Here is a 144,179-nt window from a genome sequence, read left to right on the forward strand (position 1 = left end):
TGTGCACCATTATACCATTGATCCAAAATGCGTTAGACGGCGCGACGTGTTATGAATGTAGCGTCTAGTTTTTTTTATTATTCAACGATGTCAAAAATATTGTAAACATACCTCATTGACATTCATCTATTATTCAGCTGTCGCGTAATGTTCCGGGATAATAAAGATATACAATACTAATCCGTTTTTTACTCAGATTTTTTTTCTAAACCTGTCTCGAAGTTTTGTAGGAGTTCATTTTATATAGCTCTGGGGCTACAGACTCACATCGAATGGTTAGAGAAGAATACTTAAACTTCGCCGTAATTTTTTTTTTCTGTGATATGCTAACGCATTTTTTTTTTGTTCACTTCAAACGCGCTGTAGCATTTCAGAGTGGCTTCATATTTTATTAACTATAGCAACATGCTTCACCACGAAGTTTTCCAGGTAGCCTCAAAATATAACCTTCTTCGCCTTTGTATACAGTGTACAACGCGCAATTTTCAATCGTAATATCTTTCTCTAAGCAAGTAGTAGTTATACTGACGGCCGTTTAAGTTTTATATTACGAACCACTAGCCACATTCCTCTATGGTCGCTGGTTACTAGTACCGGTATTCAAAACCTTTTCTTTGTGGATTAGTTTCAGAGTGTTTAGTACCTTTAAATTAAATGTGTTTTCACTCGTTATCTTATAACTGATAACCGTTTCTTACAATGATTTTTTCTAAAAGCTTCGATACAAATGCACTAATAGAGATTGTGATGTTCCTCCACTCAAAGTTCCTTGGGTGCAAACAGTTTTATTTTGAATAAAACACCGGGGTTTTCCTTTCCTTAGTCTTTACTTTCCTAGAAAAAAGGCTTTTGCACCACGACCTGTTTTATAACAACTCATGCGTTATCTTGACTATCCACTATGCGAATGAGTTGCATGTTCGTTAGTTAACGTGCCTTATGTTTAATATTAACGACGTTCTTGCGGATACAACACACTGTCGACAAAATGTCATATAGTTATAATGTTTCCAAAACTGTTCATTCGTGAAATGAACAGTTTTGGAATTAGTAGTTTATAACTACAGAATTATAGTAGATAACTACAGAATTATTATAGATAACTACAGAATTACAGTAGTTATTCGCTATTCATTTCGCGACTGAATAGTTCTGGCGCAGTAATCTTGTATTTAAGAGGTATTGGGAACAACATATCTTGCTCGTGCGCTGTCGAAAGCGTGAGTTGCCTATAGTTTTCTTCGAACTAAAACGCGTGCAGACAGAATTAAAGCGCTACTACAAAAGCGTCTCAGAGATAACCGGTGTGAAACTGCATGAATGCCTCAGAATAAATACTGTGGGACCATTTATTCGTTTCAACCTTCTTCTCGCCCCAGGGTTATACATCGTATGAGAAGAAAAATGTTTCAATAAGAGGAGAACCGGCGAAAGAAATTTCGAAGAGGAACTGGTCAAGAAGAAACGGAACCAACTCCTTAGGTGAACAAGCTTTCTTCCTTGTTACACCTCGTATACTAAAAAAAAAGTCAAAAGAGGGTCACGGTACCCTGACTCTCTTCGGTTATCCATTTGACCCCTTTTGGAAGCTAAGCGGAAAATGAGTTAACATTTCTGCAAGAGTCACTTGACTGTCGTGAAGCGTGTTTCGATTGGATTTCGTGTTGAAGACGCTGCCGTATATTAGAGTAACGTGTACTACGTGGACTGCACTGCTGGGACGAGAAAATTTGGCCATCAAGATTTCTCGATCTTTTCTCATTCTTCTTCTTTAAAGGAATGCATAAGTATAGCAGTAACTGCTGGTAATCGAAGTTTCCGCCGGCTGCATACTCGTCATCAAGATAGGAGTAAAGAGAAGGTTATGTGAGTTGTACAGCTTAACCTTTTCCTCTGTCTCCCTTCCCCAGGCATATCAAATATTACATAAACTCTGAAAAGAAAGTATCTTTCAATTTGATTCTATAATAACTCTCACTGTCTATTCAGCAGTCGCGCTACTCAATCATACGCTATCTTCTTGTTGCATGTACGCTTGCCTTATTTCCTTTCAGCGAAGTGCGTTGTGTCACATCTGCGGTTACGGTGAGCGCTGGTGTCTCATCAAGACGAATAGTTGCTTTCTCTTTCAGTGCGCGTATCCACTGCACGAAAGCAGGTGGCTTAAACACGGAGCTGTTGCCTCAACGATTTACGTGCACGATGGAACGTGCATTGTTCCGCTTCTCAAAATCCCAGAGATCCCTTCTCCACGCGGTATAATTGTTATCTCTGCTTCGCAGGCTTAATCGTTTTCTGCGTCGTCTTCGGGGGCGCATTAGGCACACTCGGCAAGCCAGTTGAAATCTTGAAGCAGTTCTTCGCGGCACTGGACGTGGTCATTATGAAGCTCGTCTTCCTTGTCATGTGGTGAGTCGCACAGTGCCAGCTGCTGCCTTGTCTCAGGGTGCCAACTAATGTTTCGATTTACATCTAATTCGAAAAACAAATTGGCCATTGCATGAATGCGCGTTTCGATTTGCCTCTTATTCGATAAAACTGGCCGTAGCATGAATGTGCAATGCGTCTTCGAATTATGCAGTCACTCCTTTTTTTTGCTCATCCACGAATACAAGTACTGAAAACATTACAACCTTTGACAGTGGTGGGCAAATGGAAATTTTGTTTGTTTCTCCTCTCTGCTTGGAATAACCGGTCACTTTGACAATACGCGTCAATGCAGCCCCTTAATTTCACACAAACTGCTATTCAGTGTGTATAAGTAGCTCCCACTGCAAATTCGGTAGAATTTTTTGCACAAGCTGTATTCTACAGTATTTCTTCTTCTCTGCAAATTTTCTGAATGTAGCGAAAGGGGTATGGAGATGAAGAGCGCTTTTATTACGAGGGGCGCATTTTGTCCACATATATATATATAAGTTACTAGAGTTAATCTACCAGATGAAATTCAAAAACGTCTGTTTACTTAGATACAAGTGCACGCTAAAGAACCCCACGGAGGTGGTCTAAAATAATTCGGATGCTTCGTACTACGCCATGCCACATGATCATATCGTGATTTTGACACGCAATAATCCAGAATTTAATCTGTTTATTTAGCCTAGTGGACCTTCAGAAATGAAACAATCGTTTCCTGCATTATTCGTCCCAACTCGACCTCGTCAATTTTTTTTTTCCCCCACAGGATGACACCCGTGGGAGTGATGAGCCTGCTGTGCGCACGCATCCTCTCGGTGGGCAGCATCGTGGCGTTGTTCCACCAGATGGCGCTGCTAGTCGCCACCGTGCTGTCGGGTCTCGCCGTCGAACTCTTCGTGGTCGAGTGCCTACTGTATTTCTTGGTGACGCGGAAGAACCCGTTCAAGTTTCTCGGCGAGCTCGCGTACGTGGGACTGTGCGCCTTCGTCACGGCCGCCAGGTACGTCAACACGAATCGCCACGCCAGGATTCACTGCAGCGGCCCGTTTGTTGCCCTCCCGAGTAACACGCAGCTTCGCTGTCCGCATCTCCGTATAGTCAATAAAAGCTTTCTTACTCAGTGGGTCACGTTATCGCGTTCACTTTAGTTGTGGTTAACGCTGACTCCAGTAAAAAGTTTCTTGTGTGAAGATCATATACGAATGAATTCGGTACACTCTCTCAGCGTTTCTCGTAATAAGTTGGGCTCCAGAACCGCGAAATTGGCCTTAACATTCATATATAAGATGGTAGCACCGACAAATAGGTAAAAAGATCTGGCGCATACCGTCGATTAAACACCATGCCTAGTTGACGAATATCTCACTTTATGTAGCTGTAGTACCATTCAAAGAATCTCAAAGAGCATGTAATAATAAGAGTTACGCGTGTTCCATCAGATATATTAGACACCACTGCGAGGCGTGCTGCAAACAAGGCAATACAGCAAGAGGGTGTGGGGCATCTACAGGAAAAAACCGTTTCACTACGCGCTCTTTGTTTAGGCATATTTATCGAGTTGAGTCAACCATGTCTTGCATCGAAAGATGAAGCAAGTAGTGAAGCGTTCACGCTTATTTGTAAAATTTTTCTCTACCTTCTTCCCCGGATAAGAAAAGGTACCGGCCCCATATAGAATCGCACACGTTTTCAGCTACCCTCACACACACGGCGAGGACATGCCCACAATACGTTGACGCTTCACAGACAGTAGACACGTGGGAGTCCCTCCTGCGTATTATACCATCGAATCATCTCACGCACATCTGAAGCCACGGCATCCCAAGGCATCCCCGCCGACCTCCTATAGGCAGCGTAACAGACCTCCGGATCGGTTCCCCTCTTGCGGAGCAATCAAGTTTTAAGCAATCAATCAATCAATCAATCAATCAATCAATCAATCAATCAATCAATCAATCAATCAATCAATCAATCAATCAATCTCCCATTTAACTTCTAACAAGCATGGCTTATGGGTCACGTTACTGCCTTTCTCAATACATTGGAAACGCGGTTCAGCGTCACATCTTATGCGACCACGCATGCGCAGTGCACCCGTGATGCCGTTGACGCTCAAGTGCCTGGAAGAGAACTGTGGGCTCGACAAGCGCGTCACGAGGTTCGTGGTGCCGGTCGGCGTCACGGTCAACATGAACGGCACTGCACTCTTCATCACAGTCTGCAGCATCTTCATCGCGCAGCTCAACGACATCGCCATCTCGTCGGGAGACTACTTCGCTGTCCTGTGAGTGCGCATGCTCCTCGCGAAGCTGAGCGCCACTCGCAGAACTCTTTCAGTGGGTAACCTTTGCAATGGTTGAAAATGGACGGGGACAAGTTTTCCTTCAACAGCAAAGCTTTCCTTTTGAGAAATCTTCATACGCTTCCTTTGTAGCTTTGTGCTATGCAGATAACTCGTTAATGCATTTAGCTGGACCACCTGGTACTGGCTTAATGAATCTATAATGCTAGGAACGCACCTACAGATTGCATGAACCTACACAGGGCAACCGCGATTGTTCTGTGTCGTTCTGTGTAGTCTGTAACCTTATTGAGAACTAACAGATGATGAAGCCAAAGAAGGTATACAGGGGACGTTAATTGTACTGCTTAATTATATTGTAATAATTCCGATATAAATATGAAGAAAGTAAAGTGGACGAAAAGACAACTTGCCGTCGGCAGCGCTGAAAAATTTTGGACAGACACGCGGACCACACAGCCCCATGTGTTCGCGTTGTTCTGGCTGTCATTTTTCGCTGGGCATCCCAGTATTACATACCAACTTCTCCGTTAATGTAGCAAGTTAGGCTAGTTGGAGCAACTCATCAAAGCCAGCGCAAACAAGACACAAAACACAAGAACGTATCAGCGCCCGTGTCGTGTACTACGTTCTCGTGTTTCGTGTCTTGTTTGCGCGGGCCGTCATGAGAACTTCTCCATATTACAGCTTCTCTTGTTGTTCATGCTTGGAACTACAATTTACTGTTCCAGTCTCGTGCTTAAGCTGTGCCGTGGTCTCGACTTTCGCGCAGAATCACGGCGACAGCTGTGAGCGTAGCAGCGACATCGGTTCCCAGCGCAGCTCTGTTCCTCATGGTGATGACGCTGTCTGTTATCGGCGCACCGGTGAGCGACGTCAGCCTCCTGTTCACCGTCGAATGGCTACTGTGAGTATGCGCCGTCTGTTCATACCCAGTCGAATAGTTCAGCAGTGAACAGTGCCTTCAAGTTAGCGAAAGTATATAGACAGTTCGTTGTCCCGCCTGGTCCCGCCCATATAAGTGCTACCGGCGGTACTGACATTACCCTCCCTAGCAACAGAGTTTCGGCTTGCCTAAAGGCCACGACTGCATTTGGTCGTATCGATCGCTTAGTAAATTGGAAGAGGTGGCAACTAACGAAGTCCAATTGTCGCTGAGTGTAACACTATGATAACTGCTACGAATCCTGTCAGGTGACACTAATAGTCATTGCAGAGCTCGTACTAGCGACGTGACGTACTGGAAGGTCCGAAATAACAGTGAGACGAGGAAAGATGCGCAGTATTATTATCTGCCCTCTTATATACTCTCACACTCTTAATATGTTCGTTTATTCAATATTGTAACCTAAATTACATCTTCTGTCCCTCCTAACTTAATTTATCCTTGTCTTATACCTCCTGTCGCCCGATTCTTCGCCCGTCCCCCAATAAGGGCTACGCGCCATAAAAAATGGATCACCGTTATCATCTTATACCTCCTCGCTTCAAGGCCGTCTCTATACAAGCGGCAGATAACACCTGTTTCTGGGGTAATAGTCTGGCATCATGGACAATGTGAGAGAGAAAAGCAAGAGAAATTTCGAACTTTTATTCGGAATCCCGGAGTATTCTTACGCATAAAAAGAAGAAAATACATATCAAACCAAGCTAAAGTAATAACTTATGAATCGTGCAATGCGTTTTGCTTTTTTGTTATTTAACCTGATTTCGATTCCTCCTTTTGTGCAGCGACCGCGCGCGGACGACCAACAACTGCTTGGGCGACTGCTTCACGAGCGCATTGGTGGACCACATATGTTTCCGGAAAAAGCCTTGCGAGCTCAACGAGGTCGTCGTCGTCGTCGCCGCTGACGAGGGAGCGGCCGAGAAACTGCGAGACTCGACGCTGTGATCGAAATCCCGCTATACTATATACGCTCGAAGAACGCTCACAACGATTCTCATTCGTACGCGGTGCTACGAAAAAAAATAATAAGCGTGCCGCAATGCAACGAACTCGCACATTGCAAGATGTAGTACATCAGTACCAACTTTATGTATCACATTGCCAACGCGTTTTACCCGGTGTATTTTAACGCCGAGATCACGCAACCAACCACCCACCCCCCTCCTGCGCGTTCTGCCTTGCCCTCTCGCAACGCTAGCCTTAGTGACTCTCACTATCGCACATGTCTCCACGCTGGCTGAGCATGACGCACTGAAAGTCATTATGAGGTCGCCGGCTAGATTCCCATCCGGTGCAGCTACGTTCTCATGCTCTGAATCAATGCTAAAGCCTCAGCTTATTTATTCTCAAAGCAATACGCGTTAGGAAACCGCAGGCGGTCAAGTATAACTTCCGGCTCTCCTTTACAACTTCTCTCGTTGGTCGCGGTTTGCTTTGTGACGTGCAACATAATGAGTCAGTCAGTAAAGACAGAGCTTTTTACTCACTCTGTCTTCAATCTGCGACTTAATAATGTGTGATGTGGTTGTTGCGGCCAACCTACGTGACAACCTGTACGCATGTTCACGTTCGCTGCTTCGCACTCCGTGCCAGTCAACTTTTGCCCGCCAAAACGGCAATGCACACGCTCCCTGTTTTTGGTAAAGAATATGGGTATATACAAGGTCCCAATGCAACGTGACCACCGGCCTTACTATTCGCCCATAAACGAGCAGCGAAAGCTATGCATAACCACACCCATTCAGCCCTGGGTGGGTGATTTCTTGATAGATCTATCCCTGCACAACGTGCCATGAAATCACTGTTTTAGCATTGATGCTTAAGCTTATTCCACTCACGAGCGGAATCACCAAATCGTTGCGCCTATGGCTCGCTTTGCGCTCCTCCCTCGCGTCGAGTTTTATTAATCGCATTTAAGCATACACAATCAAGATTGCGTTGTCGTGTGAGTGAACTATCTGTCGTTCATGTTATGTTCTCGAGTGCGCTAGTCGTTCCATAAGTATTCCTCCAGAATTGTAGTATTCCGTGTGTGTGTGTGTGTGTGTGTGTGTGTGTGTGTACTTGCGAGCAAGCGTAGTTGGCGACAGCCGCTCCCTTTGACAGAAATCCTCGAGTTTCACTTTGCCCATGCAGTCGAACCCGGTATAACGAAGAACCCTAAGTTTATACTAAGGAAAAAATAGTTTGATATATAAGGTAGTTCGATATACCTATACTCCCCTGTAGCAAAATTAAACTGCGATTCGTTTGTTACCTATTCATTTATATCCAAGCGTGAAAAGAAGCACGGAAGGCTTTCAAATTATTGAAAACACGACTACGCGTAGTAGGCAGTGATCTCGCGTCCGCGCCTTTTTAAAAAAAAAAAACTGTTTCGCGTTAGTCCAACTCGCATTCTCAATACGCGAGATTGTGCAGACCGGCTACAGTCTACGCTCCTCAACGTTGACGCACGGAGTGACATCTCAACCTTATAAAGTGAGTCTACAGTAGAAAAGTCACGTTTTCTTCTACGCAGCGTTCACAGCAGTCAAAAATCTTCATGACAATGGCATCCGACACACTTAGTCCGATATATCCAATATTCCTTGCGGTGAGGAAGGGGTTTTGCATGACTAACGGTGAATACATGTTCGATATGAAGGATTATTCGTTTTTCGGGTTTGAATTTGTGCCCATTCTTCTTCTTTCTCCATCCGACATTGACGCAGTGGCACAGTGACGTCACGCACGAGTACGCCACTACACGCGCTGTCAATGCCGTCATCTCCAACTCAGGAAAGAGAGTGGATCAACGGCGTCCCCTTCGCCCCTCCCCATTCCAAACTGAATAAGCCCTCTTATTTAATATTATAAATGGTCCTCTGTACAAGGCCCTCAATTGATTTAACGATAGCGCACATTCCTACCTAACACTACTGGATTTATTCAGCAAATTCACGCAGAATTTGCCCGATTGACTGCTCTGACGCAAAGACATGCATGCATTTCCCTCTCGCTCTTATTTTCTGAAAATTACGCCCCAAAAGGAAGCGTGCCAACTGTCAGCGTTTAAGTGCAGCATGTCTCGCGGCCACAGTGGCCTAAGGTATGCTGTACCTGTTTCACCTGCTGCCCAGATGTGTGTACTTGCTGAAGTGTCTTTGAACGCGCATGAATGACTACAATAAACGGCCGCCTGGCATTAAACTTGGACGTAAAGATATCGCCAGGGGAAAATCGTAAACGGCGTCGGTGTGATTGCACTTACAGAACAGTCTAAAACACATTGAAGCGCCTTTGAGTTTAGATCGGTGAAATAAAAAAAGTACCAACAAATTCTACAGTTAGATCAGACTTCTTAGTAGTCTACATTTGCCTGAAGCGAAGCTTGAGTGAAGGGTAGCAAACCGGATGCTACAATACTGGTTAACCTCCGTGCCTTTCTCTCGTTTTATTAGGTATAAACAAAAGGAAGCTGTAGAGCGGGAGTACTAAAGCCTATTCAATAGGCCACTGGCACGCGAAAAGTTCAGTAAGGCCTTAAATGATTTTCGCTGCGCAGACAGTTCGGGTCGGCATTCCAGCACTGACTGTTCCGACAGGGGTCTGTCGTCAAGGCGGGCCAACACAGCAGCTAGCGACAGTTATCGCGCGCCTGCTCTTCTCTCCGCTGTCCTTTCCATCTTTCTTTCCCTTTCCCCCTCCCCTTAGTGTAGGGTAGCAAACCGGATGCTACAATTCTGGTTAACCTCCCTGCCTTTCTCTCGTTTTATTATCTCTCTTTCTCTCTCTCTCTCGCTTTATTATGTCTCTCTTAAGTGAAGGTTCAGTGAAGCCGTTGATTAAATGCTACAAAATTAACAGGGAAAGGTGCAGGTGCGATTTTTTGGTGTAATATACAATCTCGCAAAACGTTCATCCAGTATAACTTTCACATAATGCTACGAGGAGTGTTCAAATGAAAAGGTACGAAACCACACTGCGAGTACAAATGAAGACTTTATTCAAAGTGTAGTACACTATGTGCCTGATCACAACGATCCCATTGATGAACGAGCCGAAGGATTATTTGTTCCCAGAATTCATGTGGCCGTGACGAGACCCAGGACTTCACAGCGTCCTTGTGCTGGTCGTCCTATAGTTGAAGCGCTTCCCTTTCGCGTGTTTTTTTCAGGGGACCAAACACGTGGAAATCCCCAGCGATCAATGGAGGTCGGTTCAACAAAACTGATAACGCCCTGCTACTCCTCAATCGCCGAATTTTGCAATGTGAACGCCATTCTGTCCTCACACGCACTGCCGCGTCGATTAGACGGCGATAAGAGGCTCTGCTCTCTGCTGCGTATGCGGGCGCCCCCGCATGCTCCGATCCATGGCAGGGACTCCAATCGCATCCCCCTAGATGTTTCGCTACATTCTTCCATAGCGGCATAGGCATCTATCTAAACGGTCATGTTGTTACGACGTTTCGTACCTTTTCATTTGAACACCCCTTGTATGTTGATGTCAAAGCACCGGCACCGCTCTCAAGCTATGCTAACATACAAACACCAAATCAAGCAGTTAAATCACGTATAGACGTTTGGTCTATCCAACAGTCTCTTGAAGACAAACGCACTTTATGATGCTTGCCGGAGAAATAGTGAGTATGTGTCACAGGAGCACGCACATCACTCGAGAGACTCGACCAAGAAAATGTACACGCCTACATTTGCACACATCGAACGACTTGATGGAATGCAATGGAATAAAAAAAGGTTAGTCAACTACACAACGACATTGTGTAAAGATGGCAATTCGCCTTAAATACACCGATGATCCACTATCAAGTATTAAAGGTTTGTGTGGGAATTTTTTGCATGATTACGCAGAACAGGTGCGCTTAGTGGCGCTACTTTGCTGATCAGTATGTAGGGGTTATTATGAGGCACTTCGCAGTATTAGCATTTGATGCACGTGTAACCTCCACCCGCGTATCTACAAATGCATCCTTCGAGTTGTCAACCGATGCTGGAGGAGCAGACAGGCAGAAAGCACGCAAGAACACAGAATGGCAGACAGAGCGCTTTGCTTTCATAAAATACGACATGACTTTACGCCCCTGAATTCTGGGGCTGCGACACACTGAAGCTTGAATGAGGCTTGGACGAACCCTAAGGCCAAATCGCGCTTTGGCAACTTAAATCATCCAGATCTCTCTCCAAGTCCTCAACCTTCGTCAAGCGTAAGGTATGTAATGATCCTTTCCCGCTGTTCGTGTTTCACTTGGTCACGGACAGATAAGAAAAGGTGAAAAGCTATACATCGTGATTTAGCTGAGCGGACTGTTGGGCCAGTTGGCCATCAATGAGCACTAAAAGAGTAAGCGCTAAAAAAAAAGGACGAGCACAAAAGGGGAAGCAGACAACATACGAACTGGCGCCAGTCCGTTGTCTGATTTCCCTTTTGTGCCCGTCGTTTCTTCAGCGCTTACTCTTTTGCTGTTCATCTACATCGTGATGCTGTGTTCGGTAAGTACGTAAACCTACGCAACTCGAATCTACTGTCGGGCTCTATATATTATGAAAGACCGGAGCCGCGTAAAAAATGAAAGAAAAATGTTGCGAAACATACTGTACATGAAGACCACCTGCCCATGATCTCTTGCATTAGCTTCAATGGCAAAACGCAGCTGGGTGAATAAGTTTTCGAGCTTGATGCCCAGTGAGCCAGCTGGCTATATGTCTCTGTCTGCGCCAGAGCATTACTCTTTTCCTTATACAACACAAGATATCGCTTCATATACATTTAATAAAAAAAAAACATATCGCTCATTTTGTGTGCGTCAACAGGGAAAGCTACGTTCAACCACTGCAAGCGTCTCAACAAGATCAAGTGGAACGAAACCGCGAGGTTGAAGTTGAAACAAGGTCGATCCAAAGAGGTCGCGAAGCTTCGGGCGAAAAGCGGTTCAGAACCGATTGCCAGGGACATCAGCAAGGGAAGTTATGGGTACTGCGATTGAAGCTCGACTAGGTGTGGAGGGAACAAACACTAATAGCTAAAAACTAAGTTTTATTCAAGGGCGACGCAATTCTTATGTTTTAGAAACCACATATTTATTTCCTCAGCTATATTATGTATGTGCAATGTGCAAGGAATTTATGATGGTGTTTAATTATTACGAAACATCTTTTTCTTAGCGCCCTCTGAAGAGAGGAGCAAGTTATTATTATTCAGTACAGCCCGTGCGTGTGCATGGAAAGGCACGCTCGTAAAGTTCGTCTGAGACGACACGCCCCTTCACGTGTTCCGCACTTGCATGCGTTCTCGGAATTATTGCGGTGAGAATCTAATTTTTGCTGTGCGCGGGCTTGTGAGGTGCGTTTCATCGTTGTTGAACGTGTTGAGTACAGTGTCCAACGGGCAACGGTACGATGCCGATAACACTTAACGCCGAGCGCTTGCCTCAATATCCGCGGAAACGATGTGTTGTGCAAGGATGCGTTAGCGACATACGTACGCCTGGCGACCCATGCCTTCTAGATATGAAACCAGGGCAACGGTTTGGAGTACTGTGCTCACTGGATTTTCGTGAATCAGTATTCCTGCGGCCCGGTGGCCTTCGCGAACACGCAGGGACTAGTGTTATTCCTGTTATCGGTGAGCCGATCGCTAAGTTATCTATCGCGCTACAATTCGCATGTCTGTAGTGGTAATTTATCCGAGGGTAAGGCAAAAAATAATGCACGTAGTGTCCGCGTAGTTTTTGTACTTATTACCACACTTGGAAACGATGCCCATTGTGTGCAGTGTAATAAAATTCCGTTATTGTGTCCATCGAATAAAACTGAAATGTCCTCATTTTGACGTGACTCTGCGTCATTTCATCTTGTTACAATTGAAGCGCACAAGTAATATGCTTTAAAGAACCTGCGTAAGTGCGAAGCAAATCAGCAACGCTGCATATATGAGAGCTACGCTGCTGCTGCCTTTAATCCATCGGTGAATATGCCACGAACGCCCAATATAAGTTCCAAGAAAAAGTTTCATAGTAAAACAAAGGCCGTACGCCACTTTCTAGTCATGAGTCGATATTAGTTTAGCTGGCGTTTACTTGAAGCGCACTCGACAACGACTCGCCGGCTCGCCTAAGCGCGAGTCCTTTGCGATCAGGGACCTACAAAAACTACTTTTAGATTAAACTTCGCGCTAATGCCAACAAAATGACGTCACTTGCTTCCCGGATACTGCGTCACATCCGATTTATTTTTGTTCCGCCGGAAGTGTTCCCTCCTCACACAGATGACGCTAAGCCCCATGAGCAGCTGATGAGCCGCCATTTTCTAAACGTATGGGCTTCTATGGAAGCTTCGCTACCAGTTACATTTACCTTGGTTGAAATCCATCAGCACATAGAGGGGGAAGTTCGTATGCGCACCATTCGCTCGGACTAATACTGCGTCATCAACATTCTCTCCGGACAGCCTCGCATTATGCAAGTTGAAGAGCGGAAAGCAGTGGGCGACGAGAGCATTTTTTTAAATTTTTTTTGTTTGCATACATACAAGGTTTTCTCCGGAATTACAACTTTTTGCTTTAAACTGAGAGGTCATGTATCCACCTTTCTGCGTTCTCGACGAACGCTAATTCACTTTCCAACGGCACGCCGTGTGCTAAGGCCGGCCGCTTTCAGCAGAGGGTAGTCGTGTTGTACAGCTAGATCATCATTCCTAAGCTAGCAACGGTGTCTCTATTCAGCGGGGAGCAGCGAGTTTTCCCTTCAATCCAAGAAAGTGAAATTTAGGTGGGAGTTAAACTCAACGTAACGCCAGCGTAACGTCGCAGAGGCCTCGACAGGACCCCTCCTGTCTGAAGATGGGAGCACAGAGAATGCCATGATATGTATATATACGTGTTCCCGCAATAAGGGAAAGTGTAGCAAACCGGAACCTTATTTCTTTTGTTTTATGTTAAATGCACCAGTAGCCAACAGAGACTCGACGGCAAATGACTATTCAAACACTGCAGACGAGGATTAAATCGCACATTTCAATTGGATTACTGAAGTAAGAGACAATGACTCAGAAAGAATAGACTTCTTGCCACTGGTGGAAGTCAAACTGAAGACCTCTGCGCAAATTTATTTTCGTTTCACATATTTTTCGCTGAGGTGAACATGTTGGCAGAGTATGTTTCTTTTCGGCGAAATGGCGCAAACGACGGAATAGCATGGGGTGGCGAAAGAACAAACAGCGCAAATTAACTAGCCTTATGCTTTATTTATGCAGCACTACGTGTGCGGAACAAGATTAAGAGCGCAGGCGGACTTAAGTAAGCCAGTTAAATTGTACTACGGTGGTCATCACTACGTCTTTCGTTTCAACCCGTGGTGATTACACTTACGTATGTCCGCAAATAGGTTTCGCGAACCCCTGCCAGCGCAAATATTAACGAGTGACTACTAGTCATGGCGACAGATGGGGAAAAGCAGCCTTTCATTGTCATTCATCTCATTTTCCTTTTTTATAGGAACGTAATCTCGAATAAGAAAAACACCCTCTGAAACACTTACAAGACAATTTTTTTTCTTTTTTTTCTTTTTTATGAAAGGAAAAGAAACATCGCTTTGAACCGGATAGGACGAAGTGAAGACGACAGAGACGGCGCTGAGTCGTGTCTGTCGGGGTTTTTTTTTTCTTCTTTTTTTGTTCCTGTTTTGTGCGGTTTTGTTCTCTTTCACAATGCACCAACCAACCCAGCCAAGCTCTGCGTCAAATCAATAATTTTTTTTTCAGTGTTTTCCCCGAAGTCAGCGTCTGTTGGCTATACGTACGTTACCTTCTAAATATCGAAGCTTTTATTCCCCCTATCATATGCATTGCTTCCGGCGTAAAAATAGTAATCTCCAGGTTACTGCTTCTGCGTTATTTCATCGCATTAAGTTTCGTTCCGGCCATCTGTGTCTACAAATTCACGCGACCTGCAAGGCTATGGGGTGTTTTACTACGGCCGCTCGATAAAAAAAAATATCGAGTGGCCGCGCTTCTACTTTGTCATAGTCGTTCGAGAGAACATCCCATTTCCTTTGCCGCAGTTTCCACTCATCCGTCACCACGGAGACAAGCACATGTCTGCGAGAACATTGCGACAATAGCATTAACGAAGCATTAACGAACCTCGTTAAGGAACGCGTGGGGTGAAGGAAGACGCTCGCTCTATTTACACGCGAGCGCTTCAAGAAACGATGAGGTGGCATGGGCGTCTGCTCGTCTGGCTCTTCCGTGACTACCCCCCCCCCTACCTTTCGCCAGCTTTCGAAAGACGACGTTCGCTGATCCATCAAGTTTGAGTTGACCTGGACTAATTGTCTCGGCGCATGCCAGGGTTGGCAAACAAAAGCCGCGTACATTTCTTCCGAATGAAAGGAAAACGGCTGAACGGGCTTCACTCTACAACCACTCCGCACAACGCGGCTCTGCGAGAGTGTCGACAAATCGTTGAGTTTTTACAGGCATATCGTACAGGTGCGTATGGGCTGACCGATGTACGCAATCCTTCTGGCTGTTCAAAGAAGCTCGAGACAACCCCCTCTTCGTTAATCGCTTTCTGTCACTCTGCTACATTGTGCAATGACTTTAGTCGTCTTCCCTTCCGCAAGAGGAGATTGAAGGAATCAGTTCCCTGCAGAATACCTTGCATCTGTTAACCGTAAGTGCCCGTGACGATAGCACAACGACCACTATAGTGAGGATACAGTGGAGTGGACGCGCGGCCTGTATAACTCACAGAGCAACTACGAACCGTCGGTGACGGCGTCTTCACTATCGTGCCCGCTGAAAGACCAGGAAGCAGTTGTACGGTAAACACGCGCACGAGAGGCCAGACCGTTCGCTATCTGTACAATTTTACAGAGGGCAATCTTACGAGTGTAAACGAGCGATATCTTTACAAGAAGTTGTGCGGCTCGTGCACACTCCGAGGTGTTTTGCTACCTGTGCCTGAAATTTCTGAAGAAAACAGTCAGCGGAGAGGTGCTCACGACCTTGTGCAAGAGTTTGACGCGTGCTCCTCGATAGCTGAGGCCAAGAAGAGACAGTCCGAAATGGCCCTGCTTGTATGAATGCTGTGTTTCTGAACCCAATGTGCGCAAGCAACCTGGTCGCGGCGTCGAAGAATAAAGCTCCTTATTGGAAGAGCTCTGTTTTCGCGTGCGACGCGCGAGTTCGAGCTCACTTCGAACTGCAGGACGTACATTTACCTTACCTCTACCATTGAAAGAAAGGGGCAAGCGGCAACCATCTGATCGCCAGAGGCATGGACCGTGCGGATACGTCAAGCAATGCCGCATCCTTCAGCGGCCCGTCAATAGCGAGTTGCAGAGTGAGTACAACGTCTTCGTTCTCGTATCCCGATAAGGTTTCCCTTTTCTTGGGTTCGCCTTCTTTTTGTCAATGTTTTGTTAACTGCTTACAGTGAAAGCCGAATACGACGCGCCTTTAACAACAGAATGTAGTCTGCGGAGCTATTTTCTACTCGTCCAGGCTCGAAGCTTACATCTGTTACTTCATTTAACATAAGCATATCTATACATAAACCAGTAAGGAGTCAGAATACATGCGTTGTTTGCAATTCCACCTCAGGAATAAATTGATCGCAGAGTTCTGTGCAACAGCTTGCAATATCATTTGCATATACGGTATGCACGAGCTACCCACAGCTGTTGAAGTTTAATACATGATAAAAGAAGTTCGCACGCTTTCGAGAATCTTTCTGCCCCACGTCTGCGTTCACTTTCTATAAAATTGAGCGCTCGGCACTTTCCTATCAAGAATGATGTGTCACGCTGATTGCGATCACGGTGTTCGTGACCTGAAAGTACCTTAAGGCTTTAAAGCAAGGATGTGCACGCAGAATGGATGGCGACTATCGTTGTTGGACAAAACAAAAGACTCCCCAAAGGGTGTAAACTTAGGGTGTGGACAGCAGGTTCATTCCACATGTGGAGGCTCGGGATCGCCTCTTGCCCCTCTGAGAATTCGCAAACAAGACCGGCATAGCCAGATTGATTTGAAGTGTTTTCTTTTTTTTTTTCGACATTTTTCCTGACTTACGCCTCTGAACCATACTGTTTTGTAAGCAAACAACGTACTCATTATTCACCTTTCTTCTCTTTTCATCTGCTGCAGAGCGAGAAGGTGAAAATTGGAGAATACAGTACGGCCCACATAGAAGTTCGCACATTGTCTTTAGCAGCGAGGCTGCGCAAGTTCGCGAAAGAGCACCTGTTCCTGCTCTTAACGTTGGCCGGCGTCATTGCTGGCGTGGTGCTGGGACTGGGTCTGCGCCACGCGAGCCCCAGCGAATCCACCATTGTGCTGATCGGCATGCCTGGTGAAGTGTTCATGCGGAGCCTGCGCATGCTCGTGCTCCCCATGATGATTGCCAGCATCATCACAGGTAACTCTTCTCGTAGATACACCGAACATGCGACTTATGGTCAAACTTGCCTAATGGATTTCAATGAATCTCAGATATATTTTAACTGATGTTTGCCTCAAGACAATGTTTGGTATGTTTTATATGTGTACTGATGGAAAGATGACTTTTGAGGGCTCGTTTTTCTTTGTTAGACACATTATTAATGAGAACTAACAGACAATAATGCGAAGGAAAGTATAGGGGATGTTATTTGGCTGGGATGTTATACAGGGAATGTTATCACTGACTAACACACCTAGGTTTAAATGCACATATATACCCCATGAAGTGGACGGGAGGATGACCGCCGCCGTAGCTCAGTGGTAGAGCATCGGACGCGTTATTCGAAGGTCGCAGGTTCAGTCCCTGCCGGTGGCAAGTTATCTTTTCGTCCACTTTGCTTTCTTCGCATTTATACCCTAATTACCACAAGTAACATCCCCTATACTTTCCTTGGCATTATTGTCTGTTAATTCTCATTAATTATATGCGTACTGCAACTCCTGCGTCTTCTGTAAGCGTTACACCACATGTATCAGCAGCGCGTGTGTGCGTGGGAGAGAGTGTGTGTGTGTGTGTGTGTGTGTGTGTGTGTGCGTGCGTGCGTGTGCGTGTGCTTACCTGCACTGAAGGTTGGACTAGACTATATTACATGGCGAGCGTCTCGTAACATTGCGCACCACGAAGAATATTTCCCTCTGCGAAACGAGTTTGAGTACCTTGCAAAAAAAATTGTTTATGCCACCTTTGCTTCAATTAATGTGCATTCGTGGAAGCGCAAATACAACTACAACGTTTTTTCATCACGCAGCACCGAAGGAGCTTTTAGTTGTTGTTGTTGTTTTTTTTATACAGCGACTTCATTGCAGACATTTTCTTTAGCATATGTTTAGGGTGGCGTGACTACAATATATATAGCACAGAGCAGTGGTACTGCTCTGTGCTATATGTTGTATGGTTGTGTATCTTATATTGCAGTGGTTGAAGGAAGGAAATTTCAAGGGTTCGTGTCTTTCTTTGATTGATACAACCTTAATGATACAACCTTATTTATTTTATGCTCATACAACGAAAATCGAGACAGGTTGTCGGTATCGATATGTTAGCTTAGGTTGTTGTTCAGGAGCCCGATATAACGCGAGTTCCAGAAAAGAACGTATAGCGATCGAGAAAATTCAAGCCTACGTAATTACGTCGACAGCTATCTCGATAAAGGCTCATACAAGTATAGGCTGAGCATTCTTAAAATTCACTGAACTTAAAGCTACACACGTGCATTGTCATGCCATAAAATGGAATCAGGTGGTGTACTACATCGCCATGGTCGTCTGCTAGATCACTCGAGTGATAAAAACTAATTCTTTCTTTGAGTTGCTGCTTCTGTCTCTTTTTTTTTGTCTTTGCCGAGTTTTCGATTTTGTCAAGAAAGTGCATTCGCACTGTCCTTCCTCAAGAACTCTGGCCGTTATACCGTCTCCTCTTGCAGGCAGCGCCAATCTGAGCGGCAAGGCGAAGGGCAAGATGGCTCTGCTCACTTTTTCCATCTTCATCAGCACCAGCCTTGTGGGTTCCCTCATCGGACTGGTGTTTGTGACAACGGTTCATCCGGGCAATCCAGACCTCAAGTCGAGCATCGACGTCGTAGAAGAGATACGGGGTGAGCCCCAGATACTGGACACCTTCTTGGATCTCGTCCGGTGAGCATCCTGTCGAGCTATTGACGGCTTCCTCTATCTCGCTATCCCCGTCTTTTCGGTAGCACGAGCACAGAGTGACACTCTTGTGTCTCTCCCAAGCACTTCCGGCCAAGCCCTTACTTCCGGTTTTCCGAATATTAAAGAAAAAAGATTAAGACAGCGTCGCACTAGTGGTGTCAAGCCTGAAGGATGAGCGGTGCTTGAAGGCCTTCCTTTCTTTATCCCCATTTTCCTCTTCCCGTTTTAAATAAACTTTACTCATTCATTCATTTCTTTCTTTCTCTGTCTTTTTTTTCTATCTTTTTTTGTCTCTCTTTATTTCTTTTTCTTCCGTCCTCTCTCTATCTATTTCTTTGTCTTTCTTCCTATTCCTATTTTTCTTTCTCTTTATTCTCTTTCTTTCCAAGAAATATTTCCAAAAAATAATTACCAGGAAATGTAGACAGCTTGCACGTGACGTCATGGACCCAGCTTCATAACGTACTGGTACTCCAACATGGCGGCTTTGATGTCGTAAAGGCAGCATAATCACTAGAGGCCGCATTTTTAGGCACTAAAAAAGCTCGTTTTAGGCGCCAAAAATAGGCAGGCAAAATAATGTTTTAGGCTTCCAGAATCGTAAATATAGGCACAATAAATTTTCACATAAATTCAAATAATATCAAACGAAGACGTGCGTGACCTCTATCTATGACAGGAAAACAAATATGTTATTGCTTAAGATGGCACAAAGGCGCCAACATTTGAACATAGCGTGCGTTGTCCCGGGCGGTTCGCACTGCCGTGTTCTACAGAGTGAGTCATGTGTCCACTGTCGAATCAACACGCTCCTGAGTGTTTCCGGCTTGACTGAGAAGTGCAGAGCAGGAGCAGACAGCCAGATTGCTAAAAGACCAGAAGGGAGGAATTCCTCCTATTGGCCGTGTCGAATTGCGTAGAGCCAATTTCTCCCCTGGCAGTGAACCACTGCGTAGCCAGGCGGGAGGGGAGTTCAACCTTCCCCTTTCCCCCGAAACTTTTCAGTATTGCATGTATGTATAGACACGCACACATACAAACGCATGCACGAACATATATAATATATGGTTGTCCCCCCCCCCCCCCCACCACCACCCCCTGAAAAAGATTTCTGGCTACGCTACTGCAGTGAACACCTTAAAAAGTAAATTATAAACAAAACGAAAGCTGTGTGCAGATCACATTTTTTTCTTTTTTTTTTCTTTTTTTGCTCTTCACTCTCCTTTCCGCTGTCGGCTCTCCGCGGTTTCGCATTCGCCAACCGCTCGGGCCATGTCAGCGCGGCGGCGAACGCTCGCCGGCGTGTCCCGCTCCACTGCTGCCAGCGGTTGTTGGTTGGTTGACCTAGAGGACTAGAGTTGGTTGAACTAGAGGACGATAGGTTGAACCCCATAGTTCCCAACAGTCAACTTTACGCGGTAACATGAATAATGGTCTCAAACAGCACCCGGGAGCGAAACTTGAGGCTAAATAGCGTTCGTATAAGCGCCAATTTTGAAAATAAGCATTTATAGGCATTTGCAAGCATTTAGGCACGAACGCCAAAAATAGGCATTTATAGGCTCCGTGCAGACGTAACTCCGCTGCCCGAGCGAAGGCGTCCCTTGCGGCAAGAAGCGCAGATTTGGCGGGATGCTCTGACGCGCTCGCAATGGAGTGAAGTCGAGGAACTATGCCTTTTAGGATGACTATACTTTTCTTGCTTTTCGCGCTTGGCCATTGACCAGAGCGATCGTCCGTCCGCGTTATCGACGCCATCAGTCAGCCGCAGGTGGTGGACAATAAGAATAATATAGCATAAAACATCGCTCCGCGATTGCGCCCCTGCTCGCTCCAAGCTCCCGCTGTGACGGCGCGTGGTATTTTGGCGGGCAGTTCGTTTTGTGTCAGTTGCGCTGTTCGTAGGAATGCCGAACTCCAGGAATAATTGGTGCGTTGTTGGGTACAATAACACCTACAGGAATTATCCGGGCACGCGTTTTTAACGGCTTCCATTTAGAGAATATGAACGGAATCGGCGTGAACGGTGGATCGCACTCGTTCGACGACAAAAGTGAGTTTTGTGAATAGATGGGGTATTTTTTTTCTGGGGGGTGCATTTGCCCGTGATTGTTGATCTGCTGAGCAACACCTCTTCCAAGACGCCGTGAACGTGCCCCGCTTCGAAGAGGTCCCTGTTCTTCTTCAGGCTAGCTCCTCGGAAGAAACTGTCTATATCACGTAGCTCTCTGAATCCAAACGTAATAATAATTGGCACGCTAAGCAGTGCCATGGCAGCAAAACACCAGCCGCGACGACGAACTCGGCTGCACTGGTTAAGTCGGCGCAGCGAATGCAGTGCCATGGCCGTTCGATGGAAAGCGTTTTTTCATTCAGCGGTCGTGACAGTACAATTGCTGGTATTGCCAGTTTCAAGCTGCCGCTGAGTTCGCTGCCGCGTTAGCCCGAGGGTGATAAGCTGTGATTGTTTAGTGAGTGAGACGGCCCGCGTTACACGTGCGCAGTTTCGCTCAACGGGCTTGTCACCTCCGTTGTCTTCCCCCAGCTCATGCATTTAATGTTACCGCGTTCCCCTGAGGATGCACGAGGACTGGCCAAAAGAAGAACCCGCGCTAACGCTACGTTCTCGGACAGCTGCTAACAATTTGCCGTCTTTTGGAAACAAACGGGAAAGGAATCGCCTCAAGCGAAGCACCAAAACACGACGCAGTGGCTTGCCGCCGCCTGCATCGTCTGCTCCCTTATCCCACCAGATCTATTGCCGTGGCCGCTTTGGCGCTGGAGGCAGCGCGCGACTGTGGCGGCTCCTAACCTATGCACGGTGCCCATAGGCACTATAAAAACACTATAAAAGCCCTTCTTAACCTCTAATTCATGCTCATATATCAAAATGGCGCGATAGGAGCGCAAGGAACAAAATAGGCATTTGCCTAAAATCAGGTCTCTAATAATCACATTGCACTTCACCTGCTTCAATATGATAACGATGCGACCACATTATTATTGCCCTCTGTGCATCAATAACTAAATAACCTGGAAGTGATGCAATCATAAGCATTAACCTTGCGTCCTATCATGCAGCGCACCAACATGGCGGTTTCAGTGACGTCACTGCAAGCCACCTGTTTATGAGTGTGCAGGAGAAAATTACCCTCACAATATTGAGGTTCAGGTATAATTCGCTCGCTATGTCAACGCGTTCGCAAACAGAGGACTCGCAAAGACGTGGGCGATCAATGCAACAAATATTTTATGTCCAGAAAATACTCAAGTGCCGCCTTAAAACGCTAATCTGGTTACAATGACATGGCGATGACACAGAGGATTGGTTCATAATTTGCCATTACCTTTCGTACTTAATTATTAGAAATAATTAGAATTAGAGAAAGAAGAAGAGAAAATAAAGAGAGCCCGATAACGTTAGTTGTACGGCTCGTCACAGATGAAAATATGAAGGCGTAAAACTAATAACCGCCTTATGCCACTGTGAAAAAAAAAAGCATGCAGAAATTTTGCAACAATGCCACTACAGCTACTGAGTTGCCTGATTTGACAGTGAATCTAATAAATTAGGTCCAAAGTGGATCATGTGACGAAGCACAAAAGGCGAAGCGAACCGGCCGGATAGCTCGTGTCGTGACATCAACACGCTTCGAGTTTTGTTTCTGAAGAAATAAATTGGGTAACGACAGTCACTCTTTCCAGCGCCGTCGGTCTCAATCATTGGGATTACGACCACTAAGAGCATGACCAGTTTGGGCGAGGGCTAAATCCGTACACGTGTTACAACGTTATCACCGCCGTCTCCAGCCAAACGAGAGTCGTACACACCTTTTTGAATGGCGACAGCATGGAGAGCATAAAGAGAGCACGAGAATATGTGGGGCGTTATGTGTAAGAGCGTTTGCACCAAATACAGGACACTAAAAGCTCAAGTTAATCTCTAACGTCGGGCTCCTCCGTGAACCTTACCTGATTAATCTGTCCTCTTCACTTCTTCAATTGGGACACAAAGACTGACATTCGTGGTTTCTTTCAGTGGAATTTGCTCAGCACACAATGCTCGGAGGTCGGGAATAACGCACCAAATCGGAGTTAAGCGCAGCACAATATGCGTTCGGCGACGTGGATGGTGCAAAGAGTCGCTTTTCGTTGCCTCGATGTCACACGTTCCTACCGGGCTCGCACGCCGTATACGCACATGCAACCTTGGTCTTCACATTTAGCGTATAAAAGCGGATACGGCATAGTCCAACCGCGGGCTGAGCCAACGAGTCAAGGGCGCCGCTCCCGAAAACTGCCTCGCACTCACTTTCACTAGGATTTACCGCAGAACACGGTACCATAGCGACTACCGCACAGCCGGTCATAGCTGAGATAGCTGAGTCGCGTGGCTCACATGACAGCACAAGCCCTGTCTTATCAAGGCTGCGATCTAAAGAAGCGGTCGACAGAGACCCATACCCACAATACGTGGTTGATCAGTCAATGCATCTGAGTGACGGAGAGCAAGCTGCCTGCGTAGAACTAGAACTGCGTAGATTTGGTTCGTGGACCTGTGCCGCCGCTCGCACACTTCCCAGATGGCGGCGTGCGCGTTTTGTGCACGTTCTGTGCCATTATCGAGGTGTCTGGAGTGCACTTTACGGTCCTCCGCGTTATAATTTTTGACGGCACTTGTATTGCTCGGCTGTGTTGCTATCGATTTCATTCTGTTCGGTGCCGCTCGATGTTGTAGGGTTGTGGTTTTCTGAAAGTAGACAGACCCATTAGAATATGTCTTTGAGCAATGTACGGCAGTGAGAAATATGAGCGGGAACATACGAGGATGTGGCAAATGGCCTCGAACCCGACGTTGGGTGATTCGCTGCGGCGGCTCACGGAGACAAAGTTGAAAAGGCGTCGCAGCTCCGCTAAATGTGGGCACTCCTCAGGGGAGCTATGTTGCAGGCGTTCAGTGATAAAACAGAACGTCACTAGAGGACGAGGGGGAGCTGCACGGGATTATTCGAGGCTCGTCTGACGGTCATAAGTGGGAATAGCAACCGGAAACGGCAGTGCTGTCAATCATTTCGGCAAAGAACGGGCACATAACAGACGGGGGCACCGTTCCGTCCGATAGAACGGTTATGTAACGGTCTCCGGACAACTTGGATTGGATCGAAACGTAAGCGCTGGGGCCGGAGAATAGAATTCGCCTGCTTTGTGCCTGGCTTACTCCGATTCAGCACCGATAGTTTGCGAATATCGCAACCAGCCCTCCACCACCGAACGGCTCGTGAAATTGCGACACCACCTAGCGCCAACTCAAGACATTAAGACATATAAATTGTTGAAGTTATCGCGCTATTCAATTTCAAGCTTTCAAAAACAATGCCTGCCAATATTGATGTTCAGCTATTATAATTCTATCTTTCTTCATTCGTTGAAAACATTTCTGAGTTCCCTCAGCTCACCTATTCGCCGCGAGATCGGGCTACAGGTGGCAGCACCATCGCCGCGCTAGTGTGGATAGGCGGTTGTCGGCGCGTATGCAAACGCACACAACGGCACTTCGTTGTGAGCGATTTGACCCGATTTCCGGCAAACAAAATGCGTTGACTGCAGCTTTCTGGTAATGTGTGCGCTCTTCATTCCCGAATTAGTGCACGAAGTGCGCCGAACGTTACTATTACTTGTGAGAGAAGTGCATTCTGCCAACGAACGGGTTGCTCGCCTTCGGCAAAGTCGGCGTTTTCGCAATGGATGACGTTTTCTTGTTCATTTTGTACATGTTTAACTTGTATTCCACCTACTACTCACTGCTGTAGTGCGACTGAATTAAGTATTTACTTCTTGTTAATCTGCATACCCCCCAACAAAAAGAAAGTCCATATTCCTGCACGATGAGTTCAAATAGCACTATGTGCACTACGTGCTAAAATATTTATCTGCATTTCTTATTCAGTTCTCCATGAAATGTAGGACAGTTGATGGGTTTACTGAGGAAAGCCGGACAGCGCTTTAGCGCTACGGAGACTAACACGCACACGCTTGTTCTTATTCCAGTAACAGTACACAAAGGTAAATGTACAGCACAGAACTTTCTTCGATTAATTACTTGCACGACAGCAGTGGAACAACGGCCCGGTTATTTCACGGGACCAAAGTAGGTTTTTTAATGCGAATAATATCCGCCGCCTTCCGTCAATCTACTATAACAACGCAACACAAGCGCCCAAGATAATGTAAAGAAAAAAAAAGATGTGGCTTCGCGTGAAATTACTACGACATAAATGTAAAGTGTGCCGTTTGGATTAATTTTGACCATCAAGGCTCTTTAACGCGTATCTTAATCTAAGTACACGGGTGTCTTTGTATACATTTCGTCACAAGTTATAATTGCGCAAGGCAACTCAGTTTTGCGATTTCCGTCATTCCATTTTCTGTTCTGTTTAGGGGATAATTTACGTACCGAAGTGTCGGACGTGACTTGACAGAAATATTTCTCTGCCGTGGGACCAGGACCGTACACAACCAAAACTCGTCGCGTAACCTATAATCGACAGTCCTGAAGTTATACACCTAACCACAACGCGCAAGTGCATGAGAGCCCTTTTTCTTTTTACCACCGAGCCGCTAAAAGGCTATATTCACATGAGATTTAATACTTCTCATCTTTAGGATAACGCCAAGTGCACTTTGCAATGCGCTTGGACCACAGAGCGGCACCTACACTGATATGACTCTCGTGAACGGAGGGTACGACGACCACACACAGCACTCACGACAACTGCACTCAATATCTTATTACAGTACATATACAGCCGATCAAGGCCAAGTGCTTCTTTACATCGTGTTAGGCATACGTACGAGCGGTTAAAGTTGCACTAACGCAACGGAACAAACCGCCCTTTGAGGACCTGCATGGCGTATGCGCACATGCAAACACAACGTGGCTAGCAGACGATGCTTGGAGCAATCCACACTAGGCGCGGTTCAGCCAGAAGCCGCCATGCGGCGACTCCGCTCGAACTCGCGGCCAATTGGCGGTTTGCTCCCTCTCGGGACGTTTTGTTCCGTTCTGTCACAGAAGGCGCACAAAATAGCTCCGGAAGCTGTGCAAGAAGTTTGGTCAGCAAAATGTGCAAGTCCGCGCGTCTCGCGCTTGTATTTTGTATTCGTAAATGTGGCCTTCGCGATTGGCTCTGGCTGCGTGCTACCGGAACTAATCGCGGAAGCCACAATCCGAAAATGAAGAGACGCTAAGCGATCCAGAACCACCTATTGAGGGATGTATTAATAACGGGGTTTGTTTATTTCTAAGGCACGAAGCATCTTCATTTATTACTCAGTCTAAAAACGAAAAAAAAAAAAGATCCCATTACGGGGCTAAAATCATTCAACAATTTCTTGGTGCGAACGCACCTACTGCAAGAAGTCTTGCTTGCTTCCATGGCGTTGCACTTGCGTGCTATCCTGGACATTGTCAAATTCGGCCATGTTGTCAAATTCCGTCGTTGGTCAACTATGAATTGGCCTAGAGGACTCTGATTGGCCTAAAATTCCGCCATAGTGAAATTTGACAATATGGCGGAATTTGACAGTGTCCAGAATGGCACCCCTGATTTACGAATCGGAGTATATAGTGCTACTACAACACGGCAGGTTATTGCGTGTCACCGGCCGCTCGCGATGATACGGTGGGAAAATGAAGCAGAACACAGCAAAATACAGCTGTTCAATTATTCATCCACTCATTCTTTCGTATGTCTGGGTGTCGCAACACGAAATCAAGATACAGCAAAATGGGAGCAGAAAAAAATTCGGCAGATCCACGTACCATGGGAATCGGTGTTATTCAAAGCATGCGCGGGATGGTGACTGTGGCATAATTTTTCATGTTGAGCGAAACGTTACGGAATGACGCTAGAGAAATATCGAAGTGGTATAAACACACTCATACGCTGAAGAGTCGCATATGTTTATATAACCAGTTGTTTACAGTTGCGTAACAATGCCAACAGCAACATGGCCGTTACCAACACCAGACGCGGTAAGCTGATATGTAGTGCTTATATCTTCAATACTGGATAGCGCGAATCCGAACAGCACAAAGGAGAAACACAAATGCACAGGACAGGCGTTACTCGCAACTAAGCTTCAATCAGGATAGTTCCCCTGGATATACACACAGCCGAGTGGCACACGCAGGCGCTACGTTACAGTCACAGTTGCAGTTATTACAGTTGCGTTACAGTTGTTAGGCTTATACTTGTCCGTTATGACGTAGAACGCACGCACGTTTCACAAACCTGTGTGTATGTGTAGGAGGGATTCATGACAGTTCTTGAACAAGGTCGTCATCACCGTGATCACTGAGCACCAGCAGCTGGACCGGACTTGTTATTCGGATCCGTTCCTGATCGCAACTACGAGGGGTGTTAGTCTAGCGAAGTGCGAAGTATAGCACAGCTGGTGGAAATCCCGGATGCCTCTTATGATGAAATGATCTATGACGCCTCCTGTCCTGCACGTGGCAGCGAGGTCTTTTGATGCCCTGTCCACATTCAAGCCGTCTTTCACACAGTATAAAGACCAGGCGTGGTTGGGTCTTGATAAATCAATGTTGAAGTCACCGGTAATGATGAGAGGCCTGGTTCTCTCGGCAGATTTATTGTAGGAAGCATTGGCCTCGTTTTTTGTGTAATTGACGTGGTCCACGTTGCGGACCACGTGAACGAGTTTGAGCGTCTTCCAGGGGTGTTCTGTCTTCAGCTTCCTCATTTTCCTTGTGTCCGCCACGGTGGTGTAGCGGTTACAGTGCTCTGCTGCTGACCCGAAGGTCACGGGTTCGATCCCGGCCGTGGCGGTCGCATTCCGATGGATGCTAGATGCCCGTATACTGTGCGATCTCGGTGCACGTTAAAGAATACCAGATAGTCGAAATTCCGGAGCCCTTCTCTACGGCGTCTCTCATAATCATATCGTGGTTTTGGGACATAAAACCCCGACAATAATTATTATTATCACTTTCCTTGCGTGTCAATGTGTGTGTTCGCGTTTACTGTGCTGGTTGAGACATTGTATCACCTGTGGCGCATACCCGCATAGCATAAACTCTGATATGCGGGTATGTGCCACACGTGACTGAGAGAAAGGGTTTCATGACGTACGCGGCAGGTATTTTGCGTTATTCATGTCATGACCAGTAAAGCGTGTTCAACATACATTGATCCCTTTCTATGCCAATTTTGGTATATTAGAAGTTATGGAGACGACCAAGAGAGCAGCCAGACCTAGGCGGCTAGATAGATAGATAGATAGATACGTAGATAGAAACGCCCAAAGTGCCTGAGGTTCGCTAAGAAACGCTTCGCATTTAAAAAACATTACTGCTCTTTGCTGCGCCTGACCACAACAACAGGCGCCACAATTTGAAGCCATTATCTGTGCCATGCATTCCGCGTGTCGTAAAAGCAGACGCGTGATGGGAGTGACGACAGTGCGCGGAAAAACGTTGCCCTTTGCATCTACTTTTATTTTTAGCAGCGCCATCCGAGGGACGATCGAAATGGGGTTTGAGGCTATTCGCCACGCGCTCGCGTGTTCCCGCTCATACTGCTCACGATACATACATAAATATCTAGTTCTCACGCTGACACTCTGAAGCTAACACTCTGAATAAGGCTTTTCGTTCTCATTACCACCCTTATTTGCTCTTTGATTTTCTTTTCATAAATATATTATGACAGAGAAGGACCATTGTCATTTATCATTGCTTTTCGGTCCGAACGTAATGATTAATTACTGTCATTGCAAACGTTCTTTTTTCAGTAACGCATTTCCGGAAAACCTGGTAGAAGCCTGCGTTGAACAGGTGAGCGTTTGTAGTCTTCCTAATTGCCATTAACGCTGCATATACGTGCAGCCGCCACTTCATTAAACACTACAGTTATATACACGACTATTGTCATTCGAAGCGTCGCTGATATTTTGAATGTGAAGTAAGCGGTCTTCCAGTGCAGATGTTGTGGAGTTTCTTTTTTCGTTTCTCACAGCTAGGTTATTAAACTTTCTTGTAATACGCCTTTATTTCTGCCTTGAGATAGGCTTAAGCCTTGCCTTATTTATTATCGAAGATGTTGCCATCACTGATTGTATGTATCACGCTATCGCGCGTGCATCATGTAGAAATAGTCGTTGCAACTTTGGCGACGTCATCGTAAGAGCCCATTTTGCCATTGTCGCGATAATTACAAGAACGTTAGGCTATTTATTTAGCACTTGACAAAGTTGACAGAAGATCCCCTCTTACCACTAGTTGGGAATACTTTGTAGGTCCACTTTCCGCAAAAATAGCGCACGCAGTCATCTGTACGTATGAACATCAGAAGTTTCAAACAACTTATGCATTTGGCGTAGTAAGCAACGTTGACCTCATTATAATCGTTTTTTTTATTTATTTATTAACGTACATGGTGCAAACATTACAAGGATTCGCAACGTTAAACCGTCCTTTAGCAGGAATGGACCGAAACTTCAAAAAATTACTGGTAATTAACACTAATATCCGAATCATAGATTCTCGTGATATTGAAAAAAAATAACTATTTACGCAGTGTGAGAAATACACGTTGGAGTGAGTTGGGCAAATTTTACCGGTATAAATTCGAATCTAATTTGCTATTGTACGCATCTCTCTTCGTTGCTAGGGTTACACATCGTACGAGAGGAAAAATCTCTCCATCAGAGGAGAGCCACCGAAAGAGATCCTTAAAAGGAACTGGTCACGAAGAGCTGGCACCAACTCTTTGGGTGAGTGGCCGTGTGTCATTTAGAATTAACAACCCTATAACCATAGGCATGTGCGCGAGGGGGGCAGGGAGTGCGGCCGCCCCCCAGATCACCTACATAGGGAGGGCAAACATTGCCTCATACGTTTACCCAGTTATGGCCAGGCAGCTTTTTGACGACAATGGCGGCCGAAGGCTCCTGATGTTGCATTTAAAGAACTGTTTACTGCCCATCTTTACGTCGGGAAAGCCAGGGACCAAAAGCAGGCCATCGCGAGGACCACGACATCACTTCATTTTCTTTCTTTTAAAGACGATAGTCTTTCTTGGGGAACTTAAACGCAGAAATTTTGGTCTGTCTGTCTGTCACCCGATTCAGCCACCCGGCCAAAGCTGAATCACTTGCCGAACGTCCAGCCATCTTGAACTGGTGGCTAAGTTCATACTTGTGTACTTGTCGATCAAAAAGCAAACATTACGCATATCTGAGGCGCAACATCACAGCGAAGCACGCAGATACGCGGCCAGTTTTTTTTTTTTTTGACTCGACCAATCTAGGAGGGGGTGAGAGGGGGTCTGCGAGATGAAACTTTGCCCCTCGTAATTGGGAACCCTGCGCACGCCTGTGGCTATAACACCCTTTGATCCATCATCATCACCGCACGTCGCCATGTTTATTGTGGCAAAGATGCTAAGTTATTTTAACGTGGCCATAGGTTAAAGAATATTCGTACCTTCAACCTTTACTGTAAAAAAAAATAATATGACCTTACGTCTCATGATAGCTTCAAAGGGGATTTCAGCACCTCTCGCAACAGTTGCTCATGCGCCATTATTTGTTGAGAGCACGAGCGCACAAAAAAATATGCCTTTACAATTTACTAAAAATTGTCGCACTGTGCCAAAGAAGCCTATACTAAACGGAACAACAACAAACGTTTAACAAGAGGTCGTTTTACAATCCATTATATTCCTTTCTTATTACTGCTATGCTACTACTTACATGTGTAATTTTAAATTACCAGATGTTTGAATAATTACTTCTAATGTGTTGAGTTGCATTCTCTTGCAGTTTTTACCGTAGCTGCCAATCAATTGTTCTACATATTTATGCATGTAGTAACAGGACATTCCCCTAACTGTTTTTACTTTGGGACCTCCATCTTTATTATACTTACTTTGCAATTGTATAATGTCTTATCAATAAATGATGATTGATTAAAGGATGATTAATTTTTTAGAGAAATGACGACCATACATTCTAACTTTTTCTTTATTTTTGACGCCGTCTTTATTTCCTTTTCTTTCGTTACCCGCGCACATTTAGCTGCTGTTGTCACAGATATTGTAATCGCGTAGTTAGGTCTCCTGTCTAATACCTGCTGTCATTGTAAGCAGTTTGAACAATTCCTTTCACCGCACTCGTTTTTTTTTTCTGCTGCTTAAATGGTCATGGGATGTTCTTGTCAGTGCAACTAAAAAACCGTAACTGTGCCCAGCGTTTCCCATTTATTGCATGTTTTTCAGGCCTGATTGTCTTCTGCGTTGTGTTCGGTGGCGCTCTCGGCACACTCGGACAGCCCGTTGAAATACTCAAGCAATTCTTCGCAGCTCTGGACGCAGCCATCATGAAAATCGTCTACATAGTCATGTGGTATGTCAAGCGCCATTGTAGCTTTTGCTGCGTTCTTACCAAATAAAAAAAAACTGCAATGAGCTTCTACAGCTTTTGCCGTGAAAAAGAAGACGGCTAAGTGGGATTTCAGGCTCGGTCAATACAAACACCTATGTTTGAAACAAGCGATTACACCAAAATTTAAGCACAATCGCTCTATCATAGCGGGATTAAGTGTTAATGACCCGTTAGGCTATGTAAAAATGAACGATGTGCGAAGAGCGTTGGTTCACGAGCTGTCCATTGCATGCGCCTCTATGAGCACTGCTTTTTTTGAAACCACTGCGTTTTTGAATTCAAGAATATCTACGCAACGCGTTAACGAATATTGAAAGCAGGTAACGGCGCTTAACGTGTAAAACCATATAACAGAATTTGTCTAACGACATACACTTGAGGGAGAGTTTGCCGCTCTCCCTCAAGAGAAAGGTACATAACAGCTGCGTCTTACCGGTACTTACCTACGGGGCAGAAACGTGGAGACTTAAGAAAGGGGTTCAATTTAAATTGAGGGCGACGTAGCTTGCCATGGAAAGAAAAATTATAGCTGTAACCTTATGAAACAAGAAGATAGCAGAGAGGGTCAGGAAACAATTGGGCGTTAAGGACATCATAGTCGAAATCAAGAGATGGGCAGGGAATATAGCGCGAAGGCAAGGTAACCGCTGGTCATTAAGTGTTACAGACTTGATTCCAATAGAAGGCAAGCGCGTCGGGGTGAGGCAGGATGTTAGGTGGGCAGATGAGATTAAGGAATTTACGGGGGTAACGCGGCCGCAGCAAGCGCTGGACCAGGTTACTTGGCGAAACATAGGAGAGGCCTTTGCCCTGCAGTGGGCGTAGTCATGCTGACGACGATAACATACATTTCTCTTCCCCTCCTCTCTCTCTCTCTCCTGCAGGATGACTCCGGTCGGAGTGATGAGCCTGCTGTGCGCCCGCATACTGTCGGTGGCGAGCATCGTAACGCTCTTCCAGCAGATGGCGCTGCTCGTCGGCACCGTGCTGTCTGGCCTCGCCGTCGAGTTGTTCGTAGTCGAGTGCCTGCTCTACTTCGTCGTAACGCGAAAGAACCCGTTCAAATTTCTCGGGGAACTGGCGTACGTCGCAGTGTGCGCCTTCGTCACAGCCGCCAGGTACGTGCATGCACCGCGCGCCGCTGTTGCCAGTTGAAAATGGTAAAACGGCCGTGGGTGCAAGCGAAGGACAAGCACAGAATAACTTCGACGAAGCAGGAAAAGCACATTACCTGTAGGGCCGACTGATTGACTGAAAGAAATAGCTTTGTTGAGCTCTACTTTTGAAGACTTGCGGCTCAGGTGTGGTTACGTCCCTAGCCCTGGACGCCCGCGGCCTTTGGCGTCCGATGGGCTCTGTCGCCCAGACGTAGTTGGTCGTCAGCATTCCAGCCGGACAGCGCAGCTTCCCGCTGCTCCGGTGTACGGTTTGGTATGGTAGGAGGTGCCTTGTTTTGTTGGCAGTCTCGTGAGGGTGTGTGTGTGTGTGTGTGTGTGTGTGTGTGTGTGTGTGTGGTGTGTGTGTGTGTGTGTGTGTGTGTGTGTGTGTGTGTGCTCTCTATCCCTCTCTCACTTCCTTCACTCTTCTAACTTTCAAACTACCCCATCCCTTTCTCCTGTGTAGGGCAGCATACCGCTCATTCCAAACTGGCTAACATCCCTGCTGTTACGAATGGGTTCGGGGAGCAGGTTTACTGCGTGGTGTCAGAGACGCTCGTGAGGGCCGCAAGGAAGAGGACGCAGTTGGCACGGCACACAAACATATATTCTGACATAAACATACACAAACAAAACAAATACAAAGCACAGCAAGATACTCAACACGCGAAGCGTCTTTAGAAAAGAGTTCGAGAAACGCCGCGCTCACGCTACGGGCCTTGACTTGGCGTCGTGGCTGCGTTGCGGATCTTGTACGAGAGGAGCCAGGCGGGATGTCGCAGGTTCCTCTGCGTCCGCTGGGCGCCGGGGCCGAAGACGTGTCGTTGCGAGGTCCCTCGGGCGTTGACGCTCGACCGGGTCCCTCCGACAGGTGTTGGCCTCCCGAAGGCTGACGTCCGACCAGGCCAACGCGTCTTCTCTGCTCGAGCTTCTGGCTCCGTCTGATCGGTCGACGTGGCCTGTTCCTTTTCTTCTTTTTTTTTTCTCGCGCCACGCGGGCACGTGCATGGAGGAATCTTCAAGATGGGTGAACGACGCTTATTCTAATGCGCGTGCTTGCGCGTTTGCGACGCCGCTTCGTCGTCTTCTTAGCGGCGTCAGGGCACTTCATCACACAAGCCCCCATTTGAAGAAGTGTTCGAGGGGAACACTTCAACGTGGACACGATCCCAGTCACACTGTCTTGACAGCACACACTTTGACATCGCTTGACTCATACACGCGAAAGATATACAATGGATGAAGACGAAGATAGGTCATACTTATATTACAGCCTGTTCCCACACTAATATACAAACAGGTGGCAGTAAGCACGGTATTGACTAAATGTAGTCACTCCTCGCTTTGCAGCCACCATGGAAATACTTTTACTATACAATATCACAAAACATATGTGATATACCTCCAAAGGTTTAGTGGTCACATAATAAGCAATAACTCCTCTCACAGGGGTGCAAACAGAAGTGAGTGACATCTATGTTCTAGACAAAAAGAGGATATTGGTAACATACAGAAACATCACGAGGAAGGTAACTTTTCTTAGCATACATAACGTCATCGGTAGACTGCCCAAAAAACAGCACACTTTTCTTATATCTCAAAAATTTGCGGTGAGCACTGTCGCACCAAGTAGGCTGACTCTGAAGCGCTAGCGCCCCGCCACGGTGGTCTAGTGGTTATGGCGCTCGACTGCTGACCCGAAGGTCGCGGGATCGAATCCCGGCCGCGGCGGCTGCATTTTCGATGGAGGCGAAAATGTCTGAGGCCCGTGTACTTAGATTTAGGTGCACGTTAAAGAACCCCAGGTGGTCAAAATTTCCGGAGCCCTCCACTACGGCGTCTCTCATAATCATATCGTGGTTTTGGGACGTTAAACCCCAGATATTATTATTATTATCTGAAGCGCTAGCGCGTGGAAGTAGTGTTCATGCTTGTGCACATGCGCATGGTGAGCATACGCATTCCAATCGCGTTGTGCAAACCGTGGCACCTTACTGCGTCTCTGGTGTTGGAAGTAATGTTTCTTTCTCTTATCATTTTCTCCGCAGTCAGCCTGTCGTGCTGTTTGTTGCAAACACGCTGATTTAATTTTCGATGTTCTCAAGCAGACTTTAGGATAGTTTGCCTGCCGACACTCGATTTTAGAGGCGATTGGTTTACGCCTGCGTTTCCGCACATTCTCTGTTTGTTTGGCTCTATCAAAGACGTAAGGCCGAGCCGTTTTCTTTCTGAATCTGAAACTTCCCGTTGTGTCTTGGGCTGCTTTCCTTGCGTTCGGAACACGATTCTTACACTGTAGCTTCAGCTCCGCAAATAAAGTGTCGGATACTAGAATACTACATCTACAGCCAATCTGGGAACATCTGGTGTCATGCACTTCATTGAAAACGCAGCCATCCTTTTGGCACACAGTTTCCTCTGCTTCTTCATGGTGCCATTCGCTGACCCTACTCGGAGCGATCTCACCTACCTTACTTGAGGTAGAGTGTGTCTCATTCGATCCCGCAAGATCATTCTTACTGCTATCCAAATTACTTGGTAGCACGTGTACTATCTCAAATTCATGCAGACTCTCAACTCCTTGTTCGCAACTACTTGTTGTTGGCATAACCACGCCATCCGGTGCGTTAGAGGACCTGGCGTCTGCTTTGCTTCTCGTTTTAAAACAGTAATGATCACCGTTATATGATGTGATATCTTCTTCATATGCATTTTCAATGTCACTCACATGGGACATTTTATGACTTATACTGGTGGGGAACACTGTTCGGTCGTATTTCAGTTCAGCTACTTCATTTCGAGTAGGAATGTTGCCAAAAGGCTGTTCGTGCTCACTAATGAGCATCTCGGGACATATGAAGTCCTTGTATTTTCCCTTATTCTGGGATTGAACGCCGGCGTGTACTAATTGAGCGTGCTCCTCATGATCATCGCACTGCACACCGCGCCCGAATACTAGACGCCCGCTTTTAGCCGCGGAACTCCTGTCTAGCATCAAACTGCTAGCGTGTACGTCTTCCGTACGCACTTCTTGTTGAAAAGTGGGGATCTCTCCCTCTAACATACGCATTTCAGTGGAACAAGCCTCGCGTTCCAGCTTGAGGCTACGTAGAGCAGTTTCCACCTCTTCGCTTTGAGCAATAAGCGCCTTGCATTGAAATTCATGTGCTTGTGCTCTCTCTACACGTCTTCTTTCTGCTTGTGTTTCTGCCCATGCCTTAAGCTGCGCGCCTTGTAATCCAAGCTTCTCGCCTGCGTCTATCAGCTCTAATATGTCCATCTTCCGTGCAGCTCTCCACTAAAATCTCTGACTGCCTTGCTCCGACCTTCTTAGTATATCTTGGAGAAAGTCTCCGTCGCGGACGCCATTGTTACGATATGGGTTCGGGGAGCAGGTTTACTGCGTGGTGTCAGAGACGCTCGTGAGGGCCGCAAGGAAGAGGACGCAGTTGGCACGGCACACAAACATATATTCTGACATAAACATACACAAACAAAACAAATACAAAGCACAGCAAGATACTCAACACGCGAAGCGTCTTTAGAAAAGAGTTCGAGAAACGCCGCGCTCACGCTACGGGCCTTGACTTGGCGTCGTGGCTGCGTTGCGGGTCTTGTACGAGAGGAGCCAGGCGGGATGTCGCAGGTTCCTCTGCGTCCGCTGGGCGCCGGGGCCGAAGACGTGTCGTTGCGAGGTCCCTCGGGCGTTGACGCTCGACCGGGTCCCTCCGACAGGTGTTGGCCTCCCGAAGGCTGACGTCCGACCAGGCCAACGCGTCTTCTCTGCTCGAGCTTCTGGCTCCGTCTGATCGGTCGACGTGGCCTGTTCCTTTTCTTCTTTTTTTTTCTCGCGCCACGCGGGCACGTGCATGGAGGAATCTTCAAGATGGGTGAACGACGCTTATTCTAATGCGCGTGCTTGCGCGTTTGCGACGCCGCTTCGTCGTCTTCTTAGCGGCGTCAGGGCACTTCATCACACCTGCCTTTCCTCTCTCCCCTGTCTTCCTCCCTTCCTCGATGAAGTATGGTGGAGTATGGCTTTAGCTCTGCACCACAGACATGTGGGTCTGTACGCTGTGGGCGTATGTTGTAATACGCATTCAGGTTTGTGCATAAGTATGGTGGCTAGAGCATGCATAAGTCGGTCTGCGTTTTGCGCCAGGATACCGACTACAGCTTAATGAGTTTTTGTACGTCTGTGGCTGAGGGGGGAGGGTCGTCCTTTTACATCCCTTGTAGTAATCAAGTATAACCTAGGCAGTAGTGAGGGAGCGTGCTATACCTCCAAATGACACGTGCGATGCACTCTCTACCAAATGACCAGTGGCGGTAATCCTCTTCCTCCACTGCATGTGGTATTTCTGCATGTACGCTATGTATACGTCTAGCCCTGAGCACTTAAGCCAGCGTTACCCATGACTGTGGCAACCGAGAGGAAGCATCCTTTCAATTTCGTGTCGCATTTCTTACGTACAACTGCTACTAGAGGCAGACTTTATGCGACATCTTATTCTATTTTCCTTTTCATCCTTTCGTTCTTTTTTTATCGTCTCCTTTCCATTCCTTCTATCACCTTCTATTCCTCTTACTCCTTTTTCTAGGCACAGGGTAGCCATTTGGATAAGAACCGCCTAACCTCCCTGCCTTTCAGTCTATTTCGTCCTTGCTTTCAACTTCAAGCGTCACGAACATATGTCATTTTCAAGAGCAGACTACTGGCAAATAACCCACTTGCTTGGCTCCCATCGGGGGCAAGTTGTCTTTTCTCTCTTTCAAGTTTCCTTTGGATATCGGACCAGAGTCCTAAACTACCTTGATACCAATGGAACAGAACACAGTGTTCATAAAGATACATCTTTGTGACTAATTTTCATCAAAAAGGACTCGTCGCTAGTGTTTATGCTCTATGTTCTCAGTGTATCCTAGAGATTGAGCCGGATCTTAAGCGACTTGCGCGAAATCCCTCAATGCACGCGTTTTATACGAGCTCTTTCCTCGCCACCAAAGCGGACCTGGTAATTCCTCCGGATCCCACGTGACTCTACTCTTCAGAGAGCATTATGTCAGCGCTTATATTGCTGGTCATGCATTGCTTTAGCATCCAGGATTGATGCCCAGGGGCAGTTCTCCTGTTACTGAGACATCTGATTTTATTGTATAAAGTTGGAAAACTCTCACAGTCTAGAAACGCGTGAATTATAATAATGTATTGAAAGTTTCTCGCCAGAAAATAGGCCATCTCTCAATGCATTACGTCTCCAAACACTTTACAAACGCACCCGCTGTTTTCTCATTTCAATCACTGTAACGTAAAAAAAGAACAATGCCTCAGCACATGTATCGCAATCTTTACTTTCGCCGTGGAATTCTGGGAAGCATTTGCGTCGCCTCACTTTTTTTTTTACTTGTAACATCCTGCATTGACAAGAATTTGTTTCCTGGACACGTTCACATTTAGGGCAAAGTCGTTAAGTATCCCACGTTGCGAAATGTAATCAAGTTTGCGAAGATTTTTCCGTGGACGTGAGGTGGGCAGTTTTTCCTTCTTTCTTTTTTTTTCTTGTCTTCTAAAGTTCTTCTGAAAAAGCAGCTTCGTTCAGTTCTGCTGGGAGACCTATCTAATATACTAACGATTATAATCGCTCGAAAATATTCCGAGCGTGGTCTGATGATATCGTGACAGAACACACTATTCACCGTGTATATATTAACGGGAAATAGGAGTAATAATAGTGTCAGGCTATTTCCAAAGTGTGAGATTTTAGTCTGCGCTGTATGAAAGTAGTCACAGTTCTTTTAAAGCAGAGCTGTTATGCTCTAGGTTGGCCGTGTGTCGTTGATAGAACAGTATCATCATTATGAACCGGCACGCGCTCTCTTCTTCATTGTCGTCTTCTGCTTCGCTCCCAGAACACGTGCGCCCATTTCGCCGGCGTGGGATGCAATAACTCTGATGGGCGAGGGAACAAGTACAGAGAGAGTTGGCGAGAGCATGTATAGCTGTGTATAGTATAGGGGTGGGAAAGAGAGAGGTGAGAGAGTAAAAGCCTAGCCAAGCCTAGCCAAGCCAGGACCAGCTAGGTGCCCATCAGCTCTGCTGTGACCCAGCCTTGCGCGACTTAGTGCAAGCTGCACTAATTTTTTTTTCTAAACATACAGTATGTCTCACCGATATGCCTAAACCGAATTACTTCTCCACAGAGCTTCATGTTCGTTGATATGCTCACATCCATCACGCATGCGCAGTGCTCCGGTCATGCCGCTGTCACTGAAATGCCTGGAAGAGAACTGTGGAATCGACAGACGCGTCACACGGTTCGTGGTGCCCATCGGCGTCACCGTGAACATGAACGGCACGGCGGTGTTCATTACGGTCAGCAGCATCTTCATCGCCCAGCTCAACGGCATTGTCCTTACGTCGGGAGATTACTTCGCGATCGTGTAAGTGTGTGCAGCAGTATCCTGTCTTCCTGTAAGCGCGAAATCATGTACCATAAATCTCTTATCTTAAGCCTTTTGTGAGGCACAACGTCAAAAAGGCAAGAAAATCTACTGAAAGGTCTAACGTCATGCCTCTGTACAGCTATACTCTACACAGGAGGGAAGTTCAAAAGCCGTGCTTAATCTAGAGCAGCGTGAGGAAAAGCCATCAAGCAATGCACTTGGCTGAGGAAATGACTTCCAATATGGAGCATGCGCAGTATCTTCGAACAAGTTCCCTTTCACGCAGCGTGAGTGCTCGAACCACTCGTATAAGCGCGTGTAAACCGGTACAACTATGTGCGCGATCACAATGAAGCGCACGTGATGACTATCAGCAGGGCGTAGCCAGGGGGGAGTATGGGGTGCAAAGCCCCCCAAAAGTTTCAATTTTGCATCTGCATATATAAACGCACACATACAAACGCACGCACGAACATACGTAAAGTATAGTTGAACCTTTCATATCTTAAAGCAAAAAGGCGCACTACGGGAACAAGGACATAAGAAGGGAGGAACCGACGACACAAAGCACACACTCGCAACTGCAGGTTTATTGAAAGAGCACACATAAATACGTTACAAAAAAGGGCACGTGGTGCCCCCCCCCCCCCCCACGCAGTTTGAATTTTCTTTAGTCCGGTTTTCTTCGAACTTCCTTTTTGTATAGACGCATGTGCCTTCATGATCTGTTAAGGGGATATCCATCTCGTTTTGTTTCGTTTTGGTGAGGTAAATTGCACCACGCGCCCTTTTTTGTAACGTATTTATGTGTGCTCTTTCAATAAACCTTCAGTTGCGAGTGTGCGCTTTGTGTCGTCGGTTCCTCCCTTCTTATGTCCTTGTTCCCGTAGTGCGCCTTTTTGCTTTAAGATATGAACCGTTACCAACTAGCCCAAATGGCTGTTTTGCTATAGTTGAACCCCCCCCCCCCCCTTCCGAAAAAAATTTTCTGGCTACGTCACTATCAGTGCGATAAGATTGACAATACCAGCCTCCACTGTGTAAGATGATGGTAGGTGTCTCCCAACACTTGGCTTCGATACAAGGAAACTATGCTGTACTTCCTTCGCGAGGCGCAATAAACTACTTTAGCTCAATTGAGAAAATATTTCGGTCCTAGAAATTTTTTTCCGAACAGAGGAAATGCACGAACTTATACATCTAACACTATGGCACTCAGGCACTTAGAGCGCCTTTTAATTACTTGTAAAAGACAAATAGATAACTTTACTTTCATTCTTGCGCAGAATTTCTGCTACAGCTGTCAGCGTGGCCTCAACGTCCGTGCCAAGCTCGGCGCTGTTTCTTATGGTGATGACGCTGTCGGTCATTGGTGCGCCGGTCAGTGACGTCAGCCTCCTCTTCACCGTCGAGTGGTTGCTGTAAGTACTTACGCTATCGCACGCAAACGTTTCTCTCCCGATTTGCGGTGAAGTTTGGGAGTGCGCTATTAAGAATTTGTGATAAAGCACATGTCTTCTGACCAATTTGCCCGCGGGAAGGAATGTTAGTCACTTGCATCCTTTCAGGAGAGCGCGGTTCTCTTCCGACCCTAATATCTCTAAAACGAAAAAAGTTGCCTCGCGTATTCTAATAGAAACTATGAAATGCGAACTTTAGTTTTAACACAGCGGTAATTAACAACAGAAATGACAAACTTTGCTCGAATTGCCGAAAAGAGTTCATGCGTAGCTGGAAACCACGAAGGCGGCCCCATTTTGTGATTACAACATCGAATACGCCTGAATACTTCCGCGGCGACACGATGGAAAGGCTTAAAATCGGTACTAAGCTTTCTTAAAGGGGTACTGACACGAATATTTTCAGTTGTCGCTTTTTGTTGCGTCAAATGAAAGATCAAGCCCTCAAGAGCCTAGAAAAGGTCGTGCTAAGCGCGAGTGCGCCCTGAAAAAGTAATTACAGTATGTTTTTTAAAGCTAGTTTCGGTTCCTACTGTACCCTGACGTCACAACACGGTATTGCTCGCACAATATATAGTGACCAACAATATAATGACCGTCACCAACAGAGCCACGGCCGCTCCGCACCGTGGCTCTGTTGGTGGCGCACAAGCGGCCATTTTGGAAGTTTTGATGATGCACAAGCGGCCATCTTGGAAGTTTTGGTATCTAACGTCATCACAACTACACGGACTGGTGCGTGAAGTCACCAGAATTTGTACTGTAGCCTGACGTCAAGCTAGTGTCGATGTCAGTGGGTGCGCCATGGAAAAATTGACTTTAATATCGAATTAAGATATCTTATCAGCATTTGCTGAGCTTCACACTTGCACAGAGCCATCCCTGCATACAGGAGATTTGTATGGCAGAGTAAACTCGCCTTCGAAAGGTGTCAGTACCCCTTTAATCGCAAGCTCACATCCACTAAGAACAGTATGAACGCATAAAGGACGCACAGGAACTAATCCCATGCTCACCTTTTGCACCCATCTTTACCCAAACGCAGTGATCGCGCACGGACGACAAACAACTGCCTAGGCGACTGCTTCACCTGCGCCTTAGTGGACCACATCTGTTTCCGGAAAAAGACGTCGGAGCTCAGTGAGGTGGTCATCGTGCACGACGAAGCGAGCGAGAAGCTGCAGGACTCGGCCTTGTGAAGACCGACGTCGCAACAACACCGTGACCGTGTCGACCCGTCCGAGTTGCGTTTTCTCTACCAGTGATAGTCGTCACAGTTATAACGATAGACTGACGCATTCTTTTGCCACGTGAGCACTTCCTTGAACTGGTCTTTCGCACATCGTTCGAACGTTATGTGAACCACTGTTCCTACCTCTTAGTGTACGCGCTTCAGTTTTCGGAAGCATATAGCACCGGATACACATGTGCCAATACAGCATAAAGCCCCTTTAACTTCATACAGCAGCGCTCGCAGCAACGTCTTGTGTTCGTTCAACCACAAAGCAACAAAGACAATTTTGTTATTTCCTGCTGTTCCTGTTGAATAAAAGTCTAATGGTTCCTTATCTATTTGCCTAAGAGGACTTGAAGGCGAAATTTAACTTCTTTTTCTTCTCAGTTGGTAGTATTGCCCCCCCCCCCCACTCTGAATGCTTTCAGCACCCAGCGTGGTCTTGCAGTGCACTGCCTCCGGGATCGGAGGCCTTGGAAGCTTTCAGCACCCAACGTGGTTTTGCAGTGCCTCCGGGATCGGCCCATCTTTGACCAAGCTAACTATGCCATGTGATGACGTTTTATGTGACGTCATAGTTACTTCATTATGACGTCAGAAATGTTATCGATTTGTGACGTCATAGAATGCCATCATCACATGATTTTTTTTTTTTTTTGCATTGCTCGCGTTGATGCCGACTGCAACAGCCACTTTTCGCGTTTGAGGAGGCATCAAAGGCATTTTAAAAAAAGAGCAACCATTTGCGTTCTTGTGTGGCTCTAGTACAGCTAACAGCAAATATACTGTTACATCTACAATATTCATTGCCAGAACAAATAGCCGTCATCGAATGGCACTGTGTTTGTTTCGTGTTGGCAGGACATGTTTTCTGCAAGTGCCCGCCAGCCTTTGAACACCATTAAGATATCTGTATCGCGCAGTAGTTTGGGCTTCGTGAATGTGCAGTTTATTTTTATACAGTGCAATATGCAGTAGCAGACAAAGGCGCATTTTACACGTTGAAGACGATTTATTGTCGGTAATGAATGACGAATTGCATGGGGTCTCGTAGTGCTTCCAAATGAACAAACGCGACTTGTTTCACGACTGATATTTACAAGTTGCTTATGCACACCGCTTCAGTTTTGGTTGATGTGGTGCAGTGAAGCCCGTCCGTACGACATAGTTACTCGGCTTGTCCACCCGCACAGGGCTTGCAGTATTGCCGCACACTGAGAACAATTGGAAAGTTTCGCTGCGATGGCGAGCCCTGAGTTCCACATGATCTGTACGACACGGGTGACAGCAGCTGGTCCTATAAAAAATCACAGGGCATGGACGAACCATCGTTAGTCGCCCGGAAACGTGTGGCGGAACTCCACTTGTACGCAGTGCGTCACGAAATAAGACCAAGCCGTCGCACAGTCACAAAGCGCGGGTGTCACGAGAGGGCAGCCTTTTGCCTTAGCCTATGCGTGGGTCGATCAAGCGTCCTTCGTTGAACTTCCGGCATACGGAGTTAAGCAGCGGATTCTTGACCCCGCACACACCGTTGAAGTCATCCATGTCGATGTTGAACACCATTACTCCCCCGTAGTCCTGTTCCAGCACAAAGTCCACCTGCAAAGAGCCACGCTCATAAGACGTCGCCCCTTCATGTTCCGGAAAGTTATTCGAAACCCCAGCCGCGCTCAAGCTCAGCAGGATATAGGGTGAGATCACGCAATCTGTGTACATATGTGGCTAGGGCAGAAGGAGGGACTACGCGCGGTGAGTCACATAAGCAATATAAGAGGCAACAAAGCTGCATGCTCACTTATGTTTAATGCCCACTTTATTTGTGGCACGAACACCGAGTGGCACTCTCGTTTCTTTTCCAAGCATACCCGGTCGAGACCTTACTTCCGGTTTTCCGAATATTCATAAAAAGTCTTCTGAAAAATAGAAATCGATGGCTCTGGTTTTAGATAAGAGTTATATTGAATACGTGCCATATCGGGGAATAACTCAGGGTAAGGGTCAATTAACTGTCCCGATAATTATTGAAAATAATTGATTGAATTCATTGAAAGGTTGCGAGACGCTAAAATCCCTGCGGCAGCTGGTGAAGCAGATCTCAACCACGCGCTTTATTCTACGTGGCCTCTGAGATCCTCTTCGGCAGCGCAGGAACCACAACTGAGTTAACTCGATGAACTCACCACTATACGCTAACGCCGACGCGCGAGTGCCACTGCGAGACACCTAAGTCAACGCCTCCTCTATTTGTCGTTGCATAAGTCAAGGACTAGGGGCTCCTCTGTATTTTTATCCTTGTAATAGCTGGATACAATACAAGGAGTATAGATCTGGCTTGTAAGCTTGACGAAGCGAGGTTGCCAATATCACCCAGTTGCTGTTTTTGCTTTCTTTATTTTTGTAAGAGTGAAAATCAACTACGTATGCGCACATACCTTAGCAGAGATGCTCTCCTCGTCCTCGTAACCAACCCACTGGTCACCGCGGTAGGCGTAAGGACACTGGCCAATTTCGTCGTACTCCCGCCTCCAAGAGAGCATTGTTATGTCCATGCAAACCTGCGCCGTTAAAATACGTTCATACCAACCCTGATGTTGCTCCTCCACATGAAGATGCGTAAGGATTCGAGTTTCTTTTGTCGTCAGTAGGTGGACTTCAAGAAAAGAAACAAACCTTGGTCACGTGGCAAGCGGTTTCGCGTACCAATATAATGTGCAACGCGGAGTACTGAACACACTCATAATAATTTGCATGTGGGTGTGGGAAGTCAATAAGGGTGGCTACATGGGCTTGGCGGTATGGCATCGTCACCTTGCTGCCACGCGACAGGGTACCTTAAGATTTCCTTGCAACATGAATTGTGCGTTTGGAGAGAATGTAGAGTAATAGCTTTGATTAGCTGATTAGTCAAGTTTCGTGTGGTCCGACTTCATCGTTTTACTTTGTTAATCTATCTTGCTTCAATTCAGGTTCATTTCATTCGTGATGGTATTCTAGCTGTGCACTAACAAGTGTGATTTGGGGATATGCAGATAGGTGCTGCTACATTTAACACCGTTAAACAATATTTCTTGCTCTTCTGACGTCTCCAGCCGCTACTCAATGCATTCATGATTATGCGAAGCTCTGAGCCGTATTATGTGGCAAGAGATGGGGAAAACTGGTTTTGCGACGTTAAACCCCAGATATTATATTAGATGGGGAAAACCTACGTCATTACAGATCCCACTATCTTTTTTCCTAGGTTCTTAGAGGTTTCACTGTGGACAAAATACCGTATGTATCCGTAGTTCACATGAACATCCATAGCGCGCAAAAAGAACAAGACACAGAGGTACGACGTGGTCACAGCGCGTCGTACATCTATCTGTCTCTTGTTTCTGTTGTCTGCTATGGGTGTTAATACGGAGTACCAACATGTCCAAGCTCACGTTCTGTATAGTTCACATTGTGTCTCGTCTATCAGTGTTGTCTCTCGTTCATTGTCTCAGCTGAGACACTTCGTTATGTACAAGACACCTTTCTTGGCAGCAGGTATGCGCTCACTTACCTCGTAGTAGGCCAGTATCTCGTCCGACATGACGTACGGTCCTGGTACGGCGTGTACGTCTCTGCGTGTGGGCGCAGCAAGTGCGTGTCGTCGCGGGTCGAGCAGCGTGTAGCTGCGGCCGTAGAAGGGGATGCCCAGCATCAGCTTCTTCTTGGGTGCGCCCATCTTCACGAGCCTGTTCAGGCCGTCCTCCTATCGAGGCGAGCGAGACGAAGGAAAACGGGAATGAAATATTTGAAATGTCGTTAGACAGTTTTAACAGAGCGCCGCTGACGCTCCGCTCCGCACATGATGTAGCGTCCCGAGCCAGTGCAAGGAACTGCATAGATACCACCAGGGTCCTTCAATACTTTCCAGCAGGACCCTGAGCGTACGTACCGTCACTCTCACGATCGTTCTGCGCACGCGCATTACCACGCCCGCTAGGCGTTTGCGTGGAAATTGCTGGCATATAGAGTTCTGGCCGGATCGGAACATGAGTACTCTGCTTAATCATTCTATTCATACACGGACACATGGCTGTCCTACCCTGCCTGTATCATTTGAACTCAAACGTATGAGCATTATTATTCCTGGGGCGCTTGACGAACCACCAGACACTCATTTGTGAATTCTTAACTTGGCAACTGTCATTCAAAGTGCATCGAGAGCGCACCGCGGTGGCTTAAACTCCTCGCAACAGTCCTTTCAAAATGCGCGCTTATATAACGGTTCCCGTTGCAACAGTGCATGGTCTAGTCGTAGAGAAAGGTCTAGACATAATGGATGGGAAAAACAGCGCAAGAAAAAAAAGCACCTTCGCCGGTATTAAAAAAGACACTACGTGTACAGTACAGACATACCGCGTTAAGAGCTGCGTATTGTCCCTTGTCGAAACAGCGCTTCCTGAGCGGGCTGTGCACGTCCGTGTAACCCGTCCACGTGCCGCGGAGGTCGTGCGTAAACACGTTGAACCAGTCCACGTACCTGCGGCAGAATCGGGGAGCAGAACGATGCTTCGATAGAGCTATCAGACGAATGTGTCTTCCATGTGCGAGAAACAGCAAGAAGTAAGTATATTTCCGCGAACTTACGCGAGGTTCGAGTTTGCCTGGAAAGCACATTGTAAATGGACACTCACAAAGCGAAGAAATCGTAGAGAAACAGAAAGCTCGTGGCGATCGCCCATTCAGATACTGACGATCTCTGATGTCGTAAACAGCTCGACAAATATGCATGCGCTAAGACCGATGAAGCAGATGCCAGTGGCGTTGTCTCCTTTCGTCTCCGCTTCCCGCGTCAGTTATTGTGTTTTGTACCGTTATGTTGTTATACCAACAAACTGAGACAATGAGCATATTGCAGGGCAGTTCTCCAATTTAACGTCACGGCGTTTTTGCAGATTGTTTTTGAATGCCAGGTCATGTGTGGTTTGCATGTATCGTGCCTATCGATGTGAGTAAGTGACTACGCGTTTTCAACTTGCGAAAACCAACAGTGAGGGACATTTTACAAAAACTTCTCAATAAAACAGACTCTTCCCTTTTTCTCCCTCCAATCCTCTCCTCTAAAACTACTGTAGCGCTTGGTAGAGCTCTCCAATTCTTCGCTTCACGTCATTAAAGGCACTAACGCACATCTTTTCGACACCTAAATGCAGACGTAACTGCCTCAAAAGTTTGCAGGCGCTTACCTCGACAAAGCTGCCACGTTGAAACCTGTCTTGAGGAGCATTGGATCAATGGGAATGGTGGTCGAGAGCATGAAGTCGTACTTCAGGAATTCCGACTTGAGTTCCTTCAAAAGCAAGGGTACAAAGCGTTATACATTGCGTCATCGGTAGAAAAGCATCAATAAAACGGGACTCGCTATACTTTGGCCATAAAGTTGGGTTGCATACATCATATCTGCCGACGCATCCAATATGTGCGCAGATATCAAAACGAAACGAAATACAAAGTTGTCGCGCTAATCATTCACAACCGTAGCACGGCAGCCAACCACTTGATCAATCTGCTAAACACCCTTTCAAGTATCACCCATCCATTTATCATCCTTGAATAAGAGAGCTGAGCTAGTCTTCTAACATTAATATGATCTTTGCTGGCTTTCTGGCGTTCTTTCTCCCCACTAATGAAGTCCGCAGACCCTGGTAATTTCAAAAGGGTATCTGGACCTCGTTTTGATATATTTATGTTCCGAAACAACTGACTTAGCGGACATTATTCCACAGTCGAAGTTCACTAATCTGGCGCGCACTTTTTTTTGTCTTTTGAAATATTGAAGTTGTAAAAAGCATCTACGTAAGAAGACGTCATGAACAACACCATGGATTCCATGAAAACGAACAGAGAACTCATTGGTTATACAGTACCATACAGCACGGCAAGAAGTGTTCTTGCATATGTTAAGCCTGTACGTATACCTTCATGACGAGGACAAAGTTTTCCTTGTCGCTGTGGCTGCCTCCTCGCACCATCGTGCCCGGGTACTGCCACGATATGTCCAGACCATCGAAGCCGTAATGGCGCATCCAGCGCACGGCGCTCTTCACGAACCTCCGCCTGCGAGGAGCAGAATCCCGAGGATGAGGACAAAATTACATGTTACTCACTGGTACTCCTTCATTATCATCATCATCACCATCCCATTCCCTAGAGCAATTCGTCATACAAGTTTGTTTTTTTAATACGAAAGTGTTTTATGCCGGGGTCCACCACGGCTCCACTGACGTATTTCCGTCACGGATATGACGTTGCAAAATATTCACTAACAGATGGCAAAGAGAAAAACTTAGAAGGAAAAGAGTTCTGCTAACGGGAGTCGAACCTACGACCCCTCGCTCCGCAGAGCGCGGCGCGAACCGACTCGGCCACAGACTGCACGTTCTTGAGCATACCAACGGCGAGCTATTTATATACACCATTTACCGTTGGCCGTACTCAGAGATCGGTGGCACTTTTGCGTGTTTTCGTGATCACTAGCGAGATGGCGCGAAGGGCTCGAAGGTCGCGCTTTAAAGGTCGTCGCCCCACGCGTTGCGAATTTCGAGCTGCGTGCCGTTCTTCGCGTGACATTACAATTTGTTGCTATAACATTCATTCCTTCGCCCTTGTGCTGACACAATGCACAACAAACGCTCAACTAGGTCTGTGAAGACACGTTTCATTTTCTTGTTATACCGATTCCAATGACAGAGGGATCAGACATGTTTTTTAATGATTATTATTATTATTAATGAAACCTCCCACACTCACTCCCCTACAGCCGGAAGAACTGCATCGTAAATGCAGTTCTTAGTACAGTTCCATAGTACAGTTAGTACAGTTCCATGCAGTTCCATAGTAAATGCTGCGAAGCTTCTCAGTTGAAAAGTGACGAAGCTTCTCACGATTTCGACAGCGCAGGAGGTACCAAGCTGAAATAATTTGGTCTTCCAATGACTATATGCTAACTTAACGTAACTCACCTGCTTACGGTGCGGCTGACCATTCGTGAGAATACGCTGTGTCCGTACTCCCAGCCTCCGACCGAAACGAGCGTCTTTATATGCGAGTACTTCTTCTTTATTGACGTGAACTCCTCGTACAAGCCTGTGAGCCAAAAGGCAAGAAAATGTCAGACACACTCGCAACTTAGTCTACAATAACGTACTAGAATGCTTTTTTGTTTGTTTGTCGTTGTTTTTTCGTATTATGGACGCATAGGCTCGTGAAGCAGTTTGCAGAAATTTGCTCTCTTCAAACATAAAAAATTGCTCAGAAGTTCGAGAGCCTGCCCGCTTTGTGCGACCTAAAAGTCTTATAAATAAAGGGCGTGCTAGCTAGGGCTGCCAGTAGTTGGTCTACAGATGGCGATGTGGCGCTTTCTCGGCGCCTTCTGCGCTCGAGTAGATTTAACTTTGCGGAGAAAGTCAGCGTTGCATGCCATTTTTGATTGAGAGTGTTCTTCTTTTACTCAGATGAAAATGCAGGACAGCCAGATTTATTTAAACCCTTAAAATAAATCATAATAATTGCAAATAATGGTGCCTTAAATTATTTATTTAAACATGCAACTACATCCAGCCGTGCTATCGCACGTGATCTACTGCTGTGTAGTTTTAGCTACACAGCAGCATAATCTTGTCCGCTCGTTACGGGAACTCCGTTTTTCGTATGAACCACCATTTTCCCAACTCATACCGCCACTTTCAAGGGTTCTCCATTGTGTGCACCCAGCCTGCTTGAGCGTGTGCAAAACAATCGTACTTCACGCTCGGAGTATCGTGACTTCGTGATAGCCATAAATAATAAAACTGGTAGTTAATCCTATCCATAAATAAAAAACGGCGCCACGAAATAGGAGAAAATTACTAAAGAACACACGAACCCAAGTACCGATATGTCGGCTCTTGTGTTCATGTGGTTTCGTCTCAGTGGTGGTGTCTTATTTCGCGGCGCCGTTTCACAATTGTGAATCCATACCAACTCGCCCAATTGTCAATCCTACTTAAGGTAACTGCTGTTACCTACTTAAGAAAATAGCCGTAGGAAGCGCCTCTTTATTATTTACACTCCAACATTTGCCCTTTATAACTCGCAATACGTTGTACAAAATCGTGTAAGCTGACATACCAGTGTTGTTGAGGTAGGCCGACATGCTGGACTCGATCTCGAACGTCTCGGAGTTCATGGTGACGAAGGCCAAGGTCACGTAGTTGCACAGGTGTCCCGGGATGTCCGAGACGCGGTAGTTCATTGGGCTCGGCCGCGTCATGGCCTCGCCATAGTAGTAACATACCACGGGTTTCTTGTCCTCATCATCATCTTCATCCATTGAGAAACAGAGAGAAAAGAAAAGACCGCAAGAAAAGGTCTTTACTGAGGCAACAAAAAAAAATGGGGGGACCCTTAAGCTTCGCCTTTAAGAGTTGAACGCGATAGCGAAATCCGGCCACTAGTGCGCACTTCAACCACTAAGTGCATACTTATTAATGTGTGTTGTTACACACACACGCACACGCACACAGACACAATCGCGCGCGCGCTGTGTATCTATTCGCCGCGAGATCGGGCTATAGGTGGCAGCACCGTCGCCGCGTTTGGGTGGATAAGTGGTCGACGGCGCGTATACAAATGTACGCAGCGGCGCTACGCCGTAGGCGGTTTGAGTCGATTGTCGGCGAATAAAGCGTGTTGACTGCAGCCTAATGGTGATGTACACGCCCTTCATTGCCAAATTATTGCACGAAACCAGCCTAACATTCCTATTACGTGTGAGAGAAGCGCAATCTGCCAATCAATGGGGTACTGGCATTGGGTATTGCACTGTGCTCGATGTTTTTTTTTTTTGCTTTATTTGCACGTGTTTAAATTGTGTTTTGCCTATACCACAATATGAATAGTGTTGCGCGACTGAGCCAATTAAGTATTTACTTCTTGCTCTAGCGGCTACAAAAAAAGAGAGCATGTACTAGATTTCTGCGTAATTAGATGAAGTAGAACTTTGTGTACTCTACTTTTTTATTTGCATGAATACACGTACTGCTATAGAAATGTGTGGCATCAGGTCTTCTTTACCGCTAACCGGCCTCTAAAGACGCTAGTTCATACTTTGCGGTATCACAAGGATTTCCAAATCGCCAACACTTCACAAGATAGTGTCGCTAAAAATTCTGCATTCACACCTCGACATTTAGTACCTTTTTTTCGTTTAGGACGACGCCAAATGCACTATGTGATGTGCTTGAACAACAAGGCGGTACCCACATTGAAGTGGTTTTGGCGAATGGACGGTACGATGTTCAGACCTCGCGCCATACCGACACGTGCATGCACTCGCTTATTAGATTGCATACAAGTCTCGTAAGGCGAAATGGTTATGTATATCGTGTAGGCATACGTACAAGCATTTGATACTGTGTTAGCACAACGGAATATGCTGTAATCTGAGGACGTGCATGACGTACGCACACATGCAAACACGTTGTGGCTAGCAGACGACGCAAGGAGCCATCCACACCACGGGGTTTCGTCCGCTCGCCGCTAGGCACCGACTCTGCTCGATCTCGCGGCCTATAGTAATGGTACATGTTTTCGATCTCAAGCACTTCCCTGTGCTAGAGTCGAGACATATTTCTCACAATGCCTCACAGATGGCAGCACATTATCTAATGTTTGCCGTTTGCTTGATCAACGCCTCCTCTAGAAAGAAGGCATTGGCTTGATATGTTTTCCGCTAGATGGACATAGTTGTCCATTTTTGGAGCTGTTGGAAAGTTGGTGTGTGTTTTTAGCGGCGATGGCTGCACTATCCCGGCTTTTTTCGAAGCATGGCGTCGCGCAAAAAAACGTAGTTTGATGTCCTCGCCAATGCGCCTACAAATCGCCGAATGGGCTTATTTTCGTCGTGAGACCTGCCGAACAAAACGCGTTAAGGAGACTCCTTCCACTACATGGCATTTATATAGTGTTTTTTTTTCCCGAAGCAGTTACAAGTAATATGCTGGCTTTGCGGTAGGACACCTGCTTGTCATAGAGTTTCATATAATACTTACTAGAAGCAACTCTGGCGCTAGTGTCTATAGGAGCTGCAAAGCATGGCGCTTCAGCCAGCATGGGAATGATGGGTAGTACACGGATTTGTCTAACCTTCGTTCTTTTGGCTCTGTTTAGTTCCGCGTCGCCTGCATCCGCTTTGTCGCAAAATGAAGTTCAGCAAAAGTCAGCAGCTCCACTTCATCACCTTAACTTCTTCAGGCTCACCGATTCAAATCTGGTCACGAAGTTCACAACGATCCATTCTTTTATCCGAAAGAAAACCAAAACATAGCAATAAACAAAGAAACAAGTGCGTTTGAAGCCCACAAGTACGAAGACTAAGCAAATACGTGTACTACCCATCATTCTCATAGTGGCTGAACGATCGCAGCGCCAGAGTCCCCTCTAGTTAATTTTAGGAAACTCTATGCTGCTTGCCACGCAAATGGCCCGGGTTCGACCCTCAATGGGACCGATGATTTTTATTTTTTATTTTATTTGCATCTTTCTCGATTTTTCGGTCACGGACGATTTTTCGCTCACAAGCGACTTAGCGACGCCGGCAGCGACGCCGGCATTTCTGCGAAACGAGCTCTCTAACGCTGTCGCGTTAAAATATGTGTCATGTGTCATCAGTTATGTGTAGTGCACTGTGTCGACAAGAGCAGTGACATTGATCTGCACACCGTGAAAGCCGCTGAATTTGTGAACAGGGCGCCAACCCCGGATGCGAAACGTATTTCGCATTTTTGTTTTACTATTTTTAGTAATATATGTGCTTGTACCGTTTTTTTTTTTTTATGTATACTCTGTGGGCATATTCAAGTGGACCGAGATTATGTGGACCCGAGCTCACAGAAGCTTCTCTTACAAAGGACGATTTCTCTATAGACCGGGCTTTGGTTACAGTTTTTCATGTTAATGAATAGATCCCCGCCATGATAACCAATCAAAGAACAACTCCTTCGCGAGACAATATTTTTGAACACCGGTCCGTGAAGCTTCATGAGGGATACTTACATGCATTTCACTATCGCTGTCCTTTGACGAGAAGGTTATCGTCATATTTCTTTGTTCCAAGTAACGAATACCCTTCTTATAGCGTGTTCGAGGAGTATAACGTGTGGCGAGGCAACGATGCTCTCGGATCACCAGTTTGGCCACCGAGGGCATTTACACAAGGAGCACTCTTTCCTATAAGAAGCACTGTGGGGTTTCCGTGAACGGCTGATGCTCACGTTCTCGGACGGCCTTCAGTTCAAAAAACAGACGGGTGCGTGCAAGACTGGAGAGGTAATTTACCGCCTGATTAGGTGGCCGGCGGAAGCGTCGCTACCGCTGCTCTCAGAAGTGAAATTTCGCAAGTGACACGCCAAGACTTACCAGCGTGCGCGCTCAATAGGTGCGCTGTGCATAGAACCAGCAACGCTTGCCGCCACATGTTGTTGTTGAAATCTTGCGTTTTCCGAGCCTGCGGGAAGCAAGACGAAGTACATGGAAAGTAAGAAGCGTAATTTTCAGCAGCGGCAACAATCTTGACTTATATAGCTTGTTCGGGCCCTAGTGTGTGTTAGGCATGTTTGAAACAGTAAATAGGGCACGTAAGTACACACTTTCGCAAGAGAGGTCCACACGCTGCCTGCGCTTGGCATATGTATTGTCTCTCGTGATTCGTAAATGCATTTACCTTTATGCGCTACTTTCAATCGTGGCCTATATTCAAATCAAGGAGTGATCTATGGGGCCCACCACTGACTGAGCGCAACGTCCCCGCATCAAAAGGCATGAACAGGCGGCTAGTAGAGTTCCCCTGTCCAAGAGACCTATCATTTAACGGCTGTGACGCCTCGCATTCTTTTTTTTTTCTTTTTTGTTCGTGTATACGTATATTATTTCCTCTTTTTATCGGCGCGCTGCAGTATACCAAACGTATTGCTGCTGACCCCTCCTGACTTTCGCATCTAATTTCGCTATCTATCATCTTCCATCTTTGTGGGTTGATCACTATCTCCTGTGGAGGGCACGGCGTGTCAACCTCGCCATAGCATTGAGATATTCTTCTTCTTTTTTCCTCTCTCTCTATTGAGGAAAGGTTCGTGTTCGTATTGGTGTTGACTATAAAAAAAAAAGTGGTTCGTGGGGAAACGGAGGAGGGGTGGGCGGGGAAGAGATTCTAAATATAGGCAAAAGGCGCAACACGGGACAAAGACGGAGACGACTTTGTCACGTGTTGCACCGCTTGCCTGTATTGAACTATGCACCAACTAACCCAGCAACGAGTTTTATTACAAATACTTCAGTTTTCTGACTTCATACGGGAAATACAGTGGGCAATATAACCCTGTTGTCGAGCAAAGAATGTTAGCCCTCACCTGCATGGGCAGTGTTCGTAGTGCTGAGCCAGCATATATCCTCGAAACTTAGGGTAAATTATGGGTTTCCTTGGTCTGTCGCTTCCTATGATATCCGCCGAAAAGGTTATTTCCTGGCCATTTCTCGGTAAGATCCACTAAGAACGCTGAAAACGTAGCCACACTCTGTATGCTGCACTTAGCGTCATATACAGATTGCCGTCAGCTCATACTGGTTCAATTTGTTGCATCGAAGCTTTTATCGCACTGACAAAAGCCGTCGTGTAAATTTCAGCATCAAAGTTCCAGGTCTCATCGACCGCGATGACCAAGCGAATTCTTTATGTTGCCTTGGTGACTTCCATTCCGCGGGTAGCGCGCACCATTATTCGCAGATTTAAACACTTTTCTTTATTCTTGTTCTTTGGCATCGACAGGAGTGACAGCTGCTCGTCTTGATTAGAATTGATAAGAAACTTGGACAACATAGAACTAGAAAGGCTGTTAAGGGACGAAACTCTGTTAAAAAGGGCCAGCCCCTCGGAGACTCAGCATACATTGGCAAGTCACACAAGTACATCGACCAATCATAGGGATTCAGAACAAACTCATAGGTATAAGAAATGGCCCGCTTTGCTTTAATGGCACAGAGGCAAGACTGTCGAGGAATGCATTGCGTAATCTTTCACCTGTCACGCGACTTCGACAAACTGAACGATGAGCAAGTTGCGTAGCATAAAAAATTGTCAACTGCAGCGGTGCATCCCTAGTGGCCTTCACTCATTTAGCTGCTTAGCTTTGGATGATCTCACATTAACGTCCCGGCTCTCTGTCTCCAAAAAACAACAGTCCCACTGACAACTTATTCTTACGAGAACAGTTAAACCAACTTTTTTTCGCAGTGCTATCGCATTGATCGCATCAACAAAAAAGAAAGCATACAAGAATCATCACGCGTGCGCTCAAACGAAGCTGTGATCATTGTCGTTAAGCGAAACCCGCTGAAAGCTGGCATTAGTCACTCCGGACGACCGCACTGGAGTCATTAGCGCCTCCAAAGCGATTGCCCATTCCGCGTACTTAGCTCTGTTCGCGTTAACAGCTTTCTGGTTGGGCGCTCTCGTTCAAGGTGCTGATAAGTCATTAGGGCCCTCCAGCGGTTGGTCAGCGAAACGGGAACGCGAGCACCAAGGAAAGAGATTTCGCCACTCGTCATACAACGGAAGCGAACAACAAAGCACTCGTTGTCGCAGTAAGTTTGGTGAAAGTTATCAAGGCGCTCCAAGAAAGGATCTCTTATTTCGCAGAAACCTGGACAGTCTCCAACTGTGGCCGGGTCTTCTGAACAGTAGTGTACAGGCGAAGAAAAGGTAGATCTCCAACGCAAGTTTCTCCCCGTCTTCTGCGCCTTGCAGCGATACCGCACAAAGGACGAAGCCGTTTCTCTTAATGCCAAGTATCTTCAGTTTGAAGTTGGAGTATTCTTTCATTGTTTCAGCCTTCGTAGGAGTCTATACATGAAAGCATGCGCCGCTCACCTTCATCATGATATCATTTTTTTTTCCTAGCTGCTTTAGGTGCATTTCAATCAGCGCTATAGAATTGTGGTGGTGTTTATTGACTCTTGAGTGGCGCCCTTTCATCGTGTCTATGCCTTGGGCAAACAGACTCAGTTATTCATTAATCCTATTGACTCTGTAATGTCCAGAAAATTATTACGCCGTACAATAAGTCGGGAAACTTAAGATTAGTTCGCCTCCAATAATGTACCCAGAGCGAAAACAAACTAAATGCATATCGCAATATATATTAATTAGCTATTTTGCCCCGACAAAAAGACGTACACGCCACGCTGATGAACAAACTGACATTGGACTTGCACCGTAAACGACAGAACGTTGAAATTAGTAGTTCGCGCACTGCACTTGGTATGTTTTCTAACGCGGAGACGTGCTTTACGCGATTGTTGCTTTCCGATACAAACTTAGGTTCATATCGCCCATCTAATTTTTTAGCGACTTAGAAAGTTATGTAATGTTATTTAGCGAGTAATTTGTCATGGCGTTTTCCGATTGCGGATCTGATGCTGACGACTGATCACATCCTACAGAGACTTGAATGCCGGGTCGCTGAAGCTTTGCTTGAACATAGCAACCATCACCTCGCCACGATGTAAATTTAAGGGCTCAGAGTTTTGGGAAGAAATAAGGTGTCAACATCCAAGGAAGTTATGTGCTGACATGACAGGGGCGTAGCCAGAAATTTTTTCGGGGGGGGGGGGGGGGCACCTCCTTGATCTGAAGTGGGCGTCGGGCAGGCAAATGTGACGGAGCGCCATTTTGAGCGCTGTATGCCACGGCAAAAAAAAAAAAATTCGGGGGGGGGGGCACGGGCCCGGTGTGCACCCCCCCCCCTGGCTACGCCACTGTTACAGGTATCCTGAAATGCGTGCATAAATAAGAAACGTAGCGCTTCCTACATCAATTATATATTTGATACAGTGTGCTAACTCCAACGCTCATTGACGCATATATCCTGGCCAGTGCTGGGCTGTATCGAAAATACATGTATCTTCGATACTATCTTAGATACTCTTTGGGTATCTTGCATCTGTATCGCGATACGTCTCGCAAGACGTGTATCAGTATCTGTTTTTCCGATACATTGAAGAATGTATCGTGTATCTTAAGATACAAGATACAGCGATCGCAACACCGGGGGGCGAAACAATAAACGTTAGTTGAACTCCGCTTCTCAAGCTGATACTGCTCCCACTAAGTCACCAGATTAAAACTGAAGACAATGACATTATTTTATCTTTCCGCCAGAGTTTTCCAGCAAGCAAGTGATGAGCTTTGAGCGTCCCTATTGAGGGAGCAGAGTCACGTGGTGGCGCTAGCATCGTCCCAGACGACATTTTGTTTTCAAGGCTTTTTTTTTTTTTTTAGTTGTGTCGGTGCTGTGGCTCTTGGCTCTTAGCTACTATACTGTGCCGCGCACTCCAATGCGTGCGGTGTCTTTTGCACAAATTCTGATGCCGCTGTAGTGTCGTTATCGAAGTTTCTCTTGCGTTGTGCGTCGTTATGAAGTCTGAAGAATGCAAGAAAAGGGGTTGCTTTGCTACTCGTGACTTTTACACATCGGCGATTTGAAAGACTTCGTTGATACAAGTTTGACTAACATCCAATGAGATTGACTTATATGCAAATAAGATTCTAACAGCTTCAGCACCACCGGTACCGATGCTGGATTTAACAGAACAAGCATTCACTTAACAGAAGCTACCTTGGCGTACGTCTTTCTTTTCTTTTATTCAATGAGTTTTCAAAATCATAATTGGATTGTTAGCGCAAGTTCTTTCTAAGCTGCCCTTTTCCATCCCAAGCATTACCTATGTCTCTGTGTTGCTTTTTCGGCACTGCTTACGGCAATATGTCTTTAACATGCTGGCAACGTAAGCTATCTGCTTTATGCTTACTCTTAGCTATCTGCATATTTCACCCACTGTTTACAGACTTATATTCTACTTAAGTTTATTGTTATGTTAAGGCAACGTTGAGATCAAATATATAATAATCTGCGCGTGCTTGGAGTATACAGTAACAAAAGTTCTGATTACTGCTTAGTAAAATAGCGAAATTGAGTTTTCATGATAATAACGTATATTATTAGGAGCCATCTCAAAGATGTTAGCGAAGGGATTGGAGAAACATTGTTATACGAAGTGCTCCGTTTTTCTAATGAGCGTCTCAACGAGTCGGTTTACGCTATTTTACATAGGCACTAAATTTTCTGTGGTCTTACCTTAAATGCCTAATTCTCATGGGTATTAGGGGTTACCCGCCGCGGAGGTCTAGTGGTTATGGTGTTTGACTGCCAACCCGTAGGTCGCGACGGCCGCAATTCGATGCCCGTGTGCTTATGTTTGAGTTTTATAAGACCACGTGGTCGAAATTTCCGGAGCCTTCCACATGGCGCCTATCATCATATCGTGGTTCTGTGGGACATTAAACTGAACAGTTAATTTTAGCTCTTGGGAGTGCCGCCTGTATCGTGTTCCTATACCAATTCGCTGTGTTTGATACAGAACCGCTTTTCGGTTTCACTTAGTTATATTTGTTTTTCTTTCTTAGTCTACTCTAAATATTTTTACTGTTACTAATCACGAGATAATCGGAGCTTAAGCGGCAATGTAGTGTGAATAGCAGCCGTGTCCTGGGGCACTTCATCCAACTATATAACACGTCTGATACGTTTTCTGGGCCGCAGATGTTTTATCATAAAATAAAAATTGTTAGAAGATCGCACATTACTGAGTACGTCGCTAACGAACGCTTTACGCCAGCGGGTAGAATATAAATGTAATTACACTGTTATGTCCTCTACGTAAACAAGATGCGTCGCAAACAACGTCGCTACCAGCGTTCTCGCTGATGTACACCTGTCCGGTGATCGGGTATTGCGAAAACCGTGATACGTCTAGGGGCAAGGTAGAACTTAACAACGGTGTTTGCACCATTGCGCGGAGGCTTCTTATTGAAGTTCTTGTGATTAGATAGCAGCCCCCTAGCTGATCGACAAGCAGAGCATCGACTCTACCCAATTACAAAAGCGGCAAGCAAAAACCGTTATCAGCGAAGTGTATAAAGAGCTGTCACGGTAAGCAGCTAAAGCACCCCATTAAGTTGTTTCGGAACAAAAGTAATATACCTTCAGCAAGAAATACAAAACTTTAAAGATACTAACAGACATTTGATAAAAATGAAAAAATTGGTCGCAGTTAACCTGTCAAGCGAGCATTTTTGTGCATCGGCGTTTAGTGCTATATTACCGTATATACGGATATATAATAACAAATTTCCGAATGTATCGAAGTATCTTAAAATACAATTGGAATGTATCGTATCGGATACAATCGGCATTGTGGTATCTTGTATCTGTATCTCAAATACTTCTTGCTTGAGTATCTTGTATCATATCGCGATACAATTTCAAAGTATCTTTGCCCAGCCCTGACCTGGCTAAGCACAAACCTTGATCATGACCTCGATATTTACTGTCCCAGACACGAACCCACTCTTCATCTCGGTCGTCGCCGCTTTGTGTGTATGTAGGTGGTTTCCACCGCTTTTGCGACATGCGACACTTTCACCAAAAAGAACGTATTTTTATTATTGATTAAGATCTTTTCATGCATCATGCTCGAACCTGCGAATAGTATAGGGATATATATCAGTTTTCAAAAATAGGAGCAGGACCGCGTTGACAACATTGCCAAACGACTGACATCGTAATTTCTTCTTACTTTCTTTCTTTTTTTCATTTGCAATGACATGTTCTTTCAAAACACCGAGGACACGAGAGCGAGCTGGCATTACAACTCGGTCGGCGCACTCACCCCTCAAGCGGATGCCTCTGGGTGCGAGCTGTAGGGCCCCAGTGAACACGACGTCGAACTCTTGACGCCGACGAAGCGTGGGGCGCGTGGCGGCGTCGAACGAATGGCCCGAAGGTGTTGTCGGTCGGGCGGGCGATCCGCTTCAGGTGCTCGACTAAACGGTTTCGGAAAGCCCGACCGAAGGGCGCGGACTAATATAGGGCCTCTTCCTCCGACCTTCTCTCCATTTTATGCCACCATTTCTTGCGAGAGGGAAAAGCCGCAGAACAGAACACCCTTCCCCTCTTCCTCCTCGTCTATGCCCCCGGCATTGCCCCCTTCGACACCCCCTTCAGCACCCCCCGTGCAACACACTCCTAGTGTAATCCGGTCCGGCAGAGGAGCGGTCCAGTGTGGTCTTCGTCGCAGGTCGTGATTAGACAGGGCTTTTTTCTCTGGGATTTCGCTCGGCGCGTTTCAAATGGGTTTCCTGAGACACGCCTCCGGTGCAACGGGCATAAAATAGCATTTCGCATTCGGCATAAACCACATAACACTCGGCATTCGTTGGAAGGCTCGTGTGCATAGGGTGCCGTCCCCAGGGCCAGTTGTCCTTGCAGATCTACCCCGCCCCCCACTTAGTTGCCGCTCGTTATTTAGACTAAGTCGATGAATGGCTCATCTGCAACACTCCCATTTTAACCAAGGTAATGTCTAATCATCTGCTACGCTGTTTCACTATTTGTTATCCTAATGTTTTTGATGGACGTTCGAAGGCATCTGTGTGTTCAGCAGGCATGAAAGCGCAACGCGTTTGATGACGCCGCCTACAGTGAAAATCGGCGCTTGTTTTCGGGGCCATTCGGAGTAACGTTCTCGTCTGAGGAGTCAAGGGAACAGTTAGTCATGTATGTTTCGTGGTTAGTGAACCAGAGCACTGTACGTGTGCTGCCCATACGGCGTCATCTCTAAGTTGTCTTCAGCGCCGCTAGAACAGCGAAGCTTTGGTTTGTACGAAACGAGAGAGGAGGAGAAAGGGAGGGGGCAGAGACAGCGGGATGCACATTTGGCAGGCGGAGGTTACGGGAGTTCTTGCTAACCTGCCGAAACACTCTTAACTCCTTTCATCTGAAGAGACGTCACGAAGCAGTGATAGGGCTCAGAATTCGAAGGCCGAGCAAGGTGCGCCAATTGCCGATAGCATGGTAAATATTTTCTAAGAAGCCGCACTCCTTGAATTCATACGAATGAGCTAATTGTATGCATGAGAGCTCAGCTAAGAAGTGCACTTACTCATGGAGTGCTAAGATCTAACAAACTAACGTTTCTTTTTTTTTTCTGAAGGAATAACGTGGTTATGCTATGCCACTGCTATTGACCCAACTATAACCTCATTTAGCATCTCACAGTTTCTTCAATTTAACAAAGCTGAAGATAAGTTCAGGTGGTGAGGACCTGACGCTCTGATCAAGATGCATCTAGTTACCGTGAAGATGTTCTTGCTTTATTTTTGCTTTCTTTAATCCCTGGATTGCGAAGGAAAACCGCGTGAATCTCAGTCAAAAACTGTGAAACGAAATGTGAAGGGTGTCTAACCAGCTATGAATATATACTTACACTGTATGTAGATTCGTGGAGCTAGGCATACATGTGCGCCGTGAAGATGTTCCAGAGCTTGGGCGCAGTATTATTTATTTTTGCTTTCTTCACAGCTACCCAAAAAAAAAATTTTTGGGTGACCCAAGGCAATGTGGGGTTTGGATCCGTTTCGCGCCCCGCAAGTTATATTCCGAAGGAGTCTGCTGGGTCAGTTGGTGCAACCGCGTCACACACCCGGCGAATCTCAGTCAAGTGGCTCAAACTGTGAAACGATTCTGGGTTGGAATGGCGAGAGGCTCCTTGAAGGGTGTCGTTGTTAATGAAGTTTGTTATCACAAACGGAATACAGCGAGGAGTTATGCCCTCTATCGGACGCCCCTATTGCGTGCTAGGCAGGATACCGCCGGCGCGCTTAGGTTTTGCAGTTTTGCTGTACAAAAACATCGCGGAAGTAGATTCTTTAGAAATGTGGTTCTTTAGCAAAATAATTATTTTCGACGAAGGCATAGTCTGCATCGTCTCTTTGCGCCACCCGCTTCACGCTGTCTTGACACCACGTGAAAGGTAGTCTTAGTGCAAACTAGGAAATATCTCGTTAGAGTGACGCTTTAACCAAACGGAGCCAGAGCTCAAGCCAGCGATACTCGCGACGACTGACGGGCGCAGTATTATCCATGTATGTTTACTATGGTTTCGCCTACGAGCCTTACGTGGCGGCAAAATATGAGAATTTGTGGTAAACAAACAAACTGTTGCGCCACCAGTTACTTCACTGCGGCTTCGGCTGGCAACGCAACGTCCCGAAAGTGTTTTTTTTTAATTTTTCGGTCTAAATTCGGGTAGTTTCAATGTCATTTGACAAGTTGTCTCGCACTCGTATTGATCGGTCTTCTCAGCGGGCAAATGCCGCTGCTTCTGTTTCTTTATTCAGCGCATTCGTTTCGTTTGGGCTCACACAATGAAAATGGGCCTTTTTTTAATGCTCCTTAATTTGTTCCTGCATTCCAGAGAATGCCGCTATCGCTCAACAAATCATAGCAAAGCTTCACCACTTCGAGATTGCTGGTGGAAGGAGAACCGTCTACGAGACCGAGCATTAGCATGCAACGCCCAGGAAAAGAAAGAAAATACAGTCCTGCCGGACTTGTCCACGTCGGCAGACTAGGACCCACATACTTGAAATCGGTGAATAAAATAGAAGGTATTGCAGCAACCAGCAGCCGCAAAACAGGATAGTAATTATTTAGCGGTACTCCAGCAACTTTCAGCTGGTGCAACATACGATATGTGGCCGGTCGTGGTGCGAAATTTATTCTTATGAACACACCCAAATGGGAAGGTTGCCCGTGGGCGTCCCGCGTCGGCGGCGTCCCGAGTGAGCAAAAAATAGTCACGTGATGGTGTCACCATATGACGTCTTGACGTCACAGCCCAAAATATGTAGCGTCATTATGACTCCAAACGTATTCGATGGTCGTGCATTGCTCGTGACTCACGGAAGCCGTGCAAAACCGTTAGGTCACTTTTGGAGGGGTGCGCGGGAGAATAGAAGACCAAGAAGAAATGGCTTTCGCCTTCGATCTAAGAATGCATAAGGGACCCTGGGTTCAACGTATCTAAACAATGACTTGCGCAGGCGATTTTGTGGCGAGACGGGGCTGGCAAGAGGTCCTTGAATTAGGGGCTAAAAGGTCAATGGCAGATACGCATATGCCGGCGGGAAGCGCGCGCGAGCCATCGTCTCAGCGCGTGCTCACCGAACATCGCAGGCCCGACGCAGTGTTCGCGGAAGTGCTTGTTGAAGTTTAGCGGTGGCTACTTGCCGGTTCTTCACAACATGCTTCACGTTGTTTCTTGTCCCGCGGTACCATACTGCCACTGGGCTCCTTTGCGTAAGCGCGGCATCCGGCACCGAGGGAAGCCCCAATGTTCGTCGCCCGGAGGGCCACTTTATTACAATGGTTTCAATTGAGTGAAAAGAGACTTCCGTTGAACACCGAGCGCATGTGGGACTTGAAACTGTTCAAAGCGCGCGGCAGTGCGCCACAAGCTCGCCTTCCAATTTCTAAACTGTGGCATCGTGTATAACAAGTGTGCTTAGTCATGCCACCCAGTCAGTTAATACGAGGGGTAACTCTTATGAAATACATCTACGTGCGGCTCGTGTGGTTGGAATAGACAACGGGGCACCTTTGTGTGTGTCACTTCAATCAACAGGAACGATGTCCCGGAGGGATTTTCAGGGACGAAGATTCTCGATTCGTGATCCCGCGCGTCGCCGACTGCAAAAATAATAATATTAATAATAATAATAACTCAGGCATTGCGAGGGTTTCTGCACTTGAGTGAATCCAGTTGCCGTTCGTAGACATGCTGCGAACAACCACGCATCAGCGGCCTTATGTTTTCCCCTCCTCTCTTCCTCTATCATTTACTCCGTTGTGTCGCTATGTGTAGAATTAGAAAGAGTCCAGTCGACCCGCCTGCCCCCCCCCCCTCTCTCTCTCTCCCTCTCTCTCTCTCTCTCGAAAGTGCTGGCATATAATTCTATCAGCCTAAAAAGATAGGCAGACCTTGAATATCGATGGTATTTTTCGACAGTGGTAGGTGGCATATTTTAATAAATTTGAATAAGATCCTCAGGCTGAATCATTGCAAGCTTTTTCTAGCGTTTGCAATGTCGCAGAGTTCAATCTTCGCACTTTAATGTCACAGAAGTTGTAAGGGTGACATCGGCTTTGACTGATAACGCCCCTTCGCTGTTGTTGACACCGCCGCTTTTATTTATTTTATTTTTTTTCTTCTACGGAGGCATCGTTCACCAACAAACAGATCTACAGAAGCGATTGTATTCAAGCCGAACGCCATCACCATTAATCTTAAACGGCGCAAATATAGTCAAGCATTACTCGCGGACCACCTTTCTCTCCCGTACGGCTCGAAGTTAGCACCGACACCGCATTGTCACTATTTTCCCTGCATTAAATTGACCACTGCTATCATCTACCGGCCTTGAGACCGATGAGCGGGCCTTTCTGATCGCCTTTTTTTTTTTTTTTTTTTTTTTTTTTTGAAGACCGACGCGTCTCAGTAGCCTGCGCATATCCACAATACACGGGCGTCTGGGAGCGCTAACAGAATGCCCGCTGTCCGTTCTGCGTGCGCGTGTGCTGATATAGCGCAAAAGAAGAGCCGATTATAGCCTGCGGAGGAAACACAAGAGGCAAAACGAAGAGACGAGCGAGAGTGAGAAGACAAAAGCTCTCTCTCGGTGAACGACTCGACAATGTCTTTGTCGCGCCGCCATGAGCACTCCTCGGGGGAAAGCGCGGTATAATTACGCCTTCGTCGAGACGCACGCGGTGTGTGCGGATAAAGAAAACAAACAACCACGGCAAACTGCCGCATAGCGTCGCCGTCTCGGTCGAACGGAGAAAGGGAAAAGGCATCTCGTCGCCGGTATACAGGGTGCGAGGGAAATAGTAATGATAACGAAAGCGTGCTACAAAAAGACGCTCGTAAACAGGTCACGTGACTCGCGAGTTACTTATTACAGGCGGCTAGCCTAGCCTCCGCCGACGTAACTGCAGATAAGCGTAAAAGAGAGAATGACCACATGCGCGGGAGCTATTCGTTTCGCTTTTTTTTTCGTTATCCGCTTTCTTTTAACTCACGCCGCGCAAGGACCCCCGGTTGAGAATCGCGACGCTAACTAGAAGTGATGGCGCTTACTGGACACTTCGTTCTAGGCACCAGCCCCGGGCGCAAAGTAAAAGGGACGCGGGATTTTTCTTTGTGGTGGGTGGTGGGCCCCTCGGCATTTGCTCGGCCCTAAAAGAAAATAAAGCGCCCTCGCTGCTCCGGTTGCACAATGCCGGTTGCTGTCTCTGCGTGATGCCCAACTCCTAAGAGGTCCGGGATGACGGCCCGTGTGAAACCCTCAGCGTATTACCGGAGGGTGCCGTCGCTTCGCTGTACGGAAAGCGTTGACCGCTTTAGGGGGGAAAACCTGGCATAATATGCCTTACTCGATGCTGCGCGATCATCAGAGGCTCATCTGCACATAAACATAATTAATTTGAAGAACTTTGAAATTGTGTTTGTTTGAGAATAATTGCAACCTTGTTGTTAACTATACAGTATGTATATGAAATAAATACTCTAGGCGCCGGACCCGTACGCAAGAAGTGTATTTCTGCGTACCAACATCACCCGTGTAATCACTGGCGGCCATATGTATATAGACACATAACAAAATCTTTTCTGTGTTAGTGACGCAAGCATGACATTATAATGAAAATATTGTTAATTATTTACATAATGTTGGTATAATCACGCACGCCTTGCCAGTGAAGATATGTTAGCCTCGGGAGGCTCGTCGCCGCAGTGCGTGTTCCCTATATAGTCGTCATTGCATATTCAAGACGTTCAAATCTTGAGCTTAGTTCGCACTAACTTGTGACACGCTAATCCAAGCGAGATGCTACTGCCACACTGTGTATGTCGTGTGTATACTGTCTCAGTAGCGTACTAGATCAGGAGCCGGGCAAATTTCTGCAGATATCGTTAAAGAGTCTCTTTCACTTGCTCGTGCTCTTGCTATTTCCATTTCCATCTATTCCTATTCTTGCGTTAGGCAGAAAGTAGCTGATTTTCTTGTTAGCACAATACCACGTAAAGTGTATGTGGTGTTGGTTAACATTCCTGTTTTTCACCCTTTTACATCGTTCTCACTGTTCCCCCAGTGACCAAGGTTAATCGACGTTCTGCATCCATCGTTTTTTTTTTTCCTCTCTCTCTCTCAGTGCTGCGTCTACTAGTGCAGCCAATAAGAAATAGGTTCGAACGCGTTAGTGTGCTTCGTTAATGAGTACAGTTTGTCTTGTTAGAGCGCCTTACAAGACCGACAAATAATTAGGTGTAGGAAGAGACAAAGGATGGGAAGAACTAGCCAGGACTTTCTTGTCCGTTGTCTTCTCTTGCGTGAAGTAGTGTCTCGATCAGCCTTGATAACAAGGAGTAAACACCGCCGAAAAAAACTACGATGTCTAGAGCATCTGCCACATTAGTAACATAACAAGCCCCTACTGCCACATACTAAAGTATTCAGCTCTGCGAAACTAACGTAGTTCTGCCTCATCTAATTGGTCACCATCAAATAGAACACCCATCCTTGGGAATCCGAACAGGACTGAAGGTCACAGGAATACAGAGGCTTGAATAGATCGACAGTGATCGAACAAGGGATATCGTGGGAGCCAATGTTTCGAAATGGGCACTTTTACTTTGTCAGTGTAGTTCCTTTGCCGAAGCATTGGCTCCAGTGACCTTCCTTGCTCGGCCACAATTGATTGTTTCTTCGGGAATATACCAGTGTAGCCGAGCAAAATACTTTGCCAGAGCCTTGACCTATTTTCCTTTTCTTTTCTGAACTCAAGCACTCAGTTTTTCCTCAGTGATGTTATACTACACTATGAAGAACGAGGGAGTATTTCTGGCGGCTTTCTGCCACACGATGATAATCGTCCTCTATCTGACGTGTTTTCCTTGCGTTACCGCCGCAGTCCCAGTGCCTTTCGTTCCAGGACGACGTGCGCTAGGGGCGCGACATGGCATTCTTTATGGGAACGTATAGCGAGCGCGCAACTTTACAGAAAGGAAACTCGGGTAAACCTGATGAAGATTTTTGCCGCGTAGCAGAAATACGCACCAAATATGCCCATTGTTTTCCTTAGAGCGTAGCATTAAGGTTGTTCGCCCAGAAATCAGCTTATTTAAAGCACCAAGATTGTTAGAATGTTACGTACTTAGGAGGCTCTCTCTCTAGCTTTTTTTTTTTTCATACACTCATGTCCTTTAAGGCGAATTATATCGGGCTAGCGAGTTTGGCTCGCGCGACGCGACAGTACAGTTTCTACAGGGGCCACCATTTGTGTTATATTTTATCGTGGTATGCGCGCACTCCATCTTTGAGTCAGCTGTGTGTTAAAGCCCTTATAGCATCCTAAGTGCACCCAAACTGCTTTCTAGAAACAGATGGGCTAGTTGGTAAGCCATGGCTTGGAAGAAACAGCGCACCTGACTAGAGGGCACGTACACAATCACAGGCGTGCGCAGGGTTCCCCTTCAGGGGGGGGGGGGGGGGGGGGCGAAGGTTCGTTGCAGCGCTCCCCCCCCCCTCCCAATTACGTCAATGTATGGCGCTGACCTGGCGTCCCCCCCGAGTCGCAGAGCTCCCCCTCCCTGTTATGTCAATGTGTGGGGCTGACATTGCGCCCCCCTCTTAGGTGATCAGGGGGGGGCGCCCCCCCCCCCCTGTGCGCACGCCTATGTACACAATAACACAAAAAATGTGCATGCTTAGGCGCTGTATCGACTGCAACTGTGCATGTTCTTTTTTTCTGTGAGTGTTCCAAGTGCGCTACTTCTCCCATATCATCTAAACTGTCCTGCTCTATTTACAGCTTACATTTAGTCGCTGTATGTTTCCACGTTCATCGGGAAACGTCATCTCGCCATAAGTTTGTTCACAATATAGCTTCGCATTACAGTAGCGTCAGGCGTAAAATCCCGCATAACTTTTCCGGTTCCTGATCAAGTACAATGCCTTCAGTCGCGTGGCGAACGTATCGTCGAAGCCGTTGACTCCTCCGCGTGCAAGGTTTCTGAACGTCTTCGCATTTTCTCTTTGATATTGATTTCTCAGAATTCGTCCAGTGGTCCGAAACGAATGAGGTGTCGTAGAGGCGTTGTGCGTTCGTGGTGCGTTACGGGCGCTGTCTAACGATCACACTCTTTAAAAACCCAGGTCCAATCACACTGCCATACACTATACTAAAATTAACAACGCTCAATAAAGCTTGGGTGTAACAGCAGACCCGTGGTCCAGATTATCAAAAAATATTCGTACAAGCCAGCGTTTTTTAATGTGTGGTCCGCAGACGTGCAGGAGGCCAGCTCAAAAACTCCAGAGCATCTGACAGGTATGCTACGAATTTCCACAACAGTGGCGTTTATCTGAAGCCGAATTCTGCGCATCGATTCCGGTGGAGTGAGTGATAAGGGAAAGGCAGTGAGGTTGACCAGTCGGAGCCCATTCGGCTACCCCACCCTGGTGAAAGGGAAATGGGAGTGAAAGGTTGGAGGAAGGAGATGGGCAGTGTTCTTTGTATACGTTAGCACAAATTCAAGCGCAATCGAAAACATACAACGTATACGTCCAGAAGTTTCGCGAATCTTGTTAGCCGGCGGCCCTCAGCATTTCTACTTTTAGAATGTAATGTCGAAATAAAGGCATTTGATTTGATTCGCATCAGGGACGCCGAATTGGGACACATCTTTAACTTTCATCGAAAGAACCTTATGTCGGCAAACTAATTTTCAGCTGCGCTTCCCCCGTGCTAGCGGCATGAAAATTAACTAAAACTCAACCCCGACTTATTTAAAGGTAACACGTTAATAGTTCTAACGAAAAGAGGACGTGTGCTTTTACGAGCACATTTTTTTCGTTACATAAATGTAAACGCAGTATACTAGAAGCGGTTCTTGAGCAATCTTTGAGGAGCGTGACGAAAAAAAGTATTCGAGGCCAACTGATACACCGGACAATGTGATCACAACAACGGCCGACGGCAAATCGTGACAGTGAACGAGATATTATACCGGTGAGATTATTCAGTAACCGCACGGCGTTCCATTTCTGAGCGTGAGGTATCGCTCAGTAACGACGGTATCGTAGGATTTATTATATCAACTTTCTGAGCAATGACCGCAAAATAAAGTTTAAAACTAAGTAAATATGCCTACACTTGTAATCTCATCGATTGAAAAATAAAAGAAAAAAGAAAGGAAGGCGGGGGTCGCTCCTGTTGGTTTCCTGCGAGTAGAGTCACAGAACTAGGCTGCAGCCATCACGAGTATCACTCGTCCTCGGTATTATCGGTGTACAAACTGGTAGGACCAGTATAACCTAGACTCGAGAGTTGAGAGTTCAACTAACCCGGTCAGCCATGGCATTCCATGTCGTATCGAAAAGCGCAGATCTGGTCTGCCAACAGAGCGAACGTGAGTTCACTAGCTCAGTCGGTCAGTCTCCTCCTAACTTTACGGTCACTCAGTAAAGAACTTTATTTCATCCCTCAAAACAAACTACATTCACTGTCTCAGCGTCTGGCCACTCCGACCCCTATCCCCTAGTGCATGATAGCAACAAAATTAAGAGTTACTTGATCACAATTTGTGTCATCACGACAGTGAGAAAGTTGACGCTGGGTTAAAGATTATAGTACTGAAACGTGTAGAGCGTCGCGAGGCAGTAAAGCGGACAACACTAACACGTGCGCAATTTGTGCAACGTGCACCATCAGGAAACACCGTATAACGCGAAGCATGCTAGAATAATAAATAAAAAATAGAGCTGGGGATGGCGCGGAGTGTTGAGGAGATGGGGGGAAGGTCACCACAAGGCAAAATCAGCGCTCACTTTACGAGGACAGGGGGGGTCGTAGAAAGGTCCTACTTCGAACGTCCTCGTGCTTTTTTTTTCTGCAGAATTTTCGAACGTCAGTTTGTGATTAAAATATTGTTATTTATTAGTAGACCTTTACCTTACTTTCAACTCAGATAGCGAATATTTGCCTTCATTCGGAGATTCCCGCTAAGCTAAATAAATATTCATGATACCATGTATAACTCGTTTAATTTACCGTTGCTTCCGAAACGTTACGTTCGATTAGTGACGCATGTGCAGTATAAGCTGTCGTTATTTGCATAGTGCTCGATAATTTCGTGACATACTTTTTAAAAGTTGACTTGGTGCGAATGAAATATCTGGTAACAACAAGCAAACAAACCACAAGGTACATCTGTGGCAAGGCCTTCAAGGCCAATTTCAGAGGCATTGGTTATAATTCACTGAGTAATTTCACTGCTTAAATATGGAAGACTTTGCATGAAACTATGGAAAACTTTGCATAAAAGTCCACGCGTTAACTGCAGCGAATTAATGGCCGACAGCTCAAAGTGCGATGCCCTGACCACATACATACATCCGGGCATCCAACTAGGAAGCAACATCGCAGTTTCGAGACTTTGCTCTACTAGCCTACCGTCCTCGTTTACGATCCTCGAGAGTGCTTAGGCCCGAGTGAAGAGGGCCGTCTCGAAGAGTCTTCCTTCGAGAGTCCGCGAGACGTCTTTGAGCCTCTGAGAAGACGGCGAGCTCGAGGCCGGGGCGTGAAAGTTGGCCCATTAATTTCGTTCGTTTCGCAATCCTCGCGGTTGTTGGCCGGAGTAACGTTCGTCCCCGTATACGGCTACGGCGGGCAAGACGGTATAGGTTTCGGTCTCGAGTTTAACGCGTTACGCAACGTTAAGCGAGCATTAGTTCGAAACGAGAATCTCGGTTTTCTCGGAGAAAATGGTCCCGAGGCCATAATTTATAACTCCGTACGGATCTGTCCGCCCAACAAGATGTACGATGCTTACGTTCGCACCAAAAACGCTAGATTTAACGAAGATTAATATCTGTAATTCGATGGAAACGCTTTTTTTTCTTCATTCGACATGACTTTAAGGTAGTTGTAGAACACAAGTTAGATGAATGAACACGCGCCCTTTTGAGAGTAAGAACATCATATGGATGTCCCATACACGGCCGGCTGTTCTGTAACCAAGGGGCGTGCAAGCTGCCGGGTAGATTGCGAAGCAGGATTTTTCTCCGCTGGACGGAAGCGGGATTTTCCCTAACCGATGTGTTCGAATCGACAGAGAAAAATACCAGAAGCAGAGTAACCACGAAACATGTGTAGACATAATTTCTCCGTCTTTGGAATGAGGAAGCTGCGATACGATAAGCGTATTTCCCGAGATTGAACTTGTGAACTTTAAGCGCACGCAGTAAATTACGTAAAACAGACAGCTCTCATTCTGTGCGTGATTCCTGATAGCCGTGAGAGACTATGACGACAACGAATAACAGGGAAAGATACCAGAAGTTCTGATGTAATGTTTATCGTGTGTCGGTTTTCATTCAATGTTTATGTGATTTATAATGTGAATCTCCCACTGCGTTTAAGTGTCATCTGTTTATAAGGTACACAACATAGCTTAAAATGTCACAAGTCCCTGTCATTTGCTTGTTCTTGGTCACGATTATGTGAAGTAAGCCGGCCGCGGCAGCCTCGTTTTTACAGAGGTATAATGTAAAAAACCAATAATAATAAACAATCACCTGATTCTTAGTGTGCTCGCTGCAGATAACCTTTATGCGCGCAAGTGTGGCGGCACGTCACTACACGTCACATACACGTCAGTGTGCGGACTAATTTCAAAGCAACGTAGTAACGCAGCTTCCGTTATGGATATTACCCAGTTATTCTTAAAACATGAAACAAGCTGGGTGTTGTTAAACCTTGAAAATAAAACATTCCACCTCAGTGCACCGGGCGACGGTATCTACGACAAACAACTTCTTGAAAGGTCAGTCTCCTGCGCTAGATTTCACCCAAGAATGAGAACCGCGTTGTTTTGCGCTGCCTTGGTCGCTGACGGCGCAAGATTTGCTATATATATACGGTGTAAAATTCTCGCACCATAGCAGAATGCGGCTATACAGTTTTGCAGACAACTGCGGTTCACAGCCTGGTTTCGTGCGCGCCTAATGCCGTTAGCCTGCGTCAATAAGCTGGACACTGAGAACCCTTCGTACACACTGTAATAAGCGCTATCGGCGTTGCGTAGAAGCCACATCAGCTCGGGTCGCAGGTGCTACCGACCTTAATTGCTGGTTTGCTTATCGTAAGCTGTAATTAGATGGATGCCGCTTGATGAAAATATACGTTGCCCTGGCGTCTCTTTTTTGCTTCATTATTTAAATAGCTCGAATAAACGCTAATTATACGTGTTTCCTAAATAAGCAACCGAGACCTTGCATTTACCACCTAAGTGCAATTTCGCCTTCTTTGGGGTAAGCAAACGTGGGTGAAAAATGGCCGAAAACAACTCAAAACTTACCGTCGAAAAGTAAAAAATGTAGCAAAAAAAAAACGGGAAAAGATCATTACTCATAAGTTTCACCTTGCACGCGGGCACGGAGCTAACCAAAGCCCGCAATAAAGTCTCTCTTATTTTCCTGCGCAGCGTTCGCTTCACACTGTAACCCTTTCCGCGAGATGTCCACGTTTCGTGGCATACAAGCGTATACTCTCTCCCTATTCCGCTTAAAAGTACCCGCACAGCACACGCATTGATTTATCGTCTCTATCGCGTAAAATACCGGGACCAGTAGACATAATGACCACCAATAGTGTGAAATCACCCCGCCCTCGATGGTAATCTATAGGAGCGCCTGGTTGAGGCGCTCACTTCCCGGCCACACGATTCATACGAAACGTTTAGCGAGTGCCTTCCATAAGACATTAAATGTCGCGCTAAATTAGTTCGCGAAGCTCGGACTTTGCCGCCGACATAGCGTCAATCCGTCGCCTCCTGCTGATCGCAATTACGTTGTTTGTCCACATCTCCCAATCTCTCTTCTTTCTTTATTGGCCTGTCAAGCCAATAACCGCGATTATTTCGCGAGGTCACGTTTACTGGCTTTTTGTTCGCCACTGGGCGTTTTTGAGGCAGCTCTGCTCTGCAACCTCAGCAGAAAATTTGGTCGGGCTACAGTCAGTAACTTCCTCAGTCTCAAGCCTGCTTAAACATTGGCAAAGATGAGAGTCAATGAATGAAAACACACCGTGGAATAAAGGTTCTCTAACTGTGAGTAAGGTGCCTGTGGCAGGCTGGCTGGCATTTTAATAGGTGGTCGAATCTTTCTCAAAGGAGGCCTTGTTAACATCTACGTGTCAGTTCTAAATGGTTTTATTTTAAAGATTTGAAGATAGCTCCACCTCCGTAAGCGTTGGTCAGCCTAGCTTTGGAAACCTACCTCTGTTTATACAACTTTTATTCCGTACGCTTAGATGTTAGTTCCGATTCCGTAGCTATCACTGGCTACCTCATGATGTGCAGGCGGGTATCAATAATCTGATCACAAAACTAATCACCATTTCGATAGGTTAGTACTTGGGAAAGAGACTGAGTGAGGAGACCTTGGCGTTCATGGCTATGACACTGTAACATTTACCAAGTTACGGTGTGGAGCCCTTAAGAAGCGGAATTGTTCCAGGGGCTCGTTTCTTTCTTATACACAACTAATGAAAACAACAGGCAATTAAGCGAAGGAAAGCGTGGAGGACATAGGGTTCGGATCCCACCGGGATCCGAACCCTATCTATATGAATCCCTAGCTCATGAATTACGATCCCTAGCTACATGAATTATGTAGCTAGTGATCTGCAAATACGACTGGCGCAACAAGTGTAGTTCCGCACAGCCGTCTGAAAGCTTCACATGCACTGCGGAGCCGTGGGAATAAACAAGTTTCTCTCGTCCGCACGTGCGAACGCTGCCTTCTTGTCGAAGAAGCCAGTTACGAAACTCCTTCTTGTGGTGAATACCCCAAGCGACCTTGACACTGGCAGAGCCGCAGGGTGACCGGCCGTCCGTCCGTCCGGCAGACCGTTCGTTCGTGGTGCTCTCGCCAAAATATATTACACACCGCTGGCTGCACACATCGCGTGAACGGTGCTCGAAATGACCCGTTGTCCTGCACCGCTATACAGCCATCACGCCCCTCTCCACTCCACGTGAGCACACACGCCTTCACCCTCCTTCACTCACAGCGAGAAGCTTACACGCTTTGCTGCACGTCGTTTATCAGATACCTGGAATTACTCTTCGCTCTGCCTGGCGGAGGGTTCGCGTAGGTTGCAACAAGAGGCGAGTGAGAAAATTTCGCCCGCGAAGAGACACAATGATTCCTCGGACGATTCTCTAAAAGGGAGAGGCGTTTCTTTTCGTTTTCGGTTTTTCCTTTCTGTTCATTTTTTTACTTTGTCTCGGCAGCATCTTCGTACTTCTTCCTCTACCACGAGCCAACGAAAAAAGATGCAGCGTCGTTGTAGCCAGAAGTAGCTTCACTGCAATGCGGTGGAAGTTTACTTAAGCAATTCAATCGGCGCACCTTTGTTTACGGGAAAGTTCCTTCTACCATTTGCTTCCTTTTTAACCATCCACACTGCCCTCTCTTCTTTTTTTCATCTCAGTACAAGGTAGTAAACCGTAACGTCCACTCTCAGTTTAATTCTCTAAGCAAATCCTTTCTTCTTTTTCTCTATCCCATTTTCTGAGATGGGTAAGCTCACTGGAGGGTCGATAATTAACAGGCTTCGGGCTACACCATCTAAGTTTCCACAGTAGAAAAGAAAAAAAAAAGAAAGAATGTGTAATAATAATAAAAAAGTACAAGAGCCAGTGGAGTGGTGAGTCTAGAACTGTCGAAGTTCGGGCCGCACAGAAGAGCGCTGACTAAACAGCAATCATTGGTTCATTATTACACCATTATACGGTTCTCCTGCTCGTGCCCACTTCTGTTTGCACGCAGTCAGCACACCCTTCGGCTTTCTTCTCCGAGAACTGCTACCGCGTGACAACTCTGCAATTTTACCGCGTGATTAACACCGACCCTACAGAGAGAACGCATAACTTATACAAGATTTGCAGTGCGTAACTGAAATCTCGTGGTGCACGGCGCAACCATGAGGCGAGTGAATCACGAGCAACAATTCGTTAGGCAAGGTAAAAACGTTGGCAGGAACAGGGCGGGGTGGCAGAGAGGTCACAGGTCACCTTGCCGAGGTCACTTATACCAAGGTCCGGTTTCTTGTTTACCGAACGTGTTAGCTTACGTTCCTCGCCCCACGGAGAGCGATGCACTGCTTCTCCTTTTAGGCGTTCGCTATACACAGGCCCGCTTCGAATTGCCATCCATACGAGTGCTGTTTTCGTATGTACATCTTTCAGGATTCGTTTCACATTAGCATGCGATTAATCTTTCGCCTCGCCTCGCACCGCAATTTTTCATTTCGAGACTATACGGACACTGCCGTTTCTCGCGGTTTCGGACGTCAACGGCGGCGCGAAGCGGCGTCGACCATTTATTTGTGTGTCGCGGTAAATGAAAAGGAGAGAACGCAGCCGGCAAAAAAGTCGGTGGTTTCACCATTGCCAAAGTGAGATGTAATTGAAGTTTCACGGTTCGCGAGTGCTGATAAAAATTAGAGGAGGAACGCTTTGGCGAGAGATCGGCCTGTCGCGCCGGTATAATTAATTAAAGGAAGGAAGGAAGGAAAACGGGAGAGAGGAAAGACAGGGATGTTAACCAGTTTGGTATAACCGGTATGCTACCCTGTACAGGGGGAAGGGATGGGGGAGATTGAAAGAAGAGTAAAGAAAGAGAGAAAGAGAGGGGAACACACACGCACAGCGCACAGCGCACACACAGCGCAGAGCGGCAGTCTTGTGCGGTATGCGGCATCATTAAAATGTCTACAGCCGCTCGTGTAAGCCTGTTGTTCTTAGGAATTTGAGCAATGCCTTGGTTGCTTGAATTCTCGATGACTTATCAGGATGACATTGTAGAACTGTTTCTAGTGTCAACGGTCTGTTGTTAAGACGAGCGAGAGCGAATATGAGGGATCGTCTCTGCGCATCGTAGCGAGGACAGTCGCAGAGGATATGCTGCAAGGTCTCCTCGGTGCGGCAGGCGTCGCAAAGAGCGTTGTCGGCCATCCCTATTCGAAACGAATATGACTTCGTGAAAGCCACTCTTAGCCACAAGCGGCATAGCAGAGTGGCCTCTCTTCGGTGGAGTCCAGATGGTAGTTGAAGTCGCCACAACTCGTTGAGGTGGTGTTACCGATAGTTTTGGCTTCTTGAGGCGTTCAGTGTTGAGTGCGAAATATTCTTTGCGATCCTTTGAAGCATGGCAGCAGCATCAGACCTTGAAAGGGGTATAGCCTCTTCCTTGTCGCCTTGCAAAGCTGACCGAGCAGCATTATCGGCATGTTCGTTGCCAAGCACGCCGCAGTGACTTGGCAACCATTGAAATGTCACTTGGTGTCCCTTCTCGAATGACGTATGAATGAGGTGTCTTATCTCGAATACCAGTTGTTCATATGGTCCACGCCGCAGGGCTGACAAGAGAGATTGTAGGGCTGCTTTGGAGTCACTAAAAATTGACCATCGCTGCGGTTGTTCGCGATTGATAACACAAAGTGCAGCGCGAAGAGCTGTCAGTTCAGCAGCCGTTGATGTTGTTGGGTGGTCTGTCCTAAAGCTAACAGTTACACCTTTCGCTGGGACAACTACTGCTCCGGACGAATCACGGATGGTCGTTGAGCCGTCGGTGTAAATATGTATGTGGTCGGTGTATTTCTCGTGCAGTAGAAGCAGAGATAGCTGTTTCAGGACAGGCGATGACAAATCAGATTTTTTCTTGATTCCTGGTACACTGAGGTGCACTGCAGGACGAACCAAACATCAAGGTGGAATCGGTGGTTTGGATGCGGGGCTGAAGCCTGACGGTAGGTTGGCGGAGTAGCTCCAGATAGTTGCGCAGTATGATGCTACCGGTCTTTTTGAGGGCAGTGTTGCCAGGTGGTGGTTGGGAGCTCGAGCGAAATGCCTGATGTGAGCTCTCAAGGCTTCTAACGCAATGTGCGTTTGTATCGGTAGATCCTTGGCGATGGCAATAGTCGCCTCTGTTGGCGCACATTTGGGCAGGCCTAGGCAAACTCTGAGTGCCTGAGCTTGTGTAGCCTGTAGAACGCGAAGATTTGTCTTGCAGGTGTTGGTTAGTACAGGCAGACTATATCTCAGAAACCCAAGAAAGAGTGCTCTGTATAATTCCAACATTGCATCTACTGACATGCCCCAGTTTTTCCCTCCCAGGAACTTGAGCAGCTGGGCAATGGAGCCCACACGTGGCCTATTTGAAGAATTAATGAAATGAAATTAAGAAGCCAAGCAGCTGCATGCGGAACTTGATATCAGTAAAATCGACGAAAACTGAGGTGTAAGTACACATACGATAAAGCGAGGCGGTGAGTCGAAGCAGCTCCGCAGGCAACGATCTGCGAGAGAAAAATAAAAAAGTTCAATGTTACTCAAACCTTCGCATGCATGTCCCCAGGCATCACGCGTCTTCGCGTTTGAGGATTGTATACTGGCATTTATGAAGAATAAATTGTAACGCAAATCTATTATGTCGGAGATCATGGGAAAAATAATGAGCGCATATCAAGCTGAGTGTGAGCAAACCTTTTGCTCAACTTTTAGTTACGTTACCTCTTAAAAAAGGTAACGCGTTACCGTTACAGTTACCCTAAAAAAGTAACGGACGTTAGGTCTGCCGTTACTCTATGGTCAGAAATTTTATTCACCGCATTTCCACTGTAGGAACCCCAAACAACAGTTTTACGAAGCTGATATTTATAATTCACACAAAACTTCTATCACAAACGACAATTTTTGCTCGAAGTACCGATTTAACGAGAATAGGTTGCACAAATGTGTCGTACCATGGCAACAGTAGCGTAGCCAGAAATTTTTTTCGGGGATGGGGCGAAGGGCGTTTAGCCATACTTTATGTATGGTCGTGCGTGCGTTTGTATGTGTGCCTGTACATATACACATGAAAAAAATGAAATATTTCGGGGGGAGGAGGGTTGAACCCTCCTCCCCCCTCCCCCTCGGCGACGTCAGTGCTTGGCAATAGTGGAGTGACCTAAAGTCACCTGTACATGTGATGTTACATGTGATGGCTGCTAACTCTGTGGCACATGGTAAATGTTTTTCTCAGTGTGACGCAAAATTAGATATTATCATCAACGCTCTCCTTATAGAAAAGACCACAACTCTCAACATATTTACAGTAATTCTGACGGTGCGGTTCTTCTAACATGATAGATGATCAAATAGTCATAAAGAAATGCTTAAACGGCTTAGTTTTGGGGAAAAACGATTTGCACACATGCATTTTTCCCCTTAAAAATCTCTGTACACTTGCCTCAAAAATTGCGAGTGTTGATGTAAAGGTGTTCAAGGTCAGCCTCGTTCGCTCAAAAATTGGGTAACTATAGAAACGTGTACCCGCAGTTGCCGATAGAAAGAAGCAAATTTCATTCTGAAAACAAAGTTGATAACCATCGCTAGAATATTGCAAGGAGAATTCTCTAACAACTGCAGCTTCTTGTAGAAATAAAGCAACAGCTGCATTTCAAAGCTGTCATCGGACAGATTGTATCTCTTCTTAATGAATAGGTCCGCACCTACACTAAATGGGCACTCGAAGGACGCATTGGATGGTACTCTTAACGCCTGACGAATGAAAATATGTGCTGTAGCCTTCTTCGTCTCGATCCTACGTTTTTTCGCGCTGTTTTCAGTCATTATAAATTACGAACTCGCCCAACAGTCTATTCTTAACACCTGGGGGGCCGGCATGAGTACTATGCTGCGACACTAGAACGTCAGGGCGAGCTCCGCAATAGTGGCGCCTATGAGACGAGGGAATGTTTTGTAAAAATCCCGGGATAATTGAAAAAAAAAGTAACGAGTAACGTGACACCTCACGTTACCAAAAAATGTTAACGTAAGTAAGTTACCCGTTACAGTTTCTAAATAGTAACGAGTACGTTACTAAGTTACCTAAAAAAGTAACGCGTTACCGGTAACGCCGTTACTTGTAACGCGTTACCGCCAACACTGGCCACATTTCAATGCATTCAATTTGAACGAGTGCGAGCCTTACAGAAACTTTTGCAGATAGTCTATAAAAAGTTTGTCTACATCTGTATATGAAATGAATTGACGCTCAATAAATATTCATTTAGGCTAGTCTATGGACTGTCTAAGTATTTATGGCCTCACACTTTTTGTAAACTAGTCTATTAAATGTCTAAGTCTATAGATCGGCTATGGAATGTCTGTAGATTAATGAAAATTCGCTTTTGTAGACCAATGTCTGCAGAGTGTCTATGGACAATTCTGGCGCCGCAAAATTGCGGGCCTATTGCAAATAGGCCCGCAAAAGGCGAGAAAAAAAAAAAACGGCGGACCGGTGTATAACTCCGGACATCCTGCACCTCCGCCGCGTTCGTTCATCCTCTAGACGCATTCCTTCTTCCATTTGTTGTTTTGTTTTTTTCGGTCCTTGCTACAGCCACAAGCAATTCCTCGGCTGTACGTACGCTACAGAAAATCGCATGGGAACGATCATCCCCCGAGCTTACTGCGTGGCCTGCTATAATTACCAAGCAGGCATCAGCCTATATGCGGCTTCCTCCAACGTAAAAAGAAAAAAAAAGTACAAACGCTGTCCGAAAAGAGAATATATGTGTTTGCCATTCACCCACATCAACTAAGTGCTCAACTTCACATTCATTTCTAGTGGGCTGCTGCCTTTTCCAGAATATATATCTCGTAACAATAGCCATCCGTCGCCATTCATTCGCGTGGCTGCGTTATGTGAACCCCGGATCACGCGATCAGACGGCAATGGCCACCGCATTAATACACGCTACCAAGACTCTCTTATACGCTGGTTGTTTCTCTGCGCTTCAGCTAGACGCATTTGATTTTACTTCTTCCTTATTCCTTCTGTATACGAGACAGCGTTTCCGGTAGAAGCAGATATCCACCGCAAGACGTCTTTCTTTTTTCTTTTTTTTTTTCAAGGAGAGGCGATCACTACACCTGTACCAGCAAGACGGTATCCCTATAGACGCCTTATCTGTCTGTGTCTAGCAAGTACACTGAAGGGTAACTGAACTGTATAGGAAGAGGGACGAACGTATCGTGTAAAGGAAGAAATGACTGAAGAATAAAAAAACGGTGTGCTGGCGTCATGCCTGCCAACATACCTGCGCAAGGCTCTGGGTACCAGAATTCTGGTTTGAACTAGTTGGTACTGGTTCATAGCTGAGGATACTTTTGGCTCAAATCGAACGAGGACACATAACACAAGAGAACAGGACGGGCGCCGAAAGCACGTCCTGTACGGCGCCCGTCCTGTTCTTTTGTGTTATGTGTCCTCGTTCAATTTGCGCCAAAAGTATCCTCAGCTCTGTGTACCGCCGGCTGTGCCCGTATACGTGAAACTTCGCACACGTCGCTGACGATTGAGAGCTTCAACGTCCAGCGTCCGAGCTAGGTGTGTTTGTGGCCTATACTTAAAGCTGTGTGCTTTTTTTTACCTGTTTTAGCTATGTTTTATTAAGGTCGAGGTTGGTCGTGTGTCTTAGATAGAAAATTATCATCATTATGAACTGGCACGCACCATCTTTGTCTTCTTCTTCAGCTGCGCAACCAGAAGACGTGCGCCGAATTGCACGGCGAGGGATGCAACAGCTTGATATGCGAGAGAACGAGTACAGAGTGAGAGAGAGAGAAATAGAAAGAAATGAAGAAAGAAAGAAAAGTTCTTGGCGAAAAAGAAAGATTTTGTCGAGGCGACATTCTAACTTGCATACCCACGATCCGAATGCGAGCGTCCTAACCACTCGGCTATTCAAGCATTTCTTTCTTTCTTTCATGGTATTTATTCAACATAGACATGGCACTTGAACGCAATGCAATACAGACAAAGAACTAATATGTTGATTATGCTCTTATCGCGACACAGTGACTAACAGACGGCACTATAGAATTCGCAATCATCTCTATAGCGAATACATCAAGTAACGCTGGCCTTTTCCAGTTCTAGCATATAATTGGAAAAGGCCGTCGGCTATTCAAGCACGCCAGCAGAGCGTAGCATAGCCTTGTGTAGTATAGTGCAGCAAGGTGGAGGGCGAGAGAAGTGAGAGTGAGGAGAAGAGATGTAAGGGTTAGGAGGATAGGAGAACGAGTAGCGAGAGAGATAGAAATAGAAACAGAGAAATAGATGGAATGAAAGGGAAGAAACAGAGAAAAAGATAGAAGGCGAGATAACATCTGCAGAGAGATAGAGATAGAGACAAAAAGAAAGAGAAAGAAAAGAGAAGAAAGCGAAGAAAGAGACAGAAAGACCAAGAAAGAAATAGACAGGGATAGAAAGAGATAGAAAGCAACATGCAGAAGAAAGCAGATAGAAAAAAGAGAGAGAAAGCATAGCCATGTGGTAAGTATAGTTTGCCGTGTGGCGTCGAAAAACTATCATCTTCATGAACCGGCACACACTCTCTTCGTTATCTCCTTCATCTTCGTCCTCTTCTTCCTCTTCTGCTTCTAGTCCACCAGCTCTGCTGTTAGCCAGCCTTGCGCGACTTTGTGCAAGCTGCGCTAATTTTCTTTTTCTCGTGGTTAGGTTGACATCTACACATAGAGATCTTGGTAGACGTTCTCACGAAAGAGCTCAACGCGTTTGTGATACTCTATAGCTAGCTAACACATCTTATTCGAGCCACTGGTCTCGCGGCTTTCGACGATGCGGATCAAACAGGGCGTGCAAGAAATGCACCCTCAGCTGATATCTGTCATGTACACTATATCCCTTTTGAATAGCGTAATATCCAGTGCAACGTCTCAGTGAAAACTGACAGGTATATCCCGGTCATTCCCACTGTACTTGCTAACTGAATGCAACTCTTACGAAAGTGTGCGAATGATTTCATCCGATCCATTGCCATCGCTTTTCCGATCAACGGTGCCATAATGCCGAGACCTATCGTTGAGCTTCTATAGGTGAGCTTGATTTGTCTGCGTATTCCTTTCTTTCTTTCTTTTTTTTTTTGCATAAGTTTGGCCCCTGTCGTTGAAAGAGTGAAGCAGCTAATTGTCTGTTATTAGCGAACGTACCGGCAACGTCTTCCGTTTAGCTGAAGTGTATACATGGAGCGTATTACCCGTGATATTTCGGGGCACGGCCTCGTTGCTTTAAAATGGCCTCTGTAAAAGCGCTCATAAAAACTTCCCTCTGGTTACCACTTCCAGTAGGCAGACCACGGTGATAATTCTGATTACGACGACAGCATGGCAGTCACACGGAGTTCGATGCACATGCCGACGTCGCGGGACCAAGCGTCGAAAATACGACAGAAATACGCTTCATGTGGTTGTCAGAATTCACACTATCATTGCAAATTCAACGGCTCTCTTCCTCACCGTCGTCACAGCGAACAAATTGCACAAAAATGCAGTGCGAAACTACTAAAGAAACATCTGTACAGAGACAATTCGTAAAACGAAGGAGCTATAAGTCAATTCCCAACTGCAGGTGCGGAGTGTTTCCGTCGCCAGGGCCTGGCAATTCTGTTCCCCGACTCACGGGGCTTGCGCGAGTTAACATTCCTTTCTCCGGCGGCACGCACTTTGAAGAGTGACAAAAGAGGCACGCGCGCCACCTTCTCTCAGAAATCTCGACACACTTGAGCGCCTACGGCTAGCCCGCTAACTCCGGCGGCGCCCTTCACACTCGGCCGCGGATCAAAACAAGATTCAAGACGGGGAGTCAAACGTCGCGTCGCACGTGCCGACGGTTTGTTTCGTTCGTTCGCCCCTTTGCGCACATCCGAGGGAGCAACGCACGCGCGCCACCTCCGCTGGAAAAGCACGCGTCCGTAAAACAGCGTGTGACGGCCACAGAGAAGCGCCGAGCCTCACGGGCTTTTCCCTTCGGTCTATAAGTTCCAGCGGCTTTCCAGTCACTCTACGCCAGGAGCGTCATTACAGACAGGGCTGGTGGGAGTGTGCTGAGCGCGTCTCGAATAGGAACTTCCATGGTGAATGTAGAAAAAAAAACATATCGAAAGAAGCCGGCGTTCGACCTGAGGCCTTCCGACTGCAACACCTACCTGCAACCGCAGCGAGAAACCCAACTTCTGGGACCCCTACAGCGAAACAGCGAATTCGAAACGACGTTACAGCTTGTAAATATGGGGTGCCGTCTTTTCGTTTTCTTGTTTTGCCGGACGTACACGCGTTAGCCCTCGTCCGGTCACCGTTCGATCTGCAAGCCCCCGAAGCATTTCGTGTGTGCCGCAAGGGAAAGTCCGGTTTCCGCGGCGTTTAAATTGCGTACGAACGCGAGGCAGAGAAGGTTTCTTTAACCGACCCGAGTGCGACGGAGGTTGCGAGGTGGTGACGCAACTGTTTCCTTAATTCTGACGCCGCATTGGGCACTATTGTGCACGGATGCTGCATTCAGTCTCTGTATAGATGGGAACCGCAGCACAGGAAGCAAGATAGTTGTCTAGTACTTGGAAGAGCCTAAACTGCTGCCAACTTCTCTCGACGAGGTGCATGGTCACTCCCCGCCTGACGGCAACGCCCAATGCGTTCAATTAAACATATAATATCGCTTTAAAAGGCGCCCCTCTAAAAAGTTGACGAATGATTTTCAATATGGCGCCATTTTATGTTGCCTCGGTGCTGTAAAGCTTCCAATTTTTCTGTGTTTTTATTAAAAACCTTTAGCGGCCACGTTCCCTGTAGTATATCGTCACCTATACTGCAGATTCTGGAATATGAAATGTTCTATATATCCGACAGCGAAACTTCTTACGATAGTCGAAGGCTTCAGAAGAGCGTGATACACGCAAAATACCGTCACCTAGCTTTCCAAGTGTCAAATTTGTGGTCACTATAGAATCACTCCCCATATTGCGTCATCGAAAGAAAACGTTTCGTGGTGTGCACATTATGCCGTGCACGGCCATCTTCTATATAAGGTGGAACACCCAAACAGTTATCGAACCAACGAGGTTTGCACGTTTTATTTACACGTAGTTCTTGACGGCGAATTGAAGCTATTAGAATCTTGTTCCCAATAACCGTTAATGAACACGTAGCCTGCGTAGCTTTCAGCGCGCTCGCTGGTGCGAAAGGAGGGAGAAAGTGCTTAAAGCGTGCGGCAAATCTCTGTAATTCCGCTCGTACTTGACGGATTCTAAAGATTTTTGTAGCAGTCGATTTGTGAGGTAATAAGCTTTTTTTTTTTGTGAAGCCATTAGACGATTGCTTGGAAAAGTGTTACAGGGACTCTTTAATGTAAGCTTAACCAATTCACGCAGTCATCCAATCGGCTACGTATATATGAGGTGTCCATCTTAAATTTTGATCAGTACGTCTTAAAACTTTTCGTTTCACAACCTTCCGAGTACATACATCGATAATATCGCGTTCAAAATGCTACTCATTAGAGACGATACACTTGTTCCACTTCTTCCTTAATAGTGCGAGTCAGAGGCTTCATCATCTAGAGCAAGTTTTTTTTTCTTTTTTTTTCCGGCGCGAGAACAGATGTGTACGAAATACCGAGAAACAAAAGACACAGACGAGCGCTGTGTCTTTTGGAGGACTCTTGAGCTTCGCCTTCAAGGGTAGAACGCGATAGCTTATCGGACCCCGTGCGTATCGCCTTCTCAATTGCTAGCCTCATTTCGGTTCTCGGTGCATGGCTCAACCGTGCCGTAAGGAAACGAGCGACTGTGCGCGTAACATTGGCCGTTTCAAACTATCATAGAGTTCCTACTGCAAGTAAAGTTGTTAAGTGCCCACTACGCCATAATTATACCTTTTGCGAATCAGCTAAGGGCCCACAACGCGTCCGTAAGGTAACACGCGATCCTACGCAGCTATTCACTTTGCTGATGATGACGATTAAATATGTCTGAGCGCTTTGTAATTAGTGGGCCTTTAAAACACTCATTCGTTGCACAATGCACATGTTTTGACGCCTGGCGCTGTTCTACGCTTCTGCCACGCAATATTACATGCGTTAAGGAGACTCCTTCCACTACATGATATTCATATAGTGTTTTTTTTTTTTTTTGTTTTCGTAGCAGTTCCGAGAAATAGCTTAGCTCTGTGGTAGAACACCTACTCGCCGCGTAGACGGTATGGGTTCGACGCTCACTCGAACAGATGTATTTTTATTATTTATTTTATTCACGTCTTTCTCGATTTTTCGGTCACAAACACGGTGATGATTTTTTGCTCACAACCAACGACGCCGACGCCGACGCCGACGCCGGAATTTCTGCGAAACGAGCTCTTTAACGCTATCGCGTTAAAACTTCTATTGCAAGAGCTAGGCGCCCTTTAAAGAACTCTTCTGTTATGCGCCTAAGCGTATGCGATGTCGCTTTCTTGTGAATGATCGCCATATAAAAGAAATGTCAACAGGTACCAGTCCGGGCTTCAGAATGGTCATACAAAAAAAATAATAATAATGTACTATTGGCGTCAAATGAAACGCGAACAGCGGCAAGCATGAGCAATAGTACAGTGCGCGCCGTCCAGTCATTCACCATTACCGCAGGTGCACACATCCGGTTTGGCGGCATTGCGCCATCCAACTACAGTGCGATATTTTCGCTTCTGTTCAGTTCAATTTAATTTATTCAATTCAATTTATTCAGTTTCTTTGCGTACAATGTAACGTCTTTAGTGATATGCATTACATTCGGAGGTCCCATAGTTGCGAGGACTGACGGGGGACCTCCTAATACTGAAACACATGTACGTTAAGTGTCAAATGCAGCATGAGAAAAGAGAATGCATTGATAAAAAATTTACTGAAAAGCTAGGGAGAACGCAAGATTGACAAACGAAAGCAAAAAGTGAATGAAAAAATGAAAGCAAAAAAAAAAAGCTGGCATGGTGTATAAATTTATGATTATCCAATAGATGGTATAAGCTGAAGAAAAAAATGCTAGCGAAAATCTTCGTGACGCAGGCATCATGAATACATCGAAACAAAGTGAACAGAACAAAATCATAAGCAGAAGCAATATAGAAAATAATTGAATACAAAACGACATACAAATTGCCGCTATGAAACAAAAGCAAGGTGACTTCATCTGGAGACGATAACAAGCATTCAGTGGTAATGATAGCGAATCAAGCATGCACAATAATAAGAAAAGTAACGAGCAAATCATATTAAAATAAAAAGGCAATGGCAGATTAGTAAGTCAGTGCAATTCCTCACATAATTGATCGAGGCTATTTCTTGTGAAGGTTTTGAAATATATGTACCGACGACGATGATTTAATTTCGTATGGTATGGAATTCTAAAATGATATGTCTGAAAAGAGTTCAGTTAGTTTACCGTAATTTGTCCGAACGCTGGGAAGAAGCAGATTATCGCTGGCGGAGAACCTGGTAATGTAAGCATTTATAAGCAGTTCATTTGAGTAAGCCGGGATTTGGGTGCCACGTGGCTTAAGCTTAGAGATACATTTTGATATACCGGTTTAGAGGGCGCAAAAACATTACTGAAGGTCATTAGTCGTACAGCTTGAATTTGAAGGCGTTGAAGGGAATCCAGGTGACAGTAATAAGGGTTAGCCCAAGATGAAACGCAGCAAGAAAGATGACTATGCATGTAGGAGTGATACAGCGCACGAATCCACGTGATTTAATTACGTGATTTGATGAATCACGTAATCACGTTCACTGCAGTAGTGAATGAACGTGAATATTACATTTTAGGTACTTATCTAATGTCACACCCAGAAACCTGGCGCTGTTAGTAACCGGCATTTCATTGTCCCCTATCGTGAGCACCGCGGGTGCCACTTTTAGTAATGGAGAATGAAATATTAGGAAGGTAGTTTTAGTTGGGTTAATGTGCAGGCAGTCAATACTGCACCAGTCACTGACATTTTTTTTAAAAACGACGTTTAGCTTTTCTGGAAGTACGGGGATGCTTTTATGAGATGAATATATGGTTGTATCGTCCGCATATAACAAGCAGTCAGTATGGCGAAGTGTTAGGGGCAAATCGTTAGTTCTGATATTTCAAAGGAAGAAAATTAAAATACAAGAAACTAAAATTGATACGACACAAAGCGTTCTGCACGCCCACGCCTGTCACCATTATCACCATATAATCATATATCACCGTGTCAGAACTAGAGCAGAAACGAAAATATCGCACTGTAGGGGAATCGCGCAGCGCTGCCAATCCTGATTGGCGCGCCTGTCAATGGTGATGACTGGACGGCGCGCACTATACCACCGGTAATGCTTGCCGCTGTTCGCGTTTCATTTGACGCCGATAGTACGCTTAGAATTCCGTCTTGTCAACGGCAGTCCGGGTCGTACAAAAGGGAGATTGTGGAGTCAGTCGGCTACTATACAGCGAAAGCTGTACCACTACACCCTGTTCTCAGTTTTTTTGCAGGCTCACTGGAAGAGGTTTTGTTACAGTAATACCTTGACTTGGGCGAGTTTGTGCATACTTTGGACGAATACAGCGCGATTTAGACAAAGGCAGGAGACGCAGATAAACGGCGCACGTCTGTGTTTATGTGTGTCTACTGTCTTCGTCTAAATCGCACTACATTCGTCCAAATTTTGTTACAGGTCTCGAATATATGTATATGTGTACGTATCTCCATTTGCTTGTTTGCTTGCCTTGCTCACCTGCGTACACTGGCGAGCATCACGCGAACAAGCCTCTCGTAGAATGCGGCGTGTGTCGGCCTTTACGCCTTTTTTTTTTCTTTCTTTCTTTCTTCCTTTCTTTCTTTCTTTCTCTCTTCCTTTCTTTCTTTCTTTCTTTCTTTCTTCCTTTCTTTCTTTCTTTCTTTCTTTCTTCCCTTCTGCGCAGTCTGCGCGAATTCAGCAGCAAAATATTGTGCAACGCGATAAGAAAAACTTAACTCGCTGCACGTTTGTGCACACAGTCGCAATCCAAGATCACTACTGCCACTTTGACGTTTCTTTTCGCCCGCTCTCTTTCCTCATCTCTTTCCTTCGTCTCTCGCTCACCAACTGTCCACCGTCTATAGACTCGCCTATACATGCAGACCCAGCGAACCTGATAAAGATGCAAATCTCACTCCGCTCGTAACCTGGAATGCACAGCCAGACAGACAGCGTATAGGACGTCTCGCAAGTCCGAGCGGTCCTCGCCACCAAAGCAACTCAAGCGCCCTTGAACGCCACTCCCGACAATTAAGGATCGTATCGGCTTCGCACGACCCCTCCCACCGAGAACGAAATCGGTCGGCATCCGTACACGGGCGCCACTCGTCGTCTGAACGGAGACGTGCCTCAGAGTGCACATTTGCGATCTCGCGGTACACTTGCTCGGACGCAGCATATATGTGATTGCGGTGTAGGTCAGCGGGGTCAGTTATTTTTCGGTGTGACTTACTTGTTCGGCGAACCGTATACATATCACCGCTGCCTTCGGCGCAGCAGTCACCATCGGCGTTTAGTAGCCGCAACGAAGTGAACACTATCTGGGACTCAATTACAGTGGTCATTTGCAGGAGGGATGCTAGTTGTTTCGCAAGCCATATTACTGCGAGCCGTATACTCAAGCTGTCAGCGAGCAGCGCGTAGTCGAACGAATGCGCGCTGTAGCCGCGCGTACCCATCATTGATCACTGTATAGCAGCGACCGTATATATCACGGCATAAGCGTGCTCGGTAATTGGGTAGGCGCAAGCTCGAGTGATCTGCCGCGCATTTCGTCGTATACGACGCAGATGTTTAAGTACAACGACAACAGGCGTATGACGAGTGCAGATTTCAAATGCATGGTAGCGTGGGCAAACCCACCCTGTCCCTTGTCCCCTCTCCCGCCACTCCTCCCACCCTTTTTACTTCTTACGTGCGGCGGTGTTTCTACCCTTGTGCTGCGTAAAGCGCAGGTTAAACATCATATTGACCTCATTGTGATCTGAGTCGTCTAAAGCCGTTCCAGAGAACCCCCTATACATCGTGTTTATTGTGAAGGGAACATGAAATTGTAGTCACGGGGTTACAAGCAACGGTAGTAACAGTCGAATAACACATAGCACAGCGTCATGTCCTGTGTGTTATTTCGCTCTGTACCGTCGTTCGCGCCGTTCCGCCACTACGGTCGTAAACTGCATCGCGTAAGATATATATATATATACATATATATACATATATATATATATATATATATATATATATATATATATATATATATATATATATATATATATATATATATGTGTGTGTGTGTGTGTGTGTGTGTGTGTGTGTGTGTGTGTGTGTGTGTGTGTGTGTGTGTGTGTAGCGGAAAGCAGATGATTTTTAAGGGCTCGTTTATCTTTGTTAGACACAATATTAATGAGAACTAACAGACAATAACGCCAAGGAAAGTATAGGGGGTGTTATCTGTAGTATTTACTATATAAATGTGAAGAAAGTAAAGTGGGCGAAAAGATGACTTGCCGCCGGCAGGGACCGAGCCTGCGACCTTCGAATAAAGGGCGAGACAGACGGTACGATTTTTCATGCGATTCGACGTCCGACACGGCGGAGGGCAAACCGGAATGGTGACCTTTCATAGCATCGTACAGCCACCATTCCCTCTCCCCCACTGCCGCGTCGGCCGTCGGATCGCATGGAAAATCGGACCGTCTGTTCCCCGCTTAACGCGTCCGATGCTCTACCACTGAGCTACGGCGGCGGTCATCCTCCCGTCCACTTTCTGGGGTATATATATGTTGATTTAAACCAAGGAGTGTTAGTCAGCGCCAATCGCAGCGATGGTGGCGAGTGTGGAACACTCTTTTTTTGCCTGTTGGCGTCACGTAGCACGTGATCTCTTTTTTTTTTTTTTACGAGCTGGCAGCTGACCAATAATCCCTCGCATACTACCTGAAGGCACCAAGTCTGCCAGGACGAGACCCTCGCTATGAATGAAGGAAAGCAGATTATTTTTAAGGGCTCGTTTATCTTTGTTAGACACAATATTAATGAGAACTAACAGACAATAACGCCAAGGAAAGTATACGGGGTGTTATCTGTAGTATTTACAATATAAATGTGAAGAAAGTAAAGTGGACGAAAAGATGACTTGCCGCCGGCAGGGACCGAACCTGCGACCTTCGAATAACGCGTCCGATGCTCTACCACTGAGCTACGGCGGCGGTCATCCTCCCGTCCACTTTCTGGGGTATATATATGTTGATTATATATATATATATATATATATATATATATATATATATATATATATATATATATATATATATATATATTTATTTATGTATGTATGTATATCCTGAACTCAACGGCCAAGAAAACAGAATGGCGTCTCAGTATCGGCTTGTAAAGGTCTACAAGGTACACATAGAAGCTGGTTCGAAAAGCCACTCATCCAGAACGTCTAAACTTAATTTATTGAACACTCGAAGCGTACGATAAGCGACCTTAATGCGTTGCACTCGGCTCGTATGTAAGGAAGAACAACAACATAAAGAAACGTACGCAAACAAAATACACGACAGAAGGCCGGATCACTTGGAGCTGTTGTGGCTTCAACGGCTCGTTTATACCGTCCGTAAATCGTTCAACTGGCGAAGTGAACCGCAGAGTGTTACCGTCCCATGTGTTGACTTAAGAAAAAGAAGTGAACTTGAGTGGATCAGTAGCTTACTTTGACTATGCAAGTTGTGTACCGAGGCGAACGTATCTGCGGCATCTACAAATGTCGTGCTTTCTTGAATAAGCAACTATAGTTATATATAATTAGCGCTTATCTTGTTGTCTTTCTTGTGTTGCACTATGTTTCGTTATTTATGCCACGGAGTAAACCAATTTCGTACCAAGGCAATGCATAACTTCACTGAAGGTCAAGAAAATGCATAAGATAATCCTTCATGTGCTTTGTAATGAGTCCTCGTACACTGGAAAATAAATTTCCGTCTATTGTGCATTCAGTGATGTCTCAGGGTTTCATGAAAATATTTTTTAGATGCGAAGCAGCTTTTGCTCGGGGCTGTGTCCGTCCTTCCATCGGCGACCGTCCGCTCGGGAACCATGTGTGCTGGCACGCGCTAGCGCGTTCGGGCCTGTGTAAGGGGCTGGGTAAGACGCTGTGGCCTCTCCCCCTTACACTCTCTCAGCAATCATATGACGGCGCCGGGAAACGACTGCAGACGGGCGCTGCGCTGTGCTCCCGACTGGGCTGCAGAAATTAGGCGCCTTTTCCTCTTCAAACCACTACCACTGACTGCAGACGCGCGATGAACCAACGCGTTATATCTATAGTCAGAACGCGCTGGCGCGTTCGGGCCTGGGGCTGGGTAAGACGCTGTGGCCTCTCCCCCTTACACTCTCTCAGCAATCACGTGAGAGAGAAAGAGAGAGAGAGAGTACAACTTTATTAAGAGTCCAGTGCAGACGCAGAGGTTAATCACGTGATGGCGTCGGGGAACGATATTCCGCAGACTCCACTCGCAAGGACGCGTTAACATCGGGCAAGGTGCCCGTGATCAACGGAACATTATGTCGACCCATGCGCTGCTTCGCATCCCCACATGGTTCCCTTTAGTGGGAGATGGTGTAATTTTTTTAATATTTAGCCCGAGAAGTATTACTATATGTAAAAGTGAATTACGAGGAAGGTAAAACTTTTTATTCCTTCATCGCTAACGAAACTCGTCATGTCGATAATGGCGTCAGAATACGGTAGTGTCTTTTTGTACAGCGACTGACGTATATAGCTACTCTGCGTTAAGAGGTAAACTGGAGGCATACCGAATTAGCACTGCGATCGGTCAATTGCGCAACTTGTCAACTGCCGTGTCCCCTTTCTTCTTCATAATTAAGAAAACCTTGGCGGAAAATAAATCACTCACACAAATGTTAAATCACGACTAAAGTGGTCATGTACAAACGTACGTTTCAACTCGTAAAACCGCTTATTTTGCTGAGACCTTTACCGTTGCTGTGCAACTGCGCCGATACATGCAAATAAGAGAGGGGGCACACTTATAATTTGGGGATGACTGCCGACGTTATTATGTCGCAATTAATCTATCTTATGTGATTGAAGTGTAATGGGCGATGACGCATTATGTATGTTGCGATGAACAGCGGCACATGCACGCCCGGTTACGCAAGTGGGCGTGAAAGAAAAATGATTGGATCCATTCAGTGAGGAAAGTAATGCTAATTTTAATGCTAATCATACAAACCGAACGTAACGAGGAGACACACACAACTCTTTTTTTCTTTCTTTTGTAATGTACGTGTTCACGTAACATCACTGTCTCTGCATAGTACTGGCCGACGCCCTTACAATATTGTCCTTTCATGTATGTTTTTATGAGTTCGATGGCAAACTAAGCGAAATACAAGAGATCGTTATGCGCGACCACTGTCGAATCACGGATCTCTCTAGAACTAGAACATTGACCATGGTTACCATTTATAGTTTGTAAATTTAGAAAATTTCACCTATCTAGCTTTGAAGAATAGTAGCACGGCATCGTATTTAGTGCATTTATTAGTCCACATGAGCACCAACAAGGTCTTGTTAATGTAAAATATACAATATTATTTCACTCAACAAAATTGAAAACATTGTGTGTGTGTGTGTGCGTGCGTGCGTGCGTGCGTGCGTGTGTGTGTGTGTGTGTGTGTGTGTGTGTGTGTGTGTGTGTGTGTGTGTGTGTGTGTGTGTGTGTGTGTGTGTGTGTGTGTGTGTGTGTGTGTGTGTGTGTGTGTGTGTGTGTGTGTGTCTTCGTAGTCGCTTAAGCCACGGCAAACGCCCCATTTCCTTTAATGTTCCCTTGCCCCATCCGTTACCTTGTTAAGAGTGGAGTACTGTGTGACCTTGTATACGTACTGTGCACGCGAAACGACATCAACCCATTTACCCGTTGCAGTTCCTACCTCATTCACGCGTACCTCTATATGCACGCACCCGTGCAGAGCGATAAGGGTCCAATTACGCTATCTCAACTGCTTCCCTCAAGAATAGCACGCAAGTAACAGTTCGAGCACGTGCTGCCGTCCACGCGTACACAATGTCAAGGTCGATGACAATGACGATCGCGCGCAAGGCACGTCGCCGTTCCTCGAAAACGCAACTCGCGTGGCACAGTGCGAGATACTAAACCCTCACAGATCTTCGATCGCCTTTTTACTGTACTAAACGAAACCAAACCAAGCACATGGTCCTATAATACTTGGCCTCGGTGCAGCTAGGGTGCTCGCAGTTGACTTCATATAAACTACTGTTCCAACGCTATACGACCTTTCACTTTTCTTTATCTCCCGCCACGGTGGTCTAGTGGTTATGGTGCTCGACTGCTGACCCGAAGGTCGCAAGATCGAATCCCAGCAGCGGCGGCCGCGTTTCGATGGAGGCGAAATGCTAGAAGCCTGTGTACTTCAACTTAGGTGCACGTTAAAGAACATCAGATAGTCAAAATTTCTGGAGTTCTCCACTACGGCACCCTTCATAGTCGTATCGTGGTTTTGAGACGTAAAACCCCCAACTATTAATATATTATTGTTTTTCTTTGTCGTAGCTGTGCTTCTGACACTTCTGGTTATTGCCTTGATGGTTGTTGGAGCATGGATTGCGCCGGCGACCGAACTTCATCACAAATGAAAATTTCCGAATCTAGTTCCAAGACTTCGGCTAATGCCACAATGTCTCATATCAAGATATACATATGCTATGAGTATAAATTTGCGCGTTGTGTGTCCTCCCTCCGCCCCACCTTTAATCATCGCCATATATCTTGTTCCTTTTTCTCTATCCACCTTTCAACGTAATGCAGCTGAAAGCCGCTGTGTGGTTTGAGCAATGCACCTCAGGCCGACCTCCTGTCTGTCCTTGTCAGAAATCTCTTTCTCTCTCTCTGTCTATTTATTATTTATTTGTTTCCTTGTCTCTCAAGAAATATATGCGACTAGCATCTTCGCCAGTATTACGCCTCAGCTACGTAATGTGACAGAATTACAATCAGAACTTGTGAGCCGACTATGCATATATCGCTGCAAAGGTCTTTCAATAGGCTCTACCACTTAACCTCATCTTCTATATTCCATGATTATGAACTCGTTAATTTGCAGCGACTAGGCACTGTCAGCAACTGTAGTCATTGCCATTAACGTTGTCTCCCGACGCTAGTAATACAGGTTTGCTGCATCCGGAACATCGTTAACGTTGACGCCCATTTCATACCGATACTACAGCACATTTAATCAGCTTGCAACGTGATGTGATCCACTAAAATCGGTATAAACTTGTATAAATGGCTGACAGACGTCAGCGGTGCGAATCCAGCACTGTTTAACATGCTATCCGCTTTCATGCTGCATAATCCGCCTTTTAACAGCTAAGCTGTTTAGGCCGGCTGTAAAAACTTCGGTGTGTACAAATGTGTACAAAAATATATCATCATCATGAACGGATATGTGCCAAATGCCACTACTCACCACTGGTCCACTAAAGATGAAGAAGACAACAGACGTGCGGCAAACACCGATTAAAATTTCTAGGCAGACGTAACCAGTAATTGAGAAGAACTTTAATAAATCGTCGGGATAAACCCAGCGATAAACACCGTGGCCGCACGTATCAGCTTCGCTGAAATATCTGTACGTAGTGCTTCAGCGCTGCGTGCAACGAGGGCATACTAGGGAACAGGAAAGGCAACGGTGGCTGCGAGAAGACCCCCTACGCGAACGATGACGTGCCCGTAAATCTATGGAAGGTGCTAACGCTCGGTTTCATCGCGAGTTTCTGTCTCTGGAGTTCGGACATTCGTGTCGTGTCTGTGACTGTCTGTGGTTTAACTCGAACCTCTCTGCGCTGAGAAGCAACCTAGAAACAACCTAGCATCACATAGCTAAAGCCTAGCAACAACCTCGTAGCAACCGGATTAGACTTCAGAGTCGCCCAGTTTCGCTATTTCAAGCCTTGTGCGACTTAGTCGCACAAGGCTTGAAACCTATACAACCTATACCGTAATCACAATACCGTTTTGGCAATACGGTTACACCATTCGTTATTTGTGGCAAGCACAAATCAGCAGCACTGGCAGGCTGCAGGACGAGATCAAATGCTCAGTCTATAGTTTACGGTTAAAACAGTTCTCCACTGCACTCCAGTCTCAGACGATACCATGTAACCATGGCCCCAAGCTAGCATTTTCGCCTTTTTTTTATTTTCCACTCTCCCTCCCCCTCTCTCTCTCTTCCGCTCTCACTTGAGCACGTCTCATTCTTGGAAAACGCAATTCGTTTTCGCCGACTTTCGTTTCTCGGCCGTTGACTGAGCACCGTGCTCGCGGCAGCGCAGGCACTGCAGCTACTCCCGACAACTAATTAGCGCGCCGTCGGTCTTCTTCAGCGTCAACATTATAGCCGCTACCAACAGCTATACTCGCTGAGCATACATCACGAAGCATGGAAAGACAAAATGCGTCTAATTTCACCGTTCGACGGGAGCTATGCATACACTGGCGAGCACAGAGCGTTGATTGACTGCGTGTGAGATTCTGCGTTGAACGCCGCATTAATCAGTGCTTGCGAGCGAAAGCGCGTAAGCTTCGGGATCGTGATATTGCATTGCCGGCCGACCCTCTATGCAGTTGCGAGCGAGGGTCACTGGCTAACGCGCCCGTGACCTTTGACCCTGCCGCTTACCACCTCTCCTTTTGCAAAGCGCCCCAAACGCGCATCATGACTGACCGCCGAGGTAGTTTCAGTCGTAAATTTCATCCGCACCGAGGAACGTTAAACGAGCCGTGATTAACCAAACGCGAGAGCCGCTAATGGAAACAAACCCAGGTCCAAGCAACAACGGAAAAAGTGTGGGAATGGCGAAGGTGAAGCCGGGGCTTTAGGCGATGGCTGTAGCTTCGTGCCCAGAGCGAACGTTAATTTCGCAGTTTGTATACCGTATATAGTCGCAGACACCTGCTTCGGAAGGTTTTCGAGGCAAGACCTGTGCCTGAGCAAGCAGGCATTGCTGCGCATTCTACGCTTGCACAAGGCGTGGCAGTCTTCTGTTCTGCAGTAACATTGTAACGCGGTGTATACTTAATGAGACATACAACCGGGTTTGTCACACGTCTCTGGTAATTAACATTAAGGCTGCCATTTATCACATATGCTGCAAGAACTAAACAAGAAACACACGTCAAATGGATGACTTTATATGATACGGTGTCGACGGTGTTCCTTCATTCACGCATAGGACGTGCGATGTCACTCTCTCCTTTTTCGTTATCTGTCTTCAAATTACATTTTTTTTTCGTGAACTACATACATTCATAAGTGCGCGCTTAAATATTACGGGTTAAAGGCTGGCGCGAACCAATGAAAACTTAGAGATGCTTCAATGAAATCGCATTACACAGGTACAATATCGCCCACGGTATACATAACTCGAAAAGAGGATGGAGACAGGAGGCCAAAGTACACCTGTTGACTAATTTCGCTCCTTCGTCATAAAATACAACTCCTGTGGTGCCTCCATCGAGGCTGCCAGATGAGGTTAACTGTTTCCCTCTAACAAATACAGGTGAAACTCGATTTTACGAATTTCCCGGTTTAACGAACAAATTGGGATTCCCCCCGCAGTTGCCCATAAGCTTAATGGTTTTACGAACTCGAAATAACGAAATAAACTTCGCCGCCAAACCCGATTTAACGAAGCATTCCGGGAAAAAAGATGCATAGAAAAACAGGTTTTTTTCCAAATTTATGGCATCTAGAATGGCTGGCAGCACACTGCCAGACATTCTAGACGCATAAATTCTATATGCAGACTGGTAGTGCGCTGCGTCGGGCTCCATAAGCCCGCAACACGAGCAGGAAGAATCATCGCCCAGTTGTTGGGAAGAGCTTCGTCGGCGTGACGAGGTGGCCGCAGGTCAGAACTTCGACGGCTTCGTGAACGCCGACGCAGACGCTGACACAACAGAAGTTCTCGACGACGAGGAGATAGCGCAGCTTGTTTCCGGCGCATAAGAGGAGTCTGAAGATCAGTGATGCAGAACTATCGATGGTACCATCGATACTATCGATAGCTGAGTCACTATCAAACTATCGATGGTAAAAAATACTATCGATAGCGCTATCGATAGTAGGTACTATCGATAGTATAAAATCAACAGCGCGAACTCATTGCAGAATTAACTTGGTTCCCCGCGCGCGTGGTACATAGTGGAGCCGGATGAGCAGGCTGAAGGGCAAGAAAGTTTCAGATGCTTGTGTTCTTCACGAGAGTGCTTCGCTGACATGATCATAAAGTCAAACCATTCAGCTGTAGCGGAATGGAAGCCGTTACATGGGGTGGAACTGCGCGGCTTCAAACTTATATAGCATTGTATGATTTCAAAATTTAAAAACATTATCAAGAACTAAGTTTGTTAATTGTAAGTTGTAACTGGTTGCTTTTGAATATGAATTTATTGATCGACATGTGCCGTCATTTTCACAGCGGAAATAATTTCTCTCGCCAAAAATTTGCTCATAAGTTAAGCGGAGCTAATAGTAGGCTATCGCGAATATTTTTGGGCAATTTGGCCAGCCCCCAACAGCATCGTTATTCGCACCACTATATGGATAGTTTGTCACGTGGTTGTGACGGTGAAGAATGCTGCAGCAAGACTGTGAAGTAGGAAGGTCTTTATTTGGTCGAACTTAACTCAAAATACCTCAAAAGCCTCAAAGCTACGAAGACAAAACTGTGCATAGGCAAAAATCAGATGTATGCATTAAGGGACAAGGATGGCAAGGTCACAACCAATATGGATAGAATAGTTGAGGTAGCGGAAGAGCTCTACAGAGATCTGTACAGCAGCCGAGACAGTCAGGATGATAATGTAACAAGCAGTAATATCCCAGAGGAATCTGACATCCCACCAGTATTAACAGGAGAAGTAAAGAAAGCCCTAAAGGGAATGCAAAGAGGCAAAGCCGCTGGTGAGGATCAGGTAACATCAGACCTGTTGAAAGACGGTGGATAGATTATGTTAGAGAAACTGGCCACCCTGTATACGAAGTGTCTCTCGACAGGGAGGATACCAGAATCTTGGAAGAATGCCAACATCATCTTGATCCATAAGAAAGGGGACGTCAAGGACCTGAAAAATTACAGGCCCATCAGCTTACTGTCCGTTGTCTACAAGCTATTCACAAAAGTAATTGCTAACAGAATTAATAGGACATTAGAGTTTAATCAACCAAGGGACCAGGCAGGATTTCGTACAGGCTTCTCAACAATAGACCATATTCATACTATCAATCAGGTGATAGAGAAATGCGCGGAATACAACCAACCCCTATACATAGCCTTCATAGATTACGAGAAGGCATTTGATTCGGTGGAGACATCAGCAGTCATGCAAGCACTGCGGAATCAGGGCATCGACGAAGCCTATATAAACATAATGGAAGACATCTACAGCGCATCCACAGCCACTATAGTCCTTCATAAAGAAAGCGACAGAATCCCAATAAAGAAGGGCGTACGACAGGGAGACACGATCTCTCCAATGCTATTCACCGCGTGTTTACAGGAGGTTTTCAGGGCCCTAGATTGGGAAGAATTAGGCATAAGAGTTAATGGAGAGTATCTCAGTAACCTGCGATTCGCTGATGACATTGCATTGATGAGTAACGCGGGAGACGAATTACAGCTCATGATTACTGAACTAGATACGGAAAGTAGAAGAGTAGGTCTGAAAATTAATATGCATAAAACTAAAGTAATGTGGAACAATCTTGGCAGAGAACAGCGCTTTGCGATAGGTGGCGAGACGCTGGAAGTTGTAAAGGAGTACGTCTACTTAGGACAGGTAGTAACCGCGGAGCCGAACCATGAGAGTGAAATAACTAGAAGAATAAGGATGGGATGGGGCTCATTCGGCAAGTACTATCAAATCATGAATGGTAGTCTACCACTATCTCTCAAGAGGAAGGTATATAACAGCTGCATCTTACCGGTACTTACCTACGGAGCAGAAACCTGGAGACTAACAAAGAGGGTTCAACTTAAATTGAGGACGACGCAGCGAGCGATGGAAAGGAAAATGATAGGTGTAACCTTAAGAGACAGGAAGAGAGCAGAGTGGGTCAGGGAACAAACGGGGGTTAAGGATATCATAGTTGAAATTAAGAAGAAGAAATGGATATGGGCCGGCCATGTAGCACGTCGGCAGGATAACCGGTGGTCATTAAGGGTAACTGACTGGATTCCAAGAGATGGCAAACGCGTGAGGGGGAGACAAAAAATTAGGTGGGTAGATGAGATTAAGAAGTTTGCAGGTATAACGTGGCAGCAGAAAGCACAGGACCGAGTTGATTGGCGGAACATGGGAGAGGCCTTTGCCCTGCAGTGGGCGTAGACAGGCTGATGATGATGATGAACTCAAAATACAAGTGATACACGCTGCGCACTGATTGCGGCGAGAACAGTCGCCGGCCGTCGAGTAATCTGATAATCGGTGGAACGCTTCGTCTTTTATACCTCAGTCATCGAACCTTCCAGTCTTTTCGCTAGTGCTCGCGTAAGCTCTCCAATAAACTTGAATATTCGCGTCTGGTGCGTAATCTTAGCAAAATGATCTCAAACAATCGTGAAGATCTCAAACATCGCGCGGTCTGCGTCAAACGCTGCTAACAGTCTGTGGGTGAAACCCGAATACATCAAAACAAAGCAATAAGCCCGGCTTGGCAGTAATATCGCTAGTAATATTACCGATGGTACTACCAATTGGACTATCGATAGTTTGTCGATAGTAGTACTATCGATAGTTTGTTTACACCATCGATAATTTCAAAGAAACTATCGATACTATCGATAGTCAACTTACCGATAGTTCTGCATCACTAGTGAAGGTGCGAACAATCCGGATACTGTCGAAGCTCCCGTGCCCACAACAAGCCAGGTGATGGACGTCGTCGCCGACCTTCTGAGGCGGTTTGCTGGGGCACACGAGGGTGCCGAGGACGCTTTGATCTTGCTGGCCAGCTACGAGAATTGTGTGCTCCCGCTGCTCACGAAGGGCGCACAGGAGAAAATCGCGAGTTTTTTTTTTTTTTTTTTCACTAGGCGATAAATTTGTCGTTCTCTCGATTTGACGAAGTTCCCGATTTAACGAAACAATTCGTGGGTCCCGGTGACTTCGTTAAATCGAGGTTCAACTGTATACCACAGCAAAGCGTCGTAAATGACCGTAATATTGAAACGCGAACAAAAAGGAAAGATACTGGGAAAGACGTAGAGAGTTGGAAATATCATACGATACATTCGAATGCTGGGCGCATTCTTACGTACTAGTATTTTAACTAATGAGATCGTCGATGCTAACAGAAAAATTCAGCAGCTTGCGCAAGGCGGCGGGTAGTAAGACACAGCTCGTAACATCGCCGCATCGTCATCATTGCCCCTGATGCATTGTATAGCCGACCCATTCATATTCGTATCGTATATACCTATAATAAGTCAACGTGTACCGATTCATTATCTTCAAAATAAACGTGTTCCCATGGTCCTCTTCATTAACCTATCGCGACCAAAGCACCTTTGATATCACAACCGCGGAATACCCTCCGCAACAGTGCCTGAACCACGAAATTTCTTACCACGCAAGGAAAACCTAACCGCTTTTAATTTCCGTCGAATCGCTGAGCGTGTGATGAGGACGTTCTCGCAATTTTGTCGCGCGCTGTAGCACTCTTGAGCTACCGATATCGGACGTTGCGGACACAGCTCGCCCGTATCCCCGAGCGTCAGGTCTGGACCACGATTTCCGCGTTGTGCAAGAGCACGGACTTGGTCGCTGTCGACCTCGGGCAACGGCGTGAGCGCTGCGTCGCCCGCTGCCGCTGTCGTCGCCGTCCGTGCTAGTTGTGTCCCCGCTGAGGCTGCTGCTCGTGCTGAAGGAGACGCGAGCCATGCATATGTCGAGCACGATGACGTACACGACGATCCCGGAGAAGGCCACCAGGATGGTGCAGAACACGATGGGACCCCAGATGCTCTCCGGATCCAACGCCTGCGCGTGGGTGGACAAAACAACGTGCCGCCGTTTTTTAGCAGCGGGGCTGTCTAACTTTCGTTCCGCCGTTTCGCGTGAAAAAGAAAGAAGGGGAAGAAAGAGAAAAAAAAGATAGAAATACAGAGAAAGAGATGGAAAGAAACTGACACAAAAAAAGGCATAGAAGAGACAGAGAGCACAACAAAAAGAGAAATAGAGAGAGAAAGAAATACATAGTTTAGTATAGCAAGGGGCGGGTAAGCGAAGTGAGGGTGAAGAGGAGTGGTGTGTGGGTAAGGAGGAAGGAAAGGAGGAGGGAGAGGGTAAAACATGACATAGCCTTGTATGGTACAGTTGAGCAAGGATGTGGGAAAGGGAAGCGAGGATAAGGAGGACTGATGTTAGGGTGAGGAGGAGGAAAAGAATGATGTGAGAGAGTAAACCATATCATAACCACGTACAGTATAGCATATAAAGGAATAGGAAAGAGAAGTAAGGGTGATGGGGAGTGATGTGAGGGAGGAAAGGAAGAAAGAGTGCAATACACAAAGAGATAAGGAAAAAAACAAAGATTAAAGAAGGAAGAAGATGTGGAAAAAAATTAAACATGAGAGAAAGAAGAAAGAAGAACAAGATGACAAAGAAAGAAGAACTCGAACCTGCGTTCGCCGTGTGGTGGCTCTTGCTTGCCAGCTCCGCTGTTTATTGAAATTGCACAGGCGTGGAACTGGCTTTAATTCCTTCTTTTTTTTTTGTGCTTGCAGTACACATACAATATACAGCGGAATCTCGTTGCTACCATCTTAGCAGGAACCGTAAAATAAAACGTATCACCCCAAAAATCGTATTATCCGAAGCAAGCTCCGAAAAGTACGACAGCAGGCATACTCGGTGGCAACCTCAATATCAAACTCTCTAATGTGGAGCAGGTGATTCACCACAGGTAAAGTGGCGTTGTTCATTACCTAAGTTGTAAGTGAACAAAAATGAACACTTGTTTGATTTGTGGCGTCCATCCACGAACAGAAAAAAAAAAACAAGTGACTTCCTCCGAGGACTAAATCGACGACTTCACGTAATGACGTCATCATGTGACGTCATGATGATGTCACAGATCGCGTTCATTTGTAACGGACGTCACGCGATGATGCCACTACATGGCGTCACACGGTGTCATGGCGCCACATGGCGTCACACGATCGGTCAAAGTTGGGCCGATCCCGGAGCCTGTGCAGAAAACTTAAGTGCAGCCGTAAGCCTTTCGTATGCATGTTTCGCCGCATCAATCAAGTCTTGGCGCTGTCGTTGGAGTGCCTCGATGCCAGCGCGGAGGAAGCGGACAAATCGAGGAGCTGTCGTGCGTGACAAGTATGGGTTGACCCATACTCGGCCCTCTCCGACGATCGTACAGCATGACCCGCTATGGCATTTACCGTGATCGAGTGCGATGCATGGGCACTTATTTTCCCGACAAGAGAAGTTGACCAGCTCTTTTTATACTTCATGCTTACCTGCTGCGTCAAATGTCCGAAAAAGGGCGCGGCACTGCACCGCAACGACCGCCTGCGCACGCGAACCGTCAATGTGTGGCTGCGCGTTCATAGCGTGTTCACTTCAATGTCAGGGAATGGTAGGCTAAGGACTCGAGTTATTGGTATGCACACCACTCGGAGCAGTTCGTCGGCGGTTCTTTGATTTCGACGACAGACAACTTCTCTCCTACAAAAGTTGCACTAAATAAATACGAAACGAAAGGAGGGACTCGTGTCGGTTAACAGAAAGGCACGCACACTTCTCGAGGAAATGTGAAAGGCGCTGGAGATGCGACGGGTCGATATGGTTCCTATAGTTTCATTTTATATTCATGCTGCAGAAGTCCTCCGCGGCAGATTCCGGTCTTGGAGTATTTAAATTGCCGTCTGCACCTCGCGCTTGGCGGGATAATATTGCGCGCGCTCTCTGCATGCCTACGACCCCTGATGGCGTGTCAAGTGACCGGCTGTTAACGACGTCCGTGGAATGCTGGCACCAATGCCTTCAGGACGTCTGCAGCCTGATCTTGGAACTCCTCGTTCCTCTCAGCAGCTGAGAAGGCCCGGAGATGTTTCTGTTGGTTTCGCATACTTTACATTCCTGTGGTTTACCACGTCCAGAAAAGAAAAGAAAAGAAAGAGGATTGCGGGGTGCAGTTATATATGACGGAGAGAGCGAATAAGACAGCATGGCGTTGATCCACACGTGACTATACAGGTTTTTAAGCTCATACATTGAGTGCACGTGATTTAAAGCAAATGTAAAGCATGTAAACATACCCAAAACAACGCGAAGCTTCTTGGCTATAGAGTAAGTGAAATAACAGTTACCAACTGAACAGAATATTCTGCAGTACCACACGCATACACAAAAACTCACAGGGACCCTTAAGCGTTAGCCTACAAGACGACGATCAATAAACTGAGAAGAAAAAGAAAAAGTAGAAGATGGCTTTCGCGTTCGAGTAGGGTTAAGAAAACGCATTAAGGGGCTGTGTGTCCTTTTTATGTAGCCCGTCTCATTCATTACACGAAGCTAAGGGGACGTTATATAAAGATGTCATTAGGTTATTGTTATGGGGCGTGCCAGATACATTATTTGGGGTTTTGAACATCCCGTTTCGATAATTTATGGTTTACTATTTATGCTTGTCGATCCTCGATTATTTCAGTGTCTATTAAGCATTGATAACTATCAGTTACGTGTTGAGCATCACTATCTCATAGAGGTGAAGGCATGTGCTTACAGCCATAGGCGTGCGCAGAGTTCCCCATCAGGGGGCGGGGGAGGGGGGGGGGGGCGAAGGTTCATCGCAGCCCCCCCCCCTCCTACCAAGTTAATGTACGCGGCAGATATTGCGCCCGCCCACCTCTTAGGTTACTAGGGGGGTCCATGTATGGGGCAGATTTTGCGCCTTCCCCCCGTCTTAGATGACTGCCGCCCCCCCTCCCCCCCCCCCTTCGCACGCCTAGGCTTATAGCACGTACAAAATAGCGCGATGCTCAACACATAACATGCCGAGAATCATCTTAATAACGAGCAACAATTATAAAAGCGTGAATTATCGAAAAAAAGGTATTCAAACACACGCCCAACTGTATACGTTTATGAATTGATAACATAAAGGTATGTCTAAAAGGATGAGAGACAGGGCGAGTTGGTTAAGGTTCATACTTAAAGCAGCTGGGCAAAAGACGGGAGCACAAGACAAAGACCACAGGACAAGGCGCTAACTTGTGCCTTGTCCTTGGTCAGCGCCTTGTCCTGTGCTCTTCTTTGTCTTGTGCTCCCGCGTTTTGCGCTACATTAAAGGACCCCTAAACCACCTCCAATAATTTTTTTGACGTTTCAAGTAAACGCACGCATCAAGTACAGAATGCCGTGTCGACGATCAATGCCAAACACGGCAGTGCTACGAGCCGCAGGCGCACCACAAATTCCAAGAGAAAATCCCTTGTGTCTCCGGGCCTTTGGGTATCCCCAGCGTTGGCCGTGACGTCACCATTCGCGTCTGGGCATGTCTCCCACAAAAAGAACCTATTTGTTTGCTCGCAGGTACGCGCGCTCGCCGCTATTCCTCCTCGCCGTGAGAGCACTGAGCCAGGAGGAGACGAGCCGATGAACGGAGCGTAGCGAAGGAAAGAGCGAAGCGCGCGAGGGCCGTGTTTGGACCATCGAACTCCGCTATTATGCCACCGTTTCGAAAAATTCTCGCGGCTATGTGTTCGTTGAGGACTCGTGCACAACCGCAACACCACAACTAAATTTTGAGCTCTGGGTGGTTTAGGAGCCCTTTAAATATGAAAGGGTTCTCGTGTATATATACTGACTGCATGGCTCGCTGCTCAGGTGCCTCGGCTCGTCGCTGTCGTCGCCGCAGTTGTTGATGCCGTTGCAGGTCAGCCGGCGCGGAATGCACACGTCTTTGCCCGCGGCGCAGCGGAACATCTCCTCCGAGTCGCAGAGGTTGCCTGCATCAACAACCTCACCGTTCATACACAAGGCAAGGCTCGGTGATTTTTTGAACAACATGCACGCGCTGTCACATCACGTCTATAAGGAACGAGGTTTACACCTTCAATTTAAATCATATCATACAATTAACGAAAGAATCGAAGCATCTCTCTATAGTCTATACTAAAACGGCGATAGTTAGTACAGATCTCTGCAACCAATGTGCATCGATCGACCGAGTCGCCCTGCTCCGCCTTTGTTTTTACCATTGATCCAGTGACTCATGGGGCTTTACCGTCTCAAGGCAACACTGGAGTTGTTAAAGAAACCGCAGCGGAGTGCTCCGGGTGAATTTTGACTGCCTGACTTTTTCAATGTGCACCTAAATCTAAGTATACTAGCATTTTGCAAACAGGAAAACGAAAAAAAGTTCGTTCAGTAAATATTTAAGCATCGTTATAAGTGGTTATTTAGGAAGATCATGAAAGCGTTTTTGTGTCCATCTTTTTCTTCTTTTTTTCTCTTTCTTCTTTATATTGTTTAGTATCATTACTTATACTTATTATTCACTTAGTGTTGCAGTTGCGCAGGCCTGTAGCCAGGAATTTTTTTCGGGGGAGGGGGGGGGGGGCACTCCCTGAAGGCCTTGACTATTTTAGAAAAACACTAAATATTTTCATTATCTATTTTCGGTAAAACACCCCCGTCCATCAGAATTTCGGGGGGAGGGGGGTGCGGGCCCCTAGTGCACCCCCCTAGCTACGGGCCTGCAGTTGAGGTCCAACTGAGTCGAATTGAGGCAATGGAACATACTAATCGATTAGCCACAGTAAAGGTGCGTCCGCCTCGGTGGTACACTGGTTACGGCGCTCGACTGCAGACGCAAAGGTTGCGGGTTCGATCCCGATCGCGGGGGTCACATTTCGATGGAGGCGAAATGCTCGAGGCCCGTGTACTTTGCGATGTCAGTGCACGTTAAAGAACCCCAGGTGGTTGAAATTTCCGGAGCCCTCCACTACAGCGTTCCTCATAATCATATCGTGGTTTTGACACGTAAAACTCCAGATAATGGAGAGATTTAGTTGAGCGTCCGCAACAGCTTTACGGACGCCGCCTGCCATAGGACATGCATGGCGGGCAGGCTGCGTCCACAGAGCTGCTGCGGACGCCCAACTAAATCTTTCTATTATTATTACAGTGAAGGCAACCTGAGTCATGAGACGCTGTAGAAGCTCGCCGAGTCCGACATGACGTGGGCGCGCAGCAATAGCCTGCCTCGCTCTCTGCGTACGTGTTCATGTAAATTCGTATATAAGGGAAGTGTGCGTGGGCACTCGCCGTGGAAGTAGGTGGTGAAGGCGATGTTGAGACCCCTGTAGACGCGCTCGACGGGAGGCGTCACACTGAGGCTCACGTGCACGACCCCGCGCACCAGGGCGTGCATCACGTCGCCTTTCTTCGACGAGCACTGGGGACCCTCAAAGATCAGGGGACGGCCACCCGGTCCTTCTTCGAGCTGCAATTGTCCCGCGTAGGGGTTAGCCGACAGCGTTGGATGTTGAACGCGCCTGGAGCTGGTGATTTGCAGCATGCACAGTCAAATGTATACATACAGTCGTTGTAGACAAAGAGTACACATGATGAAAACGAACCGATCGACAGTCGGTGTATCCGTCACAGCTTGTAGCCAACGTACGTTTCCATGCGGGTACACCGGTGTCAGCGGGTACTTCAGCGGAAAATTATTGGCGTAGTCAGAGCGAAGGTTAAAGGGTATCCCCTCCAACCCAGCCCGCGAAATAAATTGCTGGCTACGCCCTTGTCTCCCTTGTAGAAATGTTGGGCTGAACTTCACCTACTGTTCATTTCGCGTACTGTTTTTCACAGTGAGCGCAATCGTGTCGTTTACCTAAAAAGTTAATTAGTCGGATGTTGGCGCTTGTCTGCGTCTATCCTGCTGGGAAAAGAAGCTACCTCACGAGCGCCTCATGACCTTGAGCGCGCGTCATGAAACGCGATCGCACTCTTCAGGTGTGATTCCGGTGCGCGCTAGTATAGCAACTGTCCGTGGCAAAAGGCGCATTTCGTCCGAACGCACGGCTCTTAGTTTATGCCAGCTATCGGCCAATAGCAGCAATCTGTTGTATGACAAAAATATGTACTGTATGGACAGCCCTCTGAAGAGAGTGCACGGGCCTCTGTATGAAGAGAGGGCGCTTGAGAAAGTGGCAACTTCGCGCACCGCTTGTGAACTCTCCTTGGCGCGCACGACTGCACGATTTGGCTGAGCTGTTCACAGCAGCGTATGCTTTCCGCTGTACGTGTTCTTTCACCAAGAACGAAGGGTGGTTCGGGAGTCCAAAAAGATATTTATGGCGCATGCATGTATCATTGGTAGTTGCGCAGCATGTATACAGCAGGTTGCTCGAACGCGAGTCTCTTCACTAATTAAAGCACAAGCGCACCGTGACGTGGTCGAGGCAGGTGCCGTTGGACTCCCGACGCAGGTCGAGAAGCCGGACGACCACGATGAGCGCGCCGCTGTCACTGGCCACGGCGAAACTGCAGTTGTGCGCCGTCTCCATCGGGTACCGCAGACCGACCACGGCCGAAGGCAGTTCGCTGCGCCGGAGCCACAGAACGCTCGAACCGTTCGACCAGCACACGTCGCCGAACATGTCTGCGTTCGGTCAGCGTGGTAACGTTGCTCAAGTACCCGCCATAGCCAAGGAACGTCCGCCGCCAAATGAGGCCGCGAGCGGCATTGGCTAGCACTCTTATGGTTAAATTTTGTGCACATACATATTTAAGAGTCTCCCAGAACATACTTTCGCCTGTTATCTTCTTAGAGTTCTTTTTTTTTTTTTGCGCTAACAAGACCGCAGGTGAACGTATACTCTGGGACACTCTCTCGATTCACGTTAGTGCGCGTTGATTCACACTGAAGTCACTTGATTCATTCGTGAATGAATTTTTTTCCGAAGGTCTCTTTTTCTTTGTTAGACACAAACAAAATCCAACAGACAATTAGGTCAAGGAAAAGACAGGGAACATTAATTGTTGCCTTTGACTATAATCTAGCAATTAGGAAGTAAATTGCAATGAATTAAAGTGAACGAAAGAGCACCGTTTGCGTCGGTGGGATCCGAACCCACAACCTTCGAACTACGCGTCCGATGCTCTACCAATTGAGCTACGACGGAAGACGCTTCCCCGTCCACTTTGTTGGATATTTATGTACATGTATTGTACTCCCTGGAGTAATATAGACCAGACGCCGTGTAGGCAAACTAGTATACAGAATTAAAGTCTTCTACTGCGCGGTACGCATGCAGACTGGCACGTGCTTACCATCACGAAACCGCGACAGTTCAAAGCGGTGTAGTTCGCACGAATTTCAGCCGAACTCTTTTAAATGCGAAGCATTTCTTAGCGAACTTCTGCGACATTGAGCGTATCTATCTATCTATCTATCTATCTATCTATCTATCTATCTATCTATCTATCTATCTATCTATCTATCTATCTATCTATCTATCTATCTATCTATCCGCCTACGACTTTGTGCTCTCCTGGTCGCTTGGTTAATCGAATGTGCACCAAAATTGGTATGGCGTAACATGACTGTATGACGAACATAAATGACAAGTCGTAACATGAAAATCATGACACGCATGCCATGTACAGCATGATTTACATGCTACGCTCATGGTGCGCCGGCGGCCGTTTCGCTAGATTGATATACACCAAAATTGGTATCTTGCGACGTGACTGTGTGGCGAACATAAATAACACGAGTTAACATGAAAATCATGACACGCATGTCATGTACAGCATGACTTACGTGCCACGCTCACGGTGCGCTGGCGGCCGTTTCGATAGCTTTATATACACCAAAATTGGTATCTTGCGACGTGACTGTGTAACGAACATAAATAACACGAGTTAACATGAAAATCATGACACGCATGTCATGTACAGCATGACTTACGTGCCACGCTCATGGGGCGCTGGCGGCCGTTTCGCTAGCTTTATATACACCAAAATTGGTATCTTGCGACGTCACTGTGTAACGAACAAAAATAACACGAGTTAACATGAAAATCATGGCACGCATGTCATGTACAGCATGACTTACGTGCCACGCTCATGGTGCGCTGGCGGCAGTTTCGCTAGCTTGATCTATCCCGGAATTGGTATTGCGCGACGTGACTGTGTGACGAACATAAAAACACGAGTTAACATGAAAATCATGACACGCATGTCATGTACAGCATGACTTACGTGCCACGCTCATGGGGCGCTGGCGGCCGTTTCGCTAGCTTGATGTACACGAAAATTGGTATCTTGCGACGTGACTGTGTGACGAACATAAATAACAGGAGTTAACATGAAAGTCACGGCACACATGTCATGTACAGCCAGTGGCGTACCAACTCGTTCGCGAGTGGGGGGGCTGGCGTCACTCACTCGGTCCGCCGTATATATATATATATATATATATATATATATATATATATATATATATATATATATATATTATATATATATATATTTGATTTGAGATGATTTTTTATATTCACAGATGACTTGCTTTTCAAAACTGTTTGTTTTAAACGGAAGAATCTACACAAACAGATTGTGCAGGCTGGGCCGCCCTGTACCGCGACAACACAGGAGTGTTTCATAACATTTTGGAAATATTACCATGAAGTTTAAAAAGTACACCCAAACTTAGCCCGATCATCTGAGCATGGCACCAGCAAACTTCCCAGTCTTAGTTTGGCGTTGTAGATACGATGAGTATGAATAACCTGCTATGACTCTATTACCTTAAATTCTCATTTATTAAACAAAACATGTGGCTGACAAAGCCAGGTACTTCGCAGAAGTCTTCAGGATAAACCGAGTGCCCATTTCTTTACCGTTAGAGCCCGCTATTATAAAGTATTTCTTAAGAAGAAGACCAAGTTCAGTCGATTAATACTTAAGGAAGCCACATTGAGCAGGTTCTGTATAGTTATACAATTATAAATGACTACGAATTTATATACTAGGTGTCGTTCCTTGCCCTCCTACTTTTCCCAGCTTGGGTGGGGGGTGGACGGGAAAGCGGTGAAGTGGCCCTTTACTCCTCCCCTCCGGTTCTTCCAAGTAAATAGCCTATGTAAACCGTGTAATCTCAAATTTGCCTTGAAAAAATGTGGGTGGCTATAACGTTAAATACCTCGCATTGCTTCCTCCCGTATACGTCGTTAGATGTTAATGATTGGTCGAAATTTTCTGGGCATGCTCACAGTACGTGCTCGTAAAACGACGCAACAAATGACGCGTAAGTGATCCACCGCGTAATTACCACGTACGCATGACTGAATGAAGCATTTTCAATACAGCGTATTGTTTGCCATTGATTCTTCGCTATTCGTCAAAAATTTTCAATGTGCCATAAAATCGCCTCCTTGTTACGCGACATCACATGTCTGCGAAAACTCGCTGCGTTAAAATGCAGTGTGCGAAATAAGCAGCACATTACAGTGTTGAACAATAACTCATTTTTTTTTTCGGAATAGCTAGACAGTGTCTCTTTCTGAACGTAATTTAAGAAAGCTGCCCGCCAATCACATTGGCAGCGGCTGCTATAGGATCCGGCGAGATGGATTCATATGTGTATAATAGATACTTTCAGTTGTAGTGTAACGGTGTTGAGCTGTTCTTGCGTGTCTACAACTCTCTGTGAACTCATCATTGCTGACAAAGAAGTAGAGAGAGAAATAAACATTATAAGGAACAGACAATCTTTTGCAGGTAGGCAGCCTTCTTAGTCCAGAAAACCGTGGACAGCGATCATCTCCCTGGTGAGGTAGATCAAGTAACACGGCAAACTTGAAAGAAGACACGCAAGTTGGGCGAGTTGGTGAGGTTCCATGGTAAAAATGTAAAACAGCGCTTACTTAAACACAAGACGAAGGAAGATGAGACACACACGGCCGTGTGTGTCTCATCTTCCTTCGTCTTGTGTTTAAGTAAGCGCTGTTTTACATTTTTACCATGGAAACTTGAAAGATGGGCTTCTCAATGTGCTCGAGTCCGCTGCCGTGTTACAAGCCGACACGTACAAGCCGCCACGATCGCTGCAGGCTACCATATGATAAGCCAAGTGAAGCAGGCTAATCGGAGACTAAAGCGGGAATCTATTTTAGCTGTCCTGGCTAGGCACAACTAAAATACTGGACACTTCTGCACACTCATAAACTCACAGCCGCTTGAATATTGAGCAGTGGCGATGCTATTCGTTTTCAAAGAAACTGAATTTCCTGAAAAAGGTGAGTGTTTGATCGGGCTATAAAACGTTTACTGCTTCCCGCCCATATTTGCGTCGCGGATTACTTAAATTTCAGGCCAGGCGGAACAAAATAAAATCATGAAAAATTGCTGCAGGCCCGTTGCCAGGAACATTTTTCGGGGGGGGGGGGGGCACTTGTTGAAGGCCTTGACTATTTTAGAAAAACACCTATCTTCATCATTTATGCTCGGTAAAACAGCGCCCTTTGACAAAATTTCGAGAGAGGGTGCCCTAGTGCACCCCCCCTGGATACGGGCCTGCATTGCTGTGATGTTATAGAGCCCCTGCTGAGCGATAGCCTCCTCTGCAATGCTCGAGCGCAAAACGCACAAGCGTGGAATAGGCAGCCCGCACCGCAGGTAGCCTACAATGCGTGGTCATGATACACGGACAGTCGTCACAGCAGAATCGTAGGACAAATTTTAATACAAAATTACGTTACTGCTGCGTTCAAGTAAAACTTTGTCTGACTTGTTGGTTTCCCAGTCTGCAGCCGACAATAACTGCTGTCGAAAGTGGGGGGGCTCCGCCCCCCCAACATTTCTCAGTGGGGGGGCTAGCGCCCCCCTTGCCCCCCCGGTAGATACGCCTATGTGTACAGCATGACTTACGTACCACGCTCATTGTGCGCTGGCGGCCGTTTCTCTAGCTTGATCGACCCCGAAGTTGGTATTGCGCGACGTTACTGTGTGACGAACATAAATAATAGGAGTTAACATGAAAACCATGACACGCATTTTCCTCAATTACATACAAGACGATGTATGCAGCTCTTTGCTGGCTGCTTCGCATTATATCGATTCCCACAATGCGTGGGATCTGCCGGCTTTTTTCTGTTTTGTTTTTATTACCACGTCTTTCATGCCAGAATTACCACGAAACAGTTAACCGATATCCTGAGGCACAGTTATGTACATTTATTTTTTACTGCGAAAAGTAATGAGTAAGCATTCTTTTGTAATTACACGCATAAATTTGGTGCCGCCAAAATACATTGAAATTATTCACGGCTTCAATGCTTACGCGTGTTGTCCCAGCCGTGAGCCGGTTGCTGCAGCAAGAGGCACCCCAACGCGAGGAGCAGAACGCTCTTCGCCATTTCGAAGTGGGAGCCGAGGCTTCCTTTCTCTCTGCAGGCGACGAGGCTGTGGAAACGCTATTCGACAACGCGGAACGAGCACGGGACAATGTTGGACAATTCTCTCAAACACCGAGCGCCAGATCTTGTTCTTGTTGACCTATTAACTGTGACCCATACCCACTGTCAGCGATGATGATGTTCCTTCTCATATGGATCGTACCCACACTGGGGGAATGGACAAGAATTGTTCGTATGAAATTTTAAATATTTGGATTATTAGCTAATCATTACGCATAGGTCGGCAAAATCACTCATGAGCCGACTCACTCAGACTCACTAAGACTCAGATCGAGCCGTGAGTCTGAGTGAGTCCGGGTGAGTGATATTTTGGCGAGTCTGAGTCGGAGTGAGTCCAGTTGAGGAAAATTTTGGTAAGTCGAGTGAGCCCACAGAGCAAGATATATTTCTTGAGTGAGTCTGAGTGCGCCCAAATATTTTTGCCGAGCTTAGACAGAAAAGAAAAACAAACATGTAAAGGAAAGGGTGCAATATTTATTTGCTTGTACATTCAGACCAGACAGCTAAATTATTATACTGAAAAGAAATTAGAATAATTTTGTTTCCTTCTGTGTCCTAGGGATAGGTGTGGCATATGTGGCACCATCAAGACAGAAAATGCGTGAGAATATCAATAGCGTCCCTATTTCAATGCATCGAATTCTCGAATTTGAACAAAAAAAGGAGGAAGCGGTTGGTGGACAGCCAGTTTCCTTGAAGCAAGGGTTCGATCCGAGTGGAGCTTGCATGAGCACCAAGAAGGCGAATGCCACTGCCAACATGCACAAGGCGACTAAATGTAAAAAAAAAGTCACAGTTTCGCCGCAAGGCCGAAGCAATGAATGCGATAGCAAGGAACTAATGCTATATGAACTGAGGCTCGCCAATGGATACTCTCAGTTTGAACAGCGCTCCTGTTGCAAAGGCGGCCCAAGCAGCAAAGGAAACTAGCGTGCTTCAAGTGTCGAGCTGTGACACTTGATAGTTCGCGCTCATCTTCTGTTTGTTCGTTTAGCGGCGTCCCTTGAGCTCGAGTGGCTTTCGTACGCTCCGTAACATGAGCGCGGACATCACGGTGAAAGCGTGAAACATCCCTCTTCCCCTCAGCACAAGAAAACCGCGCGAGCAGACAGCGGAAGGGCAAGGTTCTCCCTGCGTAAGTATAAGAAGAAGCGAGCGAGCTCGCCGACGACTTTTAAATGCGCCTGTCGCGCTTCTAACGCCATCTCGCTGGTAATGAAGAAACGCTTATAAGCGCAGCCGTCTCTGAGTCACGTGGAGGATCTGCGTTTCGTGGCGTAGTGGCTAGCGCCACTCGCTGCGGAGGAAGAGGTCCCTGGTTCGATTCCGCGCTTCGGAAGCATTTTTCTGAATTACTTTTCTTTGGGGCTTTTATATATATATATAATACATATACGGTGCATGACGGCGGCGACGGCAAAATCCAGCCGAGACTGTCCATATAATTGCTATCGCAATAAAACAGAAAAGATAAAAGATAAGTGATTTTGATTAAAAATGAGTATTACAAGTTAACCCTTTGAGGGTCGAATTTTCCCGCCAAATGCAACCCGCCAGGGTCGATTTTTGTTATCGCCGATTTAAATTCTTCAGGTCAATCTATTTCAGAAAAAAATTGACGTAATTTTTTAGGGTGACCATAAATTGACAAAAAAATCGTCTGTGTTGTTACACACACATGATTTATTTTTATTTATTTATTTATTTATTTATTTATTTATTTATTTATTTATTTATTTATTTGTGCCGCATTCATGAGTAACAGCACGATGAATTCTAAAACAAAGCTTACATGACTGTTAAAAAGTTATTCCTAGCAATAAACGTCCGTGTAGTTTACAGACGTACAAAAATAAGTACATGCAGTGGCGTCAAGTGGAAACACGGAGTAAGAAAAGACACCTTTGATCAAGTAAGCATCGTCTCGCCGCGCACGCTTTTGATCATGTCGCTCGCTCATGAACATTTGAGTCTGAACTCGCAAGCAGCTCCTCGTATGAAGGGCTGACATCCAATGAATCAGATTCTGATACGACAGTCGAGCGGCGATTCGGAGGAATCGCCGCTAGACTCACTTTCAGCACAGAAACTGCCGCGCACTTCCCTAGCGCAAGCGAACTGCGTGGGCGAGCGCACTGAAGAAAACTGTATGGTTGTGCGCAGTAGCGCACCCAGGAATTCTCTCAGGGGGGGGGTTGAAATTCTGAGAAGCCTACAGGAGTGTGGGATGGGGGGGGAGGGGGGTGCAGGCACATTGCATAATACGCCATTTCGTTGTTTAGGCTGGAGGATTGCAACGACAAAGAAAATATGAGATACCAAATAGTAATAACAATACTACTACTGCTAATAATAATAATAATAATAATAATAATAATAATAATAATAATAATAATAATAATAATAATATCAAATGTGATGATGATGATGATCTTTCAGCGTTTTACAGCAAGATCTTGAAAAACTTGAGGGCCAAGAAACTGTTCGGTGAAGCAGCGCACGGAGAAAATAAATGGCAAATTGAATAAACCAACGCGTAATATAGTTCCAAACAGGCACGTGGCAATTATACTTATTTTTGCTAGTTTTTCAGCTCCAGGTAGTGATAAGGGTGCTGACGTGCCAGCCTGCTGGCGGTCGCGCATTGCTGTTTAAAAAATTATTACTATGTTAGCGCAAACAAATGGGACGCAAGAAAGGCACACGAGGACACCCGGCGCCGTGTGCCTTTCTTGTGTCCCATTTATTGTGTCTTGTGCCCGATTACCACAGCAATCAGGAAATGTCATACAAACAAGCCCCATTGGCAACTTTAGCAATTAAAGAACTCTGCAACTGAGAATGTTGTGCACAATGTGAGCAGAACATCCTATATTATACTTCCTTCAAGCCTCGCCAAACTACAAATCTGAAAGTGCATCGTAAATATTTACTATAAGCTTTGTGGCATTGATTATAAACAGCTCAATGCAGCTGCACTGTAGCCAGGCTTACCGTTTTGCCATGTCATTCGGGTGCGCAGGTTCGGCGACTGAAGTATCCTCAGTGATAAGTGACTGATCGATTGATGCATCTGAAGGCGATAAGTGCTGAGTCATCGCTTCCTTTTTGGCCGCAGTCGGGCATTCCGGTGCTGTCGCTGCATCTCTTGAATCTGAACACGGACTCTTTTTCGGGAAGTAGGTGAGGATCGTGTTCGACTGGCGCTTCAGCGAAATGCATGTGATGTGGTAGCTCATTCGACGCAGATTCGCGCAGCAGACACAGAAGCAAGTTCTAGCAAGCGAACTGAACGTGTGCATGGGGGCACATCAAACTTCGTAGCTTCCGTCCGATGTACAACATAGAAAAAAGAAGTGGTAAAAAGAGAGAGGGCGAGATTTGTCTGAAAAAAAGAGAAAGAAAACGTGGCACCCCAATATAACTCTCGCACTTTCCAACCCCCTTTTTTCTTGTCACGCGTCCTTGAAATCAATTACTCATTCTGCCCCGTCGTCTTACTCCTCCCATCTTCGCAACGTATGGATTTTCGCATAGCATTCGTGCTTGCTTGGGGTTCCTGCGTGCGCGCGGTACTGCGGCATGGCTGTCGACGCACACACTAGTTGCGCCAAGGCTTGCTCATAAATGCAGGAACCACAGTGTATGTGCTTAAACGAATATCGCCATGTGCTCGAGCTGTACGGCCTCCCGGGTTTGCTGTCGCTTTGACGAACGAGCCGCGTACGAGGTTGCCTTTCTTCTCGCCGCTTCAATACAGCTCGTCCGTCCTCTGTCAACAAAGTTAAAAAAAAAAAAAATGCGCGGCCACTCCGCTGGCGACACCATTTGCCTGTAGAAAACGCAAGCCCCGAAGAAAACAAAAAAACACTCTTTTCGAAGCGCCGCCGACCGCCGACGCCCTCTTACCTTTGGAACTTTGAGTGAACATTTTCCCCTACTTTTCGGAATACATACGGTTCCTTCTTGAGCGGTCGAGGGAGGGATGAACAGGGCTTCTTTTCTTGTTTGGTGGGTATGAAAGGGTGAGGCAGGCGGCGGCAGTGCTCTTCGGTTAAAGAACAGAGGAGTGCGAGGGATTGACCGGTGGGAATGAGTTGAAGAGTAAAAAGGGGTGGGGAGCACCTTTGGCGTGTGGATGTGTCGAGGTGCACTGTTAGATGAGAGACAGGGAAAGGGGGATACTAGGAGTGCCGGACTGTGAGGCTGTACGCATACATCTTTTTTTCCTTTTCTTTTTCTTGCGCTTTGCGCGGGGAAAAGCGAAGTCCTGCCAGCATTCATTTCCGGTAATTGGCTTCAGCTGCGATGGATTGGGGACGTCTTTCCCGTCTCTCTCAGTTCCGCTGATGCAGCTCGCGTCGCAGCCAGTACAATCAGTTTTGTTGAAGATGGCTTGGGTACGCTCTTCCGGTGGGCGGTTTTTAGGAGAAGGCAGAGAACGCGCTATTGTGTTCGTAATGCTGCAAACATTTTCACGAACCGCCGGTCCCCATCGTCGGCTACGGGCCACACGCTCGGAGGACTGGGGTGTCAACAAGACCGTTTTTTTTTTCTTCTTTTTTCGGCAGCCTAGTACGCCGGCGGCTTTTCGAACATGTGGTTTCGCTTTGAAGTCGCGTGCGCGCCACCGTTAGCGGTTTCGAACTGGCTTCGGTCAGGTCTTTATCCCTCCCGTTTCGGACTGCACGTGTATATGGCACAAAGGCGGCAAAGCGCAAGAGCCGACGGGCCATTCGCGTTCTTACTGTCACGTGACTCAGCCGGCCGCGGAAACGGGCGATGGTTTTGCTGGCGCCACGGATAGCGGAGATATGTATTTCTATCGTGATGTTGATTAGGGGACACCTGTTACTGGATTTCTCAGCTTGCGTCGTTGTGTTTTTGGAAGCGAAATGCTTCCTGAATAAAAGATTTTGGGTAGCCGTTCCTGGCGCGTTTCCTGAATATATCGCGTTTTTCTTGTTTTTCTTTCTAAAGTTGTGTGCTGCAGTGCGTTCCGACTCTTCGCATTAATATCTTTACTACTGATGTATTGCGGATTTTTGTGGGGTTCTAAAGTGAACTGAAAATATCGACTTGTGTAGGTGTGTTTGCACAGTTTCATTTGCAAGTTACAAGGGCATCTAAAAACGACAGGGAGTCTTCTGTTTCAAGGTTGAACTGAATACTCGTTGGATAAATTTAGATGAGAGAATAATTGTGACTTATGACCTCTTGACGCTCGAATGACAGTCGTTGAGACGTATCTGTGAAAGATTTTTGACTGCGGCTGCAATGAATTAAGAGCTTGTTCCTCGATGTGTTTCATTGTTATATTTGCCATGGCGACAGACATGGGCACAGGGTTCCAAATAGTGAAACGTTTATGAGAAAGTTTGCATATTTAGCAAAATTAATGCATTGTGATAAGGCAGAAAAAGAAGATTCGCACCATATGTCTCTGGAAGGGCCCAAGTGCTTCAAATGCTTTTCTCCTTTTTTTTTCGTTTTGGAGGATCGATAGTTACCTTGGTTCGGTCCTGCCAATTAGAATTACGTTAGAGCTCGTCTGCACGTAAAAAGTGGCGCTAATTGGTAACACCGTGAATATAAAGGCCATTTTAGCGGTGACACGTGGCTATATACTTTAGAGCTTGCCGTTGAATGAGTGCCTTCATTTTCATTTTGTGTTTTGTCACGGCCGCTAGATGAAAAAGCTTCGTCCAGAGGGCGTGGTTTTGTAGAGCCCATCTATATGATGAAAAAAGAATGTTTGTCGGCAAGGAGAGCGTACATTATTGACTATTTAAAGGAAAACAAAGGTGCTCCGTGACGGACACAATGCGTGTTCACTATAATATGAAGGATTTAAGAAAAAGTAACGAGAATGCCACCGGCATCGCAACAGGAAATGTTCATCACGCTTAAGCGAGTTTCGTTTCCATAGCGAGTAAGGCATTGAATGTACATGAAAGCGCTTGTTATTTCTATAAAATGAGTTTTATGACGTAGAATTTGAAAGAAGTTGCACATTCAAGACAAAACCAACATATATTTATTGCGCAATTTCGTCGTCGCGCCATTAGTGCCATTAAATCAAGCCATGTGACACCGACAATTTAATGGTATTTAGGCACTTGATATCTTAATCTCTAATTACATTAGAAGCGTCCCAGTGAACCAGGTATAATTTGCATGTGTGCAGGTAAGTGCATTAGATTTGCCCGTGTGAACCGGATAATAACGTTACAAACGGTAAACAACACTGCGAACTCTTGTTCTGGACAAACATGTATGTAGCACTGCGTACACAGCTGGATGAGCTGCTATACGTAATACTTTTTCATGTCACATGCACTGTGCACCGACGTGTGTGGCAAAGTCACACGGCGCATTATCATTGTACACAGCCCCTTTTAGACTTCCCCCGAGAATCAAACAAATAAAAAAACAATAGCTTGTTTCGAAGATTCCGAAATATCTCCTTGCTCTATTGCAATAATCAGAGGGGGCAAGAAAAGAAGACGGGTCAAACTGACGACCCGTGAAAGCATCTTTTCTTTCGTCCAAAGCCGCTTCACTGGAAGTGAACGCAGAGCCACAGAGCACGCGGTTTGCGCTCTTTCAGTTTAGGAGTATATGGGTGAATACAACGTATTTCTGGAGTAAATGAGAGAAAATCGACCTCAGACCACCTCTTGAATTGAAATAACAACGTCTGAAAGGCCCGTGAACGTGTACGCTGGATTCTCGGCGACAATGACCGTGAAGCAGTTACGGGGGGGGGGGGGGGGTCAGGTCGGCCTCAGGGGGGGGTTACAACCCCCCAAACCCCCCCCGTCGGTGCGCCACTGGTTGTGCGCGCGTGTGGAGAGCAAAAACAAGTCAGAAACTATAATAATCCTTCGTCTTATCGCCCGAGACGGAAGCGGTTTTTGCGAGTTCCGTGAACAGGAAACGCAACCACAGCGGCATCGTTTGTGTCAGTCAGCACCTGCACGGAAATAGGCGTAGTCGCGCCCCCGGGATCAATAAACGAGAGAGTAACAAAAGTATCACCATTTGACAGATTCCAAACCAGCCAGCCATCACTTTTGCGGACGCGAGAAGCGGGAACAACCCGAAGGGCGAAACCGAAACTAGCCGGCGCACCGCTGTAGTAAAGCATTAAAAAAAATGAGGTACATCGGCGCAAGAAAAAAAATGCATTATTCCCGCAATGTGGCCTAGTAAGATAAATGATTGAAAAAGGTGCGCTTTTTAAACATAAAAGCGATGACGTACATGTACGTCATTGACCATCTTGAAGATGTTCGCGGAGGACGTACGTGTACGCCATTGACCCTGAAAGGGTTACAGATCTAGCGTTCGAATAGAAAATATGATTCTAGAATTAGTGATTTCGAGTACTAAGACAAAATATTAGCTGAGGTTTCACTCTCGTCAACCTAGTTACCACGAGCGAAAGGTACATGCTTGGCTATCATCATCATGAACGGCCATGGCATCTCGCGTCGCCTAGCAACACATTGGAGCAACGTTTAATGCGACGTGTTCGCTCTTTTCTATCAGTCTGCGCTGTTGATTACGCCAGCACCGAGACGCCCGACACAATAATCAAGCAAGATCTGTTCATGTATGCTTGTGTGCGTACGTGAGATAATGCGGCAGGGTTCTATTTGGTTAGCCACCCTAATTTGGTGTCGCAAAAGTCTGTTGCCAGACTCGGGGGTCAATGTTGCCAGACTGCCGCCAGATATGGCGGATAAATTTGCCCCTGCGGTTTCAGCTTTCCCGTAAGGCTTCTGTGTCATCCGCGGTGCATTTCGAAAGTGCCTGTGCGACATCGGCCGTTTTAATGAGCGGAACGAACGGACCCCGCGTGTTGCAGAAGTCGGGACGCGTTTTTTTTTTTCGCTGCGTGCGCCGTACAATTAACATATCTGACTCGAAGTCGGGAATCCACGCGCAAGGACTCGTTTGAGTCCACGTACGCGTAGGGGAAACTGAATTAATCGCAGAAGCCCGGACACGCGTGTGCGCCGTGTTGCAATACATCGGACTCTTGTCCCCGAAGTACAGAGTATCTCCGTAGCTGTGCGTGCCGTGTCGACCATGCCCAACGACGCTCACACTTCCGATCGCATCGCTCGACGAGTATGAAACATACATACCACGGCTGGAGAATTGATGCACGTCGCATATATCAGTGCTAGCTACGCCCGTAGGCTGCTTTATCGCCGCTGCTGGACGACACTGCTAGGTCTGAGCTGGTGGTGGGAGGCGCGCGACTCGTGGAACTGTAAATGGCGGGCCCTACATGGAAGAGGGGCTCCACCCACAATAACCACAAACAACCAAAATTCCAATTAATGCATGCTTATTTTCTCCGGGCTTGAAAGAGCGCTATCAAAAAGTAACAAAAACGAATGAAAACAAAACAAAAAAACGCACACAGCAGGTTGATCAATCTGCATTTGTCGCACTATCGTCATCAAAACTCGAGCTGCTCGAACAGCCGCCGATAGGAGGAGTAGGACAGGTGGTCCAAATCAGGGGCGTCGCCAGGGGGGGGGGGGGTTCAACCCCCCCCCCCGAAATTTTTCGATTTTGCTCGCTCTTATATACACGCACACATACAAACGCACGCACGAACATATATGAAGTATGGTTGAACCCCCCCCCCCCCCCCGAAAAAAATTTCTGGCTACGCCCCTGGTCCAAATAGACGAGTGCCTGATGAGGGGACGAGGCGAACCGAGGCCGCCTTCTGACTGGCGACAATGTTCCCCCCAGGCGCCGCAACAGCTACGGTGGTGTGTCAGACAAGGGCCCGTGGATTTTCGGCATGCTGTGCGTGTCCACGAAGGAGATAAGGCTGTTCGAGGTCGACAAAAGAGACGCGGCCACCCTTGGTCCTCTGATCGCAAAGAACGTTCTTCCCGGCACGACGGTGTTCAGTGACGAGTGGGCCGCATACCGGTGCATACCCGGCCCCGTGAATGCCAATGGGGCGCCGCTAAACCTCGACTGGCACACCGTGAACCACAGCGTCAACTTCATCGACCCTGCAACAGGCGCCAACACGCAACGCATCGAAAGCGAGTGGCAGAAAGCAAAACGACGACTCGTTCGCAACGGCAACAAAACGACTCCCGCTCTGATGCGTTCTCACCTCGCCTGGCTGTGGTGGAGGTCCGTGAAAACGCACGTCCCAACGTGAAGGACAAGTTCCTTCGGCTCATCGAGGCCATCGCACGCCGGTATCCCCTTTGAAGACGATAGTGCGACAAACGCAGATTGATCAACTTGCTGTGTGCGTTTTTTTTTTTTGTGTTGTTTTCATTCGTTTTTGTTACTTTTTGATAGCGCTCTTTCAAGCCCGGAGAAAATAAGCATGCATTAATTGGAATTTTGGTTGTTTGCGGTTATTGTGGGTGGAGCGCCTCTTCCATGTAGGGCCCCCCATTTACAGTTCCACGAGTCGCGCGCCTCTTACCACCAGCTCAGACCTAGCAGTGTCGTCCAGCAGCGGCGATAAAGCAGCCTACGGGCGTAGCTAGCACTGATATATGCGACGTGCATCAATTCTCCAGCCGTGGTATGTATGTTTCATACTCGTCGAGCGATGCGATCGGAAGTGTGAGCGTCGTTGGGCATGGTCGACACGGCACGCACAGCTACGGAGATAATCTGTACTTCGGGGACACGAGTCCGATGTATTGCAACACGGCGCACACGCGTGTCCGGGCTTCTGCGATTAATTCAGTTTCCCCTACGCGTACGTGGACTCAAACGAGTCGTTGCGCGTGGATTCCCTACTTCGAGTCAGATATCTTAATTGTACGGCGCACGCAGCGAAAAAAAAAAAACGCGTCCCGACTTCTGCAACACGCGGGGTCCGTTCGTTCCGCTCATTAAAGGGACCCTGAAACGGTTTTGACTATTTTGTACGAACACATTGAGCCGGTAGAGCAAGTCCTAAGGATCATTTACAGACCGATTTAAGCTCTGTGCGTGAACTGTGTAATTTATTACAAGGCTTTAAAGCTGCGAATCGCCACCAATCACAGCGGCTCAGCCAAACGCGTTTTCAAACCACCCACTTCCAGTGCGTCGTATTGGAAGCGCGACGTCACGCAGGCGGCTGATCTGATTGGATATGTCCAGTACACGTCACTGAACCTCCTCTGGGCAGCGAGCGTCGTCTGCCTGTGTTACAACGTACTCCGTGTTGACGTGAGCTGAGCCACAGTGTTTATCTCGAGGTTTCTTTTCTTGGACATAATTAATTGCCCTAGCCGTGTTGTGTACCACATATCTAGCAATTGGTGACTTGTAAAGCTGCGACATCGTGCAATGTTCGTGAGGCATCTGGCGAGCGGAATCCTTCAGCTCGTCGCTGCAATGAGCGTCGCGCTCTCGCTATCCGTTCAACGCCACGATCCACGTTTTTGTGGTTGCAACTTCACCCCTGAAGACATAACCACATTGCCCGAGTTTACACTTATCGGTTATCGTTCTCGAATTATTTTTGTTTGTCCGCATGCTTTTCGAGATTGTCGCCGTACAGGAGAATAAAATAAGATCTGCTGGTAGTGCGGCGGCACCTGTCGGAGCAGATATCAACCACTACGCGAGCTTCGTGTTTGTTGGGCCTCCGAGATCGCACGCAACCCGTCGGCGCACAATATCTGAGGCCATGACTGGGCGAAGCTCCGTCGAGTGCGCTCATGAGAGCGCTGCGATCGCCGACGATGTCAGGGTGTCTGTGATTTGAGGGTGCAAGGCAGTGGTGAGGAGGAGGGTATAGATATAAATTCTGTAGCGGCCTTGGTAGAGAGTGCGTCGCTTAATTTCTGGTGCGAATGATTTGGGGATGTTGCTGCCTAAACGTTGACAAAACTTCAAAAAACCGTTTCAGGGTCCCTATAAAACGGCCGATGTCGCACAGGCACTTTCGAAATGCCCCGCGGATGACACAGAAGCCTTACGGGAAAGCTGAAACCGCAGGGGCAAATTTATCCGCCAAATGTGGCGGCAGTCTGGCAACATTGACCTCAGAGTCTGGCAACAGACTTCTGCGACACCAAATAGAACCCTGCCGATAATGCTCAATTTAATCATTAAACGCATGTTGACTGCGAATGTGTACGGGCGGGTAAAAGTGATTACGCAGTTTCATCGGCCCACACAAGCTGCGACATAAAAAAAAAATTCTTATGCAACAGAAAACACTTTGCAGTATATCTACCTCATGCCTTAGCGAACTTGTTCATTCTCATAAACAGTGTTTTTACTTGTGAGTGCATATGCCCCCACTCTCAAGATTAGCGATGTTGGCGTATGAACACAGTGCCATGAGTGAGGTCAGCGGTGCAGCTGTGCCAGCGGATGACGGATGACTTAAATAAAAATAGACTGGTGGAGCTGCGGATGACGCGCAAAGTAAAAGAAAATATAAAAATAAGAGAATAACTAGATAAACAATGACGGTAGCAATGAAAGTATGCTCAAGCGAAATACGCATTCCGTTTATTGAAGAGGGTCGAATTTTTTTTCCAGAAACAGGAGACCTGCAAATGCTTCTGTTATAGCCCATTTGAACAAGCAGGAACCAGTTAGCTGGCTAATAGTTCAAACCACCATAATGTTCACCCAGAGCTGAACCAGAATCATATTAAAGGGTGAACCCCATAAGAAACCAAGAAATGTTCTGTTGAACACCTTACTTGAGACAGTGTGAAAATTTTTAAACAGCTGTCCAACTACACACATCTAGCCAGCGGATGTATGCCCAGCAGCCCAATTTGTGTAAAAACAGCACCTCCAGCCCACATTGACATCTTGCCCCTTACGCAACAGACTGCAGTGCTCAAGAACAACGCTACTAATCATTTTTTGCTGTGATGCATGCTTGCAGGGGGCACCAAAGCTTGTGCAGGCGATTCCCTGCCAGCACACACCACTGTACCAGATTATGAATAGCGCTACTCTAGTCTTTTAAGCGCATGGCTATGGCTGCATCAGATCACATAATCACATCACCATCAGCAATTTGCAGCTCCTGAAAAGTGCATGAGAAGCAGCCAAAGCACTTGGCACACATGTCGTGATCTGGCAACAGACTGGAATCCCAGAGAAGGCAAATGCGTGAGGGGGAGGTAGCATGTTGCGTGGGCAGATGAGATCATGAAGTCTGCAGAGATAACGTGGCCGCAGCAAGCACAGGTCCAGGTTAACTGGCGAAACATGGAAGAGGCCTTTGCCCTGTAGTGGGGCTGATGATGATGATTCCACCCTCAGCCATTTTGCCCCATCCATTGCATCTGTCTACACATAGGTGTTAAACTTGTGACCCCACAACAGCCTGAGAACGAATACTTCTAACGAATATTGTTTGACTACTGCTGGTGTAATAAGACTGTAAGCCCTCTCCAATTTGCATGACAGTTGATTGTCAGATGAACAATATTCATGCTAACACCTTAGTAAAAATGTTGCCTATGTTAATTACAAATCAGGCAAAAAAAATATAACAAAGGAATTAAATTCAGGCACACTATCATACTGTTGGTTTCCAATTAGCTGTTTCTTGCAATGTCAATGTTTATTCAACTGAGTACATGTCCCACAATATGGTCACGCCTTCACACTTGTACACTGCACATCGCCACAATTGAATTTATTTACAAGGAACAGCAAGTCACACGTGAACAAATGTTAATTCCTGTTTATGTAGAAATAGACTGCCTAAAGCTCAAGTTGGTGGCTTGTTACTACTGTTGTTGGTGCTTTTTGATGGTTTTGTGCCGGCAGATGGAGATTCTTCTTGAGCTGATGTGGCCTTTTGCGATAGCCTTCGCATCCCAGGCCGGTATATCTCAATAGATGGCCGATCCTGTTAAAAAATGATCCAGTGATATCCGTGTTAATAGTTTAGCAAATACTGCGAAATCGAGGAAAATGGGTCCAAAATTGTCGGCACTTTACACCATAAATATAAAACCAAAACCACATGTGCAGTGTTGCCAACAACCTGAGTCTTGCTGGCTTACCAGCTGTGAGTGTACTTGCTTAAAATAATATTCTGCTGAAACCTCAGATGTAAACAAGGTCAGTGAAGAACACTGAATTATGGAAGCCATAAGAACAGAATGAGGTTGCAACTCATGCAGTACATTGCATGACAATGATGACAATGTAGTGGTGCCTTCAATTAGTTTCTACGACAGCTACGACAGCAGCAGAACACATGGAGCTTATCCTGAATGCTAAAACAAGCTATGTGCACCAATATGAAAAATGCACTGTCATAACACCTGCAATATAGCAATGTGTTTGACAATTCTGGTGAGCTCATTTATTAGTATATTGAAACAGAGTGATCACAACAGGCAGGATATAACAAGCAATCCTGCATATGCAAAAATTACAACTAGTTACAAAGCCAGTTACCACTCATACCACAAGTGACAGCACTACTTAAAACAGCTAAACTTTAAGGTAGCCTAGCTGCCTGTGTGGTGCGTCTTTGGCATCACACTGCAGCTATAGTGATTGCATTTCAGCATGCTACCTGGCCAATCTAAGTCATTAATAGTAATGGGAATGTCCCTTGTTCTATGGTTACAGTACAAATACTGCAGAGGTCTTCTACTAGGCACGCAAAGTAACCCATAGAAGTAGTAAAAAGCCACAACTCCTGCTCACAGGAGATGAACTCTGCACAATGCCGGCAGCACTTGCTTGCTTAGATCTGCTTTACATGGTACATAACAGACTTGGATTACAAACTACACACATTTGAACAAACACAGTTATTCTCTTTGTTCACATCAAACAAAAATATTCCATCGCATGTGTTTAAGATCCATGTGCTAACACGTGGTTCTATAGACGATATTCCGCAGCTGTGCACGGGCGCTGCCATGTTTGATCACATGATCATAACTGGACTTCCCCCAGCCAGTTGCCCCAGCCAATGCATTGGGCCAGCGAAGCGGCTGTGGCTGTACCACACAAGCTGGTTGCAGGAGTGTGAAAGCAAGTCACATTCTTGCGCAGCAAAACATAGTTCTACATGTGATCACCCCAAAGTTGATTACATTGAGACATTTGCACTTGTTTGGTACATACTACACCACAGCGACAAGTGATATCTTTAATCTACCTCGAATTTATGGCGTAAGCCTTTAATTCTTGTATTAGCAACAGCCAGTACCTGCAGTAGGTGGGGTTACAAGCCAACATGGCAGCGCCCATGCAGACTCGACCGCCTGCTTCGATCCGAACTCGCCATAGAGTTTCATACAATAACCTAGAGAGGAAACTGGCGCTGCGATCGTTCAACCACCATGGGAATGATGGGAAGTACAGGCTTCGGATTGGATAGCGTTAGTTAGCGAACTGCCTACGGATCTTTTTCTACAGTTTCAGTTTTGTTCTTTGCGAGGCGTGGGTAGTGGGCTGCGTTGCAAAGCACTCAAGCAGTGCCTTTGCTGTTCGAAGAGGCTGAAGACCGCTAGGTTTCTTGGTTTGCTCAGATGTTGCAGCTTTACAGGTTGTATTTGACAGTTTTAGCAAAGCATTGTGCACTCACCACTGCGCATAGATGTAGCGTCCCATGCCAGTGCAGGAAATTGCATAGAGTTCACGTTTTCTTTATGAGCGCGTCTTGCCAAAACTCGTTCAAATCGGCTGCAAAACGACGGCGAAGCTAAGTAGACGCCCCGTCACGCTCCTCTGGCGACTTCACAACCAAACGAGAGATGCAGACCGAGAGGCAGACCACTTGGACAGACGCACCTGGCATCGCAGGAGACGATATGTTATGTATTTCTCACTCATACAGTACTGTTATTTTCATAAATAGATAATGCATACTTTCGAGGGAAAAACAAGCGTGTTTGTTTGTAAGTGTTGTAAAAAAATAATTCATTATTTGGCAATGCCAAATCTGGAACAATTGCAGAGCAATGCATACCCTGGTGCTTGAATTTGTCCAGGTTTCACTTCCATCTCACGGTCACGCAAACTTTTTGTAATAAGTTTTACATACAAAAGAATGCAGCAAGTTTTAATTGGAAATAATTTCATTCACTTTGTTTTACACTCGGCAAACAAGCGTCGCGAATCTCAAGAACCTAATCCATCCGAAGCATGTACTTCCCATCATTCCCATGGTGGTTGAAGTGCCACTCAAGGAGCCCGCGTAGACACTAGCGCCAGATTCCCCTCTAGGTATTATTGTAAGAAACTCTAAGGAACTCGCGCTTGTTACTTGCCCACTCTCCTCAGAGCATTAAATAAATGGTGAAATAGGCTATCGCTTTGTGTCAGCTCACGCTGGGGAAGAAGCGTCAGGTATGCTTTGTCTTTATTATTGAGATCAGCTGTGTTTATTTAGCCATGCCTGCTAAGCCTTGTCTCCGAGAATATGAGAATGAACCTTGGAAACACTGTAAAATACTGACAAATACATTGCTCTCGAAGCTTCAGCACGCAAATATAAAGCACATAAATGTGTACGTTTCGAACTTACGGGCCCTATAGCACAGGACGACGACATGATAAATTTGAGGCGGAAGGAAAGTGCATCCACAGGTGCCGCCATGTTGACTTTTACGGCACTTCCGTCTGCTCACTCGTGTGTGCGCAGATGTTATGGGGACAGTGGTGGTGGTGGTAGTGGTTGTAAAGGAGAAGGAAAAAGGCGCTTACTGCTGCAACCCAATAGGGAGCACGGCGCAGCGCCTTGAGGAGTAGGGGATGGGGAAAAAAAGAAAAGTAGGAAGAAAAAAAAAAGGAAGTGATCGGAGCACAGCAGAGGCGACAGAAGGAGAATAAGTGATATGAAAGATGGGGGAGCGGTTAGAGCAGTTTGCAGATGGGGCCCCGATCGGCAAGCAGTCTTCAGCGAGAGGACATCACGGACAAGACGACTGTTTAGCGTGAAATTCTTCCAGCAACTCCCTATGGGGACGCCGAGCAGACGATGCGACGCGGATGGAGATATATTAAGCAGCGCTGCCAAAGGCCACGGCAGGGGGACGGCCACGGTGCGGTGGCACCATCTAGTTTTGATTGAACAAACCAGCTGCGGAAAATCGCCTGTACTGCTGTCAATGCAGTAAAACCATCCGTCCAAACTCATACCTATCAGCAAGCATGAAAGAGGAAAAAAGTTATTCGGATCAGGATAGTGCACAAAACAAGTGAGAAACAAGACAGACCAAAATTCATTTTAACTGTGCTCAACAAATTGGAGTGCGCATGTCAGATAGAAAATAAATTTATTCAAATCTAAGCCGATGATTTTTTTTTTTAAATGACATGCGAAAGTGGGGGGGTAGGCTTAGATTCGAGTACAATGATTAAGCTTTTTTTTCTTTTCTGGCCTCGCGAATTTCGGGGGTCGGCTTAGAATCGGGGCCGGCCTAGATTTGAGTAAATACGGTATGCAACTCGGCTCTTTCTGGGAGCATAAGCTGTAACTCCGGTCTCTACTAATAAGAAATAACTGAACAAGGCAAAAAAAAAGCAGCAGCCAAAAGTTCGCACATTGAAAATGCTGCAGCCTGCAGCCCTGAAACTACCATGTGCAAGTAGTAACAAGCAGGAACATTGCCCACGAGAGTTGCAAAGTAGTCTTGTTGGTTGAACATTAGAAGCAACTGGTTGCAGCACGAACTCAACACAACGACAAAAGAAGGCACAAAGAGGACGCACACGCAGTGCTTGTGTCGAGTTCGCGCTGCAACCAGTATGTACCTTCTAAGGAACATTGTCAGTGTACTGCTCACTACAATTTAATGCAAAGCTGAGCGTGGAAGTCAACAAAGACCAAACACTCCCAGGTGCCACTGTCACAGTCGACTTAAGACACTAGAGCTAGTTCTGCTCATGAATTCCTCAGCTCCCGCTTGAACACAACCTCCTGGAAGATCTCTGGAACATCAGGAGGCCTTCTTATGGAAAGTAGTAAAGTAATGCACTTTTCGATTCACATTTCATGGGTTATGACACCTGCCAATGTGCACGTGCAATTCATAAAAACACTTCCATAATAACTCAATGAGAAATAATAGTATCGCAAAACTGATAAATGCAATGCCTAGTCAACATTAAAAGAATATCATTCTATTGAACTGAGGCTTGACTGTCGTTTCAATGCAACCCCCAGCCTGTCTGCATATTTCTAGTGTTCTTTTACACCACAAAAGTTCCACCAACAGTGAATCAACAAAAAAAAATGGATGAAGTGCCCCCTTTTCACCCCCCCCTGCCGACACTCATCGAAGGTACTGACTTGAAGACCACAAAGCAGTCTTTGGGGGCACTGCTTTAAGGTGCCCAGGCCGTCCCCAGTCGGACTACCAAGCAAGAAAACCTACCTTGTTGCGTATCCTCCTCTCTGCTCGAGGGTCTTTAGTGCGGGACTGCGAGGACTCCTCGGGTGCCGATGGTCGCTCGCGATCCTTCTCTGAACTGGCGTTCTTGCCCTCGGCAGGAGTGCTCGTGGAAGATGCGGCACCCCGAGAGCCTTCAACAATGGTTCGTTCATCGTCTGTGGCCGGAGTCGTTGCTGATGCTTTCGAGGCGCCCGCTTCCTGGCCTCTTCCGTCAGAACCTGTCGATCCACGCCTGCTGCTATGGAGGCACCACACCATCAGTAAGTCAAGGGTGAAAACCCTAAATGTCTGTGCATTTAGCGCTTGCTTAATCCGCTTTCAAAATCGTATCAGGGGAGTTTCTATGCCATCATTGCCATTATTTATTATCTACATAATGTATTGAAATCGCACAAGGTTTACAGAAGTGTTCTTGCTTTAATGTGCAACACAGCTGCCTGCCTTATGCATTGGTGCACAGTAAAAAAAGATATATAGTTATAAAAATAATGCAAGACGCACTGATTCTTACTGTATCCATTAACCACATAAAAACAGTATGCTGTAATACAGTATAAACTGTTATAGTGAGTACACACTCAGTATAACAGATAACTTGATGCCATCTTTTAGAAGAAGGCTGTGATTCTTGGCACTTGTATGCTTACCACTTAACAGGTCTGTCACTGTAACAAAAGGGCATAGGTAGGCAAAAAAAAAGAAAGTGCCAGCACAGCACTCAGCTGACATGATTCTGCACCTTTTTTTTTTACAGTAAAGAAATAAGTTCGAATAATATCTCACTATTTGCAGCATATCTGTTGAGGAAACTTCGATGATGTTATATGCTGTCATGTTCTTGCATAAAGTAGTTCATGCAAGCAGTGAGTATTAACCAGTTAACTTGCGTCCCACTATGATCAGCACATTTTGATGAAAGTTTTCCAACATTAATGCATACCGATTCCTGGGAATAAAGAACGGGTCTGAATTCGTAGACTGCACTTTAACGTAAATGCTACAGCACAACTGAGAGGGCCCGTTCTTCATCAAATACTTACTTTTTACGTGTAGCGGTAATCATTCGCCTGAAATTTGAAAGATCACCTGCTATACAACAACGGCAAATCATTGCTCTCTTAGCAAAGGCTAACATACAGTAGGCTCCCTTCAAGGTAAAATCTGTTAAGTCTCAATACGACAAGCAGAACAGCTTTGGAACATTTCTTTAGCTTGAATTAGGTTAAGTGACACTTGTAATGACTTGGCTGTTGCAATGCAACATTTCCTACATTTGTGCTAGGCAACTCAAACACTCTCAACAGTTGCACGCACTTATCATTATCGATCAGGAGGTGTTCTATCACAATCTTTCAAACCAACAATCTGCTCCGACATAATTTTTTTCCAGCATACAGATGGGAAACAATTGTGGCATCATATTTTGAACAAAACAACTTGGAGCAGGCCAACCTGTGGGAGGATGCAGGCTGTTCGCTCTTGTGCTTGCTGTACTCTTTGGGACCCTGGTAGTCCTTGCTGGGTCTAGGCACCTTGGGACGCTCCCAGTCCTTGCGTGCATTGCTGCCACCACCCATGGAACTGCGCACTGGTGGGGCCTTGGAATGGCTGCCACCCGTGCCTGTGCTCGATTTCGGTACTACCCCTGTTCCCGAATCCTTTGCAGTTGTTGCCGATGGTGGCTCGTGCTCTCGAACAGGGTTTCTCAGCACCTAGACAAGTGTCAAAGAAACCGTCTTGCTTATTGCACGGTACATTACCAAGACGTATATTTGGGCGATTATCACCGCTCAGGCCACGTTGTCAAGAAGCCATAGAATTTACAGTAAGCTAAAGCCATGGTTGCTCACAGAAGCATTCAGTACGGGACCCATTACTGTTTCTGTGTACTAATTCAGGCCCAAAGCTTCAGCAGCAAGGTTCAGTAGCACCGAGACAGTGTAGAAACAACAGCACGTTTTCTGCATGACACGTTACACTGAGAGATGTGTTTGGCCATCAATTAAGACAGTACCGGCAAGAAACATGGCTAAGTCTATGAGCATACGCCTTCCTCCATGCAATGCTCGCACAGGTGACTAGTACACGTACCGAACTGTACTAGCCCCACTCTAGGTGAAACACAGTGGTTATTTCACTACACAAGGTCTAAAAGGTATTCAGCAGCCAGACCCACTGACCTTGTCTCTCTCTGTTGCTTACGCAACATAAGCAACACAATTTTAAAAGGCAAGCACTAGCAACATTATCAGCATAGGGAACAAGAAGCAAGCAAGGGTATGAATAAATGTAGAAGCACTGCTGTGTCGTAGAATTGGCAGGTGTGTATATGTGCGTACTATGTTACGCCAAGAATGGAGGACAGAGAGAATGATGAGAACGAGGGATTTTTGAACTGTAGAACTATATATACATTTTATGCAAATTTTCTTGTAATGCACTGTGAAATTCAAGGGGGCCCATGATCGCCTTAAATATAAAGGCAGCGATACATGGCTGACATGATGACAGTGCTTGGTTTTGTCATAAGCACTTTCCTTTCATCAACAATTAAAGCATCTTTCAAATCACATCCCTTCTGTGTCGCGAGATTCCTTCTATACACTCGAAATAACACAGAGAAATTATACATTGAACATTTGTGCCGTTGCTTTCACATTCACCAAAGTATAGCTAAAAACCTTATAGCCATATATATATATATACAGTAATCTGCCCAAAACAAGCCCCTCAAATGCTGCTAGTATGGTTGCAAGTCAAAGGTATACCGCAACACGCAGCACAAAAACTTTGACTAATTCAGCGGTACTTTTCTTCAGCTGCCTATCCCAAACTCACCACAGGCAGCTCAGGACGTTTGTTCAGAGTCCGATTTTCTCGAGAAGATCGGCCAACCACACCAAGCACTTTGAGGACGGACGGAACGCGTTCGTTTTTTGCATTGCGGGCTCCCCGCGCTGTTCGAGGACTCACTGACCTGTCCGCAGGTTTCTGGTCCAACGGCTTGCAGCAGATGAAAAGAGGTGGATGTCATGCTGCCGTTACGACTGAAAACACTTTTGTGCATGCCACACATTCATGCTGGATGGCGTTACAGCATACACCACTCTTTCAAAGTATTCACTGTCGGTAATAGCGCACGTCGTTCTCGATTTCTGCTACCTTATAATTAAGCATTCGGTGTCATATTTTTTTTTTACTTTCCATGTGCAAAAATGAAATGAAGGGTTCCGTGTGACAAACAAAAGAAGCTACATAATGCTGCCCTTGTGATATTAGCAGCACCTCCTTTAACCAAATAGAGCACAGTGCAACCTTAATATATAGAAAATATGAAGTAATTATGGGACGCAATTTAATGGCCACATGTTGCATATCAGCACTGCAAGCACCTGATGGGGCATCGGCATCTTTGCTGGCCCATAAGATGCGTCATGTGTACTTGCGTTCTTTTAGCATAGACCCGATCGAGAATTTGTTTACTTGCTTACTTTGGCTAAATTTCATTTCCAAGTACCTTCAGGAGTTTGGTTGTGCTGCTTTATTTTTTTACAAGTTCCTTTATTTAGACATATCCTAATAAGTTCGGCCCTGGAACCTCATTGTGAATGTAACAAAACCGTGCAGCACAAAAAAGGGCAGACATCTACAAATGCAATGAACCTTGCTTTAACTGTATGGTATCAAATTGAATACTGTTTATTTTTTTGCTTCCAGGTTTCTCTTCAGAAACTGCAAATTGTTTACAACCACTCGTGGGTATTTTATAAAGGTAGGGGTATCTTGCACTGTGCACAAGGAACAAACTTCATTGTTTTCAGAGTAATGCTAAAGTTTCTATAACTTACACTGGGCACCCACATCATGAGAACAATGCACATACAACGCAAGGCTTCATTTTGAGCTTACTAGTCGTGCAAAAGCAAATGTGTTCAGGCACAAGCGAGCAAAGCAATGGCATGCAAAGTCTCATGCTAACAACAGACACATGCAGACATTAATATTGGAGCCAAAAAAGTGACATGCAAACATGCAAGCTCCAATTACCATGCTCAGCAGTTTCCGAAAGGTTTTCATCTCATGCTGCAACAAAGCTATCGACGAAAACTTGTCTTTCACTGGCCGGTAGAACTCACGCCTTCATTCAAAATATAATTTTGCAAGTTCATTTCTTTAAATTCAATAAAATATTGTGGTTTTCATATGGAAATCATACACTTTTAAGTTTGCAGTCAGACAGTCCAAGCCTTTCTCAGAAGAGAAAAAGAAAAGGAAAATGGGGCAGCTTGGCAGAAAGTTCTACGAAATTTTGTGCAAGAATGGCTAGCCCGTCACCAATATGCAATGCATTCGAAAGAAGAATGTTTGAAAATAATCACAACAGATGCAAAAACGCAGGTAATGTTTCGAGAAAAGCTTCTAAAATGTGATAAATAAATATATATTCTAAAGGTTATATCCGTCCTGTGTGTAAGTATAAGCTGTTTCCGAGGCGCCTTAGTCACAAAAAAAAATCACAAAATGCTGTCTAATGCCTGCCTACCAGTGCGTGTCTCTAATGCCTCCATAATGCATTACCACCCTATAAGTCAGACGTTGAATACTTAAAATTATGCACATAAGGTCTTTGCAAGTTCTATACTCCTAACATAAACAAAAATTTTTGAAGTAGAAAAGAACGTGCGCGGAATTACTTGAGAGTGCAAGATCATGTTACTACAAATGTAGTCCCTAAAGGTGATGCAGCATCTAAGCTTATGAGCCAGAATAATATGCCAATGTCACATGAACTGGAGACAATAGAAACAAACGTATTATGCACATCTGTTTGTTCCAAATTAACATGTTTTATTGCGTAGGTATACCACAGCAGTAGTGGCAACTCAATGTGGCTGTGGTAAAGGCAAATAACACGCGAGGTTCATTGCTCACCATTACTTCATATTCTAGAGCTGGTGTATGTATGGTTGGTGGCAAAATGGATGCCATCCCGCAATCAGGATTGAAATTTTGCTTTTTCGATGCGACCTAAACTGCACTTCCTACGACAGACATTTTTTCTTTGAAATTAAGTTATTCAGTTTAATATCTCAAGGAAACACATAAGCTGTGAGAGATGTCGTGGTGCGCATCTCCGGGCTAATTTTGGCCAGTTGGTGTTGTGCCTAAGCCACAGAATGCAAGTTCTTTCTGACCATGGCAGTTGCTGTGGACAAGGATTAAGCTTGCAACATTGCACTTAGCAACCAACCTTACATGACTGGGCCAATTCCACTTGTTTCCTTTAATATCAACCAAACTACGATACAAACTCAAGCAATCTAAATTTCAACTCAATACCTGCATTTGCTCCTGTCTTAATTAAATTGCCTTGCAGATGTATTATAATGTGGATACAAGAAAAGGAAATGATGAGCTCTTCATGTCACTGAAGACCGCGCAAGTAATATATGCTGTAATTTCTCTTGCTTCCCAAGCTGCCCCAAAGCATGTAAAAAACACTCATCCTTTTCTATTTCTGCAACAAAATGGGAATCAAAATCCCTCTTTTGACAATGCTATCGCCTCACTTCCCGCCGTGACCGGCCCCGACCGACCGTAGCCGTGTGATCGCGGGTGTCTTTGTTGTCAACTGGTGGACGCGGAAGACAAGGACGCAACTTGGAACTGGCTGGGCCCTGCTGTCCCTGTGATGATTTGGCGGAAGACTGCAATCGCGCATCAGTCAAAAGTAAGCATCTCCGCTGCTGGTAAAATTTGTCATCTCGCTAACGTGTGGTGCTCCAAGTTGAAACCAACAGCTGCAAGTGTACCAAGGAAGAAATTCCCCAAGATAGCTCGAGCAAGCAATGACACACAGGAGACAACATGAAAAAGACACTAGGCATGGGCGTCGGCAGGATTTTGCCTTGGGGGTGCAAACCCGTGTTACATCGCGGTTGAGGGAGGGGGGGGAGAGAAAGCTGGCATAGGGCAAGTGCCGGTGTGGCTTGAGGGGGGCAAGTGCCCCTTTTGCACCCCCCCTGCCTACGCCCATGACACTAGGGCTGACTAACAACACACAGCTCATTCAGAAAGCAGTCATTCTAAAAGCACATACTTATGCCTTATGAATACATACACCATGCCACATCCCAGCTTTATCTCACTCATACACTCATCCCCCTATGCTCCAGAAGCGCTACTACAGTTGAAACCCTCAATAATGAGAGCCCTCAAGAACGAAATTCTTGCGGCAACAAAGAAATCTGGTGTCCCCAGCAAACGTCCATAGAGTTCAATGCATTTGCCCCCTCTCACAGCCAACAGATTTTAAAAGCACTCCCGCAATATTGAAAGTTTCAGGTAGTGATCCACAACATTTTTTTCAACCCATGAGCTAGCTGGGAAACCAGAAGTTCAAAAATTGCAGCACCGCTCATTCGACGTCGGTTTCACGACTTGTCTGTACACCTCGGCAGCCTTGTCGGAGATGGAAGCAGGTGTTTCTTCTGCAAGGGACGCGCTTCGCCGCATTGATGGAGCGATACCAGATGCTGTTGAACTGCATGACTTTTTGTGTGCTGACGCCGACCTGATCGTGCACGAAGAGTTCAGTAACGATGCTATGAATTACCGAAAGTGTGTGCAAAGAATATGAGAGTGACGACAAGAGTGCGTAAAGCAACAAAATGCAAGAAAGGCAAGTAAGTTTGCACGAAGTGCTTCATGCTTTTGACATCATTCGCACTTTCCTCAGCGCCCACGATGACAATGTCGAAGCTATGCAAAGCTTATTAAGCTGTGAGGCTCGAGCCATCAAGCTCCTTCACAGCAACGTGAAACGGAGCAAGATCAGTGACTTCTTAAAATAAATTTTGGTTGTGCGAAGTAATTGGTGAGCATATTTTTTGCGACAACAAAATTCCCACGAGAACGAACAAAAATCACTTCCCCAGCGATTTCGTCATTGAGGGGTTCAACTGTATTTCACTGTCCAGTAATGTCAAAGGACTAAGCCATGCTTCTGTTGAGCAATGATAAGTTGATTAAACATTGCTTTGATTACAACATCCTCAAAAACTACATTACAGAAGGAGTCTACGGCCCAATGGAAATAGTGGGCGGCATAGAGTGATATCGTATCGACCAATTAATGCAATTACAGTGAAACCTCGGTGATACGAATCTCACGGGACCACCAAAAATATTCTTATCATCCGAAATTCGTATCAGCAGAAAGCATGGAAAATTAGCATGCGACAAAAGAAAGCTGGCGCACATTTTCATTTATTGTTCTTCAGGGCCGCAGCAACATCAGGAAGAACTCTGAATGATTGTCAGTTAGTTTTTAGATGTCGGCAATCATACCAGCACTCGTAAATATACGGCCTGTACGCGCGTATTTAATTAATGAACCAGGTGCGTTGTGACCCGCGACAGCAGTAGCCCCTTCCAAATTTTAGTATGTTTTTTTGCATGACACCGGAGTACTACAGCGAACGTAACGAAAGAAGCGCTTTGACGCGATGGATCAAGGCCACAAAATTACAGAACAACGGTCCTGTGTTATGATTTTGTTGTCGCGGAGGTGTTGGGGATGTTTTTGGGAGATTTACGGCTGTACCCGCACAAGTGCGACCTCAACGGTCGCGCATGTTGACGTTGTGAGGCCCGACTCCTTCGCCAAGACCATCCTCGCCTTCTTTCGGTCCTCGCCCCCTTTCATAGGATGTCTGATGCACGAGGCAGGCACGTGTAAACACAGTACAACGACAGCAGCCCGCGTCGACGCGTTAGAAAAAAAAAAAGCATGGCGCTAATGTCCCCTGTAATCTAAACGCGGAGGCACACGGAGGCACATAATAGCCTCAAAGATTCGCACACAAAGTCTCGGAGGCCGTGACGCGTTACTGAAGGTTTATTCTGACCGTAAGAAAAGTGTTTTAGATGCGAAGTATCTTAAGGTCGAGCTCAATCCGGTGGTGGTGGTGGTGGTGGTGTGCGGCGTGACCACCCTTACTGCGCATGCGCATACCCTCTCCACACACCCCCTCTCCACTCACCCTCTCACCTTCCCCCTCTCCACTTTCCCTCTCCCCTCCCCCTTTCCACTCTTCCTCTGAAACGCGGGCTAGACATGCTGAAATTCTCTCCTGCGATACGCCGCGATGAGCTCGAGCGCATGCGCGTCCCCTCCCCCTCTCTCTCCTCTCCTACGCTGCCCCCCTCTCGCCCGCCTGTCGACCGCGTTCCCCGCTCGCCCTGTGAGAATTAACGGCCAGGCTAGATGGAAGATACGACGCTCGTAGCGTCCCTCTTCGCGTTTCACGACGCGAGGTCGGTAGCATGCCCAACGAACGCCAACGGAACGCGATCGTGCAAGTGCTCCGGCTTCGCATCGCCTCATGGTCCCCTTTAGCGGGAGATGGTGTAATTTTTCTTACACCGTGATTCTGACGATTTGGCGGTGCGGCGCGCATGCCCACGCTTGCGTTCCCGCGCTCGCACGTGCTTGGCGCGTCATCCGCGACAGCGCGGACAGCACCTCTTAGTACCTGGGCGGTAGCGTACATTCGTATCAAACGTCGCTGGGTGAAAATCGGTTCGCAACAACTGTACTCCATTACATAGCAGCCCAACGGGCCTTGGCCGGAACCAATGAAAAATTCGTATCACCCTGAAATTCGTATGAGCTGTGATCGTATCACCGAGGTTTCACTGTAGTTACATGGCACACTTTCTTATGTGTGCCTCTTTTGTCTTCTTTTCTCACCAAATTTAATAGCACACTTGCCACTATAACAAAAAGACTCAGTGACACACATATTCATTAAGTGTTTTGGTCTCAATTATACTGTGGCCTGCAATTATCAGATATGATAATACGGCATGGACGGAGAATTTTCTGGTAGAAGCTATGCAATCTGATGAAATAAAGGGCTCTGAGAACGTCCCCTTTTGACTGCTCATGGCACCTGAGGCACACATGCAAGGCCTCTCAGTAAAAGAAATATTTGAAGCGTTTACACGGCACAGTGCACGCCACAGAAAATGGTGCCTTTCAATCTTTCTTCCTCATTCCCTTCTGTGGCTCAAAATTGTGCCATTTTTGTGCTGCATTTGTTTACACAAGTGAAATGAAGCAGCAGCTCTAGTGTGGTTAAAAATTACATCATTTAGGTTGCTCTTCCAGGAACAATGGTGACACCACACCAGCGTTCCAAGATATGAGCCTCACCTGCTAACGAGGTTGCTCATTATCAAGGCATTCCTAAATAAATATGGCCATCTCCAGCAAACAAGATCACTTTGCTAAGCACACAGGCCAGGAGTCGTCAAATAGTCGTGATGCACATACATAAGGAAAGAACCCTGGCCGCATGAACACAGACCTTTATTTAACATTTCAGGATCCCTCACTATGTCTTCAGTTTCTCGTAGTAAATCTTGTTTTCTAGGCAACAAGGGCTTATGTTTTCTGAAAATTGCCAATACCAGAGTTTGTTAGGTGCCTCCACATCTGGTTCGACAGAAAGTGGGACTTGGGTGTCACGCATGGTGTACATCAGAAAACAGACACCTGACAGGGGACTACACTACGTTGGGCAGTCCTAGCAGCCTGACTATGCACGCAACTATGAGGAGCAAATGAATCTATAAAGGGCCATATGCAGCTTGGCCACCGCTGACCTAGGCCATATTAGTATTTGATGCACTATGTGGAGTCCTCCATTTTCAGAAAAAATACGTGCTCCCTCTATCAACAATAGCAACTGGGTCATTCCATGCCAAATCACCCAGTGTTTTTCCGACCATCACAAATATGGCTGAAAAAATTTCCACGTTTTTCTAGAAGTTCAAAACTCGTTCTGCTCGTTTATTTCTGTTGCCAAAAATTTTCCCGCCTGTTTGTGAGAGTCTGTAGTTTTGCGCCGACTGAGCTAAAGGGCATCAAACAACAATTTTTTTCAAAGGACGTTTATGGGATCCACTCGATAAAATGGTATTTCCGGCAAGCTAATGAAGGGATGTAACTGTAAAAATAATGACTTATTTATGTATATCGATTCTTCGAGGGCTTTTCGCACGAGCAAAATTGAATAAAGTTGCAAAGTTTGATATTTTTTTCCAGGAACAAGGCAAACTCAAAGGGTAGGAACTAATTATATACAGGAATATACAGGAAGCCTGTTCGACATACTACAAAAGAAAAATAATTTAGTCGCTGCAGGTGTAGCAAATCGTCTGAAAAAAAATTGCAAATTTCACTTTTTTTGAGAAAAGCTCTGTATTCGTCGTAAAAAAACTTGCCTTGGTGGTCGGACTAAAAATATGCACGATACTTCATTTGAAAGCACTATGTATTAGCTGAACATAGACAAAGTTGCAAAAGGGTATTATTTTTGTAACTCGAGAAATATTTTTTTGAAATTTTGTATCTCCACCAGCTTTTCGCCGACATAACTCAAGCGGCATGAAGCACTCGCAAAGGCAATCTTCGGCCCATGCCCACTGACCTGGGATGCAGGCGTCAAGCATGGTGCTGTCTATAAAGCAACCCTATTTCCTTTTCCATTACTTTATAGACAGCACCATGTTTGACGTCTGCATCCCAAGTCAGTCGGCATGAATGCGTGGCACGACAACATTACTGCAGTGTGCTCGGAACGTCCATTTAGTAAAACAAAATACTATATCCCTAATGGACAAGAGAAATATCAGAGAGAATTAGAACAAGTACCAAACTGAGAAAGATAACCTTCCCTGTGCCGACTCTTTTATGCAATCAGTTGAACGGGGCAGTGAACAAGGAACAAATAAGATCAAAGAACTTAGCACATACATTCGCCCTGACATCAACTGGCTCATCAATTGATGACATCAGCACATCAATCGTGACATCACCACATCAACTAGCTCTATCAATTCTCTTACCTTGACGACCTGCGGCTTAGCTGGTGCTGACTCAACGTCATCAAATTGGGGCATATCATCCTCGTAATGGGCTGACGATGACTCCCTGTGCATGCTTGGCTCTTTAGTTGCACGGTCACGGTCCACCTTCCGCCGCCTCTTCTCTTCATCACGCAAGCGCTTCTTCTCCACCTCCCGCCTCTTGCGCTCCTCCCGACGCTCCTCGCGCAGTTTCTGGGCCGCCGTCATGAAACACAGCCAAAAATGCAGGCATGGTTGAAAGCACCCGTCCTTTTCTCCCACCGTGGCCTTTCTTTATATTTGTTCTTTCATACAAAACATTTTTCACCATTGTCCATGCCACTGCCTGTGAATGTGTACATCGCTTTCCCATTACTAAGGTGAAATCTGTGTGTATTATAGCTTGCTTGCTCCTGTGACATCATGTTGCTGATGAATGTTCCAAGTTATATTGTAATACTAAACCCCAATGCAGGGGTTAAAAGTAAACAGCTTTACATTCCTTATTGTACAATGGCAGAGTCTACCTTGTCGTTTATGAGCTGCATCTGGACAAATAAGTCTTCCCTGCACCGCTCATGTGTCTCCCACCCGCTATGCCGGCTTAGCGGCTGTGGTGGTGTGCTGCTAAGCATGAGTGTACAGGTTCAATTTCCAAACCACCGCAGCCATGTCTTGAGGGGGCAAAATTTAAATATGCCCATGTTCATAAATTAAAGAACTGCAGGTAGTCAAAATTTATCTCCACAATGGCACACCTCATAATCACATTTTAATTATGGCCCTTAAGACCACTTATTTTTTTCTTTTTTGCACTCTAGCAGCACTGACAGCCTGGAGGTTCAGCGAATGCTGGTGGGCTGGGCATGGGTTGTGTCATTAGCCAATGGCTTTCCGGACAGAGAGAGCTGTCTACCCATGGTGAAAAAAGAACACTGCCTTGCTGTTTCACATGTTTATTCTTCTCGTCCTCACATGTTCCGACGTCCAGCTTCCCTGCATGACACATATGCATTACGAGTCTGTGCTTAGTTGCACAGTTGCAAGAAGAGATGGGGCAATTGCCCTGATGCGAGTGTAAACCTGATGGCTTGGATAACTCTCGAGCGGGGTAAACATGTTTCTTCCTGATTGGCTGCGAGACTTGATTCACTTGCCCTTAGTAGCTGCCCCGCAGAAGGCTCCCAGTTTGACCTTGAAGTGAGGTGCATGTGGGCAAACACAATTGCTTCTGTATTTTTTCGTTCATGGGACCCACGGAGGTAGTAAACATTACGGGAGACCCAAGCCAGCCCAAACACACTGGAGTGCACATGAGGGAAGTGACGCACACTTTCTGCAAACAAGCACTGGGACTGGTAGTCCGAATGCACACATTTCGATAGAAACTTTGCCCGCAAAGTTCTTGCTGTTGATGACGTCCGGAAAATGATTCCTGCCTTGGGTTTTTTTTCAGAGAATGTTCCATTTGCTAGACAAGCTGTGTTTGCAGTATTGTGTGTGAGCTTGAAAACTGTGTTTTGGGTCAAAGTTTTCAGTGCCAGCCAGCAACCCATGCAGGCTCTCATGCAATCATGGCGAGAGTCTTCATCAATGGGCCACAGAAAAACACAGGGGTGTGTAAGCTTCATTAAACGTTTTGCGGAATTTTCCTAGGTTTCCTCGTGACTGGCATCAGCAGTACATGTTGCCAGTGGCTCGCTGCAGTGGAAGTTCGAAGCTTGCACACGTCTGCTCCAGAGAGCCGAACGGAGATGCAAACATAGATGGACCACCAAGATGGCTGCACTTTTGGCTTAAAAAATGTGGTGTAAGGACTAAGGACTCCTCTTGTTTTGTCTCCTTCCTCAAGTGATGGGACCACGCTCACAAATGAGCTTGGTTTCAGCGTCTGACATTGAATAGCTAGTTGCGTTTCCTCAATCCCACTCTATGTCTTCGTAGAGGTACTATTTCTTGTATGTACTTCAGCTGGTTGCCGTTGTTGCACAAAAAAAAAAGCAATAAATTCTATTTTTGTATGTTGTGTAGCAGCTTACTTTTTCAGCAAGAGCAGGTGGTGCACCACAACTCCTAGCTGGTATGTGCATACATAGTGTTACCATTAAAGGATTACCGGAGACATACTATTCAAAGCTTCACATGACATCGATTTCAGCCAGATTTCCTAGAGCAAACAGTACTATGATAACGATGGGCCACATGACACTTAGCTGCTCACATAAAGACATCAACAGCAGCCTATGAATGTATTATTTTTTTTCTCTTTGTTCAGCAAGAACAAACCTTCAAAAGGTTTCAATACCACACTGCTAGTGTCAGCCACACTGCTTGTTTTCGTATTCCACAAAACACAGTACACATATGAAAAGGCTTAGACTTTTTAGCAAATATAGTACAGAAAATGCGATCGAGTCAAGTTCTCAAAACGACGACCTACCAGCTTTTCCAGTTTCCTCTGCTGCAAATATTCGATTAGAGGAGTTACCACCTTGAGGCAGCCATTGTTTGCTATGGGGAAAGAAATATGTCAAAAAATCTTATCACTTATGCAATGCACTACTCACATTCATTTACTGCCATTGTATATTGCATGCAGTTAACAGGCATCGCATGTCCTCTAACTCCAATGAACACATCGCTGTGCTGAGGCTTCGAAGTGATTGTAAGCATTAAACAAACTTTAAATCAATTTACAGTTTTACATTACACTTAATCCACAAAGCATCTTTCTATTTTTTTTTTCTAGGTTTTAGATGTTTGGGGTCACCCAGTCAGTTACAAACTAAGCATCACAACAACGGCACCTAAAAGGACATCTAAACACATGTACCAGCCAATGACTTTTGCTGACTGTTATTTTCCTTTGAATACTCCTCTCTGGCTTCCATCTTGCATAAACATTACCCAGAAGGGAGGGGGCCTTGTACAAGATGTAAATATCCTCAGTAATTTGCTAATAAGGCAGCAACAGGGGCTAGTTGGTATGTCTTCATCTTGCAATGTGCTGCCAGGTATGACAAAAAAACTAGAAAAAACGAGAGGCAACACAGGGTGATGCGTTTGGTGATGGTGATGAGTTTTTTCAGTCCGTGTCATACCTGGCAGCACATCACAAGATGGAAAACTCAATAATTTGGCCTTCAAGGCACTTCATGAGAATAACTTATCCCCAAATACACCTACAAATGTTTCCCCATTAACGCATGTAAACAGCATGTTCCTGCTACAAACATCTTCACACCGGCAACAGCTCCTTTTGGCTGCATACCGCAGCATCAGTGGTGTAACAAGCATATGGACTTATGTCTTGGAATTAGTACCAGCAAAAATCTGATCTAACACAGCAAAAAGCACTTCTGGCAGTGTCCAACATGCACATATATGCTGCATATGGTACAAAGTTTTAAGTGAAAGTGTCAATATATATATCAGAGCTGGATTCATTCACCTCAACAAGGCATTTGGGCTAAAAACAACCAAATTACTATAGTAGAAAATTTTTAACAGAATGCATGCCCTATGCATATGTCATGCTATTAAAGGAGCTTCTACAAATTCTGTCTTGCAATAAGCACAGTGCGTACAGCACCCTTCAATTAGGCCGCAAAAATGATTACACCCACATGCCGCAAAAATGATTACACCCACATGATCTGCAATGAGCTGAAAGATGTGACGTCGGCATTCCCTTTAAGGTATTTTTGTGCTGGCGAAGTCTTTCATTAAAGCATTTACCACACTGGCCTAT

The 144,179-nt window shown here is 46.1% G+C and overlaps 4 protein-coding genes across 7 annotated transcripts in view; 2 read left to right on the plus strand and 2 right to left on the minus strand.

Annotated features, from left to right (window-relative positions):
• Window positions 1–7,436, plus strand: part of LOC119387810 (excitatory amino acid transporter 2) — a 30,151-nt gene extending 22,715 nt beyond the window's left edge. For both annotated transcript variants that reach the window (XM_037655328.2, XM_037655327.2), the window contains exons 5-10: window positions 1,380–1,482; window positions 2,283–2,409; window positions 3,185–3,418; window positions 4,508–4,702; window positions 5,493–5,627; window positions 6,452–7,436. In XM_037655328.2, coding sequence (XP_037511256.1) covers window positions 1,380–1,482; window positions 2,283–2,409; window positions 3,185–3,418; window positions 4,508–4,702; window positions 5,493–5,627; window positions 6,452–6,614 — 957 coding nt within the window. In that variant the 3' untranslated portion in view covers window positions 6,615–7,436. The remainder of the gene's footprint in view (window positions 1–1,379; window positions 1,483–2,282; window positions 2,410–3,184; window positions 3,419–4,507; window positions 4,703–5,492; window positions 5,628–6,451) is intronic.
• Window positions 7,437–15,078: 7,642 nt separating this feature from the next.
• On the plus strand, window positions 15,079–42,685 carry LOC119387811 (putative sodium-dependent excitatory amino acid transporter glt-6). The gene is made up of 10 exons (XM_037655329.2): window positions 15,079–16,016; window positions 16,823–17,093; window positions 18,601–18,811; window positions 28,646–28,688; window positions 29,524–29,626; window positions 31,132–31,258; window positions 32,182–32,415; window positions 38,701–38,895; window positions 40,185–40,319; window positions 41,404–42,685. The coding sequence occupies exons 1-10, from the start codon at window positions 15,951–15,953 to the stop codon at window positions 41,555–41,557; spliced, it is 1,539 nt and encodes a 512-aa protein (XP_037511257.1). The 5' UTR covers window positions 15,079–15,950; the 3' UTR covers window positions 41,558–42,685.
• A 347-nt stretch (window positions 42,686–43,032) lies between these two features.
• LOC119386160 (endochitinase) lies at window positions 43,033–59,561 on the minus strand. The gene is made up of 10 exons (XM_049413693.1): window positions 59,392–59,561; window positions 53,026–53,113; window positions 49,738–49,929; window positions 48,591–48,714; window positions 47,547–47,685; window positions 46,815–46,918; window positions 45,985–46,108; window positions 45,143–45,334; window positions 44,028–44,150; window positions 43,033–43,194 (listed from the first exon to the last, which is right to left on the minus strand). Exons 2-10 carry the CDS (start codon window positions 53,081–53,083, stop codon window positions 43,039–43,041), a joined length of 1,212 nt encoding a protein of 403 aa, XP_049269650.1. The 5' UTR covers window positions 53,084–53,113; window positions 59,392–59,561; the 3' UTR covers window positions 43,033–43,038.
• A 65,265-nt stretch (window positions 59,562–124,826) lies between these two features.
• Window positions 124,827–144,179, minus strand: part of LOC119387812 (regulator of nonsense transcripts 3A) — a 21,261-nt gene continuing 1,908 nt past the window's right edge. The window contains exons 5-9 of one of the 3 annotated variants that reach the window (XM_049413696.1): window positions 142,869–142,939; window positions 140,429–140,641; window positions 130,964–131,223; window positions 129,494–129,743; window positions 124,827–124,998 (exon numbers count right to left, since the gene is read on the minus strand). In XM_049413696.1, coding sequence (XP_049269653.1) covers window positions 124,858–124,998; window positions 129,494–129,743; window positions 130,964–131,223; window positions 140,429–140,641; window positions 142,869–142,939 — 935 coding nt within the window. In that variant the 3' untranslated portion in view covers window positions 124,827–124,857. Of the gene's footprint in view, window positions 124,999–129,493; window positions 129,747–130,963; window positions 131,224–140,428; window positions 140,642–142,868; window positions 142,940–144,179 lie in introns of all 3 variants that reach the window. The other 2 variants (XM_037655332.2, XM_037655333.2) reach the window with 2 other exon arrangements.

Source organism: Rhipicephalus sanguineus, chromosome 3 (genome assembly GCF_013339695.2).
Source record: "Rhipicephalus sanguineus isolate Rsan-2018 chromosome 3, BIME_Rsan_1.4, whole genome shotgun sequence".
NCBI lineage: Eukaryota > Metazoa > Arthropoda > Arachnida > Ixodida > Ixodidae > Rhipicephalus > Rhipicephalus sanguineus.

Bases quoted from the DNA above. Each gene is read 5' to 3' on its own strand.
- LOC119387811 (XM_037655329.2), top strand. From the start codon at position 15,951: ATGGACCGTGCGGATACGTCAAGCAATGCCGCATCCTTCAGCGGCCCG. The intron at 29,627-31,131 runs GTGAGTGGCCGT...CATGTTTTTCAG, and splicing joins AGCTGGCACCAACTCTTTGG to GCCTGATTGTCTTCTGCGTT. The intron at 40,320-41,403 runs GTAAGTACTTAC...ACCCAAACGCAG, and splicing joins TTCACCGTCGAGTGGTTGCT to TGATCGCGCACGGACGACAA.
- LOC119386160 (XM_049413693.1), bottom strand. From the start codon at position 53,083: ATGTGGCGGCAAGCGTTGCTGGTTCTATGCACAGCGCACCTATTGAGC. The intron at 49,930-53,025 runs GTAAGTCTTGGC...CAATGGATGAAG, and splicing joins CCTATTGAGCGCGCACGCTG to ATGATGATGAGGACAAGAAA. The intron at 45,335-45,984 runs GTATGTCTGTAC...TCGCCTCGATAG, and splicing joins AATACGCAGCTCTTAACGCG to GAGGACGGCCTGAACAGGCT.